This window comes from Procambarus clarkii, chromosome 16 (assembly GCF_040958095.1).
Source record: "Procambarus clarkii isolate CNS0578487 chromosome 16, FALCON_Pclarkii_2.0, whole genome shotgun sequence".
In the NCBI taxonomy this organism is placed as follows: domain Eukaryota; kingdom Metazoa; phylum Arthropoda; class Malacostraca; order Decapoda; family Cambaridae; genus Procambarus; species Procambarus clarkii.
This window is the reverse complement of record NC_091165.1, coordinates 34,809,631-34,949,242: the sequence shown is the minus strand read 5'-3', so window position 1 is coordinate 34,949,242 and position 139,612 is coordinate 34,809,631. Positions and strand designations below refer to the sequence as shown.

At 44.6% G+C, this 139,612-nt stretch overlaps 1 protein-coding gene across 3 annotated transcripts; it reads right to left on the bottom strand.

Moving 5' to 3' along the window:
* Positions 1-18,064: 18,064 nt before the first annotated feature.
* Positions 18,065-127,800, bottom strand: LOC123760120 (uncharacterized). Of its 3 annotated transcripts, XM_069325436.1 has the most exons (12): positions 127,424-127,800; positions 116,236-116,499; positions 95,091-95,234; positions 87,292-87,428; positions 74,305-74,538; positions 67,976-68,075; positions 66,994-67,339; positions 61,672-61,838; positions 47,313-47,566; positions 37,103-37,305; positions 20,224-22,561; positions 18,065-20,193 (listed from the first exon to the last, which is right to left on the bottom strand). In XM_069325436.1, exons 2-12 carry the CDS (start codon positions 116,481-116,483, stop codon positions 18,482-18,484), a joined length of 5,883 nt encoding a protein of 1,960 aa, XP_069181537.1. In that variant the 5' UTR covers positions 116,484-116,499; positions 127,424-127,800; the 3' UTR covers positions 18,065-18,481. The 3 variants fall into 3 exon arrangements, with proteins under 3 accessions (XP_069181537.1, XP_045601568.2, XP_069181536.1); XM_045745612.2 differs by having other exon boundaries at positions 18,065-22,561; XM_069325435.1 differs by having other exon boundaries at positions 18,065-22,561; positions 74,305-74,535.
* Between the last annotated feature and the right edge of the window lie 11,812 nt (positions 127,801-139,612).

The window sequence follows — 139,612 nt, the reverse complement described above, 5'->3', positions numbered from 1 at the left end:
TAAAAGTGTGAAAATAAACTCGAGTAAATTTTTTTTAACTACTCTCGACAGTGAAGAAAAACAAATATTCAGACGATTTGTGTTAGAATCATTAATCTTACACTTTCGGTCATATTCAACACAAATATACAGACACACACACACACACATTCCTGTTGCTGTAGCAGGTGAAGAATTACACACACAGATCACAATAACGTGATGCATCAAATGAACAAATCCACAAGGGCCGTGACGAGGATTCGAACCTGCATCCGGGAGCATCCCAGACACTGCCTTAATCGACTGAGCTACAACAGGGTAAAAGGGTTGAAACCAATGGATGGATGTAGCACCTGTAGCACCTGCTACAAGGATGTAGCAGGTGCTCAATTGTCAAAAGTGAAAAATTTGGTTTGTCTTCCGAATGCACCATATCAGTAAATTTTTTAATAATCTTTTAAAAATAGTAAATGCCACTATTTTTGCAAAATTATTACAAGATCTATTATTCTAATAAGGGTTTGATAAAATACAGTAGACTACCTACTGGTTTTACCTGTAATAAGGTTTGATACAGATGATTATGGATATATTTATATGCTCTTATTGTTAAGAAGTAATTTTTTAAAGAGTATTTTGTAATGAGCAGATGTAATTGTAAGATGTAATTGTGTCTGACACTGATAAAATTATAAACCATTGTAAACAATTTGTTCACTTTCAAAACTTAGGCATATATATATATGCATATAAAAAAAAACAAGTAAATGTAAATAATTTTACCTTGCACCTAGATCCACCGAGCCTGTATGGCGCGCGTTTCAGTACTTCGGAAATCTAGAACTATCTAGAATCTCTAATCTGCAATGAAACAATACATATTATTGCACTTACCAAAACATGGATGAATGTAGAAAATACAGAACTATTGGCTGAATATCAAATAAATGGATTTAATCTATTTCACACAGATAGATATATTAGACCGTGTATGTTAGGTAATACCTAACATACACGCCTCCACACACACTACATTTGAAATGTAGTCTCGAAAAGACTACATTTCAACAAAAACGTGCCACAGACCAGTCACAAGACTGAACCTCGTCGAGGCCAAACGTCTAAATGAGAGCATGAAAGAGAAAGAAATAATTTTTTAACATCAGGTATCGTACACACACTGAATGCACCTGCAGACACACAACAAGCACTATCAATATAGCAAAGATTACTCCATAAAAAAATAATTAAATTATTGACCAACATGAGAGAGGGCTAGCCAACATGAGAGGGTTGTGTTGATTGCCTGAAAATATTTAAATTGTTTAATGTATTGAATGGCATTTTTCAAGTTACAACATTTTTTAAATTACTGAACTAGGTTCTAGGCTTTGCTAGGCTTAATTCAATTATTACAGATGAGCCTAACCTAGCCTAGAACCCAGCGGGTTTTTTTCCTATTGGAGAGTGTTGTACATGCTGCTATGGCGGTGTGTCCACTCACAAGATTAGTGGCTCTGCCCAATAAACTCGCCCCCTCGTGGCAAAATTTAAAAAAATTTAGAACCTAGTTCAGTAATTTAAAAAATGTAACTTGAAAAATGCCATTCAATACATTAAACAATTTAAATAATTTCAGGCAATCAACACAACCTTCTCATGTTGGCTAACCCTCAGCAGTGCTCAGGCCCCTGTGCCCAGGCCCTGGGGCCTGAGTCCTCAGTTCCATACACTAGCACTGCCAGGCCTCGCCTCCACATACACCAGCACTGCCCCTCGCCTCCACATACCTAGCACTGCCAGGCCTCGCCTCCACATACACCAGCACTGCCCCTCGCCTCCACATACACTAGCACTGCCAGGCCTCGCCTCCACATACACCAGCACTGCCCCTCGCCTCCACATACACAGCACTGCCCCTCGCCTCCACATACACCAGCACTGCCCCTCGCCTCCACATACACCAGCACTGCCCCTCGCCTCCACATACACTAGCACTGCCAGGCCTCGCCTCCACATACACTAGCACTGCCCCTCGCCTCCACATACACCAGCACTGCCCCTCGCCTCCACATACACTAGCACTGCCAGGCCTCGCCTCCACATACACCAGCACTGCCTCGCCTCCACATACACCAGCACTGCCCCTCGCCTCCACATACACCAGCACTGCCCCTCGCCTCCACATACACTAGCACTGCCAGGCCTCGCCTCCACATACACCAGCACTGCCCCTCGCCTCCACATACACTATAGCACTACCAGGCCTCGCCTCCACATACACAGCACTGCCCCTCGCCTCCACATACACTAGCACTGCCCCTCGCCTCCACATACACCAGCACTGCCCCTCGCCTCCACATACACTAGCACTGCCAGGCCTCGCCTCCACATACACCAGCACTGCCAGGCCTCGCCTCCACATACACCAGCACTGCCCCTCGCCTCCACATACACCAGCACTGCCCGGCCTCGCCTACACATACACAGCACTGTAGCCAGCACTAGAATCTAATAATATAATAAAATATAAGTGTTTACTTACGATAATATTTGCATGAAGCGTTTGTCCTCTGTCCGCTGACTGCACTGACGACAAAATGGCCCGCTCTGTTGATACTAGCACGAATGATGCTGTGACGTCACAGATGAGGGCAGCAATGCGCATTTCGTCCCTCGACCCTTAATCATTCCCTCGTATATATAATTGGCGAGACAATTTACTTATCATTTACTTATCTTAGTTAGCAAATAGGGGATATTTGGCTAAGATTTCTGGTAGCAGATCGTTTTGAATGAAATATTTAAACATCTCTGAACATTTATTATAAAATTGTCTCTGAATTCAATTCAATTCAATTCAATTGAAGTCTTTTGGCACTCCATCACATAGTGACAGACGGTGTGCTTGTTGACCCAGTTTACATTTGGTTAGGTCTACATCAGCAGATAATTAGAAATCCCAGAGAGAGTTGAAACACAGTTTAAGCCGAACAGTAGTAACATCTAGAAGTCTGCTGATTTTATTGGATGATCCATAGATGTGTGGCTCCTCTTGCATGATAGTATGATGATAGATGGAATTACTGGTGTCAATTTCACTTTGCCTCAGATCTACAAGATCTTGTTGAAGTTCTCGGTGTACTGCTGCTCTCAGATTGCTCATTGACAATCCAAGGCTACACTCATACGTCTCCTTTAAAGGCAGATTCTTTGGCTAACTTATCAGCTCTATCATGCATTTTGGAGGCCAACATGAGATGGAGACCACATAAAATGGACTCTGTTACCATCCTTAATAATTTTGTTGTATTTGTGCCTAGCTTCGGACACGAGCATGTTACAGTTATGTCTTAAAGAGTTGAGAGCATTTAAGGATGATAAGGAGTCACTTACAATTAATGTATCAAGCTTGGAGACTTGTACACATTCAGTGCAAGGAGCAAGCAAATAGTTCAGTTCTGAAAGGTAGAGGCCCCAATTGTTTATACGGACTCCCCACTCAAAGTATAGGCCATCGCCCATTGTCAGAACAACTGCACTTCCAGTTGCACCCGTGGTGCGGTGTAGGGAACCATCAGTGTATATGATTTGAGAGAGAGAATTCTCTGTGGACAGAGCATCAATATGGCTTAAGGCGTTTAGCTTTGCCTCAAGACGAAGTTTGGGCTGATTTTCTAATTTGCTTCTTGGGTGGAAAGGGAGGGATTAAAACTGGAAAGGGTGTAACCTCCCACGGTGCAGGAAAGTGCCGTGGTTTGTTTTCTCTTGGTACAAATCATGAAGCTGATACATTCTGAGTTGAGTTCCAGTTTTTGTTATCCATTTGGAACAATGCTGATCTTCAATAAAGAAATTCTGGAGGGCTTCTGTGCAAGGACTAGGATGAGTTAGCCTAAGCATTTTAATACTAATTTGACAGTTAATTTCAGTAACACGATCAACAACGCTCGGAATATTAAGTTCCTTTCTCATATTAAGTATCTTTTGTTGTACGAGGGCAACCAAGGATTATCCTCAAGGCTTCGTTCTGCAATTTTTCAAGCCCTCCAAGCTTTCTTTCAGGCATCAAAACAAGCAGAGGTGCAGCATAATCCACTAAAGATCTGATGTATGCAAGGTACATCATTTTGACATTCTGACATTGGCACCATAGCCTGAGTGATAACCTGCAACAGCCTTGAGAGCTCGGAGCCTCTCTTTATACTGACGACAGAGTCTGAATACACAGGACCTATACAGTGGCACCTCAAGGCCAAGGTATTTGAATCTGTTTACATAGTCAAGCTGGGAGCCATCAGGCAATTGCATCTTGCGAACAGCTCCTCCCTGCCTGGGTGGGCGCCGATTTAGTATCTTTATTTTCTCTGCTGAGATAATTAAACCTAGGTCCTGACATGAGTCTATACAGAGTTAAGAGTGTTCTGCATGTTAGCATACCCAGTGGTGTGTATCATTATATCATCAGCATACCCAGTGGTGTGTATCTATATCATCATCATACCCAGTTGTGTGTATCATTATATCATCAGCATACCCAGTTGTGTGTATCATTATATCATAGGCATACCCAGTTATGTGTATCATTATATCATCAGCATACACAGTGGTGTGTATCATTATATCATCGGCATACCCAGTTGTGTGTATCATTATATCATCAGCATACCAGTGGTGTGTATCATTATATCATCGGCTATACCCAGTTGTGTGTATCATTATATCATCAGCATACCCAGTTGTGTGTATCATTATATCATCAGCATACCCAGTGGTGTGTATCATTATATCATCAGCATAGCTATAATGATGTGGACGTTGGGTTTGCTCGGTACAGAGTTTAACAGCGTGTTATTAAGGTATTAAATAAGGTAGGACTGAGGACACCTTCCTGTGAGGTACCTAGTTCGAAGTCTCTTGTTATCATTAATAATTTTGTTGTATTTGTGTCTAGCTTCAGACACGTGCATGTTACAGTATGTCTTAAAGAGTTGAGAGCAATTAAGGATGATAAAGAGTCACAATTAATGTATCAGTTTAGAGACTTGTACACATTTCAGTGCAAGAAGCAAGGATAATAGTTCGGATTGAAGGGGGTAGAGGCCCAGTTGTTTATACGGACTCCCCACTCATAAAATAAGCTTTTGATACAGTGCCACATAAAAGACTGATTAAAAGATAGAGGCTCACTATATTGTGGATTCTATATTAAGCTGAATTAGGGCATGGCTATACCAAAGGAATCAAAGATTTAGAATCAATGGGGTTAAGTCGCAACACATGGTTTTACACATGGCCGTTCATGTTTAACAAATTTGCTCTCTTTTTATTCCAGCATAGTTGAGGCAGTTGATAGTGGTAAGGATTGTGATGTTGTGTACCTTGACTTTAGCAAAGCTTTTGATACAGTGCCACATGAAACAATGTTGACCTTCAATAAAGACATTCTGGAAGGCTTCTGTGCAAGAGTTAGGATGAGCTAGCCTTAGCATTTTTATACCAATTTGACAGTTAATTTCAGTAACACGATAAACAACGCTCGGAATATTAAGTTCCTTCCTCATGTTAAGTATCTTTGTGGTACGAGGGGCATCCAAAGATTATCTTTAAGGCTTCGTTCTGCAAGTTTTCAAGCCCTTTAAGCTTTCTTTCAGTCATCAAGGCAAGCAGAGGTGCAGCATAATCCACTAAAGATCTGATGTATGCAAGGTACATCATTTTGACAATTGTAACATTGGCACCATAGCCTGAGTGATACCTGCAACATCTCCAAGAGGGCTTATGGAGCCTCTCTTTATACTGACGACAGAGTTTGAATACAAAAGGACAATACAAGGCAAGTTTTAAGGGTATTTGAATCTGTTAACATAGTCAAGCTGGGAGCCATCATACAGTTGCATCTTGTGAACAGCTCCTCCCTGCCTGGGTGGACACCCGTTAGTATCTTTGTTTCCTCTGCTGAGATATGACTAAACCTAAGTCCTGACATGAGACTAATACAGAGTTAAGAGTGTTCTGCATGTTAGCATAACAAGTAGTGTGTATCATTATATCATCAGCATACCCAGTAGTGTGTATCATTTTATCATCATGTATGATGATACATGATACAAGGAGGTCTAAATTGATCGATCGAACGATCTAAATTGGGTACTGAAATATGGTCAAAAGATTGGGGGAGGCCGTTTAATACTGACAAATGTAAGGTTTAAAGGATAGGTAATGACGATAGATCGAGTTACAAGATATAAGCTAGATGCATGCATGGTGCTGAGATTATGAAGTCGAATTATGAAAGGGATCTGGGAGTTATGATTAGTAAGAATTTAAAACAAACAAAAATCAATGAATAAATGTTCGTAATAAGGCAAACAGAACACTGAGATTTATGTATTGAAACATTAGTAATAATTAAGATATCGGTTCATTGTTCTTCAGATATATCTTGCTCTGGGTAGGCTCCATTTAGATATATATGCACTTCACTTTTGGTCACAGTATATCCACATCATGGTTATAAATTTACTAGAATGCGTCCAGCGGAGGATAACAAAGTTAATACCCCAAAATAGAAACCTGTCATATGAAGAAAGATTGTCAAAGCGTAAATTACATTCTCTAGAAAGACAACTAGAATTATAGCTAGGTGACATGTGGTTTATGTTTTTGTTGATGTGTTTCTATATTTTCATAAATAAAGCATGCTTAGTGTCATATTCCAAGTTTTACGACAATTTTACAAGGTTTAAAATATAAAGCTCAATATATTTCAGCTTTTTTATACCGGAATTATACGTTAATATAACATTATAATAACGTAACGATGTCGTGGAAATAACGTCATATTGACGACATATAAATGTTATATTTATGTTATAAGAACGTAAATTGGATAGGTTTACATAAAGTAAACAAAAAAACGAAATGTTGACTGAAAATTGTTTATTTTTATATATAAAGCATGAAAACATTATAATACCATAGCATTCACTACTATTTTTAAATTTTTACATAAATCTTAAAAAACTGTGTCTCAAGAATAAATGTTTTTAGTTATATCCTTTGGTTTTAAGAACATCAGATATACGTATTTATGTCAAAAGTTGCAGTATTACCTTTGTGGAACCATTTAAAAACGTCCACAAACGTTCTGTGTTTGCTGGGATAGTTGTTGCCTATTATATTATTTAATAATCAACCCCAAGCTCAGTCTTAAATGCTCTTTGAGAAACATGAATCGTCTTACGTCTGGCAGGGAAGATACAAACAAGTGCACCTCGTGATGCGTTTCCCTACTATAAGGCAGTTTATTTAGCTCATTTTTGACCTCTGGTTTCCACTGAGGAACCCAGGGTCGTAACAAGAACAAATAAAAATAAAGATAAAAAAGGGGAAAACATGGCTGAAATAGCAGCACAAATACAGTTAGGTCGACAAACAGCATTGTTTAAGAAAACAGACATAGGTTGACAATAGAGGGGTAAGGTAGGTTACAGGGAATTTATTAGGTAGTGCTTCTTTTTTATCTTAAACTGGTTGAGAAGTACAGTCGTTAACATGGTTGGGAAGGTCATTCCACATTCTGGGTCCCTTCCTGTCCCTGATTTGTTGTGAGAACAAATCCACAAGGGCCGTGACGAGGATTCGAACCTACGTCCGGGAGCATCCCAGACGCTGCCTTAATCGACTGAGCTACGACATGGTCAAAAGAGTTGAAACCGAAGTTCTACTGAACTTACTGGATCCTGCAGTCTCTCTGAGACACAAACCAGGGTTTTACACAACTCCCCCATGCACTCGAGCTATGTCAATAGGCCGTTCTCCCTCTTCGCCCTTACTTCATTACACACAGAAATCACAATGGCGTGATGCATCAAATGAACAAATCCACAAGGGCCGTGACGAGGATTTGAACCTACGTCCGGGAGCATCCTAAACGCTGCCTTAATCGACTGAGCTACGACATGTGTAGCGCCTCAGCTCTGGTGCCTTTCGTTCAACTCCTACCCTCAGCTTGTACGCTGACACTAGCTACCTATCTCTCCAGGACCGCCGTGATCGCTACTGTCTTCGCTATCTTTCATGGTCCTTACAGCATCCTCACTCTCGCCTCTGTCGTACTTTGACTTTTACCCCTCCTGTAGTTCCTGTTCCTCTTCACCTCCTCCCTCTTTCTGTCCGTTTGTCTCGCTTACAAGATTCTCTTTCGGTTCGTATTACCAATGTTTCTCCTCGTATTGTTCCGTCCTTGCCCCCATGGAGGGTCCACCTTCCCAAATTTTGTACTTCCCTGACCCGCATCCCTAAAGCTTTTACACCCCCCTCCCCTACAGTTCTGAAACGCCTTTTCGTTGAGCACTTCTCTTTTCACTCCCACTCCGTTTCCATCTTCACCGATGGGACTAAGTCTGCTGACGGTGTGGGCTAATCTGTTATTTTTCCTGACCACACTTATGTGTCGCCTTCCTCTGGAGTCTAGCAACTTCACAACAGAACTTTATGCTATTCTCTATGCTCTTCGTCTCCTGCATTCTTGTTGTCAATCCTCCTTTGTGGAGTAGTTGACACTCGTAGTGCCCTCATGGCTTAGGGGTCCTTTAATCTGGTCCACCCGGTGGTCATCGATATTCAACTTTGGCTGTTTCTTATCTCCAGTAAATTTAAGTTGGTTCTATTCTGTCCATATCGTTCTCTTTAGTCTGTTGTTATTTTACTGTAGATTTGGGACCTGGCTCTCCAGTATTTTCCCCATGTATATTATTTGATCTCTCTAGTCTGCTTTCTAGTGATATCATTTGGAGAGCTTCGATACGATCCCAATAATATAACTGCTTTATCGTGTCTATATATGCCTATATATGTTCTCTGTATTTTCTCTATTTCAGCGATCTCTTGCTTTGAAGGGGGAAGTGAGTATCGAGCAGTACTTAAGATGGGGCAGCACAAGTGATTTGAATAGTACAACCATTGTGATGGTATCCCTGGATTTGAAAGTTCTCTTGACCCATCCTATCATTTTTCTGACTGAAGCAACATTTGCTATGTTATGGTCCCTAAATGTTAGGTCATCAGACATCATTATTCCCAGATCCTTTACATGCTGCTTTCCTACTATGGGCAGATTTGATTGTGTTTTGTACCCTGTATTTTGTTTAAGGTCCTCATTTTTACCATACCTGAGTACCTGGAATCTATCACTGTTAAATAACATGTTATATTCTGCTGCCCAGTCAAAATTTATTAATATCTGCTTGTACTTTTTCAATGTCTTCAGCAGAGGTAATTTTTATGCTGATTTTTGTGTCATCTTCAAAGTATGATACGAAGCTGTGACTTGTATTTTTGTCAATATCTGATACGAGAATAAGGAAAAGCAGTGGGTACCCTGAGGTACAGAACTTTTAACCGAGCTTGGACTCAATTTTATTTAATTGAATGTTACTCATTGTATTCTGTTCGACAGAAAATTGAGTATCCACCTTCCTACTTTAGCAGTACAGTGGCACCTCGACTTACGATAATTTCAAGTTACAATATAAATTTGATCGGAAAATACGATTCGACTTACGATAGTGTCGTCGACTAACGATATTTGTTGATACACATTAGGGTCGACCGAGCGCATGGTTCCCTGCCAGCCAGAATAGTCACTGTTCTATTACAGATTCTGGTCACTTCTTCAAGAGAAAACTAGATAGTTTTCTTCGAGAACTGCTGGACCAACCGGGCTGTGGTGTATATGTGGGCCTGCGGGCTGCTCCAAACAGCAGCAATTTGAACCAGGCTTTCGCAAGCCAAACCTGGCCTCGGCTGGGTTTGGGGAGTAAAACTCCCAGAACACCATCAAGCAGATGTGTCCTTTCTGTAATCAAGCGGCTCCAGGGTAACAATCTCATTAGATGTTGAAATAAATCTCGTCCTAACCACACACTCAGACCTTAACAAAGCACTCGGAGAGTGCGAAAGACGGTGTAAATTTTTTACATAAATTTCACAAATACACAAGTGTGGGTTTTTATCATATCAGTTTTCCTCATGTGTGTCCATACAGGATTCTACATACCTGTACTCAGTAAAAGGTTGATGCATTTCTAAGTTATTGTAATACTGTGTGTGCTGTTATCTACCCATGACTTCCATTTGATAGTTCTGTAACTCAGGCAGTGTTAGTCTCCCAGGCTTGGTGCCTCTTTTCTTTATAATTACTATTTTTAGAAAATTTAGCAATATTACAAGTGAACATAGATGCATAACAATCTGACAGTGCATTCTTATTCTATTCTTTTAGTTACATCAAAATACTTTTGTGCATTATGAAAACAAAATTTGCTGGAGAAACATTATTCTAGGGATTTAAAGAGTGTATTGACCCAACCTGTCCTCTTAAAATGAACGTCGCTCTTGGCCGTTTGCCAGTATGGCTGATTTTGGACGTAATTTGAAATTAAAAAAAAATGAAAATAAATTTGGAAATTTTTTTTCAATAAGAGTAAGTTAAGGGTCCTCTGATAGGTTAGGTGGGCAGGAAATTCTCATAAAGTTTCAAAACGTTATGAAAAATGTTAATTTAGTGTCTTCTTATAACCTCTGCGCGTACGCCGGACGACTCAAATAGAAAACGGAACAGTACGTCACTTTTGTGAGTCGATTTCATTTCAAATTACGTCCAAATTTGGCCATAGTGCGCATACCAGCCAAAAGTGCCGTTATTTTAAGAGGACGGGTTGATTGACCACATAGGCAAATTTCCACAAAATTCCAAACTAATTGGACCATTATAAAAAAAACTACACCCAAGACCATAGGTAAGCACTGCAAACAAGTAGAGCAAACCCTATGGAACTGTTGATAGGTTAATAGAGTAAAACACAGAAACCACTATAATCATTGTTTACTGTGTAAGTAACTTACGTACCATAAAAACTGTGCAGCTTAAATGGTTAAAAGGATCAGCCCTCCTTAATGTTCAGTAAATGTCAACATGTCGCTGTATATTCACTGGCTATCACAAGAAGGCTGTCACTAATTACCACCAAAGCATCACACACAAGTATGGGTGAATGGACACAAAAAGCTGAGCTGTGAATGATGGTGAGGAGCATCGAGGTGGGATGTTTCCATGATGCGTGTCAACACCACCAGCTACCACTGATGACACAGTAGATGTCGCACGACACTACACTACAAATGGAAACAACAAAGACTTAACAATTTTGAAAGATTACAATACAAAAAACTGACAGCAAATTACATTTTTAAAGTCAAGTGAAGACCTTGTTTCTCCAGTAACCAAACACAAATTAAAACACTGTTCACAAACAAAAACTGGATTTTTATTATTAATGTTGATATTCCTTTCTATAAACAAATGAGGTCTTAATGGTCAACAGTGATAATTTTTTTAAACAAAAAAGTTATGAACATTATTTGAAAGCACAGTATCCCCTAGAGCCTACACTGAGGGACAGATACCAGCAGCCTCAATGTAAAACAAATACGCATACCTAAATTAGACCTAAATTGTTCATTATAGATAGTGCAATCAAGTTGTTACTGCTCACTCTCTCAAACTTATCAAATTAATTCGTGAATTTCTAAAAACTATAATATAAATATGCAAATCAATTTTAATTACACACTGCAAATGATTTGGCAGTAACCTCAATCATTACTTAACATAATAGTTCTCTGTATATTGAACATATTAGTTTGTACTAATAAATTTGGTATTGCAATGTTTTGACCACACACTGTATGCACCATTATTACAATGCTATTGGATCAAATATAACACTAAACTGTCAAAATGTGTTACCATCACAGTTGTGGTAAAATATCAAATAACAGTTGAGAGTTATAAAATGCACCACTCTTCATTTCCTAGTTGTTCATTTATCATGAAAGTAAAAAGTACTTCACCTTACATAGATTTAAAGCAATTATAAATGCAAAGAGTCATCACTTCCAAAAAGGAGAACTCTGGTAAAACAAACCACTGATTCAATATATGCAATAACAAATTGACTTGCACCGTAGCTGAATGCTTACCCGAGATTCTTGTGTTACGTAATATTTCAGTAAACACATTGCACCGAATATTTTCACCGTGACTGCAGAACATTTGCTCTGTCAAAGTATACAAGAATAATTCCAAAATGTCCTTTTTTTATTTCAGTAACTGCTAAAAAACAGGACATACAATACACTGCAAAAAAAAATTCAAAATAAAAATAATAAGACTGCCACAAAAAAAAGAGAAGCATCTTTCAACAAGTATAATTAACATATAATTTGGGTTATATTAAATGTGTATGTGTGTGTGTGTGTGTGTGTGTGTGTGTGTGTGTGTGTGTGTGTGTGTGCGCGCGTGTGCGTGTGTGTGTGTATGGTACTCTTTTAAAATATAACTTCCCTACTGAGTGATTACCATCACTAACATAGCACTGAAATATTTAACATAGTGACTTTTGGTACATTTGTGAGATGTGTTGGACTGTCCGACTACTTTCTACTGTAGGCTCTATATTTTATACATACAAATTTTAATGTTAAACTGACTATTTGTGACATCACCACTTTCCTATGGCGAAAGATATACTTAAATTAAAAGGACAGGTATTGAAGACACTGTATATGTAATCTGTATGTAGTTAATAATTAACTCAGAATATTGTAGATAATTATAACAGTAATAAATGGCCACACATGGATTTCTACAAAGCAACCTTAGTTGAGACTAATACCGGTATAAATTAATGTGCTGCATGCAATATTACGCTAAAGTTGACTTCATCAAATTGATGCAATGATCAGTCTGTTTGCAAGACAAACTGAATTTCACTAAATTAAAGCACTGTGGAAATACCATAGCCTAAGAACTTTCTCCAGATAGTTCAAGAGAAAAACCATCTTATTTTCTCTTTAAAATCTCTGGGTCATTGATGAGTCAACTGACATGACCAGATGACAGGCATCACAGACAACTGACATGTCCAGATGACAGGCATCACAGACAACTGACATGTCCAGATGACAGGCATCACAGACAACTGACATGTCCAGATGACAGACATCACAGACAACTGACATGTCCAGATGACAGGCATCACAGACAACTGACATGTCCAGATGACAGGCATCACAGTCAACTGACATGTCCAGATGACAGGCATCACAGACAACTGACATGTCCAGATGACAGGCATCACAGACAACTGACATGTCCAGATGACAGGCATCACAGACAACTGACATGTCCAGATGACAGGCATCACAGACAACTGACATGTCCAGATGACAGGCATCACAGACAACTGACATAGTTAGATGACAGACTTGCACTAACGACAGGATGCCTTGATGATAGGCATGTCCTGACAACAGGCACGTTCTGATGACACACATGATCTGACGACTGGCATGTTCTGACGACTGGCATGTTTAGACAACAGACATATTTAGACAACAGACATGTGCAGTTGACAGACATGTGCAGATGACGTGCTTCCATTTACTGTTATAACTCATCTTACTTGTACCCAAAGCAATATAACAAAACATACATGTTATTAACTATATTATATGAATACATGGAATCAAATATTAAGTACTGTACTATTAATAGGTGATGACAGAAAACTAGGTTGAATACAGACACTACGATAATGATCAAGTGAATATTAAAAAAAAACAAAGTTTACGATGAAATGATAAAGAAATAAAAACAATTGAAGAGAAAGATGAGATTCCAATGCTAAATTTAACTAGACATTAGTCAAAGAAAACGGGTTTAAAATTCAAACCAAGAAATAGGAAACTAAAGTCAATACTGTACAAATCTTGAGCTATTTACATGCACTACAATCAGTGTTTAGCACCAGCAATAAAACTATGGGAAGAGGAAATGCAAAATAAATAACAGATAAGTACAATAAACTATCACAAACTATTAAAAGTGAAGCTTTGGCTCATCCACAGAAAATCAATAACAACGAAATGGAAGATGACAGATGAGTATGGAAGCCACTCAACCTTCACGACCACTTAAGCCTGCACTATTATAACATATATAAAGCTCACAATATATACATAGAGAACAATCGCATCACTAGACTATTGAACTGCCGATCTTTTATAGACTGAATACACAAGTCTGTCCTCTCCATGGGGGACACTTAGACATTCACAATTTGGAGTTTAGCACTACAATTTAACACCGCACAAGGGGTGGGTTCAATTATATGGAAGATGGTGCACAGGATATTAACCAAAAACATTTTGGTGGTCAACATGCAAATACTGCACCACACTCCAAACCACTGTGCACTTCATTATGTACTGTAATTGTAATTTAAAACTGGGTGGACTATTTAGTACTGTAATAATGTTTGGGAAGGTGTTTTATTGAGCAAAGCGTATAAAAAAATTAGACTTTTCAAGGTCCACAAATACAACTCTATTTTCTCTACATAAAGTTGAATTCATATGAACTACAGTAATTTGCTGAATGAGATTCTCAAGAATGCATTCACTATAAGACTGAATGCTGACCGCATGTACATGTGCCGACAAATGTATACACCGTACATGCAAGTGCTTTTATATCATACCTAACTGCCAAAACAGCAGTGCTAGGACAAGTAAACAAGGACTGGTTAGGCTCATTTCTGCCTATGTCTGCCAGTATTAAGAATTAATCAGCATATTTAGGTTAGGTCAGGTTTTAAGATCAAAAAAAAAAATTTAAATCGGTTTTGTTTGTTAAATTAGCGACATATCACTCCACAATATAAAATCTTAAAAGAAAATTACATATTTGATAAAATTTGGATTTTTTAGGCAACTCTGGCTGTTAGGTATGAGAAATATATGTAAGTGTGAACACAGATGTAAGGGTATAAGTGGGACAAGAGCAACGGTTCCTTTGGTGAGGGGGGAAGGTGAGGGGTGGGGATCTTTATGTGGAAGGTGGGGAGGAGGGGTAGTGAGAGGTAGGGGGAGTTTGGGGGTTAGAGGTAAGGGGGTTTGGGGGGGAGGTTAGAGGTAGGGGGAGTTGGGGGGTTAGAGGTAGGGGAGTTTGGGGGGAGGGGTTAGAGGTAGGGGAGTTTGGGGGGAGGGGTTAGAGGTAGGGGAGTTTGGGGGGAGGGGTTAGAGGTAGGGGAGTTTGGGGGGAGGGGTTAGAGGTAGGGGAGTTTGGGGGGAGGGGTTAGAGGTAGGGGAGTTTGGGGGGAGGGGTTAGAGGTAGGGGAGTTTGGGGGGAGGGGTTAGAGGTAGGGGAGTTTGGGGGGAGGGGTTAGAGGTAGGGGAGTTTGGGGGGAGGGGTTAGAGGTAGGGGAGTTTGGGGGGAGGGGTTAGAGGTAGGGGAGTTTGGGGGGAGGGGTTAGAGGTAGGGGAGTTTGGGGGGAGGGGTTAGAGGTAGGGGAGTTTGGGGGGAGGTAGGGGAGTTTGGGTTGGGGGGGGGGTAGAGGTAGGGGAGTTTGGGTTGGGGGGGGTAGAGGTAGGGGAGTTTGGGTTGGGGGGGGGGAGTTTGCACAAGTGTGTGTGAATTTATGTAGTGTGTAAATTAATGCACGTGTGTGTGTAAATGAACCCCATTTGAGGATGAACACATGTACAGGTATGTATATACACACACACACACACGTGTGTGTCTGAATAAAACATTTAAATTTGAATCGTTTACATTATAAATGCAATTGTTCTCTATGAATGGGGAAATCATACATTCAGGTACTAGAAAAAAATGTGTTAGGCACACAAAACAAAAAAAAAACAAAAATAGATATAAAGGCCAACCAATTACTAAATAACAAATAAATGCTACTATTGCATATTACAAACCTCCATTCAACTCACTCCATTCATTGGCTTATTTGGACGTACACAATTTTGGAAAGCCTAATTTTAAAGATACACAACCCACGTACTTGCGTTAAGAAGACGACAATAATACCCTAAACTTGCCGGACATCAATCTGGTTACATGTCACAACACACAGTTTTTGGCACACGTACTACACGCTACTCTCAACACAGTGAAACCTTCGCATTCTTCACCATTCGTTGTTGCTATTAACTTGACACTACTCTGCCTAAAATTCCTGGTAAAACTTTAAAATTAATTTGTCCCTTAAAATTTAGTGGATAATTTTATATAAAAGCTACAGCTAAAACACTTGAAAATTTGGCAGTGTAAATAGAGATCCATTTTTCATTGTTAAATTGATTATAAATATTACAATTCATTAATTTACAGACATCATCAATGGTTTGAAAGGGCAAAATTCAAATCTAAAATATCTGTAAATATTCAAGGGGTACATACAAATGTTTCAAGACATAAATGTTATAGTGCATCAATGGCTCCCTGATCATCTGTTGTTCTTGTTATCCCTTATTGCAAATCATCATTGCACAAAGGTAACTCTTTTCACTAAATGATAGTTCCCAAACAAATTATATGCTAATTTCTAGCTTTCAGCCTATCGTTTGATCTAAATAGATAGAACAGGTTTCACTGCATTTATAAACAGAAACATTGAAATTTTATGGCCACAACATTATTCTCACATTGATAACATTGTTACAAGCATTTTCAAGTTCAAGATAAATTGTTGGATATCATGCCCCTATTCCTTTGCCAGGTGTACCACTGACAATCATAACTGGAGCATAATTTGCATCTTTACAAACCAAATGAATTCATATTACTTAACTTGAATAAGACATCAGTAACTAGTTCATCATACTCACATTCTTAAACTCTGAGTCTAGGCATACTCACATGTCTAGTCCCGAGTACATTACTCATATATGGAGCCCAAAGTACGATCCTCACATATCTAGCCTCAAGTACAATACTCACACATCTACCCACGAATACATTGCTCAAATATCTAGCCTCAAGTAAAATGCTCACATATCAAGCCCCCAGTACATTACTGGCATATCTAGCCTCGAGTACAATACTCACATATATAACCCCAAGTACAAAAGTCACATTCTTAACTCTCAGTCTTAACTCACAGAACAAGTGTCACATTCAGGCCAACATTAACAAAGGCTTCGCCAAAAACAATTGTAAGTAATAGCACTGATGGTAGACTGCATATCCAAAGAAAGCTTTGAGTCACTAGAAGAAATGTTAAAATGCAAAGAGTCTAACCTTTGACTTGCTATGGAATTTGACAGCACACAAACACTCTAGGTGCTCTTAATCAAAATTGAACTGGTGACATCAAAATTGTATGTGTACCACTACAAAAATACACTAGAGTTTCATGAATGTCTAGGAAATGGTAAACGAAATGTCAAACAATACCTTTGAATGTTCTTGTGATGAGTGTAAGATGCAATTGAGCTTGTATTTTATAAATTTGTATGAGGTTTGACCAATGAATTATTCTAATTGAACTGGTCATTTTTATCATGTCTATACAAAATCACTAGAAATGCTGCACTGGAAAGATTAACTACTGCCATATATTCCAATGGGATGAGGAAAACTTGACTTTGAGATGATCCAGCAGACAGGTGCAAACTGTCAACCGGCTACAACCTTACAGTACAATAAAAAGAACTTACCGTTACATGTACTGAATACACAGTAATGTTTTATAAAGCTTCAACCTGCCTGCTCTCACAAAAACAGGAACTTTGGCAACAAACTGCATACTAACTTTCTCACACTATTCTTTGTGCAATTTCTTTATGATAATGAGTAAAATTCAAAAGCTTTTAAGATCACTGCACATGATACCGCAGTCCCTTCCTTGCTGGCTAACACGTACACACCAGAGTAATCCATACTAAAGCACTATGAGCCACACCTACAAGTATTAACTCCATAAGCATTTCACCCGAGTTGCAAACACACTTATGTGAATATGGTAAAAGTAGAATAACAAACCTATACCTTCCATTCACTGTATACGTGCTTGCCTCATTGGAAAAATGATAAATATAAATTACATGACAATTGTGTAAAAACTGGCAGTAGTTCAAATCATTTCTGCCTATCACTTAGTTAAAATATGGAAAGTGGGGGCTAATACATAGGGAATTATTAAGTGGAACTGTAAAAACAATGCCACTGTTAAAATATATTTATCACCAAAACCATAAATAGTACTAAATCTACTGAGGAAAGTATTTTTCCTACCTAGAAGGGAACTATAATATCAATACTTCACAGCCAACAGCTACCAGAGTATTTCCCGTACAGTAGCGTTGCCTAATTGAGATGGTCCACATAACTACTATTAGTGAAAAAATATGACTTACAAATGCTTAGCTGCAATCTTGTTACAGTAGACACAAGCTACAGCCAGTGCAAGATAAATGAGCTGCCCCAGTGTGGTAGGAAGTGAGGGGTACTGCTCAAGATAACCTGAGCAACTGTGCTTATTTCACATTCAAGCTGGTTTTCTGTCCAGTAAAACTCAGCACATAACTTATACCTCACATTAAATTTTGCTCAAGAATTCACTAAAGGCATTTTTCATACTTCTGTAATCTGTTCATGCGGATCAAGGTGACGACTTTCGGGACTTGATGAATCCGAGGACTGCTGCCTCCCATGGATTCCTGCATCTCCAACAGCACATTCAACTGTCACTACACTCTCTACACTACCACTACCTGTGTCCTGACTACCAGACCCACTACTGCTGCTCTGACTGCCTCCACTGTTGGTACTTATAGCAGCAGCAACAATGGGTGGAGCAGCAGCAGCAGCAGCAGCTTGACTTGTTTCACACGGTACAGCTTCATTAACAGGAGATTCTGGATTCTCTTCAACATCAGATATTGGATTGACAGTAACAGTTATGCCACCAGCTGTAAATCCACATTCATAACCTGATGATACAGAGTTGTCAAGTTCCTCATCAGAATCATGCTCGGTTCCAGGTTCTGATGGTTCTGAAAGGGGAGGTGGGGGTGGAAGTTCATCTGCTATTAAAGCTCCTTCCAATTGAGTGATATCAGACTCTTGAGGAGAATCTGAATCTTTTTCAGAACTGCCATGAATACTGCCAGGTTGGCCAGCAGTGCTCCCTGATGATGATGAACCCATATTTGCAAGGTTTAACAGTTCATCTAAACCTTCAACCTCTGGCGGGGCCACCAATGGTGGCGGCGGTGGAGTGTCTTCACAAAGGGTGCTGGTTCGTGGCATAAGTGGCGATGCCTCGGGTAAAGGTGGAGGAAGGTCATTTGTAAAAGCACTATCATCTTCATCCATTACTGGAGGGGGTGGTGGAGGTAAATCACTGCACATTCCAGATGATGTGTCATGTTCTATAATGCTAGCAGTCTGCACTAGTGGTGTACTTTCCTGGTCAACACCATTATTCAAGCTGTCTAACATATAAAGTGGATTGACAGTTTCTTGCGGCTGATTTTCTGTTTCTTCTATTAATAAAGGTGCAGGAAGATCTACTGAACCAAGACTACTAAATGCCACAGGAGATGATTCTCTTTCTGGACTGGGTGGTTCAGGTGGCAATGCTTCAATCTCTTCCAATGATGAAACAATTACATTACGATTCTCATTAAGTGTTGAAAAGGATTGTCCATGCACAATTCCTTCTATGGGGAATGCTGTTTCCTTAACTCCACTTTGGACCAATTGCTGGGAAGCTTCTATATCTTGACTTTCCTGAAGAGTAATTGAATTTTCCATATGAGATGAACATGGCTGTTGAGCAAAATGTCTCGTCTCAGTTGGAGAAACTTGTTTATCATTACTCTCTTCCTGCTGAGGTGAAGATTCTGTATACGAGTCGGCTAATAGCACAGATGATTTCCTTTCTTCACTGGCTAATGATGGTGGTGACATGTCTACTACTGAACTTGGTATAGGGAATACCATAGGTTGACCTGCTTGTCCCATTGAGCTCATTCCCTCTGGTAAAAATGAATTCTGATCAGCAGTTCTTGTTGATGGAGAAGAGGCTCCATCTGAAACTTTGTCCAAGGGTAAGAACTCAATATCTGGGCTTGGACTCCTTGTCAGTGGTGGGGTTTCTCCATCTGGGCTTGGTGGCACTGGTGGAGGCCCTTCTGGACTCCAGGGCACTGGTGGAGGACCCTCTGGACCCAACGGCACTGGTGGAGAACCTTCTGGGCTCTGGGACACTGGTGGAGGAACTTCTGGGGCCTGTGGCACCGGTGGAGGACCTTCTGGGCTCTGCGGCACTGGTGGAGGAACTTCTGGGGCCTGTGGCACTGGTGGAGGACCTTCTGGGCTCTGCGGCACTGGTGGAGGAACTTCTGGGGCCTGTGGCACCGGTGGAGGACCTTCTGGGCTCTGCGGCACCGGTGGAGGACCTTCTGGGCTCTGCGGCACCGGTGGAGGACCTTCTGGGTTCTGCGGCACCGGTGGAGGACCTTCTGGGCTCTGCGGCACTGGTGGAGGACCTTCTGGGCTCTGCGGCACTGGTGGAGGACCTTCTGGGCTCTGCGGCACTGGTGGAGGACCTTCTGGGCTCTGCGGCACTGGTGGAGGACCTTCTGGGCTCTGCCGCACTGGTGGAGGACCTTCTGGGCTCTGCGGTACTGGTGGAGGACCTTCTGGACTTTGCCTTGGCAGAAGGGATTCTTCATCTCGAGAGACTAATAATTGAGGGGATCCATTTGGACTTTTCACCAAGGGTGGAGATTCCATGTCAGGACTTGGACTTTTCATCAGTGGTGGAGTTTCTTTATCTGGGCTCTGCAACACTGGTGGAGATCCTTTATCTGGACTCTCCATCAATGGTGGAGAACCCTTATCTGGACTCTCCATCAAAGGCGGAGATCCCGTATCTGAACTGTCTGATAATGGAGGAGTTCCTGTATCCAGACTTATCAGTGGTGGAGTTCTTTGATATGGACTCTTCACCAATGGGGGAGAACCCTTATCAGGGCTCTTCACCAATGGGGGAGAACCCTTATCAGGACTTTTCACCAATGGGGGAGAACCCTTATCAGGACTTTTCACCAATGGGGGAGAACCCTTATCAGGACTTTTCATCAAAGGTGGAGAACCCTTATCAGGACTTTTCATCAAAGGTGGAGAACCCTTATCAGGACTTTTCATCAAAGGTGGAGCACCCTTATCAGGACTCTTCACCAATGGAGGAGAACCCTTATCTGGACTATTTATCAATGATGGAGATCCTCTAGGACTCTTCATTACTGGTGGGGAACCTGTAGGACTCTTCATTTGTGGGGGTGATCCTTTGGGACTCTTTGTAGTAGGTGAGGATCCTTTAGCACTTTTAACTAATGGTGGAGATCCCTTAGGACTCTTTATTGCTGGTGGAGATTCATTTAGTCTTTTCCCTGATGAAACTGAAGCTTTATCAGGACTCTTCAGTGGTGAAGGAGATTTATTTTCCAGATAAGGTAAGTGAGGACTTTCTGTCTTTTTCAAAGGCAATTTAAAATCTCGATCTTTAACCAAGCTTTCTTTTGTCAGAGTATCTTGTAAATCTTTATCATTTATGGGAGGTGGATAATTATCCAAGTCACTCTCTAAAAGACCAATGACCCTAGGACGCCTTTCCTCTTCTACTGGACTCTTGGCTTTGGCTAATTTCTTCTCTGGACTTGTGTTTCCTTTCTGTACAACTGCATACAATGGAGTTACTTGGTTAGTTTCCTTAACAGGCTTATCAATTTTTTCATAAGGAGGATAATTCTCTTGGGCGTCATAGTCATGTACAAATTCATATGTACTTTCATTTACAACTTTCTTAACTACTTCATAACCAGGTTCGGCATCACCATCACTCGATCGCCGACTTGTAAACTTGAGCTGCTCATAATTTGGGTCGTGCTCTGAGGTGGTTCGTATGTGATGGATAGCACCTTGTAGTTCTTCATATCCAGGATCCCCAAATTCACTTGTGGGCTTTCCTTTAACAATTTCATATCCAGGGTCAGAAACTTCTGCCCTGTGATGAATTACACTTTCATAGCCAGGTTCATCTTCCTCTTGATTTTTATCATGGGAAACTGTTTCATAACCTGGTTCTAAACTTTCCAATTTAGCTTCACCTGTGACTGTTTCATATCCTGGCTCATATTCTCTGTGCTTCAGAGTCTCATAACCAGGCTCTGAATCAACGTCTGATGTTTGTTTTACCGTTTCATATCCAGGATAATTTTCTTCGGGTCTTTCAACACTCGCATATGGAGGTTCAGAATTTTTCACCGTTTCATACCCAGGATCAGATCCTCCTGAATAGAAGTTAGTGGGGAGTTGAGGTATTGTTTCATAATTGGGATTGGGTAGTGTTGGCTGAGGATGCTGTGTAGTACTTCCCCACACACCTGCCTTCTCATATGACTTGGCTCGACTAATTGATGAAATCACTTCGTGGTTGCGTGTTTCTACTAGGCTGCGGGTCATTGCTCCTAGATCTACTGACTGACGTGGGGTTGTTGGAGGAGATGACGCATGGGATCCCCAACGAGCACCCCCAATATCAACAGATCCTCTTCGTGATGATGAAACACTGCCAGCATCACTTTCACCACCCCCACCAGAACTGTCCCCGCGGGAATGTCCTGGGCGCTGCTTCTTCATTACCTATAAAAAACATAATTAAAAGAATATTTAAATCTTAATGAGTACAAATAAAAGGTTAAACATGAAGAATTATTTACATTTGTGATGCCTTAGATTCATCTAAATTTTACAAACAAAAATTAATCCCTGACTATTTAGAAGGGAATAAATTACATAACGTATTCATTGGGCAGACACACGGCTACTATGAGTTCAACCCAACAAGTGACTGCATAAGGCAAGTTGACTATAAAAATCAGAAAAAACTAAACAAAATTTGGGAGTGGAGATAATCTTCATGATCGCACTCAGTGAGCGCAGGCATGATGGGCCCATTCATAAACCCACAAAGGGAATACCAGGGCTTGAAGGAAGCTACCAAGCAGAAACCCCAGACACTGGGGCCACTCACCAGAAGAACAGCTACAAAACACAGCCAAAACAACAAGGCTATGAATGCCAACTGTGATGCGCCATATAAACAAACACATGAACCCCAGTGTATCCCAACACAACCAAAACAATGCCCCCAGCCAAGGAACTAAACTGCCCCAGTGGCCTGGCCTCTCAGGAATGAATTCTCAAATGCAGTAGAGTACATAGCTGACTGTGCACTGGCAGGGCTAGCAGGCACCCAGGGCAGAAAACTGAAGCACAACAGCAGCCAATCTAACACAACAAGCCGGTGATAAAACACGCATGAGAAGCTAATACAGGGGTACCTCAGTTCACGAATTAAATCCATTTCGAGAGACGGCTCGTAAACCTAAAATTCATAAACCGAAGTGAATTTCCCCATTGGAAATAATGGAAAATTAATTAACCCGTTCCAGACGCCCCAAAAACAGCATTGAATGTAATGAAACACCATTTTCTGGGTGAGATCCGGAGGCTCTCCGGAGCTTACTAGGCTGATATGCTAATGTCAGACTTTGGCATCAGTCATGTGTATGGAGTTCAATGGGCCTACCGGGGACCATGAGCCAGAACCTGGCCCCCTCAGATGAGGTAAGGGGAGCAATGTTCTATTGAAACCCCCGAGTGGTTGGAAGCATTCTATGTCTGACATCGACCGGGTCAGGCACCCAGAAAGGTAAGCATCCTAAAACAAACCCTATTCTGGTGAAAATATTGCTACCAAAAGCCGAACAAATGGACAGAGCTCCCCTAAACGAAACGAGCAAATGATCATGACGTCACACGCCATCACGCCGCTGTCTGCACAGCTCCCCCCCTCCCTGGGAGGGGGAAGGGGAAGTCCCAGACCCCACACGCCAGCTATCCACCCTTTAGTTCTTAGGCTTAATGTCAAACACATGAAAAACCGCCGACCGGAGGGAGGGAGGGAGGGAAGGATGCCGGGGAACCTCCGGGTCTCGCCAAGAAAATGGAGTTTCATTACATTCAACGCTGGTTTTCTGGGGGGTGCCCCTTTGGCTCTCCGGCGCTAACTACTCACAGAGAAAAAACATAGGGACTTACCCGGGAGGCAGTCGCTGCTCACAACTCAACTCAAAGTCGAGTCAACTTGCTGCAACCGCCGACCCAAAGCGACACAGGCTCGACTAGGCCCAGGGACGTTCACAAGGTAACGAGCAGCCAGGACCCTGTTCGACCTCCAAAAACCCCGTGCCCGAGTGTCAGCCCACAACATGTTGCCAAAGACAGCAGCAAGAGCAACGAACTTACGAACGTCATGGGCACGGGGATAGACTGCAGGCTGGCTAGCCTTAATAATTCTGTGGTTGACCTGGGAGACCCGCACCTGCGAACAGGGAAGAAGGGAAACCGGATCAACCCAAAGCGCATCCCCGGACACAGAACCCGTGGCGCGCAAATAACGGCGAAGGGCCGCAACCGGACACAAAACATGATGCACCCTGGCCTAACCAACCAAGCATCCACAACCCAGGGACCCCTCCGGAAAGCAGCAGTCTCATTCTTCACCAGAAAAGAAGGAGACAGCTGCAAACGAACAAACCATCACGGAGACCGAAAGAGTAGAAACCCCAGCGAAGGAGGAGAGCATGAAACTCACCAACCCGACCCCCAGAGACCAATGCCAACAGAAAAATAGCCTTGGAGAAACAATCCTGATCCGAAGGGGCCACAACAAACCGAGGAGAAGAATGATAAGAGAGCACTCTGTCCAATGACCAGGACGGCTCAGACGACGCATGAGCAGGCCGGAGGTGAAACAACACCCGAGACAGCTTGCGAAACGGTGCAGAAGTAACATCAATACCGAAAGCAAACTGAAGCGGCTCCGCCAGCGTTGCACGATACAAGGCGACAGTGTTAGGCCTAAGGTAACAGTCCGGGAATAACCAAGAGAGAAAGGACACCACCACCCTAACAAAGTGAAGTACAATGACGAAGACGCAGGAAGAAATGGAAGGACCGCCAGGAAACTTTGTACTGCCGCCGAAATGAAAACCGTAGGTGGGACACTAACAAGGAAGTCATCTGATCACCATAAAGATGATGATGAACTCAAGTAAAAAATACCATTCGCGAAGACTCGAGGAGGAGATCGAACCAGCCACGTAACGTTCTGGTTCGATCTGCTGGAAAAGGCGGAGTCGCAGGAAAACCTCCGGGTTCAGACACCGAGCAAGCAGCGCCTGAAACCATGGCTGGGCCGGCCACCACGGGGCCAAGAGGATAACTCTTCCCTGGTAAGTCTCCAAGCGAGTTAGGACCTCGAGCAACAGCTGAACCGGGGGAAATTGGTACAGGAACCCCCACCTCGACCAGTCCTGCCGAAAGGCATCGACCCCGACAGCCACGCAATCGGGGAAGGGCACCACATACAGGGGAAGGGCACCACATACAGGGGAAGGCGCCGAGACCACGCTGGTGTGAAGCGGTCCACCTCGAGGCAACCGAACGTCCGGCAAAGCCAACTGAAGGAGTCGGCGTCGACCGTCCATTCCGTGGAGAGAGGAATGAAACGGGACAGGCCATTGGCCAAGACGTTGCACACTCCCCACACGTGAACGGCCAGGAGAGCCAAACCCCAAGAACTCAGCAGACAAGTCACCCGAAGCGACCAAAGAGCCAAGGATCGCATCGAAGCAAAAGGACCGAATAAGCAAAACAGTGCAGCCTCGGGGCTTCCGGGTAGGCAATCAACCAAGCGCATTACAGCAACCTATACCTAGCATGCAACGCCTGAGCTGCCTGCACCCGGACAGTTATCAGTGGACTGGGTGAACTGAGTCACTAACAAGTAACAAAACTTGCAAGACTCTGGGTCAAAGGTGTTACCAACCCAACAGGCAGCATGACGGAGGGAAAAACAGTGATAGTCACCCTGAGACAAAGGAACAGAGCAACCTTCAAACTCGCACAAGGCGAGAAGGAACCCAGGAATCACATCCATCGAACCCCTTGTGCCACCATGGGGTTTCTCAGGGGCCCTTAGACTAGTATCGCTAGGGGAAGCCCAGGCAGGGTACTGTGAACCAGCACCCAAGTCTACCAAACAAACTTCTAAAAGTTGAACCCCACAGAACATGTCCACTCACGGGGGCCTAGCAGGGGATATCACCAAGACCCCAGATATATATATAAGGAGATACAGGGGCAACCAACCGAAGGCAGACCCCCACCAGGCAGAAGACAAAAATAAAAGAAAACCTCGCAAGAGGACAACGTACCCAGGAGGAACAGAGCCGGCCACTATAAGAGGTGATAACTAGCTGTGCAGTATCCTGCACCCATACCATTACAAATTACCCCTTACCCCAAGGTAAACACGGGAGGAGGAAACCCTCCAGCACACTTAGGACGGTCAATTACCGAGCAGGAAAAGACCAAGCAAAGGTAAACCCCAAGGAGACTTGTGGAATTACCAAGGGCTGTACTTACAGGGAAATTAGGAAAGGGAACCCTAAGTGCATGCAGCCCAAGTACCTGTGAAGACTACTCCCAACACATACACCACCCTGAAGACAGCGCCAGACACAAGGCACAGCACTGAACACAAGAATCAGGAGCTGGAGTCACACGACCAATGCTTAGACACATCAGCCGAGAAGCGAAGGTGTCGGTAGCCGGCGTGAGGGGTCTGGGGCTCCCCCTTCCCCCTCCCGGGAAGGGAGGGAGCTGCACAGACAGCGGTGACGTCATGTGGTGACATCATGCCCATTTGCTCGTTTCCTTTGGGGAGTTCTGTCCACTCAATTGACTTTCAGTAGTAGTTTCAACCAAAACAGGAGTTTGTTTTGGGATGCTTACCTTTCTGGGTGCCTGACCCGGTCAATGGCAGACATAGAATGCTCCAAATCACATGTGCAACTCTATATAGGCCACTGATCCTCGTACCTCTCTAGAGGGGGCCAGGTTCTGGTTTGTGGTCCCAAGGAAGGCTTAAGAACTCCATTTACATTGACTGATGCCAAAGTCTAATACAATGGGGCCTCGACTTATGATAATATCCGTTCCCAGAGACGGATCGTAACTCGAAATATCGTAAGTCGAAGCGATTTTTCCCATAAGAAATAAAGGGAATTGAATTAATCCGTTCCCCACCCTCCAAAATATTAACATACAAACACATTTTATACTGAATACAATGTTTTTTCTAACTACAATACAGTACCTAAGTTGATCTTACCTTTATGGCATATGGAAGATGGTGATGAGTTGGGAGGAGGAGAGTTGTTACTGTTTGGAAGAGGAGTCCCCTTCCATTATCACATCAGGCAGTGATGTTTTCTCTCTCCTACGTTTTGCCTGAATACCACTAGGACCTGGTTGTGGTTCAGTGCTTGTTTGTCTCACTACAAATTTGTCAAGAGACATTTGTTTTTCCCTTCGTTTTAACATTTGTCTGTAATGATGCATCAGTGTCATTGAATAGGTTAAGGCAACGACCTACTGCAGCTTGATTTGGGCGAGTCGTTTCAGCAAAGGTTTGCAATTTTTCCCATGCTGCACATATTTTCTTAATTGTTGAGGAAGTGATGTTTCCCTCAGGATAGCTGGAACTCGTGGGATGAATTTCATCCAGTAAACCGAATGATTAGACATTCTGTACTCTTGTTTCTGCTCTATGCTCATCCTTACATGGGTTTTCATATGTTGAGCCTTACCACTGACTTTCCTGGGACTCATGGCGTGATATATAATAATTACTTTAATGTTCAAAATGCAAAAAATCACCACAAACGCGGAATTTCTTATAGGCGCGATCGTCACTAAGCGGGCAGCTGTAGTAAACTGAGGCAGGTCGGCCGTGTGACTGGGAACCACGTGCTCGGTCGACCCGAATGTGTACCAACAAATATCAGAAGTCGACGACACCATCGGATATCGAGTCGCATTTTTCGATGAAATTTACATCATAACTCAAAATTATCGTAAGTAGGGGCAATCGTAAGTCGAGGTGCCACTGTATATACATATCAGGCTGGATAGCTCCGAAGAGGCTCCCCACAGAAATAAATATGTAACTGGTATTATTTAGCCATGATAATATTACAGAAGAGCCTGTGACAAAAACTGTGTACAATGTTCAGATATCAGTGAATCAATGCTGCTCAAGATGTTCACATTGCTAGCCTCAGCACACAGCCATTATTTCATCCATCTTGGAATCTTCAAATGACTTCTAATGATCCTTTACAAAATAAACTTGTGGAAAATTATTCATTTCTAGGATTTAGTGACCAGGATTCTGATAATAGCAAGATTGTGGTGAGAATTAGCGATGTGCGAAGCATGGTGTGAGGAGTAATCTTGGTGAGGAGGGAGAGAGAGTTGGCGTCGTCTGCTGGCTGCTCTGTGACTCATCATGCAGGTTTTTGTTGTCACTATGTTGTTTGGACATCATACCAGCTTAGTTGTACAGTTATGGCGAATAAAATATGTAAATACTAATATATAAAGTGTGTATAGAGTGTAATAACAGCAAAAGGATTATGTTGGGAGTAGCCAGTTTAGTGAGGGAGGTAGCTTTGTCTCCCGGCATCATCTGCTGTGTGACTTGTCATGCAGTGTATGTGGCCACTATGCTGTGTACACACCATACCAGCTTAGTTGCATACAATAAAACATGTAGATACGTATATATATATAACATGTGTGTATATAGTGTAATAAAACCACAAACACTATTATGGGAGGAATAATATTGGCAAGTTGAATGAGTGAGGGAGGGCTAGCTGGGTGTGACAGCCCACTCTTGTTTTTAGGGCTCACCATACCAACTTAACCCTCAAACCGCGCATATTATATATAAATGATATCAGTGACAAAACCGAAACCGCGCACATCATTTATATATGATTTCGTGTCTAGCGCTATAATTTAAACGCCCCGCCTGGGATAGGGGCAGCTATAGTACAGCCACGACCGATAGTTGCCAGATGCCACCTAGAAAAAAAATCCAGGCCAACATTCTTGGGTGTTAGAGCGTCAGTATTGAGCAAGCCACCAAGGCTGGCGCACGCAGCACGAGCTCACAGCACCGCTGTTCAGCTTGTGACCACAGCATCGCCTACAAATGCCATAATATAAATGATACTGCTATTATTTAGCAGTGATAGTATTACTGAAGCCCCCTGACTGTGATAAAACTGACCAGGATTCTGATAATAGCAGGATTGTGGTGATATTTAGCGCTGTGCTCCATGGAGGGAGGAGTAAGGCTGTGGGAGGGAGGGTTGTGGCGTGGTCTTCTGACTGTATGTGGCCACCATTTATTGACTGCACTCACCATACCAGCTTAAACGTTCGCTATGGTGAACACAAATGTAGATACTTATATATAACGTGTGTATAATGTGAGATAACAGCGAGAGGAGTAGGTTGGGAGCCGCCATTTTGGTGAGGGAGGAGCGTCGTCTGCACGACTTGGCATGGTGTTTACTGATGGCCACTATGATCATTGGGCACCATACCAGCTTATTTGTTCAGGTATGGTGAATAAAACAGGTAGATACTTATATATAATGTGTGTATATAGTGTAATAACACCACAAACAATATTGTTGTAGGACAAATATTAGTGCGTCTGGCCTTGAGGGCGGCCGCCACCAGCTGACTGTGTGAGTAGCTACGTCTCTCTGCCTTTACTCATCATACAAGCTTAGATGTACAGTTATGGTGAACAAAACATGTAAATACGTATATATAACGCCTGTGTATAGTGAATAAATACAGAAAGAGTATTGTGGGAGATGAATGAGGGTGAGTGAGGTGGTGTTGAGGGAGGGAGTGGCAGTGAGTGGCTCGCTGGTGTTTGGCGATCACTCCTCGTTGCTTTTTGACTCACAAGACCAACTTAGTAGTTCGTTATGGTGTACAAAGCATGCAGATACTTATATATAACCTGTGTATATAGTGTAACAACAGAAAAACTATTTGTTTATTGTTTTATGAACATAATTGAATCACTAATATGCACACCATAATTTTGAGTACAGCGATAGTTCACACATTTTATAATATAAATATACCACAATTCACTGTAGGGAATAATATTACTGCAAAAAAACTAAAAAAAAATCAGAGACATTGAAATAATTAGGTAATAATATATTTGTGGCAACTGACGTCTGACAGCTCGGGCGGAGTAGACCTCGTTTGGCGGAGGCTCTGCCAACGCCCCTTTTCTGGGGGGAGCCCCGTCGGCTCCCCGGAGCTTTACCGGCTGATATGCTAATGTCAGACTTTGGCATCAGTCATGTGTATGGAGTTCTAGGGCCTACCGGGGACCACGAGCCAGAACCTGGCCCCCTCAGAGAGGCAAGGGGAGCAATGGCCTATAGAAACCCCCGTGTGGTTGGAAGCATTCTATGTCTGCCATCGACCGGGTCAAGCATCCAGAAAGGTAAGCATTCCAAAACAAACCCCTATTCTGGTGAAAATTGCTACCTAAGTCGAACTAGTGGATAGAACTCTTCAACAGAAAACAAGGAAACTAGTATGACGTCATACGTCACCGCGCCGCTGTCTGCGCAGCTCCCCCCTCCCCGGGAGGGGGAAGGGGGAGCCCCAAACCTCCCACGCCGGCTATCCACCCATCAGTTCTTCGGCTGATGCTATAGGCAATGGTTATGTGCTCCTGGTTGATACCTGGTTGATACCTGGTTGATGGGGTTCTGGGAGTTCGTCTACTCCCCAAGCCCGGCCCGAGGCCAGGCTCGACTTGTGAGAGTTTGGTCCACCAGGCTGTTGCTTGGAGCGGCCCGCAGGCCCACATACCCACCACAGCCCGGTTGGTCCGGCACTCCTTGGAGGAATAAATCTAGTTTCCTCTTGAAAATGTCCACGGTTGTTCCGGCAATATTTCTTATGCTTGCATATGCTTGCATTATTCTTATGCTCCGGCTCCAGTGGTTGTTTCAGCACTGTACCTAGAGTGTGGTGTCTGTTTTCTAGGTGGTGCGTGAGCCGGGAGTGATTCTTCAGTACTCGGGCTGCATGCGCCTAGGGATCCCTTCCCTAGGTGCCCTGTAAGTACTGCCCTTGGGGCTTGGGGCCACCTTCCACAAGTTCCTTGGGTCCTGCCCCTGCTTGGCCGTTTACTGCTTGGTTTTCGGCCGCTCTTTGTGTGCTCGGGTGTTCTGTCTCCCTTGTTCGCCTTAGAGTAAGGGGCAGTGTTTGCACTGGTGGGGCGCGGGGTACTGTGCAGCTTGTCTTTACCAATCATAGCGGCCGGCTCTGTTCCGCTTGGGTACGCTGTCCTCTTGCGGGGTTTTCTTTTTCTTTTTGTTATCTACCTGGTGGGGGGGTCTGCCTTCGTTCTTGCCCCTTGTGTCCCCTGTGTACTGAGTATTTTCTGGTGGTACCCCCTGCTAGGTCCCCGTGAGTGTACACGTCCCGGGGGTTCAGCTCTTAGAAAGTTGTTTGGTAGCTTTGGGTGCCGGTTAGCAGTACCCTGCCTGGGATTACCTGAGCGCGAGTCCTCTTAAAGTAAACGCTCGGGACCCTGGGAAACCCCTGGGGGTGCGCGGGTCCGATGGATGTGACCCCAGAGTCCCCCCCTCGCTTCCAGCGAGTTTGAGGGTTGCTCTCACCTTTTGTCTCTGGGTGACTCTGTTTTGCCTCCGTCTGCTGCCTGTGGGGTCGGTGACACCTTCGACCCGGAGTCCTGCGAGTTTGGTTGCTCGTTGTGGCTCGGTTACCCAGTTGTGCTAACAAAGCGGGTGCGGGCAGCAGGGGCGTTGCACTTGAGCCTTGGTGGTGGCAACGTTCTCGTGGTTTCCTCCCCGGGAGCCCCGGGGCTGCCCCGTTGTAGTTCGTTTTGGGACTTGGGGGTGTTGGTTGCTTCGGTTCCATCCACGCCCCCTTGTCTTTCCCCTGGTTCACCCTTCCTGCCTGCATCCGGTTCCTTACCGTCTGTAGGTTCGGGGCGGGGTTTTTGGTGGTGTTGAGACTCAGGCAGTCTCGGGGAATTCCCCTTCCGGGGTAGTGATGGGGGCATTTGGGCCTGTTCCTCCAGCCGTGTTGTATGAGTCTGCCAGTGGGCTCCCTTCCTTAGTGTTTTCACGGCTGCCCCGGTTTTCTGGTACGGCCGGGGCTTTGGGGAAACGGCTCGGCCCCGGGGCCTGTCGTGTAGGTTCCCGGGGCTGGGGAGGGGCTGACTTGGGGGGGGCCTTGGCCCCGTTAGACCCCGTGGGTTTTTTTATCCCCCTCTAGGCGGGGCTTGTGGTTACGCGGAGTGGGGTCTTTCCTCCCCACTCGCCGTACGTGCTGTTGGACGTCGGCCCCTCCCCGGGCTCGGTTCCTTGGCCTTTGAGTCGGTTGGTTCCGTCCTGTGGGTGGATGTTTCCTCCCCCCCTTTTTGGGACGGTGTTTTTGTCATGTTTCCCCTTTCGATGGGGTTCTGCGTGACTTCTGATCTCGGGTGCGCCTGCGCCTTCGTGTGCCTTCGGGACTAGTGTTGGCTTCTGTGTTCTCGAGGGTACGGGACGGTTTTTCGCTACTTCCCGCATTATTGGAACGTCTGTCGGCTCCTCCTACTTGTCGCCCTGTTGGGCTACTTGTCGCCCTGTTGGGCTACTTGTCGCCCTGTTGGGCTACTTGTCGCCCTGTTGGGCTGCTTGTCGCCCTGTTGGGCTACTTGTCGCTCGGATGGGCTACTTGTCGCCCGGTTGGGCTACTTGTCGCCCGGTTGGGCTACTTGTCGCCCGGTTGGGCTACTTGTCGCCCGGTTGGGTTCCTTTTTGGGCTCTTTGCTTCTTTGGCCGGTTTTATTGTTCCTGCTTCCTCTTTTGGCTCCTTTTCTCGTGCAGTAGTCCTGGCTGGCGCCTTCCCGCAGGGAGGGTGTGCGGTTTGGCCAGCGTGTTATGCGCATGCGCCGTGGAGTTTGTTTTGGTCTGGGCGGTGTTTCAGTGCTGGGGTTTTGCGCCCTTTTTTGCTACAGTGCTTCGCCTCTCGTTCTTCTCCCTGGCTGCGGTTTGTGCCCCTTCGCGCCGGGGGTGTCCTGGTTCCCAGTTGTGGGGAGGACACCGCAGTTTTCCCTGTGTCATGGGTGTGGACCGCCTCCTTCACCTCTCCCTGTTCTCCTGCGGGTCCGGCAGGGTCCGGCTCTGGCGTCTTCACCTGGCGGTGCTCCCAAGTTCTTCTGGGCACGGTTGAGTCGTGTCAAGTTCGTGCCACCATTCGCCAGGTGAGTTTCTGCAGTCTGGCGTCTTTTGGCCGGGCGCTGGATGCGGCGGTGTTTATATACCTGTCTTTATTTAGGTATATTTTTGTACGACTGAGACCGTTCGCACACCAGTGACTGTCCCTTTATCACCCCCTTCCTGTCCCCCTCATGTGCATGTCCAACCCATGCTGGAGTCATTCAGGGGACCCTCCTTTTTTAATGTGAGGTGTGGGGGTTGTAGGGTTGGTTCTGTACTCACTTGGTGAGGCTCCTGGCTGTGCTTGCAGGATTTGAGCTCTGGCTCTTGGGTCCCGCCTATCTGGTAGAACTTGCGGGATAGTACCAGTGGAGTGCAGTGGTGCTATTGGCACTTTTGGGGAACACTGTATTACCATCAGTGGTCTGTGCTTGTTACACGACCTACTTGCGAGCATAAGCCTTCTTGCTGGTTCGTCCGTGGACTTCCAGGGCGCACTGGCCTGTTTTCGTATGGCAGTTCCGGCCCGTCACAACCAGGACGGGCCTGGTTGTGGGGGTATGTGGGCCGGTGGACTGCTCCTAGCAGCTGCCTGGTGGGCCATCCTCTGGCCGGGCTTCAGGTGTAAAAGAGCTCCCAGTACCTCATCCAGCAGGTATTGAGCGGGGTTTCTCCGCCGTCGGTCGCCTGGTGCAGGTTTCTGGCCCTGCAAGGTTTTTGTCGTGTCTCTGTTGGCCCTGTCTGGGGTCTGCCTGCTCCGTTCTCTGCCTTTGCAGAGGGGAGTTGCTATTTACATGTTGCATGTTGCAGTGGTGCCTGTTGCTGCTGCTGCTGCACGTGTGCATTGGTACCGTGTTTCACGGTGGCATGTCCTTGTTCCTGTGTCCGGTTGTGGAGTGGCACTTTGCTGCCGTTTTGTGCCTGGGGATTGCGTGCGCTTTTTGTCCCTGCCTGATTGTCCACCCCTGGTTGTTCTCCTGGGGTTTTTTGTGCTTCTGCTCTTTCTTCCTGCCTCCTCTGCAGCAGGGTTGTTCTGCGTGTGTTCTTAGGCGTTGGTCAGCCTGTGTCCTGTGATGTGCTTCTTTGTCTCGGTTTATTGCAGTTGTTCGTGCCACTTGGTTCGGGTACTGTTCTGGCGGCGACCCTTCCGCCTTCTTTGGTTTTCCTAGCTTGCCCTGCCGGTTGTTTTTTTTTTTTTGGGGGGGGGGGGTTCTTGTGATGTCTCGCGTCGGACCCGTCGTTTCTGAACTCCTGGCGGGCTTGCATGCTTTGGGGAGTTTTTCTGTTCGGCAGACGTTCCATCTCCTTGTGCCGCCTGGGTTTCGGTGGTCGCGCCCGAGATCTTCTCGCGGCTCCGCCTTTTTCCTGGGCTCGGGGGGGCCTTGTCGGGGCTGCTTATGTTCTGCCTTGTGGTCTCGCCTCCGGTTGGTGGTCGGGTGGCTTCGTGGTAGGTGTCCCACCTGCGTGCTTCTCTTGGCGGCAGTATGGGTATTTTGGCGGTCCTTCCTTTTCCTGTCCCTTCTTAGGTGGTTACTCTTGTTGGCTTGGTTTACTCTCAGCTTGGTTTTCTAGTGGGGGTTGGGGGCCGTCGTCTTGCCACATACTGTCGCCTCTTTTCGTGCGGCGCAGGCGGAGCCGCTTCAGCTTGCTTTCGGTCTTGGTGTTGCTTCTGCACCGTTAGTCAGCTGTCTTGTGCGTCGTTTCACCTCCGGCCTGTTCGTGCGCCGCTTGCACCATCCTGGTCTCTGGTCAGCGTGCTCTGTCTTCTCCTCGGTTGGTAGTGCCCCTTCGGTTCCGGTGTGTTTTTTCGTCGGCTCTTTCCTTTGGGCCTTTGCCTCTGGGGGTCGGTTCGCTGAGTTTTCTTGCTCCTTCGGTTTTAGTGTTTTGGTTGTTTGATGGCAGCAGTCTCCATCTTTTCTGGCGCGGGGTGGGGCTGCTGCATTCTGGAGGTGTCCAGGGTTTGTTGGTGCTTCGTTGGTCGGGCCGGGGGTGTGTCGTTTTTGTGTTCAGTGGCGGCCCTCCACTGTTTGCGTGCCACGGCGTTTGGGTCCGGAGCGTTTTGCGTTGATCCGGTTCTGTTCTTCCCGGTTCGCGGGTGATGGTGTCCCGGGTGGTCAGCCGTGTTCTTGCGGCTAAGCTGCCTGTGTTCTTCCCTCATGCCTGTGGCGTTCGTGGCTTCGCTGCTCTCGCTGCCGTCTGGGCGACGTGGCCTTGCAGTCTTTCGGGCTTGGATTTTTGGTGTTCGTGCAGGGGCCTTGCTGCTCGTGGTTCTCGTGTTGTTCCCGGGATTTTCGGGGCTGTGGCGCCTTGGGTTGGCGTTTGCTGCCGGTTGTCTCGCCTCCTTGGGGGGTGCGTGGTGTCCACCTCCCGGTTTTGTCCCTTTGACCTTCCTCTGTGGGTAGTTAGCTCCGGGGAGCCGACGGGGCTCCCCCCAGAAAACCAGCGTTGAATGTAATGAAACGCCATTTTCTGGGTGAGACCTGGAGGCTCCCCGGCAACCCTCCCTCCCTCCGGTCGGCGTTTTTCGCGTGTTTTGACATCCAGCCTCAGAACTGATGGGTGGATAGCCGGCATGGGAGGTCTGGGGCTCCCCCTTCCCCCTCCCGGGGAGGGGGGAGCTGCGCAGACAGCGGCGCGGTGACGTATGACGTCATACTAGTTTCCTTGTTTTCTGTTGAAGAGTTCTATCCACTAGTTCGGCTTAGGTAGCAATTTTCACCAGAATAGGGGTTTGTTTTGGAATGCTTACCTTTCTGGATGCTTGACCCGGTCAATGGCAGACATAGAATGCTTCCAACCACACGGGGGTGTCTATAGGCCATTGCTCCCCTTGCCTCTCTGAGGGGGCCAGGTTCTGGCTCGTGGTCCCCGGTAGGCCCTAGAACTCCATACACATGACTGATGCCAAAGTCTGACATTAGCATATCAGCCGGTAAAGCTCCGGGGAGCCTCCGGGTCTCACCCAGAAAATGGCGTTTCATTACATTCAACGCTGGTTTTTTGCCACACTTCCCTACCCTATTGCGGCTAAAATATGCCACCTACGATTTTTTTGTTATTTTTTCCGTGATCAGGGAACAAAAATGAACACTTCTATAAGACGAAAGAATTTTTTGGATTTTTTTTTTTTTGTTGCACCTGTGGGTGTGAATTCCATTTAGGCCCCTAGCGGTTTGAGGGTTAATGATTCATTATAGTGAACACATATGTAGATGCTGTAGGTATATACAATGTGTGTGTATATAGTGTAATAACATTAAAAATACTGTTTGATTGATTGTAGAATATAATATATATGTCACATATATGAGCCTCATAATTTTTAGCATATAGATGTTCCACACATTGAACTATATAAATTCCACATATTACACACTTTTGAATAATATTACAGCAAAAAAAAACAGAGAAGAAACAAATGAGAAACATCAAAATAATTGTGAAACATTATATTTGCGGCAACTACCGCCCCACGGGATGGCAGGGCCGACTGATCCCGAGCGCTCCATCACTCAGCACCCATAATTTGCTCAACGTCCCAGCTCCATTACGGCTAAAGTATGTCACAAAATATTTTTAGTTTCCCGTGAACAGAGACTGCATTTTAACAATATAAGAAGATAAAATAATTTTTTGGAAAGAATTCATTTTCAGCACACCAGGGGGTAGCCATATTTTAATGCAGAGCAGTGCAGTGGTTAATGTTAATATGCTTTAAGTAACTTCAAATTCCTTTCAATCATTCACATTTTATTTGAGATTAATCATGAAGGCCAAGGTCGAACCCAACTCCAGGCACGTCACGCACACAACACTAACATATTCAACAATAACTTACAAGAGAGGTTAGAAATGATATTAGCACAAAACAACTTTACAACAATTTTCACAACATGGCTTTAATGTTTTAATCTTGGATATACAGACTATCTCTATACTAAATAGTATGTAAGATTCAGAAAGACAGCAAAGATTAATGTACCTTTGCATACATTTCTTCAAGTGCTCGTTGTGTTGGTCTCTCAACAGATGGAACACTCCGTGGTGGGGAATGTGGGGGCTGGGGAGAGGGGCCAGAGTAGAGGCTTGTGTCTCCCTGAGGTAAAGGTGGCAGAGGAGATCGAGTACCTCTCTTCTCTGCTCCAGGGCTTCCCATCACTGTACTAGCAGCACTGCTCGAAGAAGCTGAAAACAGACAAGTAATTAACAAAAAAAAGTACTAAGTCAATATGGCACTATGTGAACAGAATATTCAAAGAGATGATAGATAGATAGATAAATATTCAGAATGCAATATGAAAATAGAAAGACAAAATTATTAACACCAAAAAAGTCGGATTCACCGAGGATTTTATCATGATATATGAATATGGTGCATAGGAACAATGCGAAATAATTATTTTTGATCAACCAGTATATCAAGACATCAAATTAGAAAAAGAAAAACAGTAGAACAAATAAATATTTAAAGTAAAATACAGATTTCCATTCCATTTTTTTTTTATTATTATTATTTTCTACCACAGACGTGGCCATTAAGTGCCCATGAGATGTTTCCACATACTATTTCGGAGGAAGACGGCAGGTCACAGGAATAGCTCACAAACAATTTGTTGTTTGTAGTAGATAACCACAGTGGCAGAGACAGGGGAAGGTTAAATGTGGTGGTGGGGAAGAGAGGGGGGTTAGATGCACCTGGATCTTACATGCAGATGGTCTCATGAGTTCTTCAACTCCCTGAACCTGGAATGGGGCCAGGCTCGACTTGTGATAACTTGGTCCAACAGGCTGTTGCTTGTAGCTGCCCATAAGTCCACATATCCACTACAACCTGGTTGGTCTGCACTTCTTGCAGTAACTTATTTAATTGGTTCTTGAAGAAGTCCATCTTTGTTCTGGCAATATTTCTAATGTTTACTGGGAAAGTATGAACAGCTGTGAACCTCTGATGTTCAGACAAATGCTCTCTGACTGTGCCTATGGCAACTGTACTCCTACCTTGCGATGATTTCGGAGCCCAATGTTCCCGTAGCCCGATCCTCGACCAGGCCTCCATTGGTCTCATTCTACATTTCCTTCCATATCTTTCACTCCAGTATGTTATTATACTACTGTACAAATTTAGGACCTGGCCTTCCTGTATCTTTCATGTATATATTATTTGGTAGTTCTCATAGGAGAGGGAAGGGACAGGGAGTAGAGGATAGACATGGAGGGGGAGGACGGAGGACTGTGGGGTAGAGATGGGGGAACTATTTCAAGAGATCTCATCCTCAAAAGGACATACCAGCTTTGGAGAAAGTTGAACACACAGTGACAAAAATCATCCCTGACTTAAGTGAACTCTTATACCAGGAATAGTTGAGGGCCTCAGGACTAAAAACACTTCAAACTAGATATGATAGCTGATCTCAACAACAAGACTTTCAAAATACACAAGTGGAGGATATTAGTCAAGACCACTTTAAAAGATCAAATGTAACACTTATAAGCTTAACAAACCACAATGTAGGACAGAAAACAGGAAATGCCTTTTCATCCACAGGGCTATAAACCCATGAAACTACCTACCCACTGAATCCATAAATGCAAAAACTTTTTTGCATTTCCATTCCACTTCATTTCAAAATCCAGTTAGAAAAAATCCTCAGGAACAAAGGAGGACTTTTGACAAGTCACAGGTTTCCTGTTTTCATCGAGTCCACTAGAGAGATAGTGCCCCTCAGGTAAATTCAGGTAAATAGTTTGTTCTGAGAGTTCTACTCCCCAAGTCAAGCCTGGGACCAGGCTTGACTTATGATATCTTGATTTAACAGGCTGCTGGATGGAACAGCCTACAGGCTCTCAAATTTGTTATATCCCAGTTGGGCCAACACTTCTTCCAGGAACTACTCTAATTATTTCTTGTATTCATTCACTTTTTCTTACATTTGTTCAAAAGAGGTTGAATAGCCATGGACCTCTGATGTTTGCAGCATTCTCTGTGCCAATGAGACCGCTCCTCGTCATTGGGTCTGTTCTGCACTTCCCACCATATTTCACTCTAAAATGTTACTTTGCTGTGCATATGTGATACCTGGTCTTCCAGTATCTTCCATGTATATATTATATTATATGCTACCTCTCTTGACTCATTTTTAGAGAGTACATTTAAAGTGCTTTGAAATGGTCCCAATAATTTTAGCACCTTATCATGTCCTTGGATGCTGTACATGTTCTTTGTATTCCTTGTATTTCAGAAATGTCTGCAGCTTTGAAAGTAAAAGTGAGCACCGAGCAGTACTCAAGGGGGGGAGAACACAAGAGAATTGAATAGTAGGAGAATTGTAGTGTAATCCCAGACTTGAAGGTTCGTATAATCCATCCTATCACTTTCCTAGCTGATGCTATATTTGCACTGTTATGCTCACAAAACTTTAGGACATCTGACATCACTACTACAAGATCATTTGCATGATGTTTTTAATCTTCAAGGGGGATCTAATTGCTTTGTACCCTGTATTTCATTTACATTCTTCCTTTTTACCATACCTAAGTATCTGGAATTTAAAACTGTTAAATATCTTGTTGTTTTCTGTAGCCCAGTCGGAGACTTCATTGATATCATTGTTTCTCAATGTCTTCAACCATGGTAATTTTCATGATGATTTTTGCATAGTCTGCAAAGAATGAGATGAACCTGTGACCTGTATTTTTGGTGACAAAAAGTGGTTCCCCCTGAAGCTAGCTGCACTGAGATAGCTCCACACAGATGAGTCATGTCAGTCCCAGGAGTTCTTAATATCCTACCGAAGACCAGCACAAAAACTCTGCACCTCTGTGAAACCTCGGTTTTTGAATAACCCTCTTTTCAAATTTTTCGATTCTCGAGCTCAATATCTTCAAAAAATTTGACTCGGTGCTCGAGGTTTGCCTCGGAGCTCGAATTTGTTGATACACGTATGGACCGACCGAGCACGTGGCGTGCTTCAGTTTACCAGTGTCTCCCGCCTAGTGACGACCACGCTTGAATTCTTTGTGAAGAATTTCATTGTCTTTGTGCTTTTTTTTGGTTTCTGAACATAAAGGTTCTTATTATATATCAAACCATGGGTCCCAAGAAAGTCAGTGGTAAAGTTCAACCAAAGAAAATAGGTGTGAGGATGACAATAGAGGAAAAACAACAGATCATTCATGGTGAGACAATGTGATGTCTCACTACAGACAAGTGTTAAAACATAAGAAAAAACAAGAGTCTATAGACATATTCTTAGTAAGACAAGCAAGCAGTGAGCCACAACCAGGTCCTAGTGATGTGCAAGGGAGTACCCCAGAAATGTCATCACTGCTGTTATAATGGAATGGGGACTCCCCTTGCAAACACTAACATCTTTCCTCCTCCCTGTCTTCCATACACCAAAGAGAGTCCTCAATAAAGGTAAGATATACTTGTACATACTGTAGTACAAAATATAGGTACAGTACAGTAGTATGTATTAAATATATTTTTAAGTCAATATTTTTGGGGGTGTGGAACAGATTAATTCAGTTTACATTATTTTCTTGTGGGAAAATTCGTCTCGGTTTTAGAATTTTTGGTTTTCGAATCGTCTCTGGGAATGGATTAAATCTGAAAACGGAGGTAACACTGTATATGAATCATTTTCCACAAGAAGATTTTCTAAAGGAACATGAGGTAAATGTTGCATGATGCATAGATGCACAAAACCTTGGCTGTGTGCTGTAAATGTCTGCCTAGTGCTGAAAACATCATAACTAGCATTGTGTTCACTGATATGTGAATCATGTACATAGTTTTTATTACAGTCAGGATAATCTATGACATTATCATCATAAAACAATTGCAGTTACTTATTTTATTCATCAATATTAGTGGTGTTGTGGCCCTAACCTGCACAGCAGTGCTGTGAGCTCCAGCTGCATGTGCAAGACTTGGTTACTCTGGCAGTACTGAGGCTCTCACAGCCAGGAGAGATGCAGATGATTTTTTGCCAGATAGCATCTGTTTACGGAGTCCTGAGGAACAGGATGTGAGCCCCATGTACCTGCAGGAGTTTTGACTTTACAATGTGCTAACAAATGTCACATGTTAGGTGGTTATCCTTTACTCATGATGTTAACACTTTCGCGCTATGCGCGAGCGAGCCTCTCACTATCCAAGGTGGGTCTGGGCATTTTCGTGCACTCCCCAGGAGCACGCAGTAATTCTGAAAAGTCTTTTCAGAATTACTCTTTTCAACTTTGTCACTTCAATTCTCATCCTAGGATTTTCAATTTGGTATCATTGTGTTCGCAATAGAATTCTCTGCAGGACTAAATGCATATAAACTCCAAAAGCCTGGCTTACCACCCGCAGCAAACAGAGAAAGTGAGTTACCCAGGAGCGCGCAAGAGTAATAAAATGTGTGCACTCTTTTCACTTTGGTCACCTCAATTCTCGTCCTAGGTCTTTCATTTTGGTATCATGTGTTCGCAATAGAATTCCCAACAGGAGTATATACATATAATGTCAAAAAACACAGTGCGCTCCAGCCGCCGACATGATGAAAGCAGGCTGCGGTTACCCGGAAGAGAGTGCCACGGCAACCCCAAGGGGCGCCTGGCCTTCCATTAGTGTGCGGTAATACTGAAAAGTGTATACTCTTTTCAACTTTGTCATCTCAATTCTTGTCATAGGTTTTTGAATTTGGTATCAATGTGCTTGCAATAGAATTCTCTACAGGATTAAATGCATATAAACTCCAAAAGCCCGGCGTACCACCCACAGCAAACAAAGAAAGTGACATCGCATTACCACTGTGAGCGCTAATCAAGCACAATAAAATGTGTATACTCTTTTCAACTTTATATATAATGCATACAAGGTCCAAAACCGCAGCGCGCCCCTCCTACAGCCAAGTGCAAATGCAGGGCACATTTTTTAATTTTTGACGCCATACTTCGTCATTAGGGGACATTTAGCTACAAAATTTTTGACTCCATACTTTGTCATTCGTGGGCGAAAGTGTTAAGGTTTGTGCAGTATAGTGCTTAAAGAAACAATCCCGGACCTAAGGAGACACCATGACTGTGAGCGGTACGAAGAATCTGTGCAAGGCTGACAGAGATATCAAATGTGTGCTCTACCGTGCAACAGGGAGATACTTCTTGTGTGACAGTAATTGATGGTGTTCAACTACAAGTAATTTTGGAGTTTGGGGAGCAACACTGATTATTTATTATGTTCTGCTATTCTCCACACTACACATCCAGTGTGAGAACACTGACAAGTGGTTGTACTTATTGTTTGGCAGTAGAAGACCTTCTGCTCGTACTAATCGTCATTTGATGTGAAATAGTTCCGCAATGGCAATCCTCGTCCTGACAAGAGGAGACAGTGGAACTATTAGCAAGAAGAGGTTTTAATTCAACAGTGCAAGTATAACCAATTATCTTTAAGAACTGCTATGGAATCTACAGGTAACTCTGTTTTCATTGGTGTTAGGTGCAGAGCAGACCCGTACTTTACATAATACAGCACGTATGTACTTTGTGTATTTGACTTTACATAGACCTCTACTGTACATACCACCCACAGTAGCTGATTGTAGTGGCCTGCAGGTGTTGCATGTGACTTACTGATAATATCCTGAGTCAAGCAAATCCTTGTAAACATGGTGACTGCCCAGATGTGAGTGATATGTTGACCAGACCACACGCTAGAAGGTGAAGGGACGACGATGTTTCGGTCCGTCCTGGACCATTCTCAAGTGAATGGTCCAGGACGGACAGAAATGTCGTCGTCCCGTCACCTTCTAGTGTGTGGTCTGGTCAACTTACTTTAGCCACGTTATTGTGACTCATCGCCTGCATGAGTGATATATCAGAGTTATCTTCCATAGTCCATATAAATCAACTTTTAATGACCAAACTATATTTTGTGTAATGTTCACCAAGGTGAGACATATTTTATGTATACTGTATATTAATTCTCCACCTAGGCTATACATCTCTCTCATGCCTATTATGCAATACTGAAAAAAATAGAAAAAAAATGAGATTGTGCCTTTTACAGAACAAAACTCCATGTAAAGTACAAATTAAATCTCAAACTATTACTATTACATAACTCTTCGCAAGTCTTGGAAAATCTGTTAATTTCATCTAACATTTGAAGGAAACATTCATTGACTCTTACAAGTGTTATTCCCCACCATTAGTATCCTGCACTCTTACAAGTGTTATTCCCCATCATTAGTATCATGCACTCTTACAAGTGTTATTCCCCACCATTAGTATCCTGCACTCTTACAAGTGATATTCCCCACCATTAGTATCATGCACTCTTACAAGAGTTATTCCCCACCATTAGTATCATGCACTCTTACAAGTGTTATTCCCCACCATTAGTATCTTGCACTCTTACAAGTGTTATTCCCCACCATTAGTATCATGCACTCTTACAAGTGTTATTCCCCACCATTAGTATCTTGTACTCTTACAAGTGTTATTCCCAACCATTAGTATCATGCACTCTTACAAGTGATATTCCCCACCATTAGTATCATGCACTCTTACAAGTGTTATTCCCCACCATTAGTATCCTGCACTCTTACAAGAGTTATTCCCCACCATTAGTATCCTGCACTCTTACAAGAGTTATTCCCCACCATTAGTATCATGTACTCTTACAAGTGTTATTCCCCACCATTAGTATCTTGCACTCTTACAAGAGTTATTCCCCACCATTAGTATCCTGCACTCTTACTAGTGATATTCCCCACCATTAGTATCTTGCACTCTTACAAGTGATATTCCCCACCATTAGTATCATGCACTCTTACAAGTGTTATTCCCCACCATTAGTATCATGCACTCTTACAAGTGTTATTCCCCACCATTAGTATCATGCACTCTTACAAGAGTTATTCCCCACCATTAGTATCTTGCACTCTTACAAGAGTTATTCCCCACCATTAGTATCTTGCACTCTTACAAGAGTTATTCCCCACCATTAGTATCATGCACTCTTACAAGAGTTATTCCCCACCATTAGTATCTTGCACTCTTACAAGAGTTATTCCCCACCATTAGTATCCTGCACTCTTACTAGTGATATTCCCCACCATTAGTATCTTGCACTCTTACAAGTGATATTCCCCACCATTAGTATCATGCACTCTTACAAGTGTTATTCCCCACCATTAGTATCATGCACTCTTACAAGTGTTATTCCCCACCATTAGTATCATGCACTCTTACAAGAGTTATTCCCCACCATTAGTATCTTGCACTCTTACAAGAGTTATTCCCCACCATTAGTATCATGCACTCTTACAAGAGTTATTCCCCACCATTAGTATCTTGCACTCTTACAAGTGTTATTCCCCACCATTAGTATCTTGCACTCTTACAAGTGTTATTCCTCACCATTAGTACAAACTCTTGCCACAAAGACTACTACTACTAGGCTCCACAACCCTTCACATAAATGTCTTACTCATCGTAGCCATTCTAAACCTTTGGTTGTATATGTGAATGCATTGATGGTAATCACCAACAATAGATATCAATGCCTAACAGCCCTACAAGTAAGTATTTCAACTTGTTTATCATATCATGAGCTCAAAGAGGATTTTTGTATTTATAAAAGAATTCCTATTATCTTTTGTTTATAATTATTCAATCCTCCTTTTTCCTTTACCCAATCTCTTGTGTTTCTTTTCAATGCCACAATTTATGTAAATTACTAATTTGTTTCTCTATTACTATGCATTTATTTCACTTTTCTCACTGATTTCTCTTAATGTTTTATGCTTTTACCTTCACTAATCAACACTTTTTTTCATTTTGCTTTCCTTTACTCAATGCTTTTCTCATTATTCTCTCAGCTATTTCTTAAGTCAACATGCCTGGAGCATATCTAGAAAGAGTTTCGGGAGTTATTCTACTCACTGAGCCCGGCCCGGGGCCCAGGCTCAACTTGCGATAACTTGGTCCAACAGGCTGTTTGGAGCAGCTCGCAGGCCAACATATCCATTACAACCCTGTTGGTCCAGTACTTTTTGCAGGAACTTTTCTAAATGCTTCTTGAAGATATCCACCTTTGTTCCGGCAGTATTTCTAATGTTTGCAGGGAGGATATTGAACAGTCGTTGACCTCGGATGTTCAGACAGTGCCCTCTGATTGTGCCTATGGCACCACTACTCCTCACTGGTTCTATTCTGCATTTCCTTCCATATCTTTTGCTCTAGTAAGTTGGTATTCTACTGTGCAAATTTGGGACCTGACCTTCATACTCCCACCATCGTCGCCCCCCTAAAGATAAACTAAAAATCTACTGTTCAACAAGCCTGTTTCTTATCATATATAATAAATTTCCTTTAATGCACAGCTGGATATTAAATTGTTGTTGCATTAATGAGTTAATGAATAAGAAAGCCATTGGAGCAGGACAGCAGAATAGGACCAGTGTTTTGGGTCACTGCTCACCCGTTTCAAACATTTTCTCATAGATACACAATGTTATTGTAATTTCACTGTGTAATTAATGTACAGTATGTTTAAAACAATGCTAAAAATACCATTAATACTACAGCAGTTCAATAGTGAGCTTTAGTGTCGTCCACTGTTTTAACTACTGTTCTGTCTGATGACATATTTTAGTGTGATCCAATCTCAAATTTTCTCAACTACACTTGATTAAGCATTTCTTTTACTTGAATACAGTACAAGTCTTCTGGAATACGTAAGAGGCAGAGTGGCCCAACAGAGTGAACAGAACCTTATGACAGCCCCATTGGGTAAAGAGGGACCAACCCAAGCTCACCTCAGACACCACCAATCACAACAGATCCTCACATTTTGGGTTCCCATAATTTCAAGGGTTTTCTAATCTTTAATAATATTTTATGCAGGAATTATTTGTGATAGTGTAAACAATCTCATAATGGATCAGAAAACTCCAAAATGCATTTAAACAATTTTGAAGAGTCGGAAGTAGGATACGAGTGTGCGAGAGAATGCTCGCACAGTGTTGACGTGGATTCCATTTTTTAATTCAAGAAAAACCTCATTACATAAAATGAGTGCTCAGCTCGAAGATGCAGACCCCAAGTACTTTAATAAGATGCCCAAGAAAGGGGGAGCAAGTAAGTTGACAGGAGTGAGGAGGCGGCGGCTGGGAGCACTCCATTCCCCTTCGTCAAGTATGGTGTAACTCATTTATTCATCCCCACACTTTCTCTTTAGCATCATCCTGTTTGCTTTACTACTCAATCCTACATGACAACTTATATCATGCATTGTAAACTTGTTCCTGCTGGCTAATACATTCTGTATTAATTGTTATATTTTCCACATGTCATTGCTATGACAGTTTAGCATCAATCTAAGCCAACAGTTGACTTTGAATCTTTACTTAATATATTCTACTGGTCTTTAAATAATCCATTATTTTTCATTAACATGCACCTGCTTCATTGTGAATGACAACTCTAAAAATAATAATTACAATAATTTCTTATATGAGTGGTTACATAATATATGAACATATTACATATATTACAAATATAAATAATTCCACTGTTTTAATAATACATTGTTTCTTGCAAAATGTGTAAAAGGTCACAGAAGAAGCATTCTATACCGAAGGACGTGTGGTAAACAGAACCTCGGGTAAACGCTTGCGTGTTAGTTCTCATTACGGGAGGAAGGAGACTACATGCAGGCAGGGATAGCCAAGTTATTTCCACAAATGATACTTAACACACTCATGTGTGACACTTAACACACTCACACTCTGGCCTCACACACTCACACCAGTACTCTAACGATTTGCAGTAGTTATGTCATGCAATGCACTTGCAAATATTACTACAATTTCTTCACAATATTAGGGCCAATTATATAACTCCTAAATTTTACATCAATACTGTACATGTAATTTGCATGTAATGGTTAAGTTGACAAATTGAATGAATTAAAAAAAATCATTCCTATTTAGTGCTGTACATTGAGTCACTAGCACACACAACCCTTTAATACGATCATTAAATAGAAAAAAATTAAGAGATGTGATTGGGGTCATATTACTGAGCACCAATGACCTGGTTGATATGGCACCAAATAATTTAGTTATTAAACAATTATTAACAATTCAAGGGGAAACTCCTATTAAAAGTCAATTTAACCTTTGTCTGAACAGCCTCACCTTGTCTGGAATGTACAACATGGCGAAGGCTGTCTACACTTGGTGGTGCCGGAGGGGGCTGTGATCCACCACGCGTAGAAAGGGGTGATGGGGTAGATGGAGCGTGAGGAGGGCTAGGCATTGGGGGCGGAGGTGGCGGTGGAGTGGAACGTGGCTCAATTTGTGCATATGTTTCACTGCCAACTCCTCTGGTACCCTCATAAATACAGGCATACATCTCATCAGCCGAGTCATCTGACACTGTCATATAGTACCTGTACAATACCCACACATGTTAGCCCTAGTCCCATCTGCTCGTCATACACTTTTTATTTTTAATGGTTAACATCAACTACTCTTTTTCTTTCTACAAGTTAGTCTACAGTAGTAACATGAAACATGATCATCAATACCACGAGTTATAAATGAAGCATTACTTATCACGCTTCTATTTGCAATCACAAAGCAAGAATTATAAATCACAAAAGGCCCAGCATTGAATGTAATGAAATGCTTTTTTCTGGAAAAGCCCCAGTGGCTCCCTGACGCTATTTCTCTGATATTGTTCTTATCTACTAGGCTACATCATTCAAGGGAACTTTGTTTGACCTACCAGGGACTAGAGCCAGAACCTGGTCCCCCTCACAGAGGCACAGAGACCGAGAGATATTCTGTCATCCCCACTGGGAAAGTATCCAGAAAGTAAGAGATGCAATACAGACATTAGCCAGGTTCACAGGAACTGAAGCTTTGAAAACCACCAAATAACTCCCCAAACAATTCAAATGAAACAATTGAATCACTTGATAGTAGCTCAAACCATTAATAACAACAAACTGCCACTGGGTGGTCCAGAGCCTTGGCCCTCTGCCACTCTCCCAAGTCAGTTCTATCGCTGATGTGGAGTCATCAACATGATTGTAGTGATGTTAATGACACCTGGGTCACCATCAGTTGTGGCAAGTTCTCGTGCTTCTGAGCTAAGTGCTGGCCATCCTTGGATTGCATACAGTGGGGCCATTTGCTTGTGTATTGTTCCTTTCTGGGGTAGACTCTTATGACTCCCTGAAGCTATCTGGCTTAGATGGCTCCCAACTACTAGATCACTTCAGCCATGGAGTTTAGTTCAGCCTACCGGGGACCAGAGCCAGAACCTGGCTGTCCCCTCACAGAGGCAGAGGGAGCAGGTGATCAAAGAATCAGAACCCGCTGAATGAACTCCCCCTAACAATGTAAACAAACAATTGAATCTCTTGAAACAAGTGTGTGCTTGTTTGCCCCATTTGCCCCATAGGGGCCTCGTAGCCTGGTGGTTAGCGCGCAGGACTCGTAATTCTGTGGCGCGGGTTCGATTCCCGCACGAGGCAGAAACAAATGGGCAAAGTTTCTTTCACCCTGAATGCCCCTGTTACCTAGCAGTAAATAGGTACCTGGGAGTTAGTCAGCTGTCACGGGCTGCTTCCTGGGGGTGGAGGCCTGGTCGAGGACCGGGCCGCGGGGACACTAAAGCCCCAAAATCATCTCAAGATAACCTCAAGATAGATCCCTCCCATCATCAAGTCGGCTGTGCCACAATCGACTTGATAATGGTCCAGGATAGACTGAAATGTCATCGTCTCCTCATCTTCTGGTGTGTGTGTGGTTTAGTCATCACAGCTAAATGTCTTTGTGAACTTCATCCTGGGTGGCTCAGGTGTTGTACACTGTTGGTGTAGCATGGGCCTGGCCTTTTAGAGTGCTTGGAGCTGTGTGTGCTCAAGGCACCTTCACCGAGTGATCTCTAATGCTGCCGCTTCACTGACAGACATCACTTCTCTGGTGTATTTGGGAGTTCACTCTCTTAGAGGTCCATCCTGCTTCGGGTGGCCCTTGCCTTGGGCAAGTTGGGTCTTGTGGCCATTCTGTCTTGGCCCAGGTCAGGAGTGAGTGTTGGTTCTTAGTCCCCTAAGTGTAGTTACAGGATGAAAGCTATGCTTGTGGTGTCCCATCTTCCCAGCACTCTCATATAATGCTTGGAACTTGTTTACTTGGAACTTAGAACCTGTTTTGATAGTTTTGCCCTACACCTTCTCACTTCCAACCGTCTACCACTCTGTGAAAGTGAACTTGATAATGTTTTTTCTTCTGCAACTTTGTTTCCTTAGTTTGAACCCATATCCTCTTGTTCTTGAAGTTGCACTTCTCAAAAAGTCTTCATTGTCAATTTTGTCGATTCCTATTACTATTCTGTACATTGAGATCATATCGCCCCTTTTTCTTCTATCTTCTAGCTATGGTAATTTATCGCCTCTAACTTCGCCTCCCACCTTTTTGTTTTTCAGTTCCTGAAGCAATTTTGTTGCATCTCTCTGCACATTTTCTAGTTTAGTAATGTGCTTCTTGAGATATGGGCACCATACTACATATTCCAACTTTGGTCTCACAATGGTCATAAATAATTTCTTTTATATTTTTGACATTCAAAAATCCAGTACCATCCAGTACCTCCAAAGGATACCTGATCAACCAGGCTGTGACTCGTGCGTCAGGCTGCGAGCAGCTGCGTCCAACAGCCTGGTTGATCAGTCCAGCAACCAGGAGGCCTGTTCGACGACCGGGCCACGGGGACGCTAAGCCCCGGAAGCACCTCAAGGTAACCTCAAGGTAAGGTTCCTGTATTTAAAAGCGATTCCAAAGTTCAAAAGCATAGCATTGGCATCACATGTTCTTTATGTGATCCTCAGGTGAGTTTTTTTACCCAGAATGCCTAGGTCTCCTAAATTTATCCTAGATCTCTTTCTGTATTAGAATTCTTTAAAACTTTTTCACATAATTTGTAGGTTGTGTGGTCTATTTTCTCCTATTTCACATTCCATAATATGGCATTTATCCACATTAAATTTCATTTGCCAGGTGTTGTTCCATACATTTATTTTGTCCAGGTCTTCTTGAAGAGCATGGCAATGTCTAATTTTCTTAACTTTCCTAGTAACTTGGTATCATCAGCAAACGTTAATATAATTCTGCATTCCTTCTGGTAGATCATTTATATAGACAATGAACATTACTGGTGCAAGAACTGAACCCTGTGGTACTCTACAGGTACTATCTCTCCAGTTTGATACATTGCCTCTGATTACTGCCCTCATTTTTTTGTCAGAAAAATTTTCATCCATGTGAGCGGTCTCCCTGGCACTAATCCAGCATGTTCCAGTTTCCAGAACAACCTCTTATGCAGGACTCTGTTGAAAGCCTTTTTTAAGTCTAGATAAATGCAGTCAACCCCACCATCTCCTTCCTGTAAAACCACTGTGACTATCATAAAAACCAAGTACTGTAGATTGGTTATGCAGGATCTTTCTCATCGAAAACCATACTGTCTTTCTGTTATTATATCATTTCTCTCCAGGTGTTCTACCCATTTGTTGTTGATTATTTTTTCCATTGTTCTGACCACTATGCTTGTCAACTATACAGGTCCATAATTAAAAGGGTCTTCTCTGCTACTATTATTGTAGAATGGAACTATATTAGCCTGTTTCCACACATCTGCTAAGATTCCTGTACATAAAGATACCTGAAAAATCAATTGATATGGAGTGCTGAGCTCAGATGCACATTCTCTCAGAAATCAAGGTGAAATTCTATCTGAGCCAACCGCTGTGTTCTTACTTAGTTCCTATATAAATGCTCATACTTCATACATGAAGTATGAGCATTTTTTCCTCCTCGTCTTGAGACGCCTCTATGTACTCTGTTATTATCTGAAATTTGTACTGTCTGGTTCTCTGAAAACTTAATTTTGTCAAAACACAATTTGGAACTGTTCGTTTAGTGTTTCACACATTTCCTTTTCATTCTCCATAAATCTGTTCCCAATTTCAACCTATGAATTTTATCATGCTTTGCCAGCAATTTTCTTGTAATTAATTAACAAAATAGGCCAGGTTGTGTTTTACATTTGTCTACTATACCTTTCTCAAAATTTCTTTCTGTCTCTCTTCTCACTGCCATGTAGTTGTTTCTTGTTTTAATGTATTGCTGGTATATCTGAGGGTTTGGCTTTGTCTTATACCAATTCCATTTGTAATCTTTTGTTCCTCTTGCCCTCTTGTAATTCATGTTGAACTAATCCAGCTTCCTATTTCTGCATCTCTGTACTGGTATGAACTTCCTTGAACTTTCATTATATATATCTTACAAAATATGTTATATATTTCATTTTTTCCTTTCCAAACAATAACTCTTTTCCATCAAATTTATTAAAGAACTTGTCAAGTTCCCCATAATATCCTCTCTTGAAATCAAGTTTTTCCACTATTCCTTGTCTCCAATCCCGTCTTAATTATACTGTAATACATTGCATTCTTGTGGTGTAGTGCACTGACAGCCCACGTACTTGTACTGTACTTACCACACGGCAAGATCGGCCTTCATAGGCATGTAGCACAGGCTATGTCAGCTTACATTTAGGTTCTGAGTAGCATTCCCAGTGCCTGGGTCTCCTGCTTGGTTAACGTCTCAGGTCCTGAAAATCTTCCACAGGTTCGGTGTGGTTTATGGATAATCCCTCCAAACCTGTTCTCATTTTGTGCAAATTTGAGGGTTGTTCATCGACCGAGCCACGGGGAGTCGTTCATTCATTCTGCCTCTACCATGCTGTCTGTTGGGCCTGAGACATCTACAGCCATGAGTCCTGTGGGGTTTACACTTACCATGTGCTCTTCTTCTTGACCTTCATGATGATATTCAAGTATATAAGGTAGCTTCCACTACCTCATACATGCTGGTTTGTTTGGCTTGTCTTCAGAGGTCTGGTTTGTGTGCCCATTTGGATGTCATGGGGCTGGTCCACCTTGTGTTTGGTTCCGAGAATTGGGGATGTTGGTGACTTCTACCTTGGCTCCATTCACGCCTCCTCTTCCTTTCCCTTCAAGCAGAGTTCACCCTGCTTTTGATTTTTCCCCACTTCCGACCCTGGAGTATTCGAGGATTTTAAGGTCAGGGGCCCCTTCTGATTTGGGCACGGAGGCAGTTGAGGCAGCTGACCCGCCAGGGCTTCGGGTTTTTCCTTCTAGCCAGCCCTTTCTTCTGAAACCTCTTCCTCGGCCTCAACTCTTCTATCCCGGGTGGTGGACATGAACCCTAGCTCTGTACCGAAGCCTTTGTGTTTGGTTTCCGGGGTTTTGGGGAAGTTGGATAGGGGGAAACCTTGGATTCTATTGGACCCCATTTGAGTCTTAATCAGTTTGGATGTGGGCATTTTGGTTCAAGGGGTAGGGGTTCTCCTATTCCCATCCTTAAATGGTTTTGCTCCGAGTGCGGCTTCTCCAAGAGTTTGTTCCCGGGTGTAGTTAGGACCACTGGGATCGTCCTTCAAGAGGTTCCCTTCCTCTCAAGTCCATCCATTGGTTGCTTGTGGCAATTATTTCCAGAAAACCCTGTGTGACCCAGAGTTTGCCTCTATATTGAACCCCTGTGTGTTTTGTCTCTTCTCCTTATTGGGTGCACATGAGGTTCCAGTGTATTCCTGACTAGTGGATAAACATCCATCAGGGATGGGCACGTTTTCTGTCGTGCCCACACTCACCACCACACTCAAGTGATGTGTGGTGGTGAGCATGTTTCAGGTATTTTTGGGTGGCCCTTCTTTTGGAATGCTCCATGACTGTCTGTTTGCTCTGGCTCTTCCTGGGATGCAGACTTAGTGCAGCTTTATGTTCAGGTGTCTTTGCTGTTGGCGGCTCTCAGGGCAAAAGACTTTTCTACTTCTTCACGCTTGGTCATGGTAATGTGATTTGTAGCCTTGTGAGGCCCTGTTTTGTTTGACTCCACAAGGATGTTGAGAAATTCGACTCTGGGTCTCGTGCGGCTGCTTTGGTGTCCGCCATGGCTTCCCCGGCGGCTTTGCTCAAACTGTTTATGCCTGTGCTGTGGGAAGCGGTGGCGGCATTCTGCACTGCCCACCTCACGTACAGATAGGCTGTGGCAGCCCAGTCTTTGGATTCAGCATGGTCTTTGACCCCTCTTGTCCACCTTCCCTTTTTGCCTCTCCTCTTTCCTGAGGGTGTTCTCTTTTATAAGTGCCTAGTGTCAGCTGATTTCTGTTTTTTATTTTGATTTTCGTTTTCATGTTGGAGGTTTTCACCCTCATTCCTGATGGTAGTCCAGTAGTATTGGAGTTTTGCCTGCTGTATGTCAAGGTAGGCCCTTGGTGGAGCCAGATTCTGGGTTGCATGTATCCCTCGTGGCTGGTTCGTCATCTGTCAGTCAGTACCGTGATCATGCTTCATGAAGGGACTCCTTTGTCATGGTTTGCCCCGGCCCTATGGTAGGTCATTTCATGCAGGCTGTACTCACCTAGTTGTAGTCACCCAGTTGTGTTTGTGGGGGTTGAACTTTAGCTCTTTGGTCCTGCCTCCCAACTGTCAATCAACTGTCAAATCATTCTGGAGCCTATTGGGCTCTATCAAATCTACACTTGTGAACTTGTTACTCCTTACACAAGTTTCTAAAGGCAGTTCTTTTGTTGTCCAATCTACGTAAGAACTGCCTTTAAAAACCTGTGTAAGGAATCACTGTATGGAGTTGTGTGGACCCCAACTCCTGTTGTGGAGTCGAGTCAGTCCCTCCTTCCTACTGGGGGTTGGGGTTTTAAGGGAGGACCTCTTTTCCTCACCTGCACCAGGTTATTGTAGTGTAATTACCTAAGTGTAGTTACAGGATGAGAGCTACGCTCATGGTGTCCTGTCTTCCCAGCACTCTTTGTCATATAACGCTTTGAAACTACTGACGGTTTTGGCCTCCACCACCTTCTCGCCTAACTTGCTGAGTGTGTATATTGCTTCTGGTGAGGTTGACACAATCACACCTGTTTTATGGTTGTCCTATCTCTTTCCAGTTCTGAAATGGGACTTGGCGGAGCTTCGGTTCGTTCTCGAACACTTGGGCTTGGACAAGTTCATCCCTTGCCCCATGTTACGGATGACCACTTTGTCCCAGGTTCACCTAGTACAGTATTAGGAAAGGGTATTGAAATGATATCCCTGGACCTTCAGACACATACTGGCACATCTCTATCCATTTCAGGTTCAGGAATTTATTAGGTTTTCTTGTGGGGCATCAGGTTTAATGCTTTTGGGTTCTTCCCTTTGGGTTGAATCTGGGTCTCCAGTTTTCACCAGGCTGGCTCGGGTCGTGGTGACTCGTCTTCATTTGTTGGGGGGTTCGTGTTCAGGCCTACCTTGATAACTGGCTGATGTGGGGTCCCCAGTTATTCCGGATGTCCGCTAGCTAGGGATCTGGTGCTTTCCCAGCTTACTGGATTCAGGTTCCTGTTGAGCTGATGGAAGTCCTGGTTGGTTCCATCCCAGGTTCAGACTTGCCTGGGCCTCATTTGGGGTTCTTGGTTGGCATCACTTATCCCTCCTCCTGCAGCTTTGCTTTGGCTGAAGCGCCACCATCTCCTGGCATTGTCACATCACCCTGGGTGACTTGGAGGTTACTTGAGCGGCTGTGCAGAAGCCTGAACTTTGCCTGCAATAATTTTTCTCCAGGCAGGATGTGGCTTCTGGGGCTGTTCTGGTTTCTCCAGTTTCACCACCATGACAACTGCTGGGTGTGGGCCCTGTTTGACTTGTACAGACTGCTGCATCGCTTGCCTCTTCTCTGGACTTTTCAGGGTTCAGTTCTCTGGTGCCTTTCTTCCTTCTTGCTTGGTGTCTTTATGGACACCTCAGCTTAGGGTTGGGGCTTTGTGACCAGCATTCACCAGGCTGTTCAGAGTCGTTTGTCTCCTCTTTTTTGTCGGGCACACAGTAAGGTGCAGAAGCTTGCAGCCGTGTCGCATGTCCTGAGGAACATTCGGATTCCTCCGGGTTCCATGCTCCAGTTCTATTTGGACTTTCACCCCAGTGGTTCAATACCTGAACCAAGGGGGGAAAGCTCTCTTCGATCCATTGCCCTTTGTGGCTGGCATATCTCATCTGCAGGATTCTTGGGATCTGGTTCTCTATGTGGTTCTCATTCAGTAAGTGTCCAGTGCTCTAGCAGATGGTCTGTCCCAGTTCCTTCCCAACTCCATAGAGTGGGCCATCGATGCCACCTCCTTCCTGTGGCTTTGTAAGACATTCAGGCACCCCAAAGTGGATCTCTCTCTGTTGCATGTAATCAGCACCATCCTCTATATAGCTCTGGTCCCCAATCATGAGGCATTTGCATTAATGCCTTTTGGTAGGACTGGTTGTGATGGGGATTTCTGTTCCTCTCTCTCTCGCAAAATATTATCATCAGACAGAACCAAAATCCAGGAGCAGTTGAAGGGCACCCATGGACCTTCCTCTGGCTATGATGACACCAAAGCTGAGCTATACTGTATGTAATGCCTGAGAATGCCAGGTTTTGCTTTCCATAGAGAAAAATTGGAGCAAGTACTGATTGTGAAGGCGAAGGCTCCATGTTCCCAACAGAAAGGGACAGCTCAACTGCCTCTGCCATTTAAGTACAGTAGATGGGACCACCTCTGGTGGAAACTCAAAATATAAATCCCTGACCATATTTCAAACCCTCAGAAACTTCGGAGCCAGAACCTGAGGGGAGAGAAGACTAGAGGTGGGTGCACAACACCAGCAGACAAAGGAAGAGGAACAAACTTAGACCAGGTAAAATACACCAACCCATCCCAATCTGTGTCCAAAAACACCACCGGGGCCAACTCTGGGGCATCCAATTGAATACTACACCATCAACCACAAATGTGGGAGATACAAGCCCACAAAATGAAAGCTGCCTGATATGCCCCCCATTTTAAAACAGACTAAAAAATACAGTATGGAGATCCAACGAGCCCATACATTACAGGACTTAGGGTCAATGGCCTCACCAACTAACAGGCAGTATGTCAGAGACAGAAAGAATGACTGTTTGCATGTAGCAAAGCTGACGAGCACCCTTCAAACTCGTATGTAGCGACAGCAAACTCAAGTCGATCCGTAATGAACCACACTACACATTCACAAGGGAATCTACAAAGTTACAAAGTCTTGAAGGCAATTAACCAAGCAGGACATTCACGCACTAGGGACGCTTGTTGAAAGGACAGACACCAAACACAGCCTATGGGATATGCTCTGCTATGAAGGGTGTTAGGGGTGTGCCATATGAATGAGTGCATTCCCCACAATTTCACAACCAAGAGAATGCGGCCAGCTACAGGGTCTCGCAGAGGAGTGCACTACCCAGGGCAAGGCTCTCCACTGTGTTGAGCCTATAATGAGGCAACTTAGGAAGGTCTGATTCTTTAAACATCAATGACAAGACTGCCCCAGTGCTGACCCGGATGCGGGAGCTCTGGGACGCCACCTGTTACCAGCTTTACATAGCTGCTAGGAGCAAAGTTTTAGATTAAAATTTTAGTTTTAGAAGAGCAAAGTCTGGATTAGAGCAAAGTGTCAAGTAAATAAATTTGGTTTTGAATTAATTATTTGCCAAGTTGCTTGGTAGTTTTGGAGATTAATTTTCTGAACTATGCAGTTGTCTGCATTGCTTCTCATACTTTCTATATGCTCCCTCAGTATGGATGATTGTAATACTCTCCAGCTCTCTATACCTGCCTCTATGACAGGGACCAGGTTCTGGCTCTGGTCCCAGGTAGACCAAACACTACTCCTATGACAGACGTGAATAGTGGGAAGCCATCTCAGTGAGATAGCTTTAGGGAGCCACCAGGGGCTCCCCTAGAAATTTAATTTAGGATTTTAAAATATTATACAAGTTTACTGGTTAACTTCTGATAAAAATAAGTAGCAGTCTGAAAAATGAAATCATCAGAAGCTTTCCATTTTTAGCTTTTATAAAAATTTATAAACATCATATATTGCATATTTTTGGAAGGGTAACTTTGAATAATTATATTATATGCACTAAACACTTTTTGGCTAAAACCCCAATTACAAATCCTTTATTACATGCTAATGTGATATCTGAGTGTTATAGAAATGATTTTAGTTGACACGTGTTCCCTGCAACTTTTTGAAAATGTTGAAAATTCGTTGCATAATACGTTCTGTATTTTTTTCTCCTTTTCTGTTTAGGGTGTGATGCTGAAACTTGGACCAGTTGCAGCCCTTTCTATAACCATTTCATAAATAAATTTATAAACAAATTGAACAACTTTTACTTTACCCGCAATAAGCCCCCTTAATTAATAGTAATCACACAATTTTTGTACCATAGTATCAAGAGATATTATACATTTATAACCTTCATTAATGAATTATGGGAATACTGACACACTTTGATTTTTACTCTACAAATCTTCATAGTCAGCAATAATAATACGGAAACATAACTTAGGGGGTCACCTTAAATATAGTGAAAGTGTCATGAATTATGTAAGATAACACTTCTTGGAGCTCCTCAATAGCTTCCCGATACTACAAGCTGGCAAGGACCCGACATGGCAAGGGTTACGCCAGACCTCTAAACACCCACCGGCACCTACTGGGGACCAAGATCACAATCTGCACCCCCCAAAGGCCAGACTGGGAATCAGAGATCACTGCAGTGCAAAATAAATATCCCACCAGAAGGCTAAAGTGCTCCAATACAAATAACTGCTTGGAAAAATTGGTAACCCTGGCAAAAACAATGCCAAATGATCATTACTACGGGAAAATGACCATCATGATATCAAACCCTCCACACAGTGAATCAAACCCTCCACACAGTGAATCAAACCTTCCACACACAGAATCAAACCCTCCACACACAGAATCAAACCCTCGACACAGTGAATCAAACCCTCCACACACAGAATCAAACCCTCCACACAGTGAATCAAACCCTCCACACAGTGAATCAAACCCTCCACACAGTGAATCAAACCCTCCACACACAGAATCAAACCCTCCACACAGTGAATCAAACCCTCCACACAGTGAATCAAACCTTCCACACACAGAATCAAACCCTCCACACAGTGAATCAAACCTTCCACACACAGAATCAAACCCTCCACACAGTGAATCAAACCTTCCACACACAGAATCAAACCCTCCACACACAGAATCAAACCCTCCACACAGTGAATCAAACCCTCCACACACAGAATCAAACCCTCCACACAGTGAATCAAACCCTTCACACACAGAATCAAACCCTCCACACAGTGAATCAAACCCTCCACACACAGAATCAAACCCTCCACACACAGAATCAAACCCTCCACACACAGAATCAAACCCTCCACACACAGAGTCAAACCCTCCACACACAGAATCAAACCCTCCACACAGTGAATCAAACCCTCCACACAGTGAATCAAACCCTCCACAAAGTGAATCAAACCCTCCACACAGTGAATCAAACCCTCCACACACAGAATCAAACCCTCCACACAGTGAATCAAACCTTCCACACAGTGAATCAAACCCTCCACAAAGTGAATCAAACCCTCCACACAGTGAATCAAACCTTCCACACAGTGAATCAAACCTTCCACACAGTGAATCAAACCCTCCACAAAGTGAATCAAACCCTCCACACAGTGAATCAAACCCTCCACACAGTGAATCAAACCCTCCACACAGTGAATCAAACCCTCCACACAGTGAATCAAACCCTCCACACAGTGAATCAAACCCTCCACACAGTGAATCAAACCTTCCACACAGTGAATCAAACCCTCCACACAGTGAATCAAACCTTCCACACAGTCAATCAAACCCTCCACACAGTGAATCAAACCCTCCACACAGTGAATCAAACCCTCCACAAAGTGAATCAAGCCTTCCACACAGTGAATCAAACCCTCCACACAGTGAATCAAACCCTCCACACAGTGAATCAAACCCTCCACACAGTGAATCAAACCTTCCACACAGAGAATCAAACCCTTCACACAGAACCCTTCACAAAGAACGCCTTTAGAAACTTGTGTAAGGAATCTTTCAGAACATTATATACCACATATGTCAGACCAATCCTGGAGTATGCGGCACCAGCATGGAGTCCATATCTAGTCAAGCATAAGACTAAAATGGAAAAGGTTCAAAGGTTTGCCACCAGACTAGTACCCGAGCTGAGAGATATGAGCTACGAGGAGAGACTACGGGAATTAAACCTCACTTCGTTGGAAGAGAGAAGAGTTAGGGGGGACATGATCACCACATTCAAGATCCTCAAGGGAATCGACAGGGTTGATAAAGACAGGCTGTTTAACACAAGGGGCACACGCACTGGGGGACACAGGTGGAAACTGAGTGCCCAAATGAGCCACAGAGATATTAGAAAGAACTTTTTTAGTGTCAGAGTGGTTGACAAATGGAATGCATTAGGAAGTGATGTGGTGGAGGCTAACTCCATACACAGTTTCAAGTGTAGATATGATAGAGCCCAATAGGCTCAGGAACCTGTACACCTGTTGATTGACAGTTGAGAGGCGGGACCAAAGAGCCAGAGCTCAACCCCCGCAAGCACAACTAGGTGAGTACAACTAGGTGAGTACAGAGAACCAAACCCTCCACACAGAGAATCAAACCCTCCAATTTAGAACACCAGAGTCAAGGGGCAACCACTGATCCTCCTCAGACAATCCATGACCCACTGACCTTTCCTGACCCTTTCCCCACAGTGGAAGAAGAGCCTGGGTGGGTGTCAATACACTTCACCCTCCTGAGCCCTGCTAGCACAAAGGGTCAGCAAGGGAAGCCAACCCCCAACCCCCCCCCCCCTCAGGTGTGTCCCACAGAAATAAAAGAGTGGAAGGTTCCACCATGTCTGTTAAGATCCCTAGGTGGAGGGGCCCCCAAAGGTGCCCTCGCCAACCTCATATCGGTGACTGAAGAGTCTAAAGTCATTTAGGAGCTCATACCAACAGAGGATGCAAGGGACAGGGCTGTGTGAACCAGCTGCTCAATGGCTCAAGTAGAGGAATGAAAGAGAGGCTGGCATGTATATGGCACAGCTGTCCAAAATCAAAACCCTCAACATCCTCCTCATGAAACAACAGAAGATCGGCAGCCATGCTACTCAGTTCAATCGGGTGCCACAGAAACCAGAACCACAAACTGTGATTCCACTGCCTGATAAACCGATGTCCAAGAAAAAAGATGGGAGTTTATCGAGACATCACATACTGACAAAAAGCACACTAAATGTGTCCACTTGTGTCCTAAACATTGAATAGCATTGTGAAAAACTGCACACAGGAGCATCAGGCACTGGGCCGGCAAGAAAGCCCCAACCGTACAATGAAGCGCCTCAACTTGACAGCTCCATCCCCCCCTCATCTTCAATGGCGTGGAATAATAGCCACCTGGACTGCCCTGAGACAAGCAGGTAGGCCAAGCACATGAGAAGCATCATGACTGGCCAAAATGCCAATACCCAATCAGACAACTCAGCAGGGGAAGGCATATGCAGTCACATTCAAGAAAACTCTTGTGCTATCCAAGTGCACCCTCGGCTAAAGTGCATGACATGACTGTACCAGGGACAAAGCCAGGCACAACACACACATAAGCACACAGCTAACTACAAGCACGCCTATCAACAAAATTCACGGAGGGAAAGCGAGAAGACTTGAAAAAAAAAAAAAAGAGAGTCAACTCGTAGAGGTGGACACCTGAACCCTTCAAAGATAACTGGTAGAGCAAGGAAAACACAAGCTGGCTAACATGGAAGAGAATCCTGATAAACAGCCAGAGCAAATTGAAATAACAGGGCACTCTCAAGCGGGTGGCACAAGCACGAAGCAGGAAATGAAACAAACAAAACGATATTCTCCACAGAGAATGAAACTTTCCAAAGACAGCCAACGCCACTTATCTGAAAGTGTAATCCTGACTGTGGGCCAAGCGATCCTGACTGCACCAAGTATTTGAATGAGGTGACTGGCTGGCGAGGACACAGGGTGACCTGGCTGGCCTGCATTAACGCTGGGCCTGTTTGCCATGTTTTCATCAGCATTATAAATTTCCTTTTAAGCAGCTGGTTGTTTTGATACACTTATACCATCTGGTTCTGGCTTCCTGAAGGCTGAGGAGGGTCTCGGTGGCCTGGCACGATTCCCTAAGTCCTAGCATCTCCAGATATCTGATACCACTCAAAGAGTGGTATTATATCTGCGTAATATAATCCAAAAGAAACTTTGTTTATTAAAACAAATATTAAACCAACTATTATTTTGTAACTGGTTACTTCGAGTTTTGAGGGAAGGATTTAACAGGACACTTTTTGAGTTAGATAGGCATGTTTTGAAGCAGCAATCACTCGCAGCCAGTTAGGTTAATCAATTATCAAATAATCAAGATTTGATTATGGACAATTATTCAAGTAACAAAAGCTGGAGGAAATAAAACTGGTCCTTGAATGGTTGTGAGAAATCTAATGTGGTACAAACCCTTCTCCTTCAAGGGGCTGAGTGACCGTTGATGACTGAGGCGCTGCGGAGCCTTGTGTCTGTGCCTTGATGGCTGCCAGAGGCTCCCGGACACTGATGCTTGTGTAGCCTCGAGAATCCTGGGAGTCGCCACTGAAGTTCTGCTGCGATGTTACTTCTATGCCAGCCTGTATTACAATATTAAGTTAAAATGAACATTAAAGTACTGTTCATATTCTGTCTTAAAAAACTGTAACTTGTTATACACACAGAAATGATAGCTAGATAATATATGCTGCTAATTTCTAAATAACATTCTCAAGTCTCACACTGTGATGAAGTGTAATGTGTGAGAACATTTCCCACAAAATAAAGTAGTTATAACAACTGTGCATGTAGATCTTACCTCTTCAGTCTGCTTGCCAAAAGTAAACAAAAGATACATCAGAGTGCAAATATATCACAAATCAAACACAATCACCTATGATTCACAAGATATAATACAACTGCATATCATTTTCAATCACAGATAATCGAGGAAGGTGTACCCGGCTTCTGAACCAGGCACATTACACCAAAAATGAGTGGTCTGCATGTATGATGAGGGAATGAGGGGAGGGAGGTTATCTTGAGGTTATCTTGAGATGATTTCGGGGCTTTTAGTGTCCCCGCGGCCCGGTCCTCGACCAGGCCTCCACCCCCAGGAAGCAGCCCGTGACAGCTGACTAACACCTTGGTACCTATTTAACTGCTAGGTAACAGGGGCATAGGGTGAAAGAAACTCTGCTCATTGTTTCTCGCCGGCGCCTGGAATCGAACCCAGGACCACAGGATCACAAGTCCCGCGTGCTGTCCGCTCGGCCGACCGGCTCCCCAGGCATAGGCATAGGGAAGGCATAGTTTGGGCATTGGGGCTTACCTAACAATCTACAAGCAGTGAAATGTAGCCCTTGGGCCAAGCCCCATAGCTAGTGTACCTGCTGCATATAAGCTTCACAATTAACTAGTACTCTGTTTTACTTGCTCTTCAAAGCTGTGATTGTAGGTGGCTACCACCACCTCTCCTATCAACTCTCATCACTTATAGCATGTACTCAAATGAACATTTACTTACATCTGTGCTCACTTTTTTTTACCTCTTCACCCTCGTTCCATTTTCCCTCATTATAAAAACATCGTCTCTATTATTCACCTCAGAATCTTTCATGATACAGTATAAGCATATCTTCTCTCGAGTCAGGTCTCTTCTAGTGTTGTCAAAGCTCAGTTTCTTAACTCTATCACCAGGTCTTCAAACTTTGTTTGCAATATACAAGGTATTTCCATTCTGGTGCTGTATACGCAAACTAGTTTGATGTAGGCTGTGTATAATGCTCTAAATAAATGTAGTCATGTTCTAGTTTCTAAACGTAATCAATGTTTCTGAATATATTGTTGATTTGAGTTTGATTACACCTGCTACTCATGTTAAAAGTTAATATTTTGGCCATACTCAATTCTTCTCCTTTTCCCAACCCAGTAACTGCCTCCTCCTACTACTGTACTGACCTAGCTAAATTTCCTTCTCCCAAATATTATTATGTACATTTGCAGCAACATGATTCTAGGTAGTCATTTCTCTACCCTATCCTGTAGCTTGTTTAAATCTTATTCATTACGTCCTGTAATCTTCTTCACCCTTAACAGTTTTGCATCATCTGCAAACATTGCCATGAATGATCTTATCAGGTCAAGAAGGTCACTCACACAAATTAAGAACAGCAGGACCTGCTAACCACTATGACTATCAGCTTCCTTGTTTGCCTGGTACTCCAAAACTGATCCAGTACCCTACAGTTATTCAGGCTTGTTTCTCCATCAAATGTAGGATCTAATGTTTTTCTGGAAGGGCTCCTATGGAGGCTCCCAGTTGCTAGCTACCTAGCTAGCTCCACTCAATTCAATCCATGAAAGCCCTGAGAGTCATTGTGAGCCTGTCAGGACCCAAAGGCCAAACCCTGGCCCCCCCACCTTTCCCTCCTGTAAAGAGAGGCAGGGAGCTTGAGGATACTAGCTCATTAAGATCATAATAAAGCCAGTGACTGAAACAATAAAATCAGCACGGTAAGGTAACAACAGAAGAGAAAACAAGACACCGAGACAAAGCACCTGGAACACTCGCTAGGTACACCTGTGTGCTGCCAGGAGGCTATGCACCTCCAACTACTCTGATACCGGCCATGACACGTCAGTCATATTGCCTAGTTCATCATATCAACATGTCACGGTTAAGTGCCTCATTTCCACCAGTTTCTTCCCAGTCCAAATTATTAAGATAACTGATGGCCACCCTGGACTTTGTCTTGTGGGGGTCGGTCATATCTAACTACTCACCTGTTCTTGGTTCCAGGACTTAATGTCCATGCAGCCAGGTCTCTGACTAAGTCTCCTGATTAGCAGTCTGGTCAACCAGGCTGTTGGATGCTGCTCTTCACAATCTTCACAATCCCAATCCGGTTGATCAAGAATCTTTTGCAAGAGTATCCTAAATTCTCTTTTGAACACCTTGAGAGGTCGGCTAGTTATGCTCCTTATATTTCCAGAGTGTTGAAAAGTCTTGGGCCCCAATGTTGTCAGGATTCTCTCAATGTACCTGTTGTACATCTGCTTTTCACTAGGACTCTTCTGTACTTCCAGAGCATGCCTCCTGGTGTTGCAAGGTATTATTTTCTTGAGCAGATTTGAACCAGTCCTGCTAGTATTTTTTAAGTATAAAGTACTCTCTCTCTCTAAACTCTAAGTAATATCTGCACTAAAGAGAACATAGATTTACAAATTGTAAATGTTCCCAATAATTTGGAAGTTTCCTTTAAAGAATTCGGGTAGTAAAAGATCTCTACACGTTTTCCAGATAAGCAACTTCTCCGTCTTTGAATTGAGCAGTTAGTGTGCAACATTATTCCACCTTAGAGAGAGCTAGTGTCTTAAAAAGAGTACCATGATTAGTCTGGTATCTCTTTGTCTGGGTTCTTGTTTGAAAGACTCATTATCCAGCCTGTCATTTTTCTTGCAGGTGTCACAATTACCATATGGTGTTTTTTAAAAGTAATGTCTTCCGATATTATCACTCCTAAATCTTCTATAATATTTTTTTCTATTGTGTGATTTGGCTGAGAACTAATTCTACATTTTAGTATTTGCTTTGTTTGTGTATGTTTCTCTGCCTCATTACATGTGTGTGACTGGTTAATTGTTCACCACAATCTGCACGTGCCTGGAGTACACTTCTCTAGGTGCTCGCTGTGTTGCCACTGCCCCGGGCCCATGATGATTGCAAATATGCTGCTTTTGCAGTGGTATTTTCTAATGTCTTTGGCAGATAATTGTTCCAAAAGAGAACTTGACAAACATCTTCAAAGGATACCTAATCAAGCAGGTTGTAACTTGTATATCAGGATGCAAGCAGCCGCATCAAACAGCCTGGTTGACCAGATCGCCAACCAGGAGGCTTAGTCGAGAGGTATAGGGGGTTTTGATGGACTAAGAGGTCAGGTTATGCATATGGACTATGGACTATGAACTATCTGAATATGGACTAACAGGGTCATGAGGGGCCATGTATTTAGTCAAATGTCCCTGGTCCTAATTGGTATTGTGTTGCCCTGGGATGTGTTTCCCAGCATTGGTCTCTCCTTCCATATAGTAACTGCCACCTCTCCTCTATGGTCAGTCTCTCAATTTTTATTAAGCTACAGGGCCACATTAAGCCACAACCACCACACCACACCACACCACAAGTTCCATACGATGAACCAACTCAATATACTTTGTTTAACCGTATTATTAATTATCTTGTGTACTCCACTTCTTCATAACACTTTCTTCCCTATCCTCATAAGACCAAAAACACATCTCAAGAGTATCATGTCTACAGCTCTAACTTGTGATTTGTTATATTCACGCCACACACCAGTGTCTCATCCATACATAGTTCACACCACACCCACATCTCATCCACACCAGTGTCTCATCCATACATAGTTCACACCACACCCACATCTCATCCACACCAGTGTCTCATCCATACATAGTTCACACCACACCCACATCTCATCCACACCAGTGTCTCATCCATACATAGTTCACACCACACCCACATCTCATCCACACCAGTGTCTCATCCATACATAGTTCACACCACACCCACATCTCATCCACACCAGTGTCTCATCCATACATAGTTCACACCACACCCACATCTCATCCACACTAGTGTCTCATCCGTACATAGTTCACACCACACCCACATCTCATCCACACTAGTGTCTCATCCGTACATAGTTCACACCACACCCACATCTCATCCACACCAGTCTCACCCGTACACTTCACACCACACCCACATCTCATCCACACCAGCGTCTCATCCATACATAGTTCACACCACACCTACATCTCATCCACACTAGTGTCTCATCCATACATAGTTCACACCACACCCACATCTCATCCACACCAGTCTCACCCGTACACTTCACACCACACCCACATCTCACTCACACCAGTGTCTCATGCGTACAGAGTGCTCTCGCCACACTAGCATCACGCACAGCAGCAGCAGCAGTGTAGTACGTAAGGCACAGCACTACCACTACTTCACGCAGCTCATAAACGTATAACCCCCTCAAACTTCTCCCCTTACTGGGGCTTTCACCGTCGCGACCACTCTCCTTCCAGGCTCACTCTCAACTCACTCTCAGCCCTCTTTTTAATATTTGCAGATCCCAAGTACAGCATTTAGACTGATCAGCTATTTCAGAACTTCTCTGTTTACTAGAACTTTAATGTTACATTCTATCCCCACTACCATTACTTTCCCTTGTTTACATTCACTACCATTACTTTCCCTTGTTTACATTCACTACCATTACTTTCCCTTGTTTACATTCACTACCATTACTTTCCCTTGTTTACATTCACTACGATTACTTTCCCTTGGTTTACATTCACTACCATTACTTTCCCTTGTTTACATTCACTACCATTACTTTCCCTTGTTTACATTCACTGTCATCAGCGCTTTTATTTATATATCAACAAAACTTTCAACTACTCTATATATACTGTTTATCTGTCATCTAACAATGCAAGAATGTCATTATCTACACATATATCAGCAGTAGCAGTAATTTAAAAAGATGTATTATCTAAATTTCAATGTGGGTGCAGGAACAATTTCATAGTACTAAAGTGCAAGAACTGATTGAATAAATTACAAATAATAAAAGAGAAAATCGGGGATATTCCCTAGACAGAGGTCTCTATTAATTTAAAGCTTAGTGCGAGTCTCGTGTTAAAACTTACATGATGTAATGGAGGCGTCATATAGGGCATCTCTTCGTTGGCTGGTGTTCGTCCCGAGATGGCTAAGGCTGCCTGGATTTCTGTAGATGGAGGTCGGTCCGAGATGGCTCCTATGCTATGTGGAGAAGTCGGCGAGGGTGCAGAACCAGACACAGATGATCGGGCATTGAGGTGTGGTGATCGCGGTGAAGATGGGCCCTTACCCGAGGATGCAGAGGTTATTGAAGTTGTCATTAGCCCGCTGTCTGGAGGACCAGCAGTAGTAACCGACTCCTCTTCTATATCAAACCTTTTCTCTGGTACTGGAGGAGCAGGTTCATAACCTCCTTCCGAGTCCCATCCAGAACTGTTGGAATGTCAACTAATCACTTCTCTTCTCTCAAATGTCAATTTACTTCATGCATTTCAATTACATATTTCTACAAACACATTTGTTTGATGCATACATCTGAAATAATTCACATTACAGTATATTAATTTTTGCACACGTTTAAACAGATGTTCGTATATTTTACTCTTTCCTTCCAGTCAAATAGCTGGAAGATGATGAGTGGAAGACAGAAAAGAAACAAGTGACAAAAGCTACTGACACTGCAGCTGAGGCAGTAAACCCCTTTGTTGTCGTCTGAGGTGCATGCCATGAGATGGTAACAAGGAACATCAAATGCTACTATAACCAAGCAAATCAGTAGATAAAATCAATCATTAAGTATGCAGTAATGAAATGTCTACATCTGGTGCCACTGCCACAGCTTGGCAAGTAGCTGTGGCAGTGTAGCAACCATATACTGGCAATTTGGTAACAAAATCAATCTGTTATTTAGATGGATTTGCTACCTGGATGTTCAGATGTTGAAGGTATCACTGTACACCTTTTGAGTACAATTCTACTTAGAATCCATTTGAAAGGAAAACCTTTGGCTATATATTATGTGATACTAATGTAGATAACGTAGATATGTAGATAACGGTCATCACTAACCTCTTGTCTTTGGTAATGGCTTTAGGATCATCGTAATTATCAGTGTCCGTTTCTGGATCCTCAGAATCATCACGGACTACCTTAGCGTATGGATGATCCTCTGAAAAACATAAATAAAAAATTCATAAAAAACCAGCATTGAATGCAATGAAACACCATTTTCTGGGTGAGCCCCGGAGGCTCCCTGAAGCTAACTACCCATAGATAAGTACCCTACCCAAGACATGTCGCTAAAAACTGCGGCAAGAGCAGCATACAGTACTTTTTAACATCATGGGCACAATGGTAGACCGCAGGGAGGCAGAACTTCATGGCACACATGAGCCCTTGAACAGGAAACCAAAGAAACCAGATTCACCCCAGAGAGTGTCCACCAACACAAACCCAGCGGCTCACAGTTGGCGGTGTAAAGCCACCACTGGACACAACACATGACACACCCCCAAACCTAACCAACCATCCACAACCAATGGACCCATCCTGAAGAGGAGTCTGGATGCCACAAAAGAAGGAGAAGCCTGCAAACAAACAAAATGACCACCTGAACCAAATGACTCCTCACAGAAAACATCAATATACAATACTAAATAAACAAGAATGCATCACAGGTATTTATCAATTCCTCTCTGAGATTCGGGTGGGTGGGGCACATAGTTTGAAATAGTGGTTAAGCCTTCAAGCATATTTTGGGATGGGTAGATGGGTTGGTTTTTGGTTGTTGGGTGCACGGAGGAGCACAACAACCTTTCTGGCTGTTGGGAGGGTGGGCTTCTGGTTCTTGGATGGGTGGGCTTCTGGTTCTTGGGTGGGTGAGTTTCTGGTTCTTGGGTGGGTGGGCTTCTGGTTCTTGGGTGGGTGAGTTTCTGGTTCTTGGGTGGGTGGGCTTCTGGTTCTTGGGTGGGTGAGTTTCTGGTTCTTGGGTGGGTGAGTTTCTGGTTCTTGGGTGGGTGAGTTTCTGGTTCTTGGGTGGGTGAGTTTCTGGTTCTTGGGTGGGTGGGCTTCTGGTTCTTGGGTGGGTGAGTTTCTGGTTCTTGGGTGGGTGAGTTTCTGGTTCTTGGATGGGTGAGTTTCTGGTTCTTGGGTGGGTGGGCTTCTGGTTCTTGGGTGGGTGAGTTTCTGGTTCTTGGGTGGGTGAGTTTCTGGTTCTTGGATGGGTGAGTTTCTGGGTCTTGGGTGGGTGAGTTTCTGGTTCTTGGGTGGGTGAGTTTCTGGTTCTTGGGTGGGTGAGTTTCTGGTTCTTGGGTTGGTGAGTGTCTGGTTCTTGGGTTGGTGAGTGTCTGGTTCTTGGGTTGGTGAGTGTCTGGTTCTTGGGTGGGTGAGTTTCCGGTTCTTGGGTGGGTGAGTTTCTGGTTCTTGGGTGGGTGAGTTTCTGGTTCTTGGATGGGTGAGTTTCTGGTTCTTGGGTTGGTGGGCTTCTGGTTCTTGGGTGGGTGGGCTTCTGGTTCTTGGGTGGGTGGGCTTCTGGTTCTTGGGTGGGTGGGCTTCTGGTTCTTGGGTGGGTGGGCTTCTGGTTCTTGGGTGGGTGGGCTTCTGGTTCTTGGGTGGGTGAGTTTCTGGTTCTTGGGTGGGTGGGCTTCTGGTTCTTGGGTGTGTGGGCTTCTGGTTCTTGGGTGGGTGAGTTTCTGGTTCTTGGGTGGGTGAGTTTCTGGTTCTTGGATGGGTGAGTTTCTGGTTCTTGGGTGGGTGAATTTCTGGTTCTTGGGTGGGTGAGTTTCTGGTTCTTGGATGGGTGAGTTTCTGGTTCTTGGGTGGGTGAGTTTCTGGTTCTTGGGTGGGTGAGTTTCTGGTTCTTGGGTGGGTGAGTTTCTGGTTCTTGGATGGGTGAGTTTCTGGGTCTTGGGTGGGTGAGTTTCTGGTTCTTGGATGGGTGAGTTTCTGGTTCTTGGGTGGGTGAGTTTCTGGTTCTTGGGTGGGTGAGTTTCTGGTTCTTGGGTGGGTGAGTTTCTGGTTCTTGGATGGGTGAGTTTCTGGTTCTTGGATGGGTGCGTTTCTGGTTCTTGGATGGGTGAGTTTCTGGTTCTTGGGTGGGTGGGCTTCTGGTTCTTGGGTAGGTGGGCTTCTGGTTCTTGGATGGGTGAGTTTCTGGTTCATGGGTGGGTGGGCTTCTGGTTCTTGGATGGGTGAGTTTCTGGTTCTTGGGTGGGTGGACTTCTGGGGACAGATTCACAAAGCAGTTATGCAAGTACAGTACTTACGAACGTGTTCATCTTTCCTCGATCTTTGACGGCTTTGGTTGCATTTATTAAACCATTTACAGGCATGAAAACTTCCCAATCAACTGTTGTTATTGTTATAAACAGCCTCCTAGTGCTTCGGAGTTCATTAACTGTTTAATAATTGTAATTGTCATGGCCGACTTAGTTAAGGTGTATCCTAGGGAGTACCAAGTGTGTAGGTTCAAAGCCTCACCATGGTTTCTACTGATTTTCTCAATGATACATCATGTTAATGTGATTTCTTTGAGATCAAAATTGGAAGATACAGTAGTGGTGTGGTGCCCATATCTCAAGGAGCACAAACAAATTAGAAAGAGTGCAAAATACTGTACGTGCTATTAAATGGCTCCCGGAACTTAAGAACACGAACTATGATGAGAGGATGGAATAAGAGGATTATTCAAAATAATCCAGACAGAAGATAATAGTACTGTATAATAGAAAATTATACTATTATATTCTAGCCTTCGCATCAAGCATGCTAAGGCTAGAAAACAAGAGGAAAAAGAGGCGATATGATCACTTTGTAAAAAATAGAAACAGGAATCAATAAAATAGACAAAGATGAATTTTTTTGAAGCTTGCAACTTTGCAAACAAGAGGTCACAGAGTCAAGCTCAGACAACAAAGGTGTCGAGAAAAATGTAAGAAAGGTCTCACTTGTAAACAGAGTTGTAAACACTTGGAAAAAGGCAAGTGAGAAGGTGGTGGATGCCAAAACCATCAGCAGTTTCAACGCATCATAGAACAGTTTACTGAGAAGACCAGACACCATGAGCATAGCTCTACTCCTGTAACTTTTATCAGGTAATTGCACTGTCTTCATCACTGTAACAATTTTCATTCCACACCACTTTTATCACTGTAACTATCTACACTAAACACAGCCATCTTCACTGTAACCACTTTCATTACACACTGTATCTTCATTACTGTAACCCTCTACATAAAGGGTTCTCCCTTCATGCTGTATCTACATTACTGTAACCCTCTACTAAATGAAGACATGGCCATCATTACTCTAACCCACATTCACTATACAGCATCTTCATCAATAAACTACATAAGAAACAAATATTTTCAACTTTATGTATTATCCTGTCAAGCACACACACGCACACTGATTAAGAACTTTTTTAGTGTCAGAGTGGTTGACAAATGGAATGCATTAGGGGGTGATGTGGTGGAGGCTCACTCCATACACAGTTTCAAGTGTAGATATGACAGAGCCCGATAGGCTCAGGAATCTGTACACCTGTTGATTGACGGTTGAGAGGCGGGACCAAAGAGCCAGAGCTCAACCCCCGCAAACACAACTAGGTGAGTACAACTAGGTGAGTACTGATGGTACTTGTGTGCCTTAACCAGTATACTACAGTCAGGTTTCTCTTCATCTGGGGACGCCCCAACATTTAACCATCATGTAGAAAATAATACACTGGATGAATCTTAGTAAGGAAGGAGCCTGGAATTTAGAGACATTGTAATTTAGTATCATTTGCCATTTCATGCAAAGAGGAGAAAGGAGGTCGACCCCTGACCCACCTATAACCATCTTCTTGAAGTTATCTTGAGATGAGATTATCTTGAGATGAGGTTATCTTGAGATGATTTCGGGGCTTAGCGTCCCAGCGGCCCGGTCCTCGACCAGGCCTCCTTTTTGTTACACACACCTAGCCCTTAAACAGGGCAAATCATATATATATGCTTTCAGTGACAAAACCGAAACCGCGCATGTCATATATATATGATTTCGTGTCTAGCGCTATAATTTAAACGCCCCACCTGGGATAGGGGCAGCTATAGTGCAGCCATGACCGATAGTTGTCAGATGCCACCTAGAAAAAAAATCCAGGCCAACATTCTTGGGTGTGAGAGCTTCAGTATTGAGCAAGCCACCAAGGCTGATGCACGCTGCATGAGCTCACAGCACCGCTGTTCAGCTTGTGACCACAGCATCGCCTACAAATGCCATAATAAATATGTTCCTGCTATTATTTAGTGATGATAGTATTACAGAAGACCCCCCTGACTGTGATAAAACTGACCAGGATTCTGATAATAGCAGGATTGTGGTGATATTTAGTGCTGTGCTCCATGGAGGGAGGAGTAATGCTGTGGGAGGGAGGGTGGTGGCGCCGTCTTCTGACTGTGTGTGGCCACCATTTATTGACTGCACTCACCATACCAGCTTAGTGGTTCGCTATGGTGAACACATATGTAGATACTTATATATAACGTGTGTATAGAGGGTAATAACAGCAATAGGAGTAGGTTGGGAGCTGCCATTTTGGTGAGGGAAGTGCATCGTCTGCACGACTTATCATGCTGTTTACTGGTGGCCACTATGGTCTTTGGGCACCATACCAGCTTATTTATCATCAGGTTATTTTGAGATGATTTCAGGGCTTTAGTGTCCCCGCGGCCCGGTCCTCGACCAGGCCTCCACCCCCAGGAAGCAGCCCGTGACAGCTGACTAACACCCAGGTACCTATTTTACTGCTAGGTAACAGGGGCATAGGGTGAAAGAAACTCTGCCCATTGTTTCTTGCCGGTGCCCGGGATCGAACCCGGGACCACAGGATCACAAGTCCAGTGTGCTGTCCGCTCGGCCGACTGACTCCCAACCGGCTTATGTGTACAGGTATGGTGAATAAAACAGGTAGATACCTATATATAATGTATGTATATAGCATAATAACACCACAAACAATATTGCTGGAGGAAAAATATTAGTGCGTCTGGCCTTGAGGGCGGCCGCCACCAGCTGACTGTGTGAGTAGCTACGTCTTTGTGCCTTTACTCACCATACAAGCTTAGATGTGCAGTTATGGTGAACAAAACATGTAAATACTTAGATATAACGTCTGTGTATAGTGAATAAATGCACAAACAGCATTGTGGAAGGAGAATGAGGGCGAGTGAGGTGTTGTTGAGGGAGGGAGTGGCAGCGAGTGGCTGGCTGGTGTGTGGCGGTCACTCCTCGTTGCTTTTTGACTCAATACCAACTTAATGGTTCGTTATGGTGAGCAAAACATGCAGATATTTATATATAACCTGTGTGTATATATACTTATATATATAACCTGTGTATATATACTTATATATAACCTAAGTTTTCAGTTAGTTATATAACCTGTGTATATAGTGTAATAACAGCACAACTACTTGTTTATTGTTTTATGAACATAATAATTGAATCACTAATATGCACACCATAATTTTGAGTACAGCGATGGTTCACACATTTTATTATATAAATATATCACAATTCACTGCATTGAATAATATTACTGCAAAAAAACTAAGAAAAAATCAGAGACATATTGAAATAATTAGGTAATAATATATTTGTGGCAACTGCCGCCTGACAGCTCGAGCGGAGTAGACCTCATCTGGCGAAAGCTCTGTCAACGCCCCTTTTTTGCCAGACTGCCCCACCCTATTGCGGCTAAAATATGCCACCTACAATTTTTTTGTTATTTTTTCCATAATCAGGGAACAAAAATGAACACTTCTATAAGACGAAAAAAAAATTGGAATTTTTTTTTTGATGCGCCTGTGGGGTGTTAAATCCATTTGGGCTCCTAGCGGTTTGAGGGCTAGGAAGCAGCCCGTAGCAGCTGTCTAACTGCCAGGTACCTATTTACTACTAGGTAACAGGGACATCAGTGAAAGAAACTCTTTGCCCATTTGTCTCCGCCTCCATCGGGTATCATACCCGGAACTTCAGGACTACGAATTCGAAGCGCTGTCCACTCAGCTATCAGGCGCCCTATCCCCCATCAACGACCAATCATACTGCAATGTTTGGTGAGGCTAGCCCCAAGTGTCTGGCTTCCAACCTCAGCTGGACACAGATATTTTATTTTTTAACAGATACAGTGTCTTTGGTCACTTAAATAAATGAACAGGAAGGTAGGATCTGAACCATAACGTGGTCAATAACATTGTATATATACTACTATTATACACTAAGTTGAATAGGATTTTTCACAACCTTATCCCCCCCCCCCACCAAAGGAAACAGTGATAATGATGATAGTTCATTTTAACTATTCCAAATGAAAATGTTATTCATGGACTTGAACAACCAAAATAATTTCCACTTACTCTTTGGTAGTTTGACATGAGCATATGGATGATTCTTCTTCACTTTGGCATATGGGTGAGCTGCAGTTGCTATCCCTGATCCCACAACACCATCTACGTGTGGTGGAGCAGCAGGCTCGGTTGGCGACGTGTGTGTTGGGTCCCGAATGATAGCTGCACGACCGTCTGGTCCTATAGCACCAGCAGGAAGGACCTGAACCCCACCAATAACTTTTCCTATGCCACTTCCACCTGCTGAAAGCAAAGTAAATGCCCTATCATAATACATGCCCTATGATGATCAATGTCGTATCATAATAAATGGTCTTATATAATAAATGCATTTTGTAAATATGCCCATTTCATTTTGAACATGTTAATGACTTGGATTTTAACAACGAATAAGAAAAATTCAAAATGACTGTCACAAAGAGTAATAAAATACAGAAGGAGATAGATAAAAAAAGAAAAACAAATGAATGTTAATTAGATCTCTTAATGTTACTTTATGCCATGCAATTGTAAATTGTAAAGTTGGTAGGATTGAGTTAATGAGTTATTATGGTTGATTTATGAAGAGATGGTTAGACTCATTGAGTTTCTTTACCAGCATGGCCTAAAATATTGAGGTGTAGGAATATGCAGTGGACAGAGAGTGGACCCTGTAATTATGACAAGAACTTATGCTACCCTCCTTGAAGAAGCAAACCACGTTTTCCTTATGGTTTGGAAAGGGGGGAAACTCGTTAAAGTGACAGTCATTTCAACCACGCCGGAAGCCATCCACTCTGAGATGGTGGATCGACACAGCAACAGCAGAGGCCAAGATCCATGTATTTGGCTGCCTGCCGAGTGTTCCCCATATATCCTCAGTAAGCCATTCAGCTCAAGGAAACCCAGGAAATGCACACAAATAAGCCTGTCCTCATAAACAAAGGTCAAAGTGCTTTCTATTGTCCCCGCCAAACCCCCTGTTTATGAATGAAAAACAGTTTACACAAGACTCAACTGATGATGCCTGTCATCAGTTGTGATGACAGAGCGTCGTCGTCAGTGCTTCGCTGACCACTTTTTTCGAACCACAATGCTGTAAAAGCTTCACTCATGTACTACAAATACAAATAATCCTTAACAGAACTTAAACACTTAACATAACCAATGCCTAAATATCCACAAAATGCTAATATATAATAATATTCATTTATATTTGAGAAAATTCCCGTTTTGAATGAACAGCATGTTAAAATTTATGAATGCATCTTTGGGGTCAACCGCTGGATGGAATGGACTTGGTCTGAGGACAGGTTCCCAAATACAGACAGGCATAAAGGTCAACCACCACAAGTGCTCCCGACAACAGGGAACCTGGGAATGGAGCTGCACAAAACCCAAGCCCCGAGAATGAGTGGTACCAAACAGGCAGTCACTGACAGGTGCAAAACACCTGCAGCACGGTCACCACCTCATACCACTCCAGCATGTGGGTTTGACAAACTGCACCAAGTGAGAACATTGGCTTGTCTGCCAGCAAGGATGTATCTAGAACTTCAGAATGCCTCCAATATGGAGAAGACAACCCAAACTCAAAAAGGGAGGGGGGTTACCTTGAGGTGATTCCGGGGCTTAGCGACCCCGCGGCCCGGTCGTCGACCAGGCCTCCTGATTGCTGGACTGGTCAACCAGGTTGCTGGACTGGTCAACCAGGCTGTTGAACGCGGCTGCTCGCAGCCTAACGTATGAGTCACAGCCTGGTTGATCAGATATCCTTTGGAGGTGTTTGTCAAGTTCTCTCTTGAACACTGCGAGGGGTCGGCCAGTTATGCCCCCTTATGTGTAGCGGAAGCGTGTTGAACAGTCTCGGGCCTCTGATGTTGATAGAGTTTTCTCTCAGAGTACCTGTTGCACCTCTGCTCTTCAACAGGGGTATTCTGCATATCCTGCCATACCTTCTGGTCTCATGTGCTGTTATTTCTGTGTGCAGGTTTGGGACCAGCCCCTCTACTATTTTCCATGTGTAAATTATTATGTATCTCTCCCGCCTGCGCTCAAGAGAGTACAGATTTAGGCTCTTTAGTCGGTCCCAATAGTTTAGGCGTTTTACTGAGTGGATTCTAGCAGTAAAGGATCTCTGCACACTCTCTAGGTCAGCAATTTCTCCAGCTTTGAAAGGGGCTGTCATTGTGCAGCAGTATTCCACTCTAGAGAGCACTAGCGTCTTGAAAAGTATCATCATTGATATAGCATCTCTGGTGTGAAAGGTTCTTGTTATCCAACCTATCATTTATCTTGCAGTTGTGATGGCTACTTTATTGTGTTCTTTAAATGTAAGGTCTTCCGACATCAGTACACCCAAATCCTTTACATTGCCTTTCCATTCTATGTTATGATTTGACTGAGTTTTGTACGTAGTTTCCGTTTTTATATTTTCATTTTTTCCGTAGCGCATGAGCTGAAACTTATCTTCGTTTAACACCATAGAAGGACCTGATTGACATCTGATTGGAGGTTTGCCATGTCCTCTATGTTGTCTACTCTCATAAAAATCCTAGTGTCATCTGCAAAGGATGATACAGTACTATAGGTTGTGTTCTTGTCTATGTCCGATATGAGGATGAGAAAAAGTACTGGAGCAAGTACAGTACCCTGGGGGGACTGAGCTCTTTACGGTTGATGGTCCGGATTTTATTTTGTTGACTATTACACATTGGGTTCTATTAGTCAGGAAATTGTAGATACATCGGCCTATTTTTCCAGTAATTCCTTTTGAACGCATTTTATGTGCAATAACACCATGGTCACATTTGTCAAAGGCTTTTGCAAAATCTGTGTAAATTACATCAGCATTTTGTTTGTCTTCCAAGGCATCTAATGCCATGTCATAGTGGTCCAGCAACTGTGATAGGCAAGAGCGCCCTGTTCTGAAACCATGTTGTCCGGGGTTATGGAGATGCTGTGATTCCATGTATTTTGTGATCTTACTTCTTAGCACTCTCTCAAAGATTTTTATGATGTACGATGTTAGTGCTATCGGTTTGTAATTTTTTGCCTCTGCCCTATTTCCTCCTTTATGGAGTGGTGCTATCTCTGATGTTTTTAATATGTCAGGGATAATGCCAGTATCTAGGCTTTGTCTCCACAGAATGTGAAGGGCCTGCGAAAGCAGTTTTTTACAGTTCTTGATGAATATAGAGTTCCAAGAGTCAGGGCCTGGTGCAGAGTGCATAGGCATACTGTTTATGGCTTCTTCAAAATCTAGTGGGGATAGGGTGATGTCTGATATATGATTTGATGTTGGTATCATGTCCATGAAAAATTAATTTGGGTTATCAATCTTTAGTGCGTTTAATGGCTCACTGAAAACAGTCGTACTGCTTCCTCAGTAGCTAGCTCATTTCTTTGTTGTCATCGGTGAAAGTTCCATCTCCCTTTCGCAGGGGCCCGATACTAGATGTGGTTTTTGATCTTGATTTTGCATAGGAGAAAAAATATTTTGGATTTCTCTCTATTTCACTGATGGCCTTTTGCTCTCTTTGTCTCTCCTGGGTTTTGTATGATTCTTGTAGATTTAGTTCAATTGTTTCTATTTCTCTACCTAACCTTCTTCGCCGTTCTTGAGATAGGGTGCGACTCAAGTTGTTCCTCGAATCGTTTTCTTCGCCTATAAAGGGAATGATGTTCCCGTTCCAATCTGCATCTCTTCCTCTTTTTTCTTAGGGGTATGCAGTTTGAACATATTTCTAGTGCTACTGGGCTTATTTTTTCCAGGCACTGGTACAGGTTTGCATTTTCTAGCTGTTCTTCCCAGCTTATTTGTGTGAAGTCTTGGTTTATTTGCTCCCAGTTTATCTGTTTATTATTGAAGTTGAATTTGCTGAAATCTCCTCCATCGGGAATCGGGACTGGTTTTGAAGGTCTATTCCCCATGCTAGTCAGAACTTCAATTAAGTTGTGATCTGAGTAACAGGTATTTGTAATCATAATGTTCCTGATCAATTCATCATTATTAGTGAAAATGAGGTCCAGCATGTTCTCCTTTCTAGTTGGTTCTACTATTTGCTGGTTTAAGGCAAACCTGTCGCACATCTGTAGCAGATCATTTGCATGTGCCTGTTCATTTAGGCTAATTCCTGGAATTCTCTCTGATACAATCGTATCAGCTATGGTCTTCCATTTCAGGTGCTGTAGGTTGAAGACCCCAAGAAGGATGATATTTGGGGCTGGATTTGTGAGGTTTTCTAAGCAGTGTTCTATTTTCATTAGTTGGAATTTAAACTGCTGATGATTTGCCTCCGTTGACTTATATACAAGGACAATAACTACATTTAAGATCTCTATTTTGATTATTAGCACTTCCACCATATCATTTGTGGTGTTTAGCAGCTCAGTACAGATGAGTGTGTCTTTGATGTAGAGGCTGACCCCCCACCCTGTAGCCTGTGTTTCCTGTCACATCTGTAAAGATTGTACCCCGAAATCCACATTTCACCATCATGGTAGTCCTTGGTTTGAGTTTCCGTTAGGGCTGCAAACACTGCATTTGCCTCATGTAAGAGGCCATCTATGAAGTGCACTTTGTTACATTTGCGTGTTTTTATACCCTGAATGTTGGCAAATAAAAATGATGTTATGTTTGTGGAAGTGCTGGATGCCTTACTTGGTGTTGATATCTGAGGCTCTGGTAAGGAGGCCACTGTGTTTGCGACCTCTCCAGCATTTGACCGAGTTGATGGTAAAGCCTGGACATTTTTAGCCATTCTTCTCCTCCTCCTCTTGCTAAAAAATCATCCTGGTAAATAGTGTTTTGACTGCCTTCATCGAGATGGATTGTCGGTCTTATTTGCTTGGTACCTTTTATATGAAAAGTTGGACATTGTGTGTTGAAACATTCATTCTTATTTAAAGAGTTCTTGCACAGTTCTGGGTGAAAGAGATCATCATCAGACCATCAGAAAGGCATAATCTGGGTCTCACAGGAGGTATGTAAATAAAAGCCTCCAGAGCAGCCACAGGAGGAACCCAGACAGAAAGGAATCTCCAGAAGAATGGCCCAGAAAGACCCAGAGGTAAACGTAACCAAACCCTGAGGGAAGCCACAGCCAAATACACATATTGGGAGGGAGGATATGGAAAACCCCTTCCCCCTGCAAAAGGAGACTTCTCGGAGGAAACCAAGAACCACATAGAATTGAAAGGGACCCAAGAACCGAAAATTGACTTCCCCCAGAAGCCACAGAAGAGGGCCACAGAGCAGACCCCAGTGTCCTCGCCCACCATCAAGGATAGAAAAGTAGAGTCCTAGGGAGAGGATAGAAAGGAACACCGAGAAGCCTCGGTGGGACTAGCAGATGCGACTGCCTCCACGCCTCAATTGGAAGGAGCAGCCCTCAGAGCTGCATCCTGAACTAAAACCTGCCCCAACCCAGAAAACCTCACATGTTTCAGGGAAATAATCAGAGGAAGGAGGATCAAAAGACAGGCGAACCACAGCCAAAGGAGTCAAGGTGGACATCACCAATATCTCCAATTCCAGGTCCCTAAACACCACTAGGGCAGCTCTGGGGCATCCAACTGGGCACACAACCTAGATCACATCAATGAAGAAAAAATAATATGCAAAGGAATACTTGCCTGGGAAGCCATAATCTCATCAGGAGGGTCACAAAAAACCAGCGTTGAATGTAAGGGGTAGCCCCAGACCCCTCACGCCGGCTATCCACCCGTCAGTTCTGAGGTTGGATGTCAAAACATGCGAAAAACCACCAACCGGGGGGAGGGAGGGATGCCGGGAAGCCTCCGGGTCTCAGCCAGAAAATGGCGTTTCATTACATTCAACGCTGGTTTTCTGGGGGGGAACCCTAAGACTCCCAGGAGCTAACTACCCAGAGAGAGAAAAAAAATAGGAACTTACCCAGGAGACGGTCGCTGCTCACTCCTTAACTCGAAGTCGAGATATCTGGCTGCAACTGCCGACCTAAGGCAACACAGGCCCGACTAGGCCCAGGAACGTTTATGATACCGAGCAGCCAGGACCCTGTTCAACTGCCAAAATCCCCGAGCCCGAATGTCAGCCCAGAACATATTGCCAAACACGGCAGCAAGAGCAGTGAACTTGTGAACGCCATGAGCCCGGGGATAGACTGCAGGCTGGCTAGCCTTAACAATCCTGCGGACAACCTGGGAGACCCGCACCCGCAAACAGGTAAGAAGGGAAACCAGATCAGCATTTGCGCGTCACAGAAGCTGTGACGCGGAAATAACGGCGAAGGGCCGCAACCGGACACAAAACATGATGCACCCTCTGCCTGACCAACCAAGCATTAAAAATCCAAGGACCCCTCTGGAAAGTAGCAGTCTCATTCTTCGCCAGAAAAGGAGATGGCTACAGATGGATAAACCAATCTCCACGACCGAAAGAGCAGAAACACCTGCGCCGGAGGAGAGCGTGAAGCTCACCAACCCGATCCCCAGATGCCAATGCCAACAGAAAAAGAGCCTTTGAGAAGCAATCCTGAACTTAAGGGACCACAACAAACCGTGAAGAAGAAAGAAAAGAGAGCACCTTGTCCAATGACCAGGACGGCTCAGGCAGAGCATGAGCAGACTGGAGGTGAAACAACGCACGAGACAGCTTGCGAAACAACGCAGATGTAATGTCAATACCGAAAGCAAGCTGAAGCGGCTCCACCAGCACCACACAATACGAGGCGACAGTGTTAGGCATAAGATGATGGTCCTGGAACAACCAAGAGAGAAAGGACAACACAACCCTAACAGACAGCGAAACATAACGACGAAGACGCAAAAAGAAATGGAAGGACCACCAGGAAACTTCATACTGCCGCCTAGAAGAAGCCCGCAGGTGGGACACTAACAAGGAAGCCACCTGATCACCACTGAGATGATTAACCCGAGTCAAGAATACCATATGCGAAGACTTGAGGAGAAGATCGAACCAGCCATGTGACGCACAGGTCCGATCTGCTGAAACAGATCGGAGCCTGTTCGGTCCGATTGGACCGAACAGGCATAGCCACGGGAAAACCTCCTGGTTCGTACACCAAGCAAGCAGCGCCTGAACCTGAAACCACGGCTGGGCTGGCCACCACAGGGCCAAGAGGACTGCTCTTCCCTGGTAAGTCTCCAAGTGAGTCAGGACCTGGAGCAACAGCTGAACTGGGGGAAAGAGGTACAGGAACCCCCATCTCGACCAGTCCTGCCGAAAGGCGTCAACCCCAAAGACCTCGCAGTCGGGGAAGGGCGCCACATATATGGGAAGGCCCCTCGACCACGCCGATGAGAACAGGTCCACCTCGGGAAGCCCAAACGCCCGGCAAAGCCAAAGGAAGGAGTCGGCATTGACCGTCCATTCCGTGGAAAGAGGGGAACGAAACGAAACAGGCCGTCGGCCAGGATGTTGGACACTCCCCGCACATGAACAGCCAGGAGAGCTAAACCCTGAGAACTCAGCAGACGAGTCACCCAAAGTGACCAGCGCCAAAGAGTCAAGGACCGCATCGAACACCCCCCCCCCCCCCACCTGGTTCAGGCAATGAACCACAGGGGAGCAGTCCGCATGGAGCCGGATTGTCGATCCGCGGGCGACAAAAACCCTCCGCAGCACAAACCACACCGCCGCGAACTCCCGCATGGTGATGTGGACCCAACGAAAGGACAGACCCCACCATCGCTGGCCAGCCTGGTGAGCACTGGTCACAAAGCCCCAGCCGAGAGACGACACACCCGTGAACACATCAAGCGAGGGCTCGGGCAGGCGCCAAGGTACTGAACCCCGAAAAACCCAACGAGGAAGCCAGTGACGCAGCAGCCGACGAAAGGCCCCTGGGGTCTGAACCCAGTGATTGCGAGAGAAGCTGAAGGGACATCCCCAAAGGAACCAGAACAGCCGACGAAGCAGGTAGACCATCATCGCGAAGTTCAGGCTTCCGCACAGACCCTCGAGCAACCGCCGGGTGACCCGGGAACCCCCGAGAAACAGTCGTATGCGGGACCGCAGCCGCAGGAGAGACTCCAGAGGAAGAGACAAGGAAGCGATCCAAGAGTCCCACACAAGATCCAGACAGGTCCAAACCTGAGAGGGAACCAAATGGGACTTCCTCCAATTCCCCAAGAACCCGAACCCAGCGAGCTGGGAAAGAACCAAATCCCTGGCTAGCAGGCAAGAGGACTGGCTGGGAGCCCAAACCAGCCAGTCATTGAGGTAGGCCAACACCCGAATACCTAACAGATGCAGACGGGCCACAACGACCTGGGTAAGGAGCGTGAGCACGCGAGGTGCCAGGTTCAACCCAAACGGGAGACAACGAAAGTGGTAACCCTGACGCCCCACAACAAAACCGAGCCAGTCCCTGAACCCCGGGTGAATCGGGACATGCCAATAAGCGTCCCGAAAGTCTAGGGACACCATCCAAGAGCCCAGCGCCAACAGGAGCCGAACCTGGGAAAGCATAGTCATCCGAAAGGAGGAGCAATGAACCCTGGGATTCAGACAGGACAAGTCCAGAATGAACCTCAGGTCCGCACAGTCCTGTTTCGGTACTGGGAACAGACGGGAAACCCATCTGAGAGAAGTCGTTGTTTCGAGTACAGGCAAGCGCACCCACTCCAAGACGACCTGACAGCGCAGGGTAAGAGGCCTGCCACGCCAGCCCTGAACCCCCCGAGCCACCCAGGCCGAAGGAAACGACTCGAAACGCCCACAAATCATGGGACCAGGTGTGAGCAAACAGCGCTAGCCTCCTCCCATCGCCCCGTCAACGGGGTAACCGCGAAAAGGCTGGCACCCCTTACGAGACCCAGAACCTCGCACAGAGCGAACACCACGCCGACCAGACGAAGATGGGACCGAAAGCGGGGCCAGACTCGAACCTGGCACCAGTGGTCTACCATGACAAGCAAAACCCCAAGCCCTGGCACGACCCCTCCTCCAGGGAAGGCCCCCCCCCACGGGACCCCCGGAGAACCAACAAGTCAGACATAGGACGACAAATAGCGGAAGCAGCCTGTATATACCGTGCCACGCCCGAATCCTCAAAAAAGCAGAGGACAAAAAGGAGAAGACATCCTAAGAGCCAGGGCCAAGACAGATTCCAGAGAGGAGGCAAGCACCGCCTGCCTACACACGAGCTGGGAAGCATCAAACAGGGAAACCGCCTCCTGCAAGATCAGCGCAAAAAGCTTCAATAAGACAGCTGACAAGCGGACCACCAAGCCCAAGGCACCGGACCCTGGAGTGGCCCCAAGCGTCCCCACATCCTCTGCAAGCCAGTCCGAAGACAGCTCCAGGAGAGAAGAGAAATGCAAGGCCAAAGCCAAAAGGCCACGGGCACGCAAGTCCTCAGCAACCTGCATTGCTGAAAGGGACGGAACCGGCACATGAAGCTGCAGAACGCTAATATCCCAAGGGAAGGGCCGGGGCAAACAAACACTCACCTCCAGAAAGACGGAATCGACACACCTGGGAGGACACGGAACCGAACCCGGGGAGGGGTAGACACCAAATCCAACTCTTACGGAGAGGGGGGGATAAGAGACCCCCACCCCTTGTAACAGTAAGCCCCACTCAGAGGGCAGAAAAACCCAGGCGGGGTCCAGCGGGGCCCAAGGCCCCCAAGTCAGCCCCTCCCCAGCCCCAAGATCCTCCTCCACAGAACCAGGGGCCAAGTCATCCCCCAACGCACCGGCCTCAAAAGAAAAAGCCAGTGCAGCTGCGTAAGCCAGATGGAAGGGAGCCCACTGGTCAGACCCAGAGGCTGCGGCAGGGGAATCGGACTCGGATGCCTCCGTTGCCACACCGGAAGGGACATCCCTCGAAACTGCCCGAATCTCGAGACCATCTAAACCCTGCCCCGAATCCGAAACCCTCAGACGCTTCGGGGCCGGAAGTAGAGGGGGAGGGGACCAGGAGGCACCACTTCGACCAGGACAAGGGGGGCCGGACTGAACCAAAGTCAAAGCGACCCCCACCCCCAAGTTCGGGTCCCTATAAGCAAAACGGGGCAGCCTCGGAGCATCCGAGTGAGCAACCAACCGAGCGCATTGCAACAACCTAAAGTGCACATGCAACGCCTGCGCCACCTGTACCCGTAAAAGATCATCATTAGACTGGATAAACTAAGTCACAAGCAAGCAACAGAACTCGCAGGACTGCGAGTTCTGTTGCTTGCAGAACAACGGGTCGAAAGTGTCACCGACCCAACAAGCAGTGTGACGGAGGCAATAACAGTGAGAGTCACACTGAGACAGGGAGACAGAGTAACCCTCAAACTCGCACGAAGCGAGTGGGGACTCCGGGGTCACATCCATCAGACCCACGCACCCCCGATTGGTTTCCCAGGGGCCTGAGAAAGTACACATGCTCAGCGAATCCCAGACAGGGTCCTGCTAACCGGCGCCCAATACTAACAATCAACTGTCTAAACCTGAACCCCAGGGACATGAACACTCACAAGGACCTAGCTGGGGGAGGCACCACCAGAAGAACTGTATCAGGTCATACACCAAGGGGCAAACAAGGCAGACCGCCCTACAAGGTAAAAACAAAAAGAAAACCAAAACCCCGCAAGAGGACAACGTACCCCAGGGAACAGAGCTGGCCGCTTTGAATGGTGAAACAAGCTGCGCAGCACCCTGCGCCCCGTACCAGTGCAAACTGCCTCTTACACTAAGGTAAACAAGGGAGACAAGACACCCAATCGCCCAAAAGGCGGCCGAAAAAACGAGCAGTTAAATAGCCCAACAGAGCCAGGACCCAAGGAACTTGAGGAAGGTAACCCCAAGCCCCAAGGGCAGTACTTACATATCATCTAGGGAAGGTAACCCTAGGCGCATGCAGCTCGAGCACTGTAGAATAACTCCTGGCTCTTGCACCCCTAGAAGACAGCCACCACACTCAAAGCACAGTGCTGAAAAACCACTGGAGCCAGAGAACACGACCTCTGCCTCTAGCATCAGCCTTAGAACTGAAGGGTGGATAGTCGGCGTAAGGGGTTTAGGACTCCCCCTTCCCCCTCCCGGGAAAGGGGGAGCTGCGCAGACAGCGGCGAGGCGACGTGTGACGTCATGCTCATTTTCTCATTTTTTGGGGGCGGGAGTTCTATCCACTTGTTCAGCTTTTGGTAGCAAATTTTACCAGAATAGGGGTTTGTTTTGGGATGCTTACCTTTCTGGGTGCCTGATCCGGTCGATGGCAGACATAGAATGCTTCACCCACACGGGGGTTTCTATAGACCACTGTTCCCCATGCCTCTCTGAGGGGGCCAGGTTCTGGCTCGTGGTCCTTGGTAGGCCCACAGAACTCCATACACATGACTGATGCCAAAGTCTGACATTAGCATATAAGCCTCGATAAGCTCCGGGGAGTCGAAGGGGCTAACCCCAGAAAAGAGCCACATGTGGAGAGCAAACCCAACGGGACTCGAGTTTTAAAGTGTCACTGACCCAACAGGCAGAAGGCATAAACACCGCCATGTGGCGCGATCGACGAACAACCCTCAAATTCACACGAAGAGAGAACAGGTTCATGGGGAATATCCACAGAACCACTGAACCTGCAGGGCCTGAAGGGTAAACTCAAGCAGGACACCCAAGGAGTGAGATTGCTACACCGGACCTAAAAGTAAGCCGAGACAACTTGGGCTGTAAAGTCCGACCTCGGTGTGTTGCGAGAAGCACGAAAACCGCCAGTACGCCTCACCAGCCAAAGTTTCTCCCAAACCAAATTATGACAGGAACGTCCCAAGACACCCGACTTACCCTGGGAGAGAGCCACCACAAGCGAGGAGCAACTCCTAAACACTCCAGGAAAGATAACCCTGGTCATGCAAGGGCAGCACTAGGAAAGGTAACCCTGTGCACATGCAGCTCCAAACACACTCAAAACCCAAAAATAAATTTCACCACTCCCTGTGCCTCTTTGAGTGGGGCAAGTTCTAGCAGTAGTCCCCGGTAGGCCCACAGAACTCCGCAGCTCATGTGACCTACTAGATGGTACCAATATCAGAATACAGTAGCTTCAGGTAGCCACAAGGTGGCTCCCCCAGAAAAATAAATTTAACAACCCAACATTTTTAACATTTTTTTTTTCCAGGGATATTCCTGCGCAGGCCCTAAGCCTCTGGCTGGCCCACTAGGTGTTGCTTGTCTCTGTTTTACTTGGGCGCAGTATGAGTATTAATGACTCGTATGGTCGCTTCAGTAAGATTTTGTCGCATGTTACTGTATCTATTGTGATGATCGTCAACAGTCACAAATTCTTACATACTTAGTGTTTAGATAATATTATACTGACTAGTAGGGAATTCTTTTAAAATAAATGAAGCTAAAACACAAACTTAAATATTCCTTGGCCTAGTATGGCAAACATATGTACTATATTAGGCCTCAGATATAGTGTAATAATCCTAGGGAGGTTAGGATAGGTTAGTTTAATTTGTCAAAGCAACACAAGTAAAAAATTGTTTTCCGGTTTGTCCAACTCAATAGTTCTGAGTTCTACATTCTAATTTTGTTGCACATCGGTATACAGACTATGGTCCTCATCGTTACTATAAGTACTGTACTACTAAAACAGGAGGATGGGCTGAAATTTAACATCATTAGACGAGAGGTTAGACAACAGATGATATGATCACAACATACAAAATACTGACATGAATAGATGAAGTGGAGAGAGAGTCATTTGATATGAATGAAAGCAGAATAAGGGAGCGCAAAATAAAATTATAAACACACGTCAGAAATTTACTTAAATACTTTTATGCAGAAGGCAGGTAAAGAAGTAGAATGAGTTTGAACCAGTGGTGGTAGAAGCATCCCACTATTTACAATTTCAAGAATAAATATGAAAGAATAATGGCATTCATCTCCAGCAGCAGAACTGCCCAGTTATGGAAATTTATTCAGTGACAAGTCTGAAGCTGTGTCAGTAAATATGGAAATAAAAGAAAATATCAGCAACAACATCCAAGAATATTTTGCTGGCCCACTAACCGTCATTGGTCTCCCCTACAGCTGCATACAGGTCTGACGAGTGCTGTGATTGTGTGCGCTCTACAGTGCACTCAAGTGATGCTGGGTCAGGCTCAGCACTTAGAGGAATTGCTGGAAGTTCTCGCTTCAGTGTACACCTAAAATTATACACAAATGGTAAACGAGCAAAACAATGGCACATAAATATAATTCATGCAAATATTTGACATGCATTGCAATTTAATAAGTTAAGAAATCATTCAAATTAGACAAAAATTAATCAAACTTGGATTATAAAATCTCCATTTGTGGTAATGGAAGATATGATCACTATGTACAAAATAGTAACAGGAACTGACACAGTTGACAAGAAAGAGTTTTAAAACATGCAACTTCAAGAACAAGAGGGCCACGGATTCACCTTAAGGAAACAAAGGTGCCAATAAATGAAATGCAAGTTCTCTTTTGCAAACAGAGTTGTAGTCAGCTGGAACATCACTGTGATCACCTCTGTGGTTGGGGGTATTCCTTGTCTGCCATCAACGGGGTTTAGGCACCTAGAAAAGTAGGCATAACAAAAACCCCTCTTGATACAAAAATTGCAACCGAAAACTGAGCAGAGAGGCAGAACTCCCCCAACTCTCAAGGAAACAAACAAACGTCACACCACTGCTGCCATGCTGCTTGCAGCCCCGGACCCCCCGTGCCAGCTACTCACACACCCCAGTTCGGAGGCTGAGTATCAAAAGCAAAACGAAACTGCCAACCGGAGGGAGGGAGGGAGGGTGCCAGGTAGCCTCCGGAGGTTACCTAGCATTTCATTACATTCAACACAGGTTTTCTGAGGGGAGCCCCTTCAGCTCCCTGGAGCTACAAACCCAAGATAAGTAGAAAAGGGACTTACCTGGGAGGCAGCCACCATGTGCTCCTCAACTCGAAGTCAGGACAACAGGCTGCAACCTGCGACCCAAAGTCACACACGAACACCCAGGACCAGGAATGTTTACCAAATAATGGGCGGCCTGGACCCTGTTCGACCTCCAAAATACACGTCCGAATGTCAGCAAAAGACATGTTGCCGAAGACAACAGCCAAAGCAGCAAATGTAGGAACATCATGAGCACGAGGATAGACCGCAGACTGGCTAGACTTAATAAATAACCCTGCAGATGACCTGGAAGGCCTGAGGCCTGGAACAGGGAATGAGGAAAACCGAATCAACCGAAAGCGCTTCCCCGGCCACGGAGAACGAGGTGAACAGATAACGGCGAAGAGCCGCAACAGGACACAACACATGATGCATCTCCGGCCTGACCAACCAAGCATCAATGAGCCAAGGGTCCCTCCTGAAAGTCGCTGTCTCGTTCATCGCCAGAAAAGGAAATGACTGCAATCCAACAAACCGACCATCAGGACCGAAAGAGCAGAAATCCCTGCGCCAGACGAGAGCATGAAGCTCACCAACCCGACACCCAGAGGGCAATGGCAACAGAAACAGAGCCTTGGAAAAAAAATCTTGAACCGAAGGGGCCATCACAAACCGAGGAGAAAAAAAAGAGAGCACCTGGTCCAAGGATCAGGATGACCAGACGCAAAGAGCAGAGGAGTAGACTGAACCAGCCACGTACCGGACCGGCCCAATCTGCTGAAAGAGACGGAGCCACAGAAAATGTCCCGGGTAAAGACGCCAAGCTTGCAGCGCCTGAAACCGAGGCTGGGCCGGCCACCTAGGGGCCACTAGGACAACTCTCCCACAGTAGACTCCAACTGAGCCAGAACCCGAAGCAACAGCTGGACCGGACAAAAGAGGTACTGTACAGGTAACCCCAGCTCAACCAGTCCTGCCAAAACGTGTCCACCATGATGGCTCCAGAGTTGGGGAAGGACGCCACACACATATCGGGAGACACCTCGACCACGCCGACACGAAGAGGTCCACCTCCGGGAGCCCGTACGTCAGGTAGAGCCAACTGTAGGAGATGCCGTCAACTGTCCATTCCATGGACAGGGGAATGAACTGTGACAGGCTGTCTGCCAGAACATTGGACACTCCCCGAATATGAACTGCACGGAGAGCCAAACCCAGAGAAACCTGCAGACGAGCCACTCAAAGCGACCAGCCCCAAAGAGCCAAGAACCAAAGAGAACATCCCCGTGGTTCAGGCAATGAACCACCGGACAGCAGTCCAAATGGAACTGGATCGTGGGACCCCGAGTGACCCAAACCCTCCGAAGTGACAGCTAAACAACTGCAAACTCCTGCACTGTGCTGTGAGCCTGACAGAAGGACAGACCCCACCGTCCCTGGCTGGCCTGGTGAGCACTGGTCACAAAGCCCCAGCTGAGAGACGACGTACTGTATCTGTGAACGCATCGAGCACGGGCTCGGGTAGGCGCCAAAGCACTGAACCCCGAAAAACCTGAAAAGGAATCCAGCGACACAGCAACTGACGCAAGGCCCACTGGAGCCAAACCCAGCGATTGCGAGAGAGGCAGAAAGGGTGTCCCCCAAAGGAACAAGAACAAAACACGAAGCCAAACCCGACCCAGCGGGTAAACCAGCACGGCGAAGTTCAGACACCCACACAACTGCTCGAGCAACTGCCGAGTGACCCAGGACCCCCTCAGAAACAGCTGAAGGGGGGATTGCAGCCGCAGCAATGCTTCCGGAGGGAGAGACATGGAAGTGGTCCAAGAGTCCCGAACGAGACCCAGCCAGGTCCAAACCTGGGACGAAACGAGATAGGACTTCCTCCAGTTCACCAGGAAGAACTGGAGGAAGAACTTCCTCCAGTTTCTCGGCTCAGAAACTGACACCAATAGCCCATCCCGACCGAAGGAACCCCGAGCCCTGGCATGACCCTTCTGAGAAGGCCGAGAATGGCCTTCTCAGAAAGGTCTGAAAAGGGTCTGAGAATGACAACTAGACAAAGCCACCTGCAGAAACTGCATGACAGCAGTCTCTACGAATAGCAACAAGCAAAAGGGAGATGAAAAGCTAAGAGCCAGGGCCCAAGCAGATTCCACAGAGCGCGAGCACAGCCTGCCAGCACACGAAGCAAGAAGCAAAGAACAGAGACGCTGCTTCTCTGAGAATGGGCGCAAACAACTTGAACAGTGTGGCCAACATCTGGGCCGCCGAGGCCAGTACACCAGACGAAGGCCTGGCACTAAACGCCTCCACATCCTCTCCAAGCCAGTCCAAAGACAGCTCGAGAAGGGGAAATAAGCGCAAGACCGAAGTCAAATGCCCCCACATGCATGTGAATCTTCAGCTACCAAAGACACTGAAAGGGTGAGAACCTGCACATGCAGTTGCACAAGGCCAACATCCCGAGGACGCACAGGAGCAAACAAGCACGTGTTAAGGTGCTCAAACTCACCCCCTAGGTAAACCTGCAGAACGGTAGCAGCCTCCCGCCATTCAAGCGTGTGAGACTGACAAAACCCATGCCACGCCCCCAGCGAAAAGAATGAGCAGTATGCCAGCCAGGAAGACTCTAGAACCTCATAACACACCCAGTACAGTGAAAAAGAACCAAACTCAAATGAGGATGGATCCATCACAGAGGCAGAATCTGGGTCTCGTAGGAGGTACGCAGCAAGAGCCTCCCGAATTTCCTTAGGTGAGATTCGAGAGGCAGAAAAACTACACTGATGTTGCTAAGATGCAGCCAACTCAAATGGCTCTAAAGTTTCCAGACACCAGCTAGGACACAAACACTAGCCACCCAGCCAATGTACTGACAACCCAACATACAACACACACACACGCCAACCCATGGTGGACAGGCCACCAAACTTTCAAACCACCTCTCTCTTTATACCACATCCTCTTCCAGAATTTCACCTCCTCATCCCTCTACCTTCCCCATCCTTTCCAAACCCCTTGGACATCAAAGCGAAAGCGAACCTTTGGAATGAAGGAGCCGAGGAACCCAAGGAAATCCGGAACCAAACCCGGGGAGGAGCCGGCCCTAATTCATGTTCATACATGGAAGGGGGTAAGAAAACCCCTCCCCCTGCAACAACAAACACTGCAAAGAGGGCACTAAAACTCAAGTGGGATCAAAGGGAGCCCAAGCCCCCTAGGTCAACTCCATCCCTGCCCCAGGATCCTCTAAACCAGGACCCAGAGCAGAGCCGTCCTCCACACCCTCTACCCCTGAAGAAAAGGCAGAAAAGAAGGGGTCTTCGGGTGGGACCCAGAAGCCTCGGCAGGAGGAGGCTCGAATGCCTCAATCCTAAACACGGATGGGGCAGCCCCCAAAACCGCCCAAGTCTCATCACCAACTAAACCCTGCCCCGACTCTGAAACCCTCAGAAGTTTGGGAGCCAGGAGCAGGAGGGAAGGGGAGCAGGGCAAATACCACCAACCAGAGAAGGATGGGGTAGCATGGACTGAACCAAAGTCAAAACGACTAACGCCCCCCAAGTCTGGGTCCCTATAACCAAAACGGGGCAGCCTCGGAGCATCCGGATAGGCAACCAGCCTAGCGTGTTGCAGCAACCTAAACTGAGCATGCAACGTAGAAGCTGCCTGTACCCGAACCTCAATATCTACAGAATGGGTAAATTAGAGCACGAACAGAGAACACATCTTGCAAGACTCCTGCATCCCCTTGTGATTTGTGTACAATTACAGGAGGCCTAGCAGCCACCAAAATATCACAAGTGGACCAACAGCAGAACAAGGCAGATCCCCACCAGGCAAAGAAAATAAAAATAAAACCCTTCAAAAGCACAATGTCCTCAGAGGAAACAGGAACACAGCCGCTGCGTAGGTAAGCAAGCTGTGCAACACCTTGTGCCCTAACCAGCAACAATACCACTTCCTACCCAAGGCCATACAAAAGTCACGAAACCCCAGCTGTCCCCAAGGGCGGGGGTAACTGTCAAGCAGCACGAACCCCTACGGCCGTGGAGCCCCAAAGGCTCTATGGAAGAGAACCCAAGCACCCAGGGGTAGTACTTACAGGGCACTTAGAGAAGGTAGCCCAAAGCACATACAGCCCCCAGTACACTGATGTTACACCTGGCCACCACCACCACCACCACCACCACCACCACCACCACCACAACACAGCAAGAACACCCCTAAGGCAAAACACTGCCAAGAAATCGAGGCCAGAGTTGACGACTGGCCCAGATCGCATTAGCCAAAGAACTGGGGTGTGAGGGTAGCCGGTATGGGGGGGTCTGGGGCTCACCCTCTCTCTCCCAGGGAGGGGAGGGCTGCACGGGCAAGTGGCACAGCGGCGGTGGTATGATGTTTGTTTGTTTTCTTGAGAGTTGGGGAAGTTCTGCCCCCTGTTCGGTATTTGGTTGCAATTTTAATACCAAGTGGGGTTTGTTTCATGCCTACCTTTCTAGGTGCCTAAACCCCATTGATGGCAGACAAGGAATACCCCTAACCACAGTGGAGTTTCCAGAGGCCATTGCTCCCTTGCCTCTCTGAGGAGGGCCAAGTTTTGGTTTGTGGTCCCCAGTAGGCTAAACTCCGTTGACTAATGCCCTAGACTAAAATATCGCATATCAGTCCAATAGCTCCAGGGAGCTGAAGGGGCTCCTCACAGAAAAGGCATGAGGAAACAAGTTGAACTGTGTCAAGGAGGCATAAATGTTGAACGCAAGCAACAGTGGCTCTGCCAATGCCAGGCAATAAGAGGTAACAGAATTAGGCATGAGATGCCACTCGAGAAACAATCAAGACAAAAAGAACAGGACAACCCTGACCTAGATCTAAGAATGATGATGAAGAGAGACGGTGATGAAACAACTGCTAGGCAATCTCATACTACTACTGCTGCAAGGAAAAACACAGGTGGGACACCAACAAACCAGCCATCTGCTCGACTTGCAAATGGTGACAGACCAATGTCAAAAGCTCTAGACAAGGAGAGCACAGGAGATGGCCAAACCAGCAAAATACTTTGTCGGGCCAATCTGCTGAAAACAGCGGAGACATAGGAAAAACCTGGGGTTGAACACCAGGCGAGAAGCACCAGGAAACCAATGTTGGACAAACCACCAAGAAGCCAGAAGGATCACCCTCTCCAAGAGTGACACTAGACTGGGCAAAACCCCTGGACAACATCTGAACCAGGGAAAAGGTAAATGAACCTCTACCTCGACCAATCTAGTCATAAGGCATCCACTGCAAGAGCCTGGAAATTGGGGAACAGAGCCACATAGGAGGGAAGATGCAAGCTCCATGCGCCAATTTGAAGAGGTCCACCTCAAGGCAACCAAAAGTTTAGCAGAGCCAACAGGACGCATTGTCGATGGTCCATTCTATGGAAATGGAACGGAAGTGAGATAACCCATCCATGAAAATGCTGGCCATACAAGAACCAAACCACAAGAATTCAAAGCTCAGCTGCTGAGAGCATCCAGCTCCACAGGGCAACGGACCAAAGCAACCCTCCTCGGTTCATGCAAAGAACCACCGGGAAGCAGTCGGAGTAGAACCAGAACACAGAAAAAGCTGAATCCACCACAGAGCATGCCATACAGTCACAAACACTGCACTGTGCACTCAAACAAACCCAACCACTAACCCTGGGCAGCCTGGTGAATGCTAGTCACAAAGCCCCAACCCTGAGCCAAGGCATACATGAGCACATTGAGCAACTGGGGGAGGATAGTGCCATCAATGTGGATGGGACTACCCCCAGAGAAGGCCGAGTTACACCCTGAGCTAAATCTTGACGAAACCCACAGGGAAAGGAAGAGGACTTAGTCACGAACACCTTCAATTTCAGGTCCCCAACCAGACAATAATATGCTTTGAATACCTAGCTCGAGCAAACTTAGCTCACAAAGCGGCAGATGCTTGAAAAGCTTCCGAAGCTGAATCAGTAATGACAGGGATTCAGTGAGAACAAACCTCACAGGACTCAGGGCCGTAGGTGTCAACGACGTAGCAGGCAGCATGGTAGGGGCAAAAGCAATGATCATCAGGTAGCAAAGATGATGAACACGCAGCAAGCTCAAACTCAGGCTTGGTGGACTGATCCATAATGAAGCACACCAGAGACCTGCAAGGGAAATACCAGGGCCCGAAGGCTGATAACCTGGCAGGAACCCCGGGCACCCGGGGAGGTCGCCAGAAGAACAGACACCAAATGCAGTCAAGACAAGCAGGCTACGAATGGCAATCTTGGTGCACCACATAAACAAACACGTGAACCCCAATGTGCTCCAGCACAACCAAATGAACATACCTGCCAATGGCCCAAACAGAGGAGTCAAAGATCCTTGAACAGACTAAGACCAGGTTCTCCACCCCAGTTCACCTGGACTCTCGGGCAAACTCCCCAACACACCAGAGGCGGTAACTCTGCCAGTGCAGAGGTAGTGCTGGAATGCACCCCAGAGAAAACCCTGAACACATGCAGCCTGAAATGCTACAAAAGCCAAGCCCACACAACAAGCCGCAGAGAAAACAGGCCCATGGCCCCTGCAGGACGAATGAAGTCCAAGGATAATCAGCACTCTCCACGACTAGCAGCCCAGAGCTCTTCAGGAAGCAGTTGCCTATAAAACATCAGCAACAGAACTGAGTAAGGGAATCAGCTGAGGGCAGGGGTCAGCCCACCTGCTGGTGGCAATTGGTACTAGAGTGTTTCAAGCTTGTTTTAATGAATCTCTTGTTCAGTGTGAATTGTTTGTTTGGCACTTTGATGTTTCATTTTTTGTGACCCTTCCAGTTGTCTATAAAGCTTCACTTTATACAAAAGTAGTAACAAAGTAGCTAACAAAGCTACTTTCCTTAATATGAGAAAATAAGAACTATATCCACGAAGGATATTACATACCTGCTTGATGCCTCTGAGGCCTCGTCACTTGCTCTAGGCGTATTGGATCCATTGATGCGGGGATAACTGCCCAGCCCATTCTCGCCACCATCATGACACACCTTTACTGTCGTTATTCCTTGCGTCAGCTCAAATTCATCATACCTAGAATTATACAGCATTAACAAAGTTTATCAGCTAATTTGTCATTACGTACTGCATACACCTCCCAACAAATCAAAGCAGTTTCAATATCAAGTAATACAAATGTATAGAGTCCTTTGCCATGCCAGAGGAGCAGATGTATACAGTCATCTACCATGCCAGAGGAGCAGGTGTATACAGTCCTCTACCATGCCAGAATAGCAGGTGTGTACAGTCCTCTACCATGCCAGAGGAGCAGATGTGTACAGTCATCTACCATGCCAGAGGAGCAGATGTATGCAGTCCTCTACCATGCCAGAGGAGCAGATGTATACAGTCCTCTACCATGCCAGAAGAGCAGATGTATACAGTCCTCTACCATGCCAGAAGAGCAGGTGTATACAGTCCTCTACCATGCCAGAGGAGCAGGTGTATACAGTCATCTACCATGCCAGAGGAGCAGGTGTATACAGTCATCTACCATGCCAGAGGAGCAGGTGTATACAGTCATCTACCATGCCAGAGGAGCAGGTGTGTACAGTCATCTACCATGCCAGAGGAGCAGGTGTGTACAGTCATCTACCATGCCAGAGGAGCAGATGTATGCAGTCCTCTACCATGCCAGAGGAGCAGATGTATGCAGTCCTCTACCATGCCAGAGGAGCAGATGTATACAGTCCTCTACCATGCCAGAGGAGCAGATGTATACAGTCGTCTACCATGCCAGAGGAGCAGATGTATACAGTCCTCTACCATGCCAGAGGAGCAGATGTATACAGTCCTCTACCATGCCAGAGGAGCAGATGTATACAGTCATCTACCATGCCAGAGGAGCAGATGTATACAGTCATCTACCATGCCAGAGGAGCAGATGTATACAGTCATCTACCATGCCAGAGGAGCAGATGTATACAGTCCTCTACCATGCCAGAGGAGCAGATGTGTACAGTCATCTACCATGCCAGAGGAGCAGGTGTATACAGTCATCTACCATGCCAGAGGAGCAGGTGTATACAGTCATCTACCATGCCAGAGCAGCAGATGTATGCAGTCCTCTACCATGCCAGAGGAGCAGATGTATACAGTCATCTACCATGCCAGAGGAGCAGATGTATACAGTCCTCTACCATGCCAGAGGAGCAGATGTGTACAGTCATCTACCATGCCAGAGGAGCAGGTGTATACAGTCATCTACCATGCCAGAGGAGCAGGTGTATACAGTCCTCTACCATACCAGAGGAGCATATGTGTACAGTCATCTACCATGCCAGAGGAGCAGATGTATGCAGTCCTCTACCATGCCAGAGGAGCAGGTGTATACAGTCCTCTACCATGCCAGAGGAGCAGATGTATGCAGTCCTCTACCATGCCAGAGGAGTAGGTGTATGCAGTCCTCTACCATGCCAGAGGAGTAGGTGTATACAGTCCTCTACCATGCCAGAGGAGCAGATGTATGCAGTCCTCTACCATGCCAGAGGAGTAGGTGTATGCAGTCCTCTACCATGCCAGAGGAGCAGATGTATGCAGTCCTCTACCATGCCAGAGGAGCAGATGTATGCAGTCCTCTACCATGCCAGAGGAGTAGGTGTATGCAGTCCTCTACCATGCCAGAGGAGCAGATGTATGCAGTCCTCTACCATGCCAGAGGAGTAGGTGTATGCAGTCCTCTACCATGCCAGAGGAGCAGATGTATGCAGTCCTCTACCATGCCAGAGGAGCAGATGTATGCAGTCCTCTACCATGCCAGAGGAGCAGGTGTATGCAGTCCTCTACCATGCCAGAGGAGCAGGTGTATGCAGTCCTCTACCATGCCAGAGGAGCAGGTGTATGCAGTCCTCTACCATGCCAGAGGAGCAGGTGTACACAGTGTCACAGTAAAATCTCTAGGAACTCTAGGAAAATCTCTAAGACTCTAGGAAGAGATTCGGCCTACTCCATTATCACCTATTCTACTCATTCACGTCTATGTAATCAAGAACTGCAGCCAAGAACAACAACAACTACTTCCCGAGGTCTAGACAGTACTACCAGTCTCCCCCCCCTTCACCACGGCCCATCACCCCCCCTTCACCACGGCCCATCACCCCCCCTTCACCACGGCCCATCACCCCACCTCGCACCTGGGTCGGTGGGAGGCCACGCCCTCCGAAACAAGCAGTTTAAATGAGCCGGTTCATAGTTAAAGAAGCCATTAGCGCCATCTGCCCGGCCGATATTCTGTATAAATAGGGCTACCAAGCTCTCCAAGATTCAGATTACTCGTGAGTGCTCTTGCTGAGTAGACCTGTTGACATACCCCAGTGTGGTAACAGAGCTATTCAGTTTGACTCAAACTATTCCTCATCATATTTTCTAGTATTAACGTAACGTAAATGTAATTGTCTGTTTATCTTGTGTACTTTGCACTCTGTATAAAGCCAAATTTAATAACATTTTTATTTTGTAATTTGTTTAAAGTAAGATTTCTATTAAAGTATTTTTAAATATTTGTTCTGTATGTTTTCTCCTACAATTAACCTCACAGTGAAGACAACTTGCAGTTTAACTTTTTTTTTTTACTTTAATTTTTAATTTTGTGACAGGCATTCCATCTGCCGAGAGAAGACTGCAATAACACCTATTTTTTACCGTCACAACAGTCATCTACCATGCCAGAGGAGCAGGTGTATACAGTCATCTACCATGCCAGAGGAGCAGATGTATACAGTCATCTACCATGCCAGAGGAGCAGATGTATACAGTCATCTACCATGCCAGAGGAGCAGATGTATACAGTCATCTACCATGCCAGAAAAGCAGATGTATACAGTCATCTACCATGCCAGAGGAGCAGATGTATACAGTCCTCTACCATGCCAGAGGAGCAGATGTATACAGTCCTCTACCATGCCAGAGGAGCAGATGTATACAGTCATCAACCATGCCAGAGGAGCAGATGTATACAGTCATCTACCATGCCAGAGGAGCAGGTGTATACAGTCATCTACCATGCCAGAGGAGCAGATGTATACAGTCATCTACCATGCCAGAGGAGCAGGTGTATACAGTCCTCTACCATGCCAGAGGAACAGATGCATGCAGTCATCTACCATGCCAGAGGAGCAGATGTATACAGTCATCTACCATGCCAGAGGAGCAGATGTATACAGTCATCTACCATGCCAGAGGAGCAGATGTATACAGTCATCTACCATGCCAGAGGAGCAGGTGTATACAGTCATCTACCATGCCAGAGGAGCAGATGCATGCAGTCATCTACCATGCCAGAGGAGCAGATGTATACAGTCATCTACCATGCCAGAAGAGCAGATGTATGCAGTCATCTACCATGCCAGAGGAGCAGATGTATGCAGTCATCTACCATGCCAGAGGAGCAGATGTATACAGTCATCTACCATGCCAGAAGAGCAGATGCATGCAGTCATCTACCATGCCAGAGGAGCAGATGTATACAGTCATCTACCATGCCAGAAGAGCAGATGTATGCAGTCATCTACCATGCCAGAGGAGCAGGTGTGTACAGTCATCTACCATGCCAGAGGAGCAGATGTATACAGTCATCTACCATGCTAGAGGAGCAGATGTATGCAGTCATCTACCATGCCAGAGGAGCAGGTGTATACAGTCCTCTACCATGCCAGAGGAGCAGATGCATGCAGTCATCTACCATGCCAGAGGAGCAGATGTATACAGTCATCTACCATGCCAGAGGAGCAGATGTGTACGGTCATCTACCATGCCAGAGGAGCAGATGTATGCAGTCATCTACCATGCCAGAGGAGCAGATGTATACAGTCATCTACCATGCCAGAGGAGCAGATGTATACAGTCATCAACCATGCCAGAGGAGCAGATGTATGCAGTCATCTACCATGCCAGAGGAGCAGGTGTGTACAGTCATCTACCATGCCAGAGGAGCAGATGTATACAGTCATCTACCATGCCAGAGGAGCAGATGTATACAGTCATCTACCATGCCAGGGGAGCAGGTGTGTACAGTCATCTACCATGCCAGAGGAGCAGATGTATGCAGTCATCTACTATGCCAGAGGAGCAGATGTATACAGTCATCTACCATGCCAGAGGAGCAGGTGTGTACAGTCCTCTACCATGCCAGAGGAGCAGGTGTGTACAGTCCTCTACCATGCCAGAGGAGCAGGTGTATATCTGGACTGTACCATTCTGGGACGACTTTCTCCACAAGCCCAGCCCAGGGGCAGGCTTGACTAGTGAGAGGTTGGTACACCAGGTTGTTGCTTGGAGCGACCCGCAGGACCACATATAAACTACAGTCCAGTTGGTACGACATTTCGTGCAGGAACATGTATAATTATCCTTGAAAGCTTCCACTTTTGTTACGGTAATATTTCTTATACTTGTTTGGAGGATACTGAACAACCATGGACATCTGATGTTTATACAGTGTTCTCTGATTGTGCCTACCGCACCTCTCCTCTTCACTGGCTCTATTCTGCATTTCCTTCTATATCATTCACTTCGGTATGTTATTTTACTGTGTAAATTTGGGAACTGGCTCCTCCAGTGCTTTCCATCTATTATTTGATACCTCGCTCGTCTCCTTTCTAGAGAGTACGTTTTGGGAGTTTAGAGTCGATCCCAATAATTTAGGTGTTTTATCGTGTCTAAGAAGGTTATCTTGAGGTTATCTTGAGATGATTTCGGGGCTTAGCGTCCCCACGGCCCGATCCTCGACCAGGCCTCCTTTTTGTTACACCCCCTGGAAGCAGCTCGTAGCAGCTGTTTAACTCCCAGGTACCTATTTACTGCTAGGTAACAGGGGCATCATGGTGGAAGAAACATTTTTGCCCATTTGTCTCCACCTCCACCGGGGATCGAACCCGGAACCTCAGGACTACGAATCCAAAGCGTTGTCCACCCAGCTGTCAGGCGCCCAAGTATGCCGTATGTGTGTTCTGTACTCCCTCTATTTCAGCAATCTCTCCTGCTCTGAAAGGTGGAAGTGAGTACCGACTAGTACTCAAGGTAAAACATTACCAGTGATTTGAATAGTATGAGCACTGCGATGGGATCCCTGGATTTGAGGGTTCTTATAATCCATCCTGTCATTTTTTCTATTTTACGCAATATTTGCTTGGCTATGCTCCCTAAAACATTAAGTTGTCTGACTGTGTGTGTAGCGACGTCTCTTAGTGCCTGAACGAACTATATCAGCTTAGTTGTATAGTTGTGGTGAACAAAACATATACATACTTATATATAATGTCGGTATATAGTGTAATAACAGTACAAACGGTATTGTTGGGGGAGAAAGTTTAGTGCATGTGACCTTGAATGAGTGAGGGAGCCGCCAGCTGACTGTGTGTGTGTAGCAACGTCTCTTAGTGCCTGAACTAACTATATCAGCTGTACAGTTGTGGTGAACAAAACATGTAGATACTTATATATAACGTCTGTATATTGTGAATAAAATATAAAACAGGATGGTGGGAGAAGAAAGTGGGCAAGTGAGGCGATGTTGAGGGAGTGGCAACGAGTGGCTGGCTGGTGTGTGGCGGTCACTCCTCATTGCTTTTCGACTCTCAATACCAACTTAGTGGTTCGTTATGGTGAACAAAACATGCAAATACTGTACTTATATATGACATGTGTATAGAGTGTAATAACAGCAAAACTATTTGCTTATTGTTTTATGAACATAATAATTGAATCACTAATATGCACACCATACTGTTGAGTATAGCAATTATTCACCACTTTTATTATATAAATATATCACAATACATACTATTGAATAATATTACTGCAAAAAAACTAAGAAAAAATAAATCAGACATTGAAAAATTAAGTGATAATATCTTTGTGGCAACTCCCACCTGTTAGCGCGGATGACGCTGACCAGCTCTGACGACCGCTCTGTCAACGCCCCTTTTTGCCAGACTTCCTCGGTCTATTGTGCCCAAAATATGTCACCTACGATTTTTTTTTTATTTTTCCCGTGCTCAGGGAACACACATTAACATTTTTAGAAGACGAAATAATTTTTTAGAATTTTTTTTTCTTGCGCACAGGGGTTTAAATCTCCTCAAGATCTCTTAGCAGCTTAAGGGTTAAGGAGCTACAAGCATACAAAGTCCTCTCTAATATACAAACCTCCTACTTCATTCAACCTATTTACCTTATCACATCTATATAGATTATATCCTGATATCCAGATCTCACTGTCCATGTTAACCAGACCACACACTAGAAAGTGAAGAGACGATGACTTTTCGGTCCGTCCTGGACCATTATCAAGTCGATTGTGAATTCACTGATTGTGTGAATTCACAGATTGTGAACTCACTGTCCATGAAACCCTGCATGGGTTTCTGTGAAGCCCATGTGAGGCCATTTATGAAAAGTACTTTGTTTTTTTCCTTGTTTTTAGTCCTTGTACATTAGCAAAGATGAATGAGATTACTCTACTTGGTGTATTTTAACTGGAAGATTTTTCAGTTCATTATGTGTGCTCATATTGGATGTGTTCTGACCAGTACAGGTTCTTGCAGTGTTGTTACTTACATCTATCCCAAAACCTTCACATGTTGCATTCCTACTATGGGCAAATTTGATTGTGTTTTGCACCCTGTATTATATTTAAGGTTCTCATTTTTATCGTACCAGAGTCGCTGGAATTTATCACTGTTAAATATCATGTTATTTTCTGCTGCCCAGTCAAAAACTTTATTAATATCTGCTTGTAGTTTGTCAATGTCTTCAGCAAGGGTAATTTTCATGCTGATTTTTGTGTCATCTGCAAAGGATGATATGAAACTGTGACTTGAATTTGTGTCTGTATCTGATATGAGACTAAGAAAAAGCAGTGGTGCAAGAACTGTACCCTGAGGTACAGAGCTTTTAACTGTGCTTGGACATGTCGTGTGGTTCCAGAGCCAGGCATCTCGGGTTCGGTGTGCGCGTGCGACCGATCTTGTTCATTTGTTAAGACAATTTTCATGGGCCCACTCCATGGGCACACATATCGAATGCCATTGCGAAATCCGTGTATACCACATCTGCATTCTGTTTTTCTTCTAATGCCTCAGTGATTTTGTCGTAGTGGTCAAGTAGCTGTGAGAGGCATGATCTTCCCGTTCTAAATCCATGTTGCCTTTTTTGTACCATTTCACTGGCTTGCCTACCCCTATCACCTTGTAGAATAAAAAAAGAATTGATTTCTTCTTCATTCCTGCTCTCATTTAGATGTACAGTACTGCCTCTATGAGGTTCAGTTTCAGCTTCTCTCTCTTTCCTTTTGAAAGACATCATCTTAATGACCAGAATTTCCTTTCCTCATCACTTTGTAATTTCCTAACATTCCTTAGTACTTCTTCCATCTGTTTAGCACCGTTCAGGATGATCCTCAAGGGTCCATCTTTCCCTTTTTACATACCTGCCAATTCTCCTGTAGTCACAGACATTCTCTTTTTTTGTTTTTTTTGTTTTGTTTTTCAGGGAAATTCCTGTACGGGCCCTAAGCCTCTGGCTGGCCCACTAAGTGTTGCTTGTTTCTGTTTTACTTAGGCAGAGTGTGAGCATTTAAGACTTGTATGATCGCTTCAGTATGATTTTGCCCCATGTGTTTAACCCTTAAACCGCGCAAATCATATATATATGATATCAGTGACAAAACCGAAACCGCGCACATCATATATATATGATTTCGTGTCTAGCGCTATAATTTAAACGCCCCGGCTGGGATAGGGGCAGCTATAGTACGGCCACGACCGATAGTTGCCAGATGCCACCTAGAAAAAAAATCCAGGCCAACATTCTTGGGTGTTAGAGCATCAGTATTGAGCAAGCCACCAAGGCTGGCGCACGCAGCACGAGCTCACAGCACCGCTGTTCAGCTTGTGACCACAGCATCGCCTACAAATGCCATAATATATATGATACTGCTATTATTTAGCAGTGATAGTATTACTGAAGCCCCCTGACTGTGATAAAACTGACCAGGATTCTGATAATAGCAGGATTGTGGTAATATTTAGCGCTGTGCTCCATGGAGGGAGGAGTAAGGCTGTGGAGGGAGGGTTGTGGCATCGTCTTCTGACTGTATGTGGCCAAAATTTATTGACTGCACTCACCATACCAGCTTAGTGGTTCGCTATGGTGAACACAAATGTAGATACTTATATATAACGTGTGTATAGTGTGAGATAACAGCGAGAGGAGTAGGTTGGGAGCCGCCATTTCGGTGAGGGAGGAGCATCGTCTGCACGACTTGTCATGTTGTTTACTGATGGTCACTATGGTCTTTGGGCACCATACCAGCTTATTTGTACAGGTATGGTGAATAAAACAGGTAGATACTTATATATAATGTGTGTATATAGCGTAATAACACCACAAACAATATTGTTGGAGGAGAAATATTAGTGCGTCTGGCCTTGAGGGCGCCGCCGATCAGCTGACTGTGTGAGCAGCTACGTCTGTGCCTTTACTCACCATACAAGCTTAGATGTACAGTACAGTTATGGTGAACAAAATATGTATATATAACATCTGTGTATAGTGAATAAATGCAAAAACAGTATTGTGGGAGGAGAATGAGGGCGAGTGAGGTGGTGTTGAGGGAGGGAGTGGCAGTGAGTGGCTCGCTGGTGTGTGGCGGTCACTCCTCGTTGCTTTTTGACTCACAAGACCAACTTAGTAATTCGTTATGGTGAACAAAGCATGCAGATACTTATACATAACCTGTGTATATAGTGTAACAACAGCAAAACTATTTGTTTATTATTTTATGAACATAATAATTGAATCACTAATATGCACACCATAATTTTGAGTACAGCGATGGCTCACACATTTTATTATATAAATATACCACAATTCACTGTATGGAATAATATTACTGCAAAAAGACTAAGAAAAAATCAATCAGAGACATTGAAATAATTAGGTAATAATATATTTGTGGCAACTGCCGCCTGACAGCTCGAGCGGAGTAGACCTCGTCTGGCGAAGGCTCTGCCAGCAGAGCGAAGGCTCTCCTCCAACAATATTGTTTGTGGTGTTATTACGCTATATACACACATTATATATAAGTATCTACCTGTTTTATTCACCATACCTGTACAAATAAGCTGGTATGGTGCATTTGTAGGCGATTTTTTTTTTTTGTTGTGCCTGTGGGTGTGAATTCCATCTGGGTCCCTAGCGGTTTGAGGGTTAACAACTTCTGCTCTGCTGAATCTAAGTTGAAATCTTATTGGGTTTGTAACTGTGCACTGTGTTAGATAATGTTCCAGTGGTCTGTTGGGCATTTCTCCACAGTGAATGACACACTCTTTGGTTGTAAGACCTTCCATTAACCCAATAATTTTATCTACTACTTTTGCTTATTCTACAGCTCTTTCTGACCTAGATGTTATCTCCACTTCTTTACAACCAAAAATGAATTGGGACTTACTTTGACTGACTGTGTTTTGTACCAATTTCGGGTTTGATGCCAGTTCTTTTCCAGCCTAATGTTTCTTTTGTCCTGGTTGCTACAGTGTTTGGCTTTCTTTACTGCTGCTTCTATTTTTTCCTTCTCCTTGGCCACTTGTGCATAGGTGAGTTGCATATCCTTCTTGCACTGTTCTATTCTCTGTTTAACTTCCTCCATCTGTACTGACAAAAGCTGTTTCTCTTGTTGGACTTCCTTACCTAACCCTATTGCAGTCATGTATGTTTAGATTTGCTTTAACTTCTTCAAAAGCTATTTTCAAGAGTTTATTGATATCTTTCATGGCTTTGCATTTAGTTAGTTTCCCATTGTCCTTGCATAATTCTTTCACTATCACTTCAAGATCTGATACTTTGCTACTCAAGTGGTCATTACTTTCTCTCAATTAACTCATTATTTCTACTTGATAGTTCACAATAATGTCCAATTTTGTCAACTTGTTGTGTAAACTGCACATATTAATTTTTTCCCTCATTGAATCCACCAAAACCTACCTCTATTTTTGTTTTCTTCTTGCCGGCAGCCACCTTGAAATTCGTCGTCTGCACTGTTTACACTATGCAACTTTTTCTCATCCACTTCCCCCTGGCACATTCGTGTTATCTCACGCATTTTTCATAGTCACTACACCTTTATGTTTCTTAGGACATCACTCATGGTCATCAACCTGTTCTACAATACTTAGGAATTTGAAATATCCTGGAGCTACTCTGATGCTGGTGTTGACTCTCAGGCAGCCACCCCTGATTCTCCTGATGCACCCCTGGTTCTGGAGCTACTCTGATGCTGGTGTTGACTCTCAGGCAGCTACCCCTGATTCTCCTGATGCACCCCTGGTTCTGATACGAGTAATTACCTAAGTGTAATTACCTAAATGTAGTTACAGGTTGAGAGCTACGCTTGTGGTGTCCCGTCTTCCCAGTACTCTTTGTCGTATAACACATTGAAACTACCGACGGTTTCGGCCTCCACTACCTTCTCACTTAGCTTGTTCCAACTGTCTACCACTCTGTTTGCAAAAGAAAACTTTCTAATATTTTTTCAGCACCTTTGTTTCCTTAGCTCGAATTTGTGTCCTCTTGTTCGTGATGTTGCTGGTTTAACCCTTAAGCTGATACAGCCTTAACCCTTAAACGGCGCATGGATATTTACCATCTGACACCCACAGGCGCATACAAAAAAAAAAAAAAAAAAACTTTTTTCTTCCTAACCTGTTAACTTGTGTTCACTGATCATGGGGAAAAATAATAAAAAAAATCATAAGTGGCATATATTGCCAGCTATAGGGCGGGGAAGTCTGGCAACAAACAGGCGCTGACTCAGCGTGCGTCCCAGGCGGTCTGTTGCTCGCCAGCTGTCAGGCCGGAGTTGCCACAAAGAGATAATTACCTAATTATTTCAATGTCTCTGATTGATTTTTTGTAGTTTTTTTGTTGTAATATTATTCAATAGTGTGTAGTGTGATATATTTATATAATAAAATGAGTGAATCATCGCTGTACTCAAAAATATGGTGTGCATATTGTTGACTCAATTATGTTCATCAAACAGCGAACAAATACTTTGTCAGTTATTACACTATATACACAGGTTATATATAAGTATCGGCATGTTTTGTTCACCATAACGAACCACTAAGTTGCTATTATGAGTCAAAAAGTAACGAGGAGTGACCGCCAACACCAGCCAGACACTCACTCCCTCCCTCAACACCTCACTCGCCCACATTCTCCTCCCACCATACAGTTTTTTGCTTTTATTCACTATATACAGACGTTATATATAAGTATCTACATTCGTGTTCACCATAACGAACCACTAAATTGGCATGCTGAGTGGCAGTGCCAGTGGCAGCCCACCACTGGCTGCTACTTCCTCCCTCCCTCAAGTCACCTGACTCACCCACATTCTCCTCCCACAATACTGTTTTTGCTTTTATTCACTATATACAGACGCTATATATAAGTATCTACATTCGTGTTCACCATAACGAACCACTAAGTTGGTATGCTGAGTGGCAGTGGCAGTGGCAGCCAGTGGCAGTCCGCCACTGGCTGCCACTCCCACCCTCCCTCACCTCACCTGACTTGCCACCATTCTCCTCCCACCATACTGTTTCTGCTTTTTATATACAGACGTTACATATATAAGTATTTACATGTTTTTTTTACCATAACTGTACATCTAAGCTTGTATGGTGAGTAAAGGCACAAAGACGTAGGACCTCACACAGTCAGCTGATGGCTGCCGCACTCAAGGCCTGACGCACTAATATTTCTCCTTCAACAATACTGTTTGTGTTGTTATTATGCTATATACACACATTATATATAAATATCTACCCGTTTTATTCACCATACGTACTTGTACAAGTAAACTGGTATGGTGCCCAAAGACCATCGTAACCAGTAAACAACATGATAAGTCGTGCAGACGACGCCACCGCCCTCACCAAAATGGCGGCTCCCAACCTACTCCTATTGCTGTTTATACCCTCTATACACACGTTACATATAAGTATCTACATTTGTGTTCACCATAGCGAACCACTAAGCTGATATGGTGAGTGCAGTCAATAAAAGGTGGCCACACACAGTCAGAAGACAATGCCACTACCCTCCCCTCCCACAGCATTACTCCTCCCTCCATGGAGCACAGCGCTAAATATCACCACAATCCTGCTATTATCAGAACCCTGGTCAGTTTTATCATAGTCAGGGGTCTTCAGTAATAATATCATCGCTACATAATAGCATGAACAAGTATATTATGGCATTTTTAGGTGATGCTGTAGTCACAAGCTGAACAGCAGTGCTGTGAGCTCATGCTGCGTGCATCAGGCTTGGTAGCTCACTCAATACTGAGGCCCCTAACACCCGGGAATTTGGCCCATGATATTTTTTAAAAATGGCGTCTGTTTACAAGAGCCCTGATGAAGGTGTGGTAAACCCCGTGTATCCACGGGTCGTTTAAATCTTCCGTAGTACTCCAAAGCATCATATGATGCGATGCGCAATTTACTGTAAGTCGGTCAAAGCATCATATGAAGCGATACACAATTTAAGGGTTAATAGCCATCAACACTGCTGTGCGCAAGAAATAAAATAAATATAAACTTTTTCCGTCTTATAAAGTGTTCATTTGTGTTCCCTGACCACGGGGAAAAAAAATCATAGGTGACACATTATGGCCGCAATAGGGCGATGAAGTCTGGCAAAATTGAGGCATTGACAGATTGAGCATCGGAGGCGGTTACCTCCATCCGAGCTGTAATGTGGGAGTTGCCACAAAGATATTATTACCTAATTATTTCAATGTCTCTGATTTTTTCTTAAGTTTTTTTGCTGTAATATTATTCAATAATGTGTAGTGTGATATATTTAAATAATAAAATGCGTGAACCATCGCTATACTCAAAAGTATGGTGTGCATATATATGAGTAGCTGCGGGACATTTAAATTGTGCGCGGCACCCTCAATTGTACATATACGATGTGCATGATTTGGTGACAGTTACTCATATTGTATACAGTACATACAATGTGCGCAGTTTAAGGGGTTAGGAATTCCTCCTTGTCGATTTGGTCGATTCCTGTTAGAATTTTGTATGTGGTGATCATATCAACACTTTTTCTTCTATCTTCTAGTTTTGGCATGTTTAACCCTTAAACTGCGCAACGCGCCTGCAGGCTCACGTCTGGTTTGCGCAACGCGCCTCCGGGTATTTGTATTTTTCACGTTCCATTCAAAACTCCCGCGGCTACATGGGGTTCACATCAGCTTCCTCAGGGCTCTTGTAAACAGACGCCATCTTTAAAAAAAATCGTGGTCCACATTCCCGGGTGTGGGAGCCTCAGTAGTGTGTGAGCAACCAAGGCTGGCGCTCGCAGCATGAGCGCACAGCACTGCTGTTCAGCATGTGACCACAGCAACGCCTAATAATGTCAAAATATATATATAAATTGTATTATTTAGTGTTATATTAGAGCCTGAGTGTGATAATGACTGGGTACAATGTTCAAATATCAGTGATTCAATGCTGTTCACGATGTTCACAGCGCTAGCCACAGCACCAGAGCATTATTTCGTTCATCTAGGAATCTTCAAATGATTTCTTAGGTTCTTTTTCAAAATAAACGTGTGGTCAATTATTCATTTACAGGAATTAGTGACCAGGATTGTGATAATAGCAGGAATGTGGTTATAATTAGCGTTGTGCGTAGTATTGTGGAAGGAGGAATTTTGATGAGGGAGGGAGGGCGAGAATTGAGGTAGCCTCAATTGTGTGTGTGTGGCTGCCACTCTTGTTTTGCTCACCATACTATAGCTTAGTGGTTCGCTATGGGCAACACATATGTACATGGGTATATATAGTGTGTGTATATAGTATAAGAACAGCAACAGGAGAATGTTGAGAGGAGCTATTTTGGTGAGGGAGGTGACGTAATCGTAGCGTCATCTGCTGTGTGATTTTTCATGCAGTGTATGGTGGCCACTGTACTGTTTGGACACAATACCGGCTTACTTGCATAGTTCTGGTAAATAAAACATGTAGATAGGTATATAGAACATGTGTAATAAGAACTATAGCAATATGGTGGGAGGAGCAATGTTGGCGAGTAAGATGTTGGAGTGAGGGAGACTGGCTGGGTGTGGCTGCTCTCACTCAAGGTGTTCTGAATGTGTTCATGGCCCATACGAGGCAGCTGCTATTGGCCCATACGAGGCAGCTGCTATTGGCCCATACGAGGCAGCTGCTATTGGCCCATACGAGGCAGCTGCTATTGGCCCATACGCGGCAGCTGCTATTGGCCCATACGCGGCAGCTGCTATTGGCCCATACGCGGCAGCTGCTATTGGCCCATACGCGGCAGCTGCTATTGGCCCATACGCGGCAGCTGCTATTGGCCCATACGAGGCAGCTGCTATTGGCCCATGCGGGGCAGCTGCTATTGGCCCATGCGGGGTAGCTGCTATTGGCCCATGCGGGGCAGCTGCTATTGGCCCATGCGGGGCAGCTGCTATTGGCCCATACGAAGCAGCTGCTATTGGCCCATACGAGGCAGCTGATATTGGCCCATACGAGGCAGCTGCTATTGGCCCATACGAGGCAGCTGCTATTGGCCCATACGAAGCAGCTGCTACGCGGTGTTCTGAATGTGTTGATGGTGAATGTATATAGTGTGTGACAGTGTATAGTGTGTAAATAGATTGTATATATACACAAATTAGCATGATACATAGTAAATATGTGCTGCATATGTGTACACAAGTTTCATGCACGTAACACAGTGTCTAAGGACAGTACGGATGTTGTACTGCGATATTATAGTGTACGTGTTCATTATACATTGGATTGGCACATAAAAACAATGAAAATGTATTTGGAAAGGTGCGCAAAAAATGAACGAAAATATATTCGCGGCAACTCGCGCGCCCCGCCCCGAGCGCCCCACCGCCCCCGAGAGCTTACGGCACGGGCGCACGGGGAATGATGACGTCACGCCCCAACTTCCGGACCCCATAGCAGCCAAAGTAAGTACAATTTCGACTTTTTTTTTGCATACCCATACTGAGGGAAGGGTTTTTGACACTTCAAAAAGAAAAAAGAATTTTTTCCAGAGAATTTATTTCCTGCGCACTGCGGGGGTGTCACATTTGGAGACAACGCAGTTAAGGGGTTAATGTCTGTAGTCTCTCCTCGTAACTCTTGTTTTTAAGTTCCAGAAGCCATTTTGTAGCATGCCGCTGCACCTTTTCCTGTTTCTTTATGTGCTTCTTGAGATTTGGGCACCAAACAACTGCTGCATATTCATTGTATATTAAGTGTAATTGTATCTGTGATTCTGATATGCAAGTGGTTCTTTCAGCCAGTTCTATACACTCCCTTTGTTCCACTTTTTGAAATCTTTTCTTCTAGGTCTAAAAAATTATCTGATTTTCCTCCACAGCCATTTTCCTGTTTGCCGCTCTTTGTGTAGTGTTCTGTGCCTTTTATGTGAAAATCTGGGCAGCTCAGATCACAGCATTTTTCTTTCCTCGAGTGAGAATTTTCATGTCTAGATGGAAATACCTGCATGTTGAGCCAAAATTACATTTTCCCTTCCTGAGTACTGTACATTTAGACATTTTCTGCGATAGGGGTAGCTGCATTCTTAACCCTTTCCCATCCACAATATTTATGTCTGCAAATATTCTGAATTTATGTCTGAAGAGGGTCCCGGTAGTAGTCGGATTCATCCTCTACGCACAATTGAGAATTCTGGGTTCAAATCCCAGCGGGACAGAAATGGTTGGGCACATTTCCTTTCATCTAATGCACCTGTTCATCTAGCAGCAAGTAGGTACAGTACTAAGGGGTTAGTCAGCTTGTTGTGGGGTTGCATCCTGGGTGGGGTTCGACCTGGGGGGGGGGGCCTAGATAAAAGCCTAATGTGTATGAATACATTCTGGCTTCCTGTCCCCAGACACAGTGAATTAAATGCCCTTTGCATAGAATTTGTAAATGCCTGTCTTTCTGGTTTCTTTACAGTCATCTGCCAGGTCAGAGGAGCAGATGCATATAGTTCACTGCCATACCAGTATTCAACATCAGTTATCTTGAGATGATTTAGGGGCTTTAGTGTCCCCGCGGCCCGGTCCTCGACCAGGCCTCCACCCCCAGGAAGCAGCCCGTGACAGCTGACTAACTCCCAGGTACCTATTTACTGCTAGGTAACAGGGGCATTCAGGGTGAAAGAAACTTTGCCCATTTGTTTCTCCCTCGTGCGGGAATCGAACCCGCACCACAGAATTACGAGTCCTGCGCGCTATCCACCAGGCTACGAGGCCCCAATGTTGGGGTAATAAAAAATATATCTGTTCATAAATGAGGTATTTCAATTTAACTGACACTTAATAATATAACATTACTCATATAGCCTTGAATGACAAGTAATAAAGGAATACTATACAGTTTGATAGGTCTCATTCATATTTTAAAATTTCATAATTGAGGGCAGTCTGAGCTATCAATTTACTGATGAACTTTCTTAACAAGAGAACTCTCTGGAACTGCTAATTTTTTCCTGACAAATGCATGAAACTAAACTAGAATCATTGTAAGAAAGCTGCTATTTCACATATTTTTATGTGTTTAACACATTTGCTGCTGCTGCACTGTGTCACACCTGCTGCTGCTGCACTGTGTCACGCCTGCTGCTGCTGCACTGTGTCACACCTGCTGCTGCTGCACTGTGTCACGCCTGCTGCTGCTGCACTGTGTCACGCCTGCTGCTGCTGCACTGTGTCATGCCTGCTGCTGCTGCACTGTGTCACCCCTGCTGCTGCTGCACTGTGTCACACCTGCTGCTGCTGCACTGTGTCACACCTGCTGCTGCTGCACTGTGTCACACCTGCTGCTGCTGCACTGTGTCACACCTGCTGCTGCTGCACTGTGTTACACCTGCTGCTGCTGCACTGTGTCACACCTGCTGCTGCTGCACTGTGTCACACCTGCTGCTGCTGCACGGTGTCACACCTGCTGCTGCTGCACTGTGTCACACCTGCTGCTGCTGCACTGTGTCACACCTGATGCTGCACTGTGTCACACCTGCTGCTGCTGCTGCACTGTGTCACGCCTGCTGCTGCTGCACTGTGTCACACCTGCTGCTGCTGCACTGTGTCACACCTGCTGCTGCTGCACTGTGTCACACCTGCTGCTGCTGCACTGTGTCACACGTGCTGCTGCTGCACTGTGTCACACCTGCTGCTGCTGCACTGTGTCACACCTGCTGCTGCTGCACTGTGTCACACCTGCTGCTGCTGCTGCACTGTGTCACACCTGCTGCTGCTGCTGCACTGTGTCACACCTGCTGCTGCTGCTGCACTGTGTCACACCTGCTGCTGCACTGTGTCACACCTGCTGCTGCTGCACTGTGTCACACCTGCTGCTGCTGCACTGTGTCACACCTGCTGCTGCTGCACTGTGTTACACCTGCTGCTGCTGCACGGTGTCACACCTGCTGCTGCTGCACTGTGTCACACCTGCTGTTGCTGCACTGTGTCACACCTGATGCTGCACTGTGTCACACCTGCTGCTGCTGCACTGTGTCACGCCTGCTGCTGCTGCACTGTGTCACGCCTGCTGCTGCTGCACTGTGTCACTCCTGCTGCTGCTGCACTGTGTCACGCCTGCTGCTGCTGCACTGTGTCACGCCTGCTGCTGCTGCACTGTGTCACGCCTGCTGCTGCTGCACTGTGTCACACCTGCTGCTGCACTGTGTCACACCTGCTGCTGCTGCACTGTGTCACACCTGCTGCTGCTGCACTGTGTCACACCTGCTGCTGCACTGTGTCACGCCTGCTGCTGCTGCACTGTGTCACGCCTGCTGCTGCTGCACTGTGTCACACCTGCTGCTGCTGCACTGTGTCACACCTGCTGCTGCTGCACTGTGTCACACCTGCTGCTGCTGCACTGTGTCACACCTGCTGCTGCTGCTGCACTGTGTCAAGCCTGCTGCTGCTGCACTGTGTCACGCCTGCTGCTGCTGCACTGTGTCACACCTGCTGCTGCTGCTGCACTGTGTCACACCTGCTGCTGCACTGTGTCACACCTGCTGCTGCTGCACTGTGTCACGCCTGCTGCTGCTGCACTGTGTCACTCCTGCTGCTGCTGCACTGTGTCACGCCTGCTGCTGCTGCACTGTGTCACGCCTGCTGCTGCTGCACTGTATCACGCCTGCTGCTGCTGCACTGTGTCACACCTGCTGCTGCACTGTGTCACACCTGCTGCTGCTGCACTGTGTCACACCTGCTGCTGCTGCACTGTGTCACACCTGCTGCTGCACTGTGTCACGCCTGCTGCTGCTGCACTGTGTCACGCCTGCTGCTGCTGCACTGTGTCACACCTGCTGCTGCTGCACTGTGTCACACCTGCTGCTGCTGCACTGTGTCACACCTGCTGCTGCTGCACTGTGTCACACCTGCTGCTGCTGCACTGTGTCACACCTGCTGCTGCTGCACTGTGTCACACCTGCTGCTGCTGCTGCACTGTGTCAAGCCTGCTGCTGCTGCACTGTGTCACGCCTGCTGCTGCTGCACTGTGTCACACCTGCTGCTGCTGCACTGTGTCACGCCTGCTGCTGCTGCACTGTGTCACGCCTGCTGCTGCTGCACTGTGTCACGCCTGCTGCTGCTGCTGCACTGTGTCACGCCTGCTGCTGCTGCACTGTGTCACGCCTGCTGCTGCTGCACTGTGTCACACCTGCTGCTGCTGCACTGTGTCACGCCTGCTGCTGCTGCACTGTGTCACACCTGCTGCTGCTGCACTGTGTCACACCTGCTGCTGCTGCACTGTGTCACACCTGCTGCTGCACTGTGTCACGCCTGCTGCTGCTGCACTGTGTCACGCCTGCTGCTGCTGCACTGTGTCACACCTGCTGCTGCTGCACTGTGTCACACCTGCTGCTGCTGCACTGTGTCACACCTGCTGCTGCTGCACTGTGTCACACCTGCTGCTGCTGCACTGTGTCACACCTGCTGCTGCTGCACTGTGTCACACCTGCTGCTGCTGCTGCACTGTGTCACACCTGCTGCTGCTGCACTGTGTCACACCTGCTGCTGCACTGTGTCACACCTGCTGCTGCTGCACTGTGTCACGCCTGCTGCTGCTGCACTGTGTCACTCCTGCTGCTGCTGCACTGTGTCACGCCTGCTGCTGCTGCACTGTGTCACGCCTGCTGCTGCTGCACTGTATCACGCCTGCTGCTGCTGCACTGTGTCACACCTGCTGCTGCACTGTGTCACACCTGCTGCTGCTGCACTGTGTCACACCTGCTGCTGCTGCACTGTGTCACACCTGCTGCTGCACTGTGTCACGCCTGCTGCTGCTGCACTGTGTCACGCCTGCTGCTGCTGCACTGTGTCACGCCTGCTGCTGCTGCACTGTGTCACGCCTGCTGCTGCTGCTGCACTGTGTCACACCTGCTGCTGCTGCACTGTGTCACACCTGCTGCTGCTGCACTGTGTCACACCTGCTGCTGCTGCACTGTGTCACACCTGCTGCTGCTGCACTGTGTCACACCTGCTGCTGCTGCTGCACTGTGTCACACCTGCTGCTGCACTGTGTCACACCTGCTGCTGCTGCACTGTGTCACACCTGCTGCTGCTGCTGCACTGTGTCACACCTGCTGCTGCTGCACTGTGTCACGCCTGCTGCTGCTGCACTGTGTCACGCCTGCTGCTGCTGCACTGTGTCACGCCTGCTGCTGCTGCTGCACTGTGTCACGCCTGCTGCTGCTGCACTGTGTCACGCCTGCTGCTGCTGCACTGTGTCACACCTGCTGCTGCTGCTGCACTGTGTCACACCTGCTGCTGCTGCACTGTGTCACACCTGCTGCTGCTGCACTGTGTCACACCTGCTGCTGCACTGTGTCACGCCTGCTGCTGCTGCACTGTGTCACGCCTGCTACTGCTGCACTGTGTCACGCCTGCTGCTGCTGCACTGTGTCACACCTGCTGCTGCTGCACTGTGTCACACCTGCTGCTGCTGCACTGTGTCACACCTGCTGCTGCTGCACTGTGTCACACCTGCTGCTGCTGCACTGTGTCACACCTGCTGCTGCTGCACTGTCACACCTGCTGCTACTGCTGCACTGTGTCAAGCCTGCTGCTGCTGCACTGTCACACCTGCTGCTGCTGCACTGTGTCACACCTGCTGCTGCTGCACTGTGTCACACCTGCTGCTGCTGCACTGTGTCACACCTGCTGCTGCTGCTGCACTGTGTCAAACCTGCTGCTGCTGCACTGTCACACCTGCTGCTGCTGCACTGTGTCACACCTGCTGCTGCTGCACTGTGTCACACCTGCTGCTGCTGCACTGTGTTACACCTGCTGCTGCTGCACTGTGTCATGCCTGCTGCTGCTGCACTGTGTCACGCCTGCTGCTGCTGCACTGTGTCACGCCTGCTGCTGCTGCACTGTGTCACACCTGCTGCTGCTGCACTGTGTTACACCTGCTGCTGCTGCACTGTGTCATGCCTGCTGCTGCTGCACTGTGTCACGCCTGCTGCTGCTGCACTGTGTCACACCTGCTGCTGCTGCACTGTGTCACACCTGCTGCTGCTGCACTGTGTCACACCTGCTGCTGCTGCACTGTGTTACACCTGCTGCTGCTGCACTGTGTTACACCTGCTGCTGCTGCACTGTGTCATGCCTGCTGCTGCTGCACTGTGTCATGCCTGCTGCTGCTGCACTGTGTTACACCTGCTGCTGCTGCACTGTGTTACACCTGCTGCTGCTGCACTGTGTCACGCCTGCTGCTGCTGCACTGTGTTACACCTGCTGCTGCTGCACTGTGTTACACCTGCTGCTGCTGCACTGTGTCATGCCTGCTGCTGCTGCTGCACTGTGTCATGCCTGCTGCTGCTGCACTGTGTCACGCCTGCTGCTGCACTCTCACACCTGCTTTAGTGTTTCTGTTATCACATCACTAAAAATGTCCATATTTTATTATTATCTAATATGGCAGAAGATAAAAAGCACTAAACACCTGAGCACAGTACTTACCCGTCATCTTTCTTGGCACACACACAAAAGGCCAAAAATATGAAGAGCACCAGAGTGAAGCCCACAGTAATGAGCACAGCCCAGGCCTGCACAACATCTAGGGCAACAGTGAGCGATGCACCATCCAGTGGAGGACCCCCAGGTTCCCCTCCAAGTACGTCTAGCAGTGTGTTGTGTCCGGCACCGTGGGGAGGAGCATATGCCCCCCCAAGGGCCCATGCTGCCCCCCTTGCTCCCACACCCACCATCACCTTGCCTCACTGCCTGAAAAGATCAAGTAAATATATTAAATTAAGTGGTTAACATTCAATCAAGTACAGTAGTACCTCGGAATATGAGTGTCCCTGTATACGAGTTTTTCGGAATACGAGCAGGAGTTGCTCGGAAAATTTGCCTCGGAAGGTGAGGGTGTTGATACACGTACAGACCGACTAGCGCGTGGTGGCACAGCGATCCCGCCTCAGTTTACCAGTGTCTCTTGCCCAGTGACTATCCCGCCTGAATTCTTCACAAGGATTTACAGTTTTTTTTCGTTTTTTTGGCCATTTGAGCATAAAAGTTGTTATTATATATCTCGCCATGGGTCTCAAGAAAGCCATTGGTAAGGTTCAACCTAAGAAAATAGCTGTGAGTAGAGGCAGTAGAGGATGTCCCTTCTTGATTAAGAAAATGTGTGAAGTATGGGAAGAACTGCAAAGTTTTGTTGAAAAAACTCACCCAGATAAAGCTGTAGCAGGCCATTGCATTGACCTTTTAAATGACAATGTGATGTCTTACTACAGATTTGTGTTAAAATGTAAGGAAAAACAAGTGTCTTTAGACAGATTCTTAGTAAGACAAGTAAGTCCTAGTGGTATGCAGGCAAAGTGTGCCAGAGAGTGCACACCAGTGAAGTCCTCACTGCCTGATATTATAATGGAAGGGGACTCCCCTTCCAAACAGTAACACCTCTCCTCCTCCCTCCTCCTCACCATCTTCCATACGCCAACAGCAGTCATCAGCAAGGGTAAGTAATAACTTGAACATAGTTTTGTAGGTTTATTTAGATGAATTAGATATAAAATTTAGTTTGAAGTGAGGTGTTTAGGTAGTCAGGAACAGATTAATTCATTTTCCATTATTTCTTATGGGGAAATTAGCTTCGGATTACGAGTTTTCGGAATACGAGCTGTCTCCAGGAACGGATTAAACTCTTAAACCAAGGTACCACTGTATCTGGCATTCATGACAAAAATTTGGATGCTGTACATGCAACAATCAGTCGGCTTCGAAAGCAAACGTCACCCCATGCAGTACTGCTAAAACCATGAAGACTCCCAAAAACCCTTACACTGACACCTCTATGCTAATTTCCATTTTTTTACACATTTAAAACTCAATGACCTTTAATCACCATCCATATGTCTTTTCATTGAGTTCCAGCATAAACCTATTGGTATGCCTCAAGGGTCTGGTGTAGAGAATTAGATGGTGGAAAATAACTGTTCCCGAGTTATTTTCACTGTGTTATTTGACAGTGCAGCAGCAGGTGTGGAAGTGCAATTGTTATTTTTGTAATCGTTGTAATCAATGATTACACACTGAGTTGTGTAATCATTTTGATCAGAATGAACCTGGATTCGGCGATCATGACAAATTTGGAAGAACCTAGCAGGGTAATTACGACATGTCATGCTCGCTAAACCCAGGTTTATTCTGATCACAACGATTACACAACTACTGTATATCTCCCTTGCCTCAGGAACAGTTACTTTCTACTATCTAATTCTCTACACCAGACCCTTGAAGCATACCAATAGGTTTATGCTGGAACTCAATGAAAGAATATATGGAAGGTGATTGAAAGGTCATCTTTTTTTTTAATATACTGTATGTCATTTTGTTTTGTACATTGTCAAATATTGTGTACAGTGGTACATCCAAGTAAGTGCTGTATGTAATTATCCAAAGAAACTGCTGAGCTCGAAAAGCTATGATGCACAATCGGTGTCACATAAGTCAAAGAGTTTCTAGAATTCTTGAGATATCTCTGGCAGCATAGAACATGCCCACCACCTCTTGGAGTTCATGCATGTACAGCTTAGGCAAAGTCGCAGATGAAGCCATGGCAGATACCAAGGCAACCCACACCATACCCAAAGCCAATCGCTTCAACGTCCTCACAGAGCCAATCAGCATGGAGCCCCACAAGGGCCAGGAACTGCATGACCAAGACCAAGTGCAAATGAGCATGAAAGTCCTCTGCCATGAGATCAGCCAGCAGCATAGACACTTGGGCATGGAGCTGCACTTAGCCCACATCCCGGGAAAGAGCAGGAGCAAACAGGCAGGCATTGAGTGGTTCAAAAGAAGGGCCACTCGAAAACATTTGAAACACGGTTGTTACCTCATAGAGGCTCACTAGTGTGTGCGGAAATGAGAAAAGAGTTACCAAACCCCCCAAAATAAGAGATTGTCCGCTAGCCAGGACGCCTCTGGAACCTCATAACGAATCCAATAAGAAGAGAAGACCCAAACTCAAAAGACACAAGGTCCATCATAGAAACGAAAAGTTATGTTGAAAAGCTAGAAACGTAGTTGTTATGACCACACATACACCAATATGATCATACTGTGGCTGGTGTATGATGTGTTCAAACTGTATAGTGATATCTTGGCTGCTAAGTCCAGTATCACAAATATTATATTTTCTTTCTAATCTTCTTTCAACAATATATTAGTAGAATTTGTGTATTGCCAATGTATGTCAAATATATTTATGTATATTATGTTTCAATACCAAAGTTGTATGCTAAGAATTTATGGATATATATATATTGGAAGTCTAGTGAATAGCAGTAGCCTAATGTCATGAAGTTTGGAAAACACCCTTATATGCTTAGAATGTAATGCTACGTATTACTGTATAGGACCTGTTATGAGAACTATGATGTAGAATGTATACATTTAGGTCTCTGATGTATTATCATCATGTATACTGTGGAATATCCATTTCATTATTCTTCATTGCATTGTCCTCTTATGACAGTAAATTATTTATGGCATTGTGAGATGTATACCATAGGACAAGGTTTGATATTCATGTTGTATACATTCAGTATATACTTTATATCGTATTCATGTATACTTATGTATAACGGCTGATCCGGTAACGTCTTGAAATCCTCCCTTAACCCTCCTCCCCTCTTCTCCTTCTTGCATACCCAGCCAGTGTTACCATGTCTTGCTAATATGAATTCCCTATTCACATATTTATATATCATGATATCGTTAATGTAATGAATTATTGATATGTATTATTATGTAAGGTTGTATATTATAACCCTTGTTTAGTTATATTATGAATTAGAGGTTATTTACTATGAAATGTTTGTATATGAGCTAGAGAAATTTGAAAGAAGAGAGTCAGCTGGCTTGTAGATGTTGGAAATAGTGTCGCTCTCAGCCTGCTTGGCTTCTTGGGCGGTCACTACTCTGCACTTTCTAGTAGGGTGGACGTATGTCGCTCTGGTCCGGTTTTAGTGGCCATATTTGTGTTAATTGACTGCTAGGATATTTTAGAATATGCAGTAGTGTGTACCATGGATCATTTCTACCAGGTAGTAGGTGCTTTTATATGTATTATTGAGGTGGGCAAATGAGGATCTTAAGTGATGCCATTGTGCTATGACAACAATGGTAAATATTGATTCTCAACCTCATTTGTTAAGGAGTGTGACACCACCACCCTTTATTGGTATTAGCAACATAATAGGCGCTAGTGTCCCACTGCACCAGGATAGAGCCTGGTGTCAGGGAGTGCTGAGTGTATGCAGTTTAGAGGCCGGTTGATGATCATGTAATGCTTTAAGAAGCTGGATTAAATAATAGAATGTAAATGGTAGAGTTTGTAGTTTTCCTTATGATGTTATGGACTTATGTTTTATGCCCAGTAAACTGGAATATTTTTAACTAGCCAACTATTGATATTTAGCCAGGCTATGTTTTCCAGCAATGCTGAAGGTTCACTCCCCATTAACATTAACTGGGGGCCCATAACAGTAGTATGCCATACAAATTGAACAGATCGAATAATAATAACCCAAGATGGATAACAAAGGATCTGAAGAACCTAATAGCTAGAAAGAGAGCTTAGGACAAAAGGATTAAGAATGGGGAAGTCAGTTTAGAACAAAAATTCGTCCAACGGGTCAGAAATGTTAAAAGAAAAAAAAGAGATAAGGAGGGCAAAAAGAAACTATGAAGTTCGCTAGCAGGGCAAGCAAAGACAAATCCAAAAGTTTTTTCAGTTATATCGAACAAAGATTAGGGAAATGATAGATCTATTAATAAGCATATGGGCCAATAGGCCTTCCGCAGTTACCTTTATTCTTAAAATCTGAGACAGGTCAGATAATTGGTAATGACGAAAAGATGAGTAGTAGTTTTAGCAAATATTTTATCTCTGTATTTACTAAAGAGGAACTAAACATTATGCCTTCAGCCGAACAAGTCTATGTGGGTGGGGACGAGGACAAGTTGACTAGTTTAGCAGTTACCAGGGAGGATGTTCTTAAACAAATAGTGAAACTCAAGCCAAACAAATCCCCAGGGCCAGACGAAGTGTTTGCCAGGGTGCTTAATGAATGCAAAGAGAAGCTTTGCGAGCCACTGTCTACCATATTTAATAAATCATTAGAGTCAGGCAGTGCACGAGTCATGGAAGGTTACTAAGAAACACTCTTATATGTTTCACGTGCCAATTTTTAAGAAAGGAGATAGATCACTTGCGTCAAACTATCGGCCAATTAGCTTAATGTCAATTGTGGGAAAGTTATTTGAATCGATAATTTCAAATATCATTTGTTTTCATCTTGAAAAACATAAATTAATAAATGATTCACAACATGGTTTTACAAATGGCATTTCATATTTAACAAATTTGCTATAATTTTATTCCAGTATAGTTGAGACAGTTTATAGTGGTAAGGATTGTGATGTTGAGTACCTTGACTTTAGCAAAGCTTTTGATACAGTGCCACATGAAAGACTGATTAAAAAGATGGCGGCTTACGTTATTGGGGTGCTATATTACTATATTAAGTTAGATAAGGGCAAGGCAAAGAAAACAAAGAGTCAGTATAAATGGGGTTAAGTCAGAGTGGGAAAATGTAAGTGGAGTGCCTCAAGGCTCTGTTCTAGAACCTCTGTTGTTCATAATATATATAAATGATTTTGATTCATGTTTGAGCAGCAACATTTGCAAATTTGCCGATGATACAAAACTCGGGAGGGAAATAAACACCGAAAAAGACTCCTTATCACTTCAAGACGATATAAATAGGGTTTTGAAATGGTCAGAAGATTGGCAAATGCAGTTTAATGCTGACAAATGTAAGGTTTTGATTCTGGGTAGTGATGATAGAGTTACAAGATATGAGCTAGATGGTGTTGAGATTGCAAAAGGGATCTGGGAGTTATGGGATCTGGGAGTTATGATTAGTAAGATTTGAAAACCAAAAAAATCAATGCATAAATGTTCATAATAAAACAAATAGGACACTAGGGTTTATTAATCGAAGCGTTGGTAACAAGACACCTGGAGGTGGTCTTCAGCTGTACCAGAGCGTTAGGCCCATTTAGATTATGCAGTTCAGTTTTTGGTCACCGTACTATAGAATGGATATAAATTCACTAGAACGTGTCCAACGAAGGATGACAAAGTTAATTCCCCAAATTAGAAACATGTCATATGAAGAAAGATTAACAAAGCTTAAATTGCATTCACTGGAAAGGCAAAGAGTTAGGGGTGAAATGATAGAGGTTTACAAGTGGATGAATGGACATAATAAATCAAACATCAGGGAAGTCAGTTTAGAACAGGAATTCGTACAACTGGATAGGATTCTTGATTATTTCAAGCGTAGGTTAAGACATACAGTACAATATATGAATGAGATTGGATGGTTATAAATTAGGTGCTGCATCGTATGGGCCAATAGGCCTTCTGCAGTTATCTTCATTCTTATGGTGTTCTTATGTTCATACAGTGGCAAACTCTTGGTCATGTAGGAGATACTTGAAGAGATCCTCTCAGGCTACAGAAGGAGGGATCCAAAAGGTAGGGAACCGTCAGGAGGACAGTCTAAATGGGCCTATGTCTTGGGCAGATATAAAAGCTATAAATGGCTATGGCTGCAGATGAAGAATAAGTATAAGGTCCATAAGAACAAAACCCAATTCTTCTGAAGCAGAAAGCTCCCCCAACCTTACAGTCAGAAGTAAGAGCCAACAGAAACACCACCATAAAGAAAAGATCCAAAACCAAAGGGGACACAAAGAAATGTGAATATGAAAGAAAAGCAGGGATATGAACCAGAGACCTGGGAGGAATTTAAGAAGTAGCAGGCCAGAGGTAAATAAAGACACCTCCAAAATGGTAAAGATGAAACATCAATGCCAAAAGTCAAAGAAAAAGACACAGCCAAGACTAACGAATAAAAGAGAGAGTGGGAGGCATGTGCTTCATGGCACCAATTTCAGCTTAGTGTCCTTGGCTATCCTTTGGGATTGTCCTGCAGGTGCATGTGACTGTTTTATCAACTTAATTTTGCTTTATTTGTGATTTCTAGCCCCACTTTTGTGAAAGCTTTAAATCTTTGTTTGTCTTGACTGCATGTGGCCAGAGCTATTGCTCTAGATGTCGCTGGCATTGTCCCTGCCCGGTCAGGATTTCCTTCCCCAGGAAGGTTTTAGGTGTCTGCCTCCTCTCAAGGGACCTCTCCTTGGATAGTATATGACTATAGTATATGATAGTATTGTAATGCAGGGCCATTAGCTGAGTCCACTGGAGATTTGTTGTTTTGGGAGTTTGCAGTTCAGTTTCACTTTCCAGCTTTTGATAAGTGAGCTGCCTACACCTTCCCCTCACCTCGTGATCCTTGGTCGGGAGTAGGTGCTGGTGAATCTTTCATGCCTGGCGTCCTGACTGGTCTTGGAAATCCTGTAATTGCACCTGGATGGGGTTCTGGGAGTACTTCTACTCCCCAAGCCCAGCCCGGGGCCAGGCTTGACTTGTGAGAGCTTGGTCTAACAGGCTGTTGCTTAGAGCGGCCCACAGGCCCACATAGCCACCACAACCCAGTTGGTCCAGCACTTCTTAAAGAACTATCTAGTTTTCTGTCTCATGTGGTCTGGGAGTGGCATAGATCTTCCCTTTGAGCCTGCTACTGCTGTATGTGCTGTGACAACAATTTTCTTATGAGGTTCCCCTTATAATTGATATATGTATTATAACAAACAAAATAGAAATGACAGATAAACTGTATTTTTATAGCACTCTTAATGGTGATGAGTATTGAAAAAAATATTAATGCACAAAAAACAATCACAACATTTTTTTAATAAATTCTAATGCACTTAACATTCACACTGCCCTAAGTTTTTTTGTTCTACCTCCAGGTGCAGAAAACAAAAAAATTTTACTTGGTAGAAAAAAAAATCATGCAACAAATACTGCATGCTAAAATTACACTACGTATATTGTACCTGTATAACACAACTTTTGTTCCTTTGTAATGTTATTTTCTAGTTACTTATGCCTCCAAAGTATAGAAAATGGTTATTATTCCACTCAAACTTTGCTTTGGCCTTTGCCTTGAACAATTTCTCATAACTCTAGGTAAGGAGTCAGTACCCTTCAAGTAACCTTCAAAACATCTTACCTAAGCTGTCTAAGGCAAAGACCAAAACAAACTTTGAAGGGCATAATAGCCATTTTCTATACTCTGAAGGTACGTATAAACAATGAGAAAATAATATTTACTATCCAAGGACAAACAAAATTTGTCACTGTGTTAGCATTTTACAGGCAGTATCTTCTTGAGATGATTTCGGGGCTTAGCATCCCCGTGGCCCGGTCCTTGACCAGGCCTCCTTTTTGTTACACACCCCCCAGGAAACAGCCCGTAGAAGCTGATTAACTCCCAGGTACCTATTTACTGTGCTAGGTAACAGGGGCATCAGGGTGAATTAAATATTTTGCCCATTTGTCTCCGCCTCCACCAGGGATCGAACCCAGAACCTCAGGACTACGAATCCGAAGCGCTGTCCACCCAGCTGTCAGGCGCCAGTAGTTTGGTTGCAGTGCCCTTGTGAAAGTAGGATAATTATCAGACGAGAGTACTAAGCCAGTACAGTATGACCATATAGCATTGAAAAGTGATATGAGGACAATGAGGTCGCATATAAGGAAGAGAGAAAGAAATGGTACCAAACCATTTGGACTATTGGAAATCAAGTGTTGACCCTGCAAGATACAAGGCTGTCATTATACCAACTAGTCCAAGTGGAAGGACACTGTAAAGCTGAAGAATAATAAGCGAGGAGCTAGTGGTGTTTGGCTAGTAACGAGTGAGGTCGGAATATGCCAGGCAGCGTATACTGTATCCTTAGATCTGTTTTCATTGGTTTTACTGTACAGTTCATATGATGCATATGGATGTACAATATAAAGTACAGTATTCAAGAGGTAACTGTTTGTGAGCAATCCGTAGCCAGGCTAATGAAGATTCTCATTTCCTATTTTGTTGAAATAATTAAGGCCATGGAGATAAATGTTTGATAACATAATTTATTGTAAGTGCTATATAAATTACTACAGTAGAAGTAAATAAGTAAATTTATTCAGGAAAGTACATACATAGTTGATTTACAAACATAATGTTGGATTTATAGATAGAGCTAGTACATACAATACCTAAAGTCACTAGTACTCATAGCGTTTCGGACAAGGTGAGGTGGGGGAAAAACACTTAGATTAAAACTTAATAGTAATTGAGCTTAAAGTATAAATTGCACTGAAAAAAAATAAGATAAAAAAGTGGGGAACATGGTAGAAAATAGCCAATATACAAGTTGGTCAACAAACAGCATTGTTTAAAAATAGTAAGACATGGGTTGACATTTAGGGGTGAGGTAGGTTACATGGAGTTAATTAGGTAGTACTTAGTTTTCATCTTAAACTGGTTGAGAGAGGTACAGCCTTTGACATGATTGGGAAGGTCATTCCACATTCTGGGTCCCTTGATTTGTAGAGCATTTCTAGTTTGATTAAGTCGTACTCTTGGAATATCAAATAGGTATTTGTTTCTGGTGTGGTGTCCATGGGTTCTGTTCAAGTAAGGTTCAAGTAAGATCGCAAGTCCAGATCACAAGAAAGGTATTGGGTAACCAAATTAGTGGTTGGAGTGGCTTAGTGAGCATAACCAAGCAAATATAGTATCAGTCAGGAAAAGGATAGAATGGATTAAGAAAACCTTCAAATCCTAGGATTCCACCACAATGATCATACTATTCAAATCACTTGTGCTGTCCCACTATGAGTACTGCTTAGTATTCACTTCCCCTTTCAAAGCAGGGAAGATTGGTGAAATATTTTAAAGTGGGAGAGATTGCCGACATATTTTCGAGCACAAGAGACTGCTGAAATAGTGTTAATACAGAAAACACACGGCATGCAGAGAAAGACAATTAATCACCTAAATTATCAGGACCAATGTGACAAAGCCAAGGAGCTGGGATATGGGGACAGAGAAGGAATGTTGCCCAAATATTTGGACCACCAGAGATCAAACATTGACCTTGTAAGAAGTCAGTCATGGACTGTCCTGCCCAAGTGGATGGGCATAGTTAGCCACAGACCAAAGCCAAACTTCCATCTTATGTTCTGGTTATTTTTCTCAGGACATGGTTGAGTAGGACCAACCGAGCGTGCTGTACATTACTCTCATGGCTGTATGTCCTTCAAATGTCTAGCAACTGTAATTTGCTATCACATGAAAATTCCTGGTTCAACCTTAACAACAAGCAGATACAGGTATCTGGATACCCTGCTCCACCGAGGGGCCGCCAGAACAGGTGACAGGCTTTCACACACTGGGTCTTGATACTATTGTCAGGCATTGCTATTCAACAGTCTGACTCCTTATGATGCCTGGGGCACACATATTGCCTGGAGTCACAGGGAAGTTGGGAATTTTTTTTAAATTTTCTGGCGAGATCTTCAGATGGGGGTGACAAAGTTTGGCACGAGCTTGATTGAGGGGTGGTGGGTTGTTTGAAGGGTTTTGGTGACCTCCTGATGTGCTCCTGATGGGCTGTCGGGGTTTTGTGGGCAGATTTCAATTATAATTTCATCTTCATAGTTTCCTACCTAGTGCTTGAAACTCGCACTGTATCTAGTGCTACTCAATTCCCCAAAATATGTACCTATACCATACAACTTTCCCACTGTAATCACTGTTGTTATCTTATATTATGTTATACACATAGTTTGCTACATTATATCTAGTAATAATCCTCAAATTATGCTAAAATGTACCTGCAGATAACCTTTAAATTTACTTTAATGTACCTACTTTGTTTTCTGTCAAATTTCTTATACAATGTATTTTTTTTGTTTTCTTACAATAAATCTTTATACGTCCTTACAATGTACCTGTAAACATTTTGTTAATTTTGCTTGAAATTACCTTCTTAAAATTATACGTCAGATTAAGGATCTGCCCGAAACGCTACGCGTACTAGTGGCTTTACAAGAATGTAAAACTTCAATTCTCTGTATTGTCATAAACCCAATGTTCTTTGTGTGGGGTGGGAGCCAGGGCTTGCCTGCCTCAGCCACTCCCCTAACACCTGCCTACCAGTATCTGTATTCACCGCAAAGCACATTTTTTTCCATCGACGGGAGACATGAACATGGCCATAAGGCTTTGCATTTTACCCCTCAAGGGAGCGCCGGGGCAGTGCCATCACGGCCCTAGATCAATAACAACTGCTTTTTACAAGGCACCATTAATCTTTAATTCTATTTTATACACAAGAGCTCAAGAGAAACCTTAAAACTAGAGTCTGAAATGGATTACATTCGAAAATTAAGGAGCAAAAGAGCACATTAAAGAAGATATTGACCACTAACACTTTCCTCCTGGACTACAAGAACAATACATACAGATCAATACTGTCTCGCTGCTCCACAAACTTTGTATCACCTGGTCACCATATTTGCTGTAGTATATAGTGAGTTGTCGAGGCGCACACGGCTGAATACAATGAGCCTAGACACACACACACAGTCTCCCCCCATACAACCCTTTGACCTTTTATGGTGACGCCTCGACACCGTCAACCTCGTCAATACTGCACTTACCCTGACACATTATGTACAGTGTTAGAGGTGGCGGGGGCCAGAAGAGTTGTGAGGGCCCGCAAGTAAGGGCCAGCAGAGGGGTGAGGGCCCGCTAGAGGGCCCCAAGAGGTCACGGGTGCACCAACCAGTCCCTGCAGCAGCAGCCACCACTAAGAGTTCGCGTCACACACCTTCCTTACTCACACAGCGCCGCCGCCGCTGCTCATCTCAAACACGCGCGCCCGCACTCAAAATGCCAGGCTGCGCTAGACTTCCTGGTGATCGTAAGCGCCTGCGGGTATTCAATCCACCGAACTGGGTCATATTTGCGGTCAACTTTCCCTGTGAAGCAGCGCCATGTTTGTTATGGTCGGACGCCGCTGTCTGGCCGCCCTGGCCCACCCCAACCCTCTCTCCCGCAGTACTTCCACCGCTCCTCAACACTTCGCTCCTCACCCTAAATCTTTATCCCATTATATCCCTTATTATACCCTAAATTTTGTTTTGATTTATGGCGCCTGATCTATCGTTTTGGGTATTTTAAGTCTGTGTTGTATTATAGAGAAATATTCATGTGGTGAGTGTGTGGAGGGAGATTGTAATGCGAGGTGAGCGATACATTGTGGGAACGACGGTGTGGTGAGGCTCCCTTTAACGACGAGCGCCCCACCCTCGCTGCATCTTAGAAAACGGGAACCGATCAATAATCCAGGTCTCCTCTACATTATAGTTCACTAACACAAGTCTCTCTATAATGATAAGATGTTGTCTCGTCGTATCATTAGTGCTATTGTATTCTAGTTCTACTCGGCTATTTTATGAGTTTCACGGGGAAAAATGTCCCGGAAAGCGTCGCTCACACCATTAATTTTCAGACAGACAGGGCCTAGACCTGTGATGAAAATGCCAAGTAAAGGAGATGTGGCCAGGTAGGCCTCCATGGGCCTCCCTGCCCACACTCCTATACACGTTTGGGAACAAAATAAATGTGTTTGGGCGATATATAATTGTGGCATGTCGTTCAGTCCTATATGTGCAAATAACAATAAATGATTAACAAAATAGAAAAGGTTTGTCGAAATTTACCGGAGTGTGGTCTATATATAGCCTATGGACAGGAATATATACTCCGAGAGGTGCACCCATCTTCTCGGTGTAGATATACTGAGTTTACTTTAGTTTATTTATTTATTTATTTATTTATTTATTTATATATATACAAGAAGGTACATTGGGTTTGTGAGAATACATTGGATAGTACAGTATTTACATTCTTGTAAAGCCACTAGTACGCACAGCGTTTCGGGCAGGTCCTTAATCTAGCAGAATCTAGACTTAATCTAGTCCTGGACTATCTTCAGGACTGAAGTATATATACCTGCTCCATTGTTGTTTGTACGCTGTTAAGCTTGTCTTAAACCCCCGGCTCCAATATACAGATGAGGGGTTGATAAGTAGCCGCAAGCCCATACGCTACATCTAAATCTATCAGAGAGAATGTCTGTCTGTCGGTCCAAGGTTGGAGGCCAGACGCTTAGGGCTAGTCTCATCCAACTTTGCAGAGGAAAGGGTCTGGGGCACATGACGGACGTAGGCTAGCTAGGGTCGGTCCTATTATTTATTTATAATAATAATAATATTATTATCATTTCATTTAGGAAAAATACATACATAGATGCATTTACAAACATTCTGATTGATTTATAGATAGAGGTAGTACATACAATACCTAAAGCCACTAGTACGCATAGCGTTTCGGGCAAGGTTAGGTGGGGAAAAACACTTAGAATAAAACTTAATAGTAATTGAGCTTAAAGTATAAATTGCGTTGAAAAAAATAAAGGATAAAAAAGTAGGGGAACATGGTAGAAAATAGCCAATATGCAAGTTGGTCAGCAAACAACATTGTTTAAAAATAGTAAGACATGGGTTAACATTTAGGGGTAAGGTAGGTTACATGGAGTTAATTAGATAGTACTTAGTTTTCATCTTAAACTGGTTGAGAGAGGTACAGCCTTTGCCATGATTGGGAAGGTCATTCCACATTCTGGGTCCCATAATTTGTAGAGCATTTCTAGTTTGATTAAGTCGTACTCTTGGAATATCATATAGGTATTTGTTTCTGGTGTGGTGCTCATGGGTTCTGTTACAACCTTCTAAGAAGCTTTCAAGGTCAGGATTGATATTACAGTTCAGAGTTTTAAATATATAGAGTACACATGAGAGGATGTGCAGTGACTTAATATCTAACATATTCAGAGATTTGAGTAAGGGTACCGAGTGATGTCTGGGGCCAAAGTTAGATATTGTTCTAATAGAGGCTTTGTGTTGAGTAATTAGAGGACGTAAATGATTTTGGGTAGTAGAACCCCAAGCACAAATACCATAGTTGAGATAAGGATAGATGAGAGAGTAATAGAGAGTCACCAGGGCAGGGCGAAGTACACAATATCTGATCTTAGAAAGAATGCCTTTAGTTTTAGAAACTTTTTTTGCTATATTTAGAATGTGTCCCTGGAAATTCAGTTTGTCATCGATGAGGACACCAAGGAATTTACCATCAACTTTACTGCTGATTTGTATATTGTTTATTCTTAAATTAATTGTATATAAGGATTTATTACCAAACAAAATATAGAAAGTTTTGCCAATGTTAAGTTAGTTTAGTTAGTTAAGGGTGAGGTTGTTAGCAGTTAGCCAAAGATGGACTTTATTTAGTTCAGTATTCACAGTGACATTTAGAGCAAAAGGGTCAGGACTGGAAAAAATGAAAGTTGTGTCATCAGCAAATAAGATTAGTTTGAGGTGTTGAGAGGCATTTGGAAGGTCATTAATGCAGATGAGAAAGAGGAGAGGGCCAAGTATGCTGCCCTGTGGAACACCAATGTTTATAGGTAGTGTCGGAGAATTGAAATTATTCACAGAAACATACTGAAGCCTGTCAGTAAGGTAGGACTGAAGGTATTGCAGGGAGTGACCTCTGACTCCATAATGATGTAATTTAAGAAGAAGGTTTTGGTGGTTGACAGTGTCAAAAGCCTTACGTAGGTCCACAAATAACCCAACAGGGAATTCATTTTTATCAAGAGCTGTATTTATCAAGTTAATCATACTTATAAGTGCATCGTTAGTGCTTTTATTGGGTCTGAAACCATATTGGCAAGAGCTTAGTATATTGAGTTTGGCTAGATAAGAGTAAAGCTGCTTGTTGATTAGCTTTTCAAATATTTTTAACAAGGTTGGCAGAATTGAGATAGGTCTGTAATTGTTGACATCAGTGAGATCACCACATTTGTGGACTGGGGTTACTCTCGCAGTTTTTTTAGAATTTCCGGAAAGGTTTGGAGTTCAAGTGATTTGTTGAAGAAAAATACAATGGCAGGAGCTAGAAATCTGGAGGTTTTTTTGTAAATTAGAGATGGTACCTCATCAAGGGCACTTGACTTAGTTTTAAGGGGAAGGATTACCGCATTGACATCAGAGAATTTAGCGGGAGCTAGGTACGGAAACTCTGGATAGTTACCTGTAAGGTAGTCTTTAATATTAGTGGGTGAGGATGGAATATCATGAGCAAGGGATGTCCCAATAGTTGAAAAGAACCTATTGACTTCAATAGCAGTGTCTGAGGCTGAAAGCACACCATCGTCATTGGATAGGAGAATTGTTTTTTTATTCAAAATCTTGTTTGAACCTAATATTTGGGAGATAGTGCTCCATGTTTTCTTAATGTTGCCCTTAATTTGGGTAAATTTATTTTCGTAGTATTTCATTTTGGCTCTTCTAATTTATTTAGACAGCATGGATGAGTAAATCTTTGAAAATTCTTTGGAGACGACTCCTAATCTATACTTCTTTTCAAGGTCATGTTTTTTATTAATAGATTTAAGTATACCCTTTGTAAGCCATGGAGTGTTTAACCTTATATTTGTAACTTGTTTCGTTAGCATTGGACAGTGGGAGTTATAAAGGTTCAGAGTTTTCTGAAGAAATGTTTGCACTGCTAGGTTGATATTCACTATGTTACCTAATTCAGCCTCCCAGTTGTTATTAGCAGCAGCAGTAATAAAGTTGCTTATAGAAGTTTCATTGTCCAGCCTAAAGCTTATCTTCCTTGTATCTAGGGGTAGTTTATTAATGTTGGTTAGGAGAAATGATGGGTAATGGTTTGTGGTCCTATCAATGATTATCCCTGAAGTAAGTGGAGAGGTTATGTTGGTCCAGATGTGGTCAAGAGCCGTGGCAGTATTATCAGTGATTCTAGTAGGTCTAGTGATTAAAGGTATGAGGTAGTAGAAATTCATACAGTTGAGGAAACAAGCAGCAGGAGGGTGTTCAGGCTCGCAGAGGTCAATATTAAAGTCCCCTGCGATAATTAGATGGGTTTTGTTCAGTCTGTTATCTAGTATTAGATTTCTAAAGTTAGAGTTAAATTCGGACACATCACTGTTAGGAATTCTATAGACTGCTCCCAAAGTCAGGACAGACTCAACACCCTTGACTCTGAAACTGGCGAAGATATACTCTCCACAGGAGTCTCTAGTTCTAATTACTTTTAAGCATGTTAGTTCTTGGTGGTAGTAAAGAGCAGTACCACCACCTCTCTGAATTGGTCGACAGTTGTAAATTGCTGAGTAGTTTGGCATGTTAAAGAGACAGAAACACCAGAAACAAATACCTATTTGATATTCCAAGAGTAAGACTTAATACAAATACAAATATTTATTCAGGTAAAGTACATACATACAAGGTAAGATACGAAAGTTGATGGATTTATAGATAGAGCTAGTACATACAATGCCTAAAGCCACTATTATACACAGCGTTTCGGGCAGGAAAAACACTAGGACTAAAACTTAATACTAATTGAGATTAAAGTAGAAATTGAGTTGAGAAAAAATAAGAAAAAAAATGAAAAAAGGGGGGGGGGAACATGGCAGAAAAAAAACAAAAATACAATTTGGTCAACAAACAGCATTGTTTAAAATAGTAGACATGGGTTGACATTTAGTGGGTGAAAGGTAGGTTACATTGAGTTAATTAGGTCGTACTTAGTTTTTATCTTAAACTGGTTGGGAGAGGTACAGTCTTTAACATAATTGGGAAGGTCATTCCACATTCGAGGTCCCTTGATTTGTAAAGCATTTCTAGTTTGACTAAGTCGTACTCTTGGAATATCATATAGGAATTTGTTTCTGGTGTGGTGCTCATGGGATCTGTTACAACCTTCTAAGAAGCTTTTAAAGTCAGGATTGACATTACAGTTCAGCGTTTTATATATTTTTTTTTTTTTTTTTTTTTTTGAGATATATACAAGAGTTGTTACATTCTTGTACAGCCACTAGTACGCGTAGCGTTTCGGGCAAGTCCTTAATCCTATGGTCCCTGGAATACGATCCCCTGCCGCGAAGAATCGTTTTTTCATCCAAGTACACATTTTACTGTTGCGTTAAACAGAGGCTACAGTTAAGGAATTGCGCCCAGTAAATCCTCCCCGGCCAGGATACGAACCCATGACATAGCGCTCGCGGAACGCCAGGCGAGTGTCTTACCACTACACCACAGAGACTGCAATATATAAAATACACATGAGAGAATGTGCAGTGACTTAATGTCTAACATATTCAGAGATTTGAGTAAGGGTACCGAGTGATGTCTGGGGCCAGAGTTGGATATTGTCCTAATAGCAGCTTTGTGTTGAGTAATTAGAGGACGTAAATGATTTTGGGTAGTAGAACCCCAAGCACAAATACCATAGTTGAGATAAGGATAGATGAGGGAGTAATAGAGAGTCACCAGGGCAGGGCGGGATACATAATATCTGATCTTAGAAAGAATGCCAACAGTTTTCGAAACTTTTTTTTTATATATTTAGAATGTGTCCCTGGAAATTCAGCTTGCGGACAATGAGAACGCCAATGAATTTGCCATGTACTTGTTACAAATTTGGGTATTGTTAATCCTGAGATTTATTTGATTTGAGGATTTATTGCCAAACAAAATATAGAAAGTTTTGTCAATATTGAGGGTGAGTTTGTTGGCAGTTAGCCAAAGATGGACTTTATTTAGCTCAGTATTTACAGTGGCATTTAGAGCAAAGGGGTCAGGACTGGAGTAAATGAAGGTCGTATCATCAGCAAATAGAATTGGTTTGAGATGTTGGGAGGCATTTGTAAGCTCAATAATGTAGATGAGAAAGAGGAGAGAGCCAAGTATGCTGCTCTGGGAAACACCAATGTTGATGGGTAGGGTGGGAGAAGTTGAATTATTCACAGAAACATATTGGAGCCTGTCAGTAAGGTAAGACTTAAGGTACTGCAGGGACGTGACCTCTGACTCCATAATGATGTAATTTAAGAAGAAGGTTTTGGTGGTTGACAGTGTCAAAAGCCTTACGCAGGTCCACAAATAACCCAACAGGGAACTCATTTTTATCAAGAGCTGTGTTACGACCCTGGGTTCTCCAGTGGAAACCAGAGGTCAAAATTGAGCTATTAAACTTTCTAGTAGTACAAGTTGAGTGCAACTCGAACGGCAATTGTTTGTATCTTCCCTGCCAGACGTAAGACTATTATTGTTTCTCAAAGAGCATTTAAAGACTGAGCTGGGGGTTGATTATTAAATAATAACATAGGCGCCAACTTCGCTTACTAATACTTTCTAATCATTCATAAAGTAACAATACGTTGCATAGGGGAAGATCTTTAATGTGCTTAGCTGCACGATCAATTAGGCTCCTTCCGGCACCACGACATGAGGGAGGCCAGGTGGTCGCTAGGAGCTCTCTCTTCTCTGGCTGGTGGCGTGCGGACGACATCTACTCTGTGGCTGCACCCCTACTCTTCTCCCTTCTCCTCTTACTTATTTCCCTTACCCTAAGTTCCTGTACCCTTAAGTTAAGTATTACATGGTGTTAAGTGTGCCTACTCTGGTAGTGACGATTGGTGAGACCTGGGGATAGTATTTTGCCAGTGTTTGGGTACCCCTAAGTGTTGTGTTTTGTATTAGGGTCCCACGTGGTTTCACTACCCTAAGCTGCATCCAGCTTCAGTGTTTATCCAGTAGTACTTTACCCTAGCTTGTTATTAGTGTAAACCTTGTATCCTGCCTACGTGGACCAAGGCTTTTAACGTAAGATAGTGTGGTAAAGTTATTATTATTATTGTTATTGGTGTGAGTGTATATGGGGGGTTGTTAAGGGGTTAATAAATAAGTACATGAATTACAGAGTATCTCTTCTTCCAGTGTGGGAGCGCATTGATCAACCCTTAGACTAACATATATGGTCTAGTAGCAAGTTATTACTACTGTGGATAGTTTATTTTGGGGGCCGGGCCTTTTAGCTCTCCCATATTTGATACGTTTGTCTTCTAACTACCGTTACCCCTTAATAGTACCAGTACCCCATAGAAGCCCCACTCAATTATTTATAACAAGTGGTTGGCCAGTCCGGGAGGAACATTATAAGTGTAAAAAATTAGATTCTTGAGTGCCAAAATTAAATTTTTTTGTTTTCCGCAGAACGGTTGTGTGCTAGCCTAGGGTCCAGCTCATCTAGCAAAGGACATTCTTGCACTGACTGGACACCCAGCTGGATCCCTTCACGATTAAGGTTAGTGTGGCCTTGTGTTAGGGGCCGTGCAAATTTTTGTTTTTTTTTTCCAATTTTTATTTTTTAATTTTTTCTTTGGCTGGGAGCTAAAATTATTAGTGATGTCTTCTGAAATGCAGAAACTGGCAAGGGAGCCTTCAGTGGTAGAGATAAAGAAACTTAAAAAGTCTAATTTAGTATTGTTAGGCCAGGAATTTGGCCTAGAATTAAATGTCGCAGATAAAAAGTGGACTTTGGTGAATGAAATATTACAACATTGTATTGATGAAGAACTATTGGCAAGTGATACACCTTTATGCCAGCCTAGCCAAGCAGAAAGTGCAACTCATAGGGAGAGAGAATTAGCTTTAGAGTTAGCAAAAATAAAATTAGAGGAGCAAAGACTCAAAACCGAGGAGGCTAGAATTAGAGCGAATGCCACTGGACCACCACCTGCCGGGGATTCAAACCCCAGGCATTATGAGAAAAAGCATAATTTGCCTGAATTTTCCGAGTCAGACCCTGAAAGGTTTTTCAACCATTTTCAGAGATTGGCCATGTCCATGAACTGGCCAAAGGAAGAGTGGGTGAAAATCCTACAGGGAAGACTTAGGGGTAAAGCACAAGATATTTTCATAAACATGCCTGACGACGAGTGTTTCGAATATGATAAAGTCAGGGAATGTATTTTGCGGGCATATGAAATTACTCCTGAAGCTCACCGCCAAGTTTATCGTAACCTTAGGCCTACTCACAACCAACCGCTCACTGAATTTGTGAATGATCAAATTCGAATGTTTGATAGATGGATTCGCTCGGCGAAAGCCGAAACATACGAGGCTCTCAGGAACTTAATTTTAATGGAGCATTTTATAGATATTATGCCAGAGAACGTATCACATTACATTAGAGGAAGGGTAGAGGTAAATTCTAAAATAGGGGATTTGGCCAAGTTGGCAGAAAACTACCAATTGGCGGGCAAAAGGCCCAATAAAAATAATTATACCCCACAGAGTAGCAAAACTTATACCCACAGCCAGTCCAGACCAGCTCATTCTAACCCTTTACCTAATGCACCTTCTGTTTCAGACATAACTAACCCTGTTAAAGTGTCTAGCCCAACGGCACCTAAAGGTGAACCGAAGGGTAATTCTGTTAGTAATGTCTCTTCTCCCCGACGTTTTTGTGGTCACTGTAATCGTTCAAACCACAATATTAGCCGTTGTTGGCAACTGTACCCAGAAAAAAGACCCAATGCTCTAGTTGTGACACAGGGCTTGAGGCCTTCGGAAGGGTTAGGGAGTAAGACCTCCAACCCACAGTGGTTGGACTTGCTTACCCCATTCTTATCGAAAGGGAGACTACTTTTGTCTGAGGGTTCTTCCTGGAAGGACGTGGTGATCTTCCGAGACACCGGTGCCATCCAGACTTTAATTTTAGAGAGTGCATTGCAAGGTGCCAACACTCTCGACACTGGAGAGGTGGTACTGGTCGAGGGTGTCACTAGTGATACTCGAGCAGTACCCCTCCATAAGGTTACCCTGGAATCTGATTTCCACAAGGGTGTTTGTACAGTCGGAGTCACTTCATACCTACCTTTCCCTAATGTTGATGTAATAGTTGGTAATGATTTAGCAGGGGATAAGGTAGGGGACTCCAGACTGCCTATTATGTTGCCTACCCCTAAGGTTTGCCTGGATCCACCCGCCGCAGAGGATAATGTTGTGTACCCTGCGTGCGCGGTGACCAGGTCTATGGGACTTAAATGTAAGGGCAGCCCTGTGCTTGCCAAGGTGGTAAATCCCGAGGTCACGAGGAGCTTTCCGAGTGGTGAAAACCAAGTGGACCTCGCGGACACATTCATGGCCCGACTCGATGACGTGGCCGAGGACATTGTGGAGAGCCTGCCACCGCCATCTACAGAGAGTAGTGGGGAGGTGGAGGAGAACACTGTTGATCCTCGGCCAATGGCATCTGACCAAGGCCTAGATGCCTCCTTGAGTGAGTTACAGAAAGCTGACCCCACTCTTGCAGATTGTCATGAAACAGCCGTCTCTATGGAGGAAATTGTAGACGCAGCAACTGGGTACTACTACAATGATCGGATTTTGATGAGAAAATGGAGACCACAGAGTGCTCCCTTGTCAAATGAGTGGGAGGTAGTCCACCAGGTTATGTTGCCAACCTGCTATAGAGAAAGAGTTTTGGCAGCTGCTCATGATGATCCTATGGGGGGACATCAAGGTATTAATATTACGTATCACAAAATTTTAAAGTATTTTTTCTGGCCCAAGCTGAAAAGCGATGTGGCAAAATTTTGTAATGCGTGTATTGTTTGTCAACTGGTTGGGAAACCAAACCAGACTCCACCTAAAGCTCCTCTAAGGCCTATTGTCGTGCCAGAGGAACCATTTTCTCATGTGGTAATGGACTGTGTTGGACCATTACCTAGAACTAAGTCTGGTAATATTTACCTAATCACGATGATGTGTATCACTACTCGTTACCCAGAGGCTTTTGCTGTAAGGAACATCCGAGCAAAAACTGTTGTTGCTCGTATGTTGCAATTTTTTTCCACTTTTGGACTGCCTCGGGTCGTGCAAACTGACAATGGTACTAATTTTAAGTCTGATGTTTTCGAGCAATTTTGTAAGGAACATGGAATAACTCATAAGGTTTCCAGCCCATACCATCCACAGAGTCAGGGGGTAATTGAACGTTTCCATCTAACTCTGAAGCAGATGTTGAAGACATCGTGCGAGAGTTCCCACACCTTCTGGGATGAGAATTTACCGTATGTTTTGTTTGCGGCTAGAGAGGGATTACAAAGTTCACTGGGCTGTTCTCCTTTTGAGTTAGTCTTTGGCCATAAAGTTCGTGGACCCGTGCAAATGTTACAGGAGAATCTGTTAGGGAACGTAACGTTATCCGAAGGTTCGGCTTTCTTTGCGCAACACCACCAGAGACTCAAGGACTGCAAGGCGGCTGCATTGAAGTATCTTGGCAAGGCCCAAGAAAAGATGAAAGAACGTAACGATGCTAAATCTAAGTTACGGGTATTTCAGCCTGGCGACCCTGTCCTGGTATTAAAGCCTCGACTAGGGAACACTATGTCCCACAAGTACGAAGGCCTCTTCATAGTGACAGAAAAGACTGGGGACCTCACGTACAAAGTGAGGCACTCTGACAAACGTAATCAGGTAATGCTCATACATGTAAATCGACTGAAGAAGTTCCAGGGCCCCAGGCCCATTGCACTAACCAATGTTTCCATTTCCAGTGAGAGAGGGGATGATTGTTCTGGGGACCCAATTAATCTCATTTTCAATAATTCTAGTTCTGTGAATGCTGTGGAGGAGGGACTGTTCCATTTGCAGATGGCCCAACGTGAAGAGGTGCAGTCATTGGTTGATGAATTCTCCAGTCTGTTCAGGGAGGTCCCGACCCAGACTGATGCCATTTGCCATGATGTCGAGTTGACGGACTACACTCCCATTCGCCTTCAACCCTATCGGATGAGTCCAGAAAAGAAGGCCATCGTACGGAAGGAGGTCGACTTCTTGCTCCAGCACGGCCTCATCCGGCCGAGCCAGGGCTCTTGGTGCTCGCCCTGCCTTTTGGTCCCCAAACCAGACGGCTCCTGGCGATTATGCACCGACTATCGGCAGCTCAACAAGGTGACCATTGTGGATGCCTATCCGCTGCCCCTCCTCGAGGACTGCATCGACGAGCTGGGAAATGCCAAGTACATTTCGAAATTCGACCTCTCGAGGGGGTATTATCAAATCCCACTCACTGAACGTGCTAAACAGCTAACGGCGTTTGTGACACCCGAGGGTGTTTTTGAGTATCAAGTGTTACCGTTCGGCTTGCGTAATGCTCCGGCCACGTTCCAGAGACTCATGAACTCTCTACTCGCTAAGGTGCCAAATTGTCGGGCGTATTTAGATGATATCGTGCTGTTTGACAGTAATTGGGCTGACCACATAGCTAGGTTACGCCAGTTGTTTGCCATCTTGAAAAGGGCAAATCTTACCTTAAATGCTAAAAAGTGTCATTTTGGCCAAGGCACAGTGACGTACCTCGGTTATGAAGTGGGCCAAGGAAAAGTGTTACCTCGGCAAGATAAAATCAGTGCCATTCTGGAGTATCCAGTACTAAAGTCTAAAAAGGACGTTCAAAGATTTATCGGTATGTGTGCGTACTATCGACGTTTTTGTCAGAACTTTTCCAGTGTTGCCACTCCTCTCACAGACTTGTTGCGGAAAGCCGTTAAATTTAAGTGGTCATCAGACTGTGCAGAGGCATTTAAAAATTTGAAATTGATCTAAGCTTCCGCCCCAGTGCTTGCTAGTCCAAGGTTCGACCGACCGTTTAAAATTCATGTTGACGCGTCTGACTCGGGTGCTGGTGCAGTGTTGTTGCAAACTGGGGATGATCAGGTAGAACACCCAGTATATTATTACTCTGTGAAATTCGACAAGGCGCAACGCAATTATTCAGTGGTAGAAAAAGAGGCGTTGGCGCTAGTGTTAACATGTAAAAAGTTCGAAGTTTACCTCACAGGTAATATAGTGGAAGTGTACACGGACCATAACCCACTAGTCTTCCTGACTCAGATG

Coding starts and splice junctions, on each gene's coding strand:
- LOC123760120 (XM_045745612.2), bottom strand. CDS start 116,483: ATGGTGGGTGTGGGAGCAAGGGGGGCAGCATGGGCCCTTGGGGGGGCA. Junction 67,340..67,975: donor GCCATTACCAAAGACAAGAG/GTTAGTGATGAC, acceptor ACATTCCAACAG/TTCTGGATGGGACTCGGAAG. Junction 61,839..66,993: donor TGACGCCTCCATTACATCAT/GTAAGTTTTAAC, acceptor ATTGTAATACAG/GCTGGCATAGAAGTAACATC.